Consider the following 144,179-nt stretch of genomic DNA (forward strand, 5'->3'; position numbering starts at 1 on the left):
TTGTTTTGGTCCATGTACAGTTGTTTGGTTTGGAGTCAAATGTGGCTCGTTTCTGCTTGATGTTGAACTCGGATAAGAATAGAGTTACTCCAGACGACAACAACAACAACACAGACATGATAGTTGTTTCAAGCGCTGCTACTGCTACAGAGCGCTAGCATCTGGTTAGCAGCTGGTTACTCTCAAGTCTAGAAGAGACGTTGCAAGTTCGAAATCAAACTTTATTCCTTTTCTTACCAAGAGCCGATGTCTCCAGCTGTGGAAAGCAATTGCATACATCCCCATCAAATCCTTTCTACCAATGAAGTTAGCATGCTAACCAGCTAGCATCACCCAAGCGCCCATCTGCACTCCTTGGGTACATAACAACACTTCTGTCATGTTGTGAGCTTTTGCAGCACATGCTTCATGTGTCAAATTGATGATGTTTCTAAATTTATTTGCAAGTTTCAGAAGGTTGAGCCTTCAGGGCCACCATACGAAGCTCTTGTCAAGCAACAGTTGCTGCTTCTGGCAACAACATCTCATGCTCATGTAAGGACATGATAGTTGGTCTCAATAAGTAGTCTATATTTGGACTTAAAGCATCTACAAAGAACTTTCATTTTGTGTTGATTTTGACGACCCCTGTGGACAAAAGCGGTAGTGTTTTGCCGGAATGAAGGCTACATTTCCCGTGAGCTATTAGCACATATTGTCGTACAGCCGCTTATCTGGCTCATGTCTCCGGTCTGAGTGCCATAAATCGTTCTGTCCTGTGGATCGACCCGACCACTGCTTCCCGAAGGTGAAGCGTTACACTATTAAGAAATAGTTTATCTTCCCACTGACGGCCTCAATTGTTGTTGTAGGCCACACAGAGACATCAGCAGAAACAAGAGACTTTTTCATTTCCAAGTCAAAGTCCTTCGTAGTTGCTTTAACTTTTGGTTTTTGGTTGAACATTAATTTATGTTTCACCTTAAGGTTTGTAAAATCATCACCATTGTTGGGGGCAGATGTTTAATTTGTCTAGTCCCTTGGTTTACAACCTGTGAAACAAGAGACATTAGCATCTGTACTTTTGTTTTTAGCGCTCATTATTCAAGTGTTAGCATGCTAACACAATAAATCAGCCTCAAAAAGCTGCCAATTTAGCCTCTCAGTCATATTTTTTTTATTTTTTTTTAATAAATGATCAATATTTTCATGAACGGCTGTCCACATAAAGTAGAGAGTTTTATCAACCTCCTACTTGGCCTCAGACAACACTTCCTCTTCTACCTAAAGTCTTTTTAGCTTTTAGCCACCTGGGTGTAGCTGGAAGTGTTTCCTTTTCCCCCCGTGACCCCGTGACCTCCTGAGAGTTGCCACCAATTTATATTTCACCTTCAGGTTTGTAAAATCATCACCGTTGTTAGGGGCAGATGTTTAATTTGTCCAGTCCTTTGGTTTACGACATTAGCATCTGTACTTTTGTTTTTAGCGCTCATTATTCAAGTGTTAGCATGCTAACACAATAAACCAGCCTCAAAAAGCCGCACATTTAGCCTCTCAGTCATTTTTTTTTATTTTTTTTTATAAATGATCAATATTTTCATGAACTCCTGTCCACATAAAGTAGAGAGTTTTATCAACCTCCTACTTGGCCTCAGACAACACTTCCTCTTCTACCTAAAGTCTTTTTAGCTTTTAGCCACCTGGGTGTAGCTGGAAGTGTTTCCTTTTCCCCCCGTGACCCCGTGACCTCCTGAGAGTTGCCACCAATTTATATTTCACCTTCAGGTTTGTAAAATCATCACCGTTGTTAGGGGCAGATGTTTAATTTGTCCAGTCCTTTGGTTTACGGCCTGTGAAACAAGAGATATTGGCATCTGTACTTTTTGATTTTAGCGCTCATTATTCAAGTGTTAGCATGCTAACACAATAAATCAGCCTCAGAAAGCCGCCAATTTAGCCTCTCAGTCATTTTTTGTCCACATAGAGTAGAGAGTTTTATTAACCTCCTACTTGGCCTCAGACAACACTTGCTCTTCTACCTAAAGTCTTTTTAGCTTTTAGCCACCTGGGTGTAGCTGGAAGTGTTTCCTTTTCCCCCCGTGACCCCGTGACCTCCTGAGAGTTGCCACCCTCCTCACAGTAAACTCTGTAAGTCCCTCCTTTCTCTGGGATAATTGAAAGGCTTGGAGCCGGGTTGGGCCCAGCAGGCTCACGCGGGACATCAAAGAGCGGTCGGTCGGTCGGTCGGTCAGCAGCATCGAGGGCCGGGTCAGCAGCACCGCTAGCCGGGCCGGGTCGGGGCTATACGCTGCCAAACGGTAGTGAACGTCAGCGGCGAGGGAGCCATGACCTCCTCACCCGGCCCACGTCCTCTCCACGGTCGGCACAGCGGCTTCTCCTGCAAAGCTTCAAAGGCATTTCCTAACGAGGGCCAGATGCAGAGCTGAGACGACAAGCAGCCACCGCTTGTTCTGCAATTATACCGACACACACACACACACTCGTGCTCGAGAGCGCAGACACATCCACTAATCTGTCTGTTTACTGGGAACATTGGTTTTCAGTTTTTTTTTCCCCCTCTTGTTGCATGTTGAACGTGCTGCTGCTGAATAACAGCACCCAGTTTGTCTTGAGGCTTTTTCCCTCCATTAAAAACCGTAACCTCGACTTTTATTAGGGGAAAAACGAGCCTGTTGAATATTCAGCGCAGCGGGTTAGGGTTTGTAACCTTCACAGCCTCCCCGTCTTAACTTTTTATGCTGTTTACTGTCGATGCACAAAGTCACAAAGCCGGAGTGTTTTTCACAGTGGAAAATGTGAAACGGTGGCACCACATCCTGTCAAGACGACTGATCTTTCTGTTAGATGGTCAGTTTATAGCAGACAAATAGGTCTAGACTCACTGCAGGGACGTTTTCACAATAAGAGCACTGGAATAATCATTTGATTTAATAACCAAACTCCACAATTTAGCTTCTGTTTAGGGTTTCACATGGATTAACTGAATAAAAAGACAAAAAGGTGAAGTGAGATGAGGTGAGAGTTTGTCAGTGTGGTGTTTGACAGTTTTACGTTTATTTTTTTTCCAGTTCAGTCGTCTCTCGCCTCCATTTTTACTTAATTCTTGTCATGTGACGCCTCTGAGCTCCTCATATTATGATCGATTCTGACAGTAAAAGCACTTGATTTTCTAATAACGAGCAGTGATTGTCCATTTTAATTTGTATAATCAGCATTTACTTTTTTTGTTTCAAGCTCCTGAGAGGAAATTATTAACTTGTGTAACTTTTTTTCTGCTATAATTAGGTCTGGGTGTCGCTACTGATTTACTGAATCAATTTGATATTGATCTATTTGGAGATATTCCAATTTTAGGACCAATTTTGTTTGACTTATGAAAGAGATTATTGCAGATCTAATGCTGCAAATTGTACAAAGATCGAACTGGTGCAGGTTTAAAGAAGTGAAGAGTGCAGCTCTTCAGTACAGTTGTGAGTGATACTTAAAATATCTGCAATCAACGTGAACAACATTTCAGCAGCAAGACAACATGTAAACAGAAAGGGTGATCAGATCTCGTCTGGTACAGGAAACAGGATTTAAAACATCGATCTAAGGATTTTATATCGGATCTTTCAAATTAAGATGGATATGAATTGGAATTGGTCAAATCTGTTGATCAAATGATTGGCAGATTGAAGATAAGTGTAAAAGTTGCAGCCATAGTAGATACAGTTCAATCAGTTTTCACACATATTGAGTTGCAACTAACGATTCAGCTGCTTGTTATTTTCTTTTCTGGTTTGATTTATTACACGATTATTAAAATGTCCAGTGTTGGAGGTTTCAACATTTTCATGCAGTTTAATTTACAAATCTAACGTCCGCTGGTATTTAGTTGGGAACAAAACTTTTTACCCATTAATAGTTTTTTTTTTGCTTATTCTGACTCAAACTGTAGAAGAGAAGTGACTTTTACTGATAGATTGATGATTGATAAGAAATTATTATTTGGGTGTGAAGTCATGGGAACAAATTATGATTTTAGCCTCAGGTGTGCACAAAAGACATATTGACAAATTGATATTGATATATTAATTTACGCTCCACTGTTGGTTGCATCTGTTTGTGTGTTAATCTTGCACATCGAGCCTCTCGTATATCATCACAAGTCATTTGGGCGCGTTTGTTTTAAACAGGCGTGAACCGACCTGTCACTGTAGATCACCGACTGTCACAAGACGGCATAGGAGTGTATGTATTTATGTAACAGCTGAGCAGGAACAAAACAAGTTATTCTGGTTTGTGTCGTTAGCTAATAGCGTTAACCTCTTGTTTAAATTTGTTTTTACACATCGGAGAAGCTGGTGAGCTGGACATGGATCAGATCAGCTTCTAAATTCCCAGTGCGCTCTCACTCTCTGTGTCGTGGTGAGTCAGAAGCTCTGTCTTCTTCTTGTCTTTGTTCAAACTGAAATGGAAACATTCATCTGTAAAGTGTTGGATTAGTCTGAGAGGCCACGAGGACACACACACACACACACACACTCATACACACACTCAGAGTCCAGCTGCTTAAGAAGCTGAAGTTCAAGATACAAGGAGCAGAAGTAAATCCACTAGGAGATGAACAATACTGCTGAATATCTGGAGAACAAGGTTTGCCAGCTAGTTTTAATTTTGTTTTTTAATTGGACTGTTTGAACCAGAACTCAAATAATAAGAAATAATGAGAAACTGCAGCAAAGTGGTTGATAAAACAGATTCAAGAGAAGATTTACTGCTTTTCTTCGTCTTGTATCATTGTAAACTGAATGTTTTGACTTCTTTCTTTTGCTTGGTTCAGCATTTTGATATTTTAGATAATTTGAAAAATGCACCGGCAGATGAAACGATAATGAAAGCACTCGTTAGTTGACGTGTGGTTTGTACTTATGACACCAGCTAATGCAAACACTGTTGAAACATGAGACATTATTGATGACATAAGAGGTGGATGTTGGCGTTTTTCCACTTGAGAAACAAAACTCGGCAAAAACCAAGTGACAAGACAAAAGAAGAGGGAAATTCAGTTTCAGTTTAGTTTATTTGAAAAGGGACAATGCACATAAACATTGTAGAAAAAACACATGTAAATGCACCCTAATTAGCTTAAAAAGCTAGTTTTCATCGACTGTCCCTCTGCCAGATTGTACAAGGCAACCAACAATGGAATAAAATATTGTACCACATAGGATAGAACACATCCTGTACACATACTAATGGGGCGACTTGTTGTTTTTGGTTTATGTAATGATCTGCAGTTTGTTTTGTTCTAGAAGAAATGTGATGAACTGGTTCACAACATTCAAACTGTTGAAGCGAAGCAACAGAATAAAACAGAAACTGCACCAGCACCTGAAATATTAGTGTTTTTGTTTGATTTTAAAACAAATAAACAATAACTTATCAGTACAATTTAATCTATATCCGAAGATCTAGATTTTAAAAAATGTGCGTCACACGTTTTTGGTTGTGTAATCTCTTTGCTTGATAAATCTGATACACAAGTCAGCTCAGCTTGCTTAAGATTTGGTGATTTTTGATGTTTTTGTTTTATTTCCTGTTCGTCTTCTTCGTCTTTAGTCGTTGAGGCCTGGAGGGGAAAAGAAAAGCTGCTGCTGTTGTTGGTTAATAAGTAACTGTGTTAAAACAGGAGCTTTTTTCCATTGCGCTCTATTGTCTCTACGTGCTCATTAGCTGCTTTTCAGCCCTTCAGTTGAAGGTCAGTGTCTTGGGTGGAGCTGGAGAGTGACCCGGACGGTTTGTTTAACCACATTAGCTTCACCATGCGTTTCACCTGGAGGCCCGTTGGGGGTGTTGGGGGGGCTGGTGGGGGGGTCGGGGGGTCGGTTCTGCCCCAAACGGCCTCAAACAGTCGTGTTTCCTCTTATAGGCCGCAGATCGTTTGGCTGTCATCTGAGGAAGTCGTCTAATCTTAGCCGTGAAACTTATCCCTACGCTCAGAGAGAGGGAGAGAGCTGCTCGTTCGGGGGGTTATAGGCTCCTCATGGTGATTGGGGGGGCCGGTGGGGGGCGGTGGGCTTGTGCGCTCAGTTGTGTATTTGCTACCTGTAGCCGGAGGTTGGAGGACGTTAATATGAGAGTTACAGGTAAGCTGCATGAGCCGGGCTTTGTTGTTGGGAGGAGGTCAAACATAATGTAACGTCACCACCAGCAGCAGCATTGTGTGTGTGTGTGTCTGCTGTGGGCCGCAGCTCCCTGCGTCAGGTCCTGCAGGCCTCCACCTGCTAGAATAACACTCACCGTTTGTGTTATTTGTTGGAATCAGTTCTTTAAAAACCAGGAACTCATGCATGTGACATTTCAAAGTAGTGGGTCCACCCATGTCGTCTCTAACAGCGTGGAAACCCTCAGGACAACCTGAGCTGTAAAAAGCCTGTTGCATAATAACTCAAAAACAGAATTATTATCTTATATTTTTCAAGTTTAACTATTTATTCTTTTATCAAGTCAAGCTTTTGTCCTTTCTTACTTTTTTTCTTCTTAATTAGAACTGGTAATGCCGACTGCAATGGTTCTGTTGTTTCTTCTTAATTAGAACTGGTAATGCCGACTGCAATGGTTCTGTTGTTTCTGTCACTGTATTTATTGTAACATTGTTGTCGTATGGCTGTATGGACTTTTTGCCCAAGACAAATTTCCCTTTGGGCGACAATAAAGTTAATCTAAATCTAAATCTAAATCCTAGTTCATCTCAGTCGACAGAGTTTAGTAAAAATGTTCAGTTTGTTGATGATTAACTGGAGAAAAGAGAGACGAAGGAGTCCTTTAAAACTGGCTCTGAAAACACACGTCACAGTTTGGATTTATGCATCGATCCAATCTCATGTGGCTTCATAGATCATAAACTTTACCTTTTTATCATTAAAAAAAACAAAAAACGGCATTTACTAAGAGAATATTACCTCTGAGTTGCAACAGGAATTTACTAAACACCTGATAGTGTCTGTAAATATAAAGCGTCCAATATTAGATCTGACCTTGGAGCAGATTTACTTTCAGATTTCGTCCTGTGCTCTCGCAGCTTGTGTGTGTGTGTGTGTGTATGTGTGTGATGCTCTCAGAGCCAATGATGGAAAATACATGAAAGTGAAATATCAGAGTTGTTGATGATGGTGGTGGTGGTTGTGATGAAGATTTCCTGCTCCTTCCTGCAGGTTTGCGTTCTGGCAGCACATGGAGCAGGACGCTTGGGAGATGTTTGGTCAGTGACACGTTCACTGTCTCTTTGCATGGAGTTTGCAACAAGCTGAACTAAAGCTGTGATGGCATGAAGCGTTTTCACCGACCTCAGCCCTTCTGTGCTCTGTTTTCTTTTTCTGCACTTTTATTGTTTTTACCAATAACAGGAAGTGTCTGAGTGGAAGGAATTTAATCAATAACAAAAACTGTTTGGACTAGAAACACTGAATAGACGCTGAACACAACACTTTGACAAGGCGTTTATCATGTAATTAATGCTGCAGGTTAAATATAAATAATGTTATTCTAGAAATATTCTCTTAAATCTCATCAGTCTCTTTTACTTCACACTTAAATGTTGGAGCTTATGGAGTCAGATCAGTAAAAAAAAATGCCCAGAGAAGGATCCACAGGTGTATTTGAAGATTTATATAATGACTCTTTCCACAAAAAATATTTGCGAATGCATGCAAAATACATGTAAAATAATGTTTTTATCTGTAGCCAATCAGATGGCTCCCTCCTTTTTTCAGCCAATCACAGAAATGCATGAAGAAATATTTGTGTGTGCATCAGAAATGCATTTGTGAATCTTGTTTTTTTATATATATGTAGATTTTTAATACTCAAATTTGTATTTAAATGACTTTATTTTGGAGAGAGTTATTTACATATAAATCCCCAAAATACATTGGTGCAGTCATGAATTTTGAGCCTTATTTGACTCCGTCTAACTAACCAACTAATTTGGCTAAAATCTGAATTAAAATGTGTGTTTTTTATTGAATGCAGGGCTGTGTAGGTTAGATGAACATCTGTACAGCTGTGTCTGTTAGGCCACTGAATCATCTGCATCATGATTGGTCCGTGTGAGGCTCAAGGTTTATTGTTGAGATGATCAAGTTTAAGTTTAATGTGGTTTTAAAGTTTCCAACTGATTTATTTCTCTCTTATTTTGGTCTGTCCATCGTCACTCCTCTGGAGGCTTTTATTGTGGAGGAGCAGCGTCTTCTCTTCCTGTTTTGTTTTCTCTCGAGCAGCAGGTTGTTTCTACGACTGATTTTAACGACACATGTTGTAATAATTAGTTGTGGATGAATTTAAAATGTGAGACACGAGGAGGAGGAGGAGGAGCTTCAGAAATATGGCGGCAGTTTATTTGGGTGCTGGAAAAGTTCATCGCCCTCTCTCCTCTGTGTATGTCAGGTCTATAACTGTGTGTGTGTGTGTGTGTCAGGTCTATAACTGTGTGTGTGAGGTCTATAACTGTGTGTGTCAGGATTTAGACTCGTCATCTGAGTGTCTTTATTTGGGCTCGTCCTGTAAACACGACTTCACCAGAACCAGAGGTCGTGTCTGCAGAGACTCTGTTGAGGGACCGTGTGTGTTGAGGGACCGTGTGTGTGACCTTTACAGGTGTTCTGACTCTGTATGTGGATCAGAAGTTATTGATCTGCAATTGACAGGTATAGAGATATTGATCAGTGATGATGAACGCCTCGATGTAACAATGAAACCAACAACAAAACTAAAACAAAAGAACCAAACATTTTTCTTATGAAGGGGATACAGTCTTATCGGATTTATTTTAGAAATGTATTGGAATCCCAGAGGATTTTATTGCGACCAATAGAAAATAAATAGGTTTCTAATAGGACTGTCAAAGAACCAAAACGATTTCCTATTCTTATAGGACTTTTGGAAAGTTATGGGAATCCTAAAGGATTCTATTGGAAAAGATGAAAATCCTATAGGACTTTCTGACTAGGATTATGACTCATTACAGGTGTTCTGACTCTGTATGTGGATCAGAAGTTATTGATCTGCAGTCGACAGCTATAGAGATATTGATCAGTGATGGTTCCCTCCTCCCTTTAAAACGCCTCGATGTAACAGACAGGAGTGGACAATGAAACCAACGACAAAACTCAGACGACAAAAACTAAAGAAGCAAAGTTTTAGTGAATAATATTAATAATCTATTAGTTTAGTTTAGTTGAGGTGCAGGCTCCAGGCTCCAGATCCTCAGTCTGCACATCTGTCCTTCCAGATGTTTCCAACACATCAGTAGTTTCTCTGTGCAGCACATGAAGTCGACTTTTCCCTCGGCTCACATCGGCTCCTGTGTTAGTTTTTTTTTTTAATAAGAGAAAAGCTCTTTTGTTCCAGCTCATAATGTGTCCATTGATAATGAGCAGAACCACACACACACACACACACACACACACACACACACACACACACACACACACACACACACACACACACACACACACACACACACTTACACACACTATTACACACACACACTTAAACACACTTACACAGGAACCTCTGTGTTCATAATGTGGGACTCAGACTCACCTGTGAGAGCAGCTTTTGTGTCACGGGGCCTGAAACACACGTCGGACGCAGGTCGGTTCGTCACGTACACAGAAAATTTCTCCGTTGACATTCACGCCCATAAAAACAACTCTGGTCTGTCAACAGCTTGTGTCGCCGTGACAACTGTTGCTCTAATGCTCTTGTCATCTTGTTGACTGACAGGGATCACACACTGGAAAGTGATTTCTTCAAGGCTTTTATTTTGGTTTAAATGTTTAAAAAATGGGGGGAAAAAAATAAATTGGCAACTTGTTTTTCCAAACAAGCGTCTTACAAGTGAAAATTTGCTGCTTTTTCTTCATATATTTTAAACTTTAAACTAAACAGCTGTTGTTGTTGTTGTTTTTTTTTACTTAAAGAGGAACTATGTAAGTCTGGTTGTTTTTCCTCTGTGTTGCTAACCCTCCTCTCCTCCATGTGCATTTGTTTACAATGAAGGTGGATAACGTAATATACAGTGTTACTTAGACTTGTTTGTCATAATAACACAGTTATAACAACAAGATATCGTTTAGAGCAGCTTAATACTGACGCAAAACTAGTGCAAAAGTGCATAATACATTACATTAATGTCCAGAGGGGCCCAGCAGGGGAAAAAAAGTGTATAAGTGCTTAATACAATGCATTTAGTGCATAATACAATACTGTCCACATACATTACAGCAGCAGAAAAGACATGTATATTTGTGTAGTCATTTATTAAACCATCACAATTATTTCAAGCTGTTTAATTAAGGTAAAAAGTAGCATAGTTAAGCTACAAATCCTGCGTAGTTCCTCTTTAACAACTGATCGATTAGATGAGAAGTCTGTGAATGATGCTCATTGATCTACAGTATGTGCCTCCTCACCTGTGTGTTTGTTTGTCTCTCACCTGTTTCTGACCGACTGTGTCCCTGTGTTGTGTCTCAGTTTGCAGGCTGCATGGTAACCTGGACTTGATGCATGGCAGTTGCATGAGCGGCCGCACTAGGTCTTGTTGTGGGACTGAGAGCACGCAGCTGCAGCCATGGCTCAAACCATGCACGTCAACGCCAACGGCCCAGGTAACAACAACAACAACACAACAATACCTCATGTTGCACTTTATCTATTTGATTTTTTGCCTGCTTTGTTTACTTGAGTGAGTTTGTGTGCATCTTTACTGCAGCTGCATGCACTTGATTTAGTCTTAGAAGTGTCATTTTTGCAACGCGGTCAGTTTTCCCATGGTGCATTGGTAGTAAATGTGTCCCTACATGTGACAGGTGAGGGTGGTGTGTGTGTTCAGTGTGTGTGTGTGTGTGTGTGTGTGTGTGTGTGTGTGCTCATTGTGGCTAAATAAAACAGGGACACAATGAGGCTAAATGTGGAGCAGGTGTCCAGTGTCAGGTCTGTGGTTTGTCTCAGTTTAACGGCTCCTTCGTCACATCTGTGTCCAGTCAAAGCTTTTAATTAAACATTTAGAGACAGAAAATGATCAGTCAGATGATTTTAACTTTTTAGTAAACAGAGTGGTGTGTGTGGTTGTGACAATATTACAAAGATGTGGAGAAAACATGATATATTCAGCATCTATCTTCGCTAATATATAAAATCATATTTGTGTTGTCATTGTGATTATAAACATGAGAAATAAACGCATCTCAACAGGCCGAGAGAAAGATGATGAATTAGAAAAACTAACGGCTCAAAGTCGACAAGATTAAATCCCAGAGAAGAGACACGTTTCACATTAATATTGAACTGTTATCAACAAACTTAAAGGAGTACGTTTACTCTTATGCACACTCGTGCAACTCATATCATCTTAAAATTTTCCTTGTATACATTTTATACAACTTTCTACAAATCATTATAGAGTATAAACAAGAATGAATGTATGTGTTTTGGTGCATTGCTTGACATCATTTAGTTATTTATCTTTTCCTTTTGATTTATCATATCGTGTCGACTTCAGTTTTGGTCAAGTGTAGGAAACATCTGCTGAACATTTATCCTTGTTTCATTTAATGATTAAAGGGTCTTTGTTTCTTTATGGGTTAATATATTAATATATTAATCCTTTGTGTTCACTATGCTAGTTTTGGCAACATTTGAAATTATTAATAACTTCAAATGGTCAATTAATGGGAAAGATTAAGTGCAGGCAGTTATAAGCTAAACAGCTTGAACCTACTCCTGCATGTGCACTCGATGGAAATGATCTGATCTTATTCATCAGTCTAAAGAAAGTTTATTATTCATGTAGATGAAAACATAAAGTAGCTCCAGTCCAGTCAGGTCTCTGCTGTGTTTGTTCCTGTGGTTTTCTCAGGAACATCTCACTTGGCTGCAGGAATGTTCAGCAGCAGAGAGGAGGAGGCTTGTTTCAGTGTGTGTGTGTGTGTGTGTGTGTGTGTGTGTGTGTGTGTGTGTGTGTGTGTGTGTGTGTGTGTGTGTGTGTGTGTGTGTGTGTGTGTGTGTGTGTGTGTGTGTGTGTGTGTGTGTCTCTCTGTGTGTGTGTGTGCATCCGTGCGCTCACACACTCCGCTCCATGTAGAGAAGATTTCCACGGCTCAGTGTGAAATAAACGCCGTCAGCTCTGAACACACACACACACACCTGCAGTCGGCTCACATTCCTGGGAAGACTAACAGGAGAGAGTGAAGCTTCTCGCTCCCAAATCCCTCCAGGAATGCACAGGAGACACACACACACACACACACACACACACACACACACACACACACACCTTTTTCTTAGTGTTGCAATCTCCTCAAGCAAAGAAATACTATAATGTGTAGATTTGCTTCAAGGATGTTTTTAATTGTCAGTTTTTTAAAAAGCTGAGGAATGCTACACTAACAGAGCAGAGCTAACACACACACACACACACACACACACACACACCCCTGCACGCTGTATAAATAGCTGCTGTGCGCTGTTGGCCGTCAACATGCCACAGTGGTCACCTGCTGCTGCTGCAGAGGAGAGAAGCTCAGGAACAGGTTTCTGTTGGAGCAGGTTGGAACCAGGACGCTGCAGGAAACTGGATTTTTTATTTTTATTTTTATACAGTAATTAAGAGTCTGATAGGGGCAGTAGTTTCTCTGAGTCTGTGATGTTTGTCTTTAGATTCACACCGTTAAAGGGATAGTTCAACATTTTGGCATAATCCCTATAGTCATAGCAGTAGGTTCGTTACCTTTAATTGTCGGTGCAAGCTGTTTTTAGAACGGCGGAGCAGAGCCGTGAGCTGCTCAGAGCTACGCTACGGAGGCTAATGGGATTTCTTGGTTTCCCTCATCAAATTCATCAAATACACAATCCAACAACTCCACAAACGCTCTGGTGGACACGACAAGTTGTGACCTGCACATTCACCACGCTATGAGATAATAACACAACGTTACCAGACAGAGTTGTTTTAGAGATAAATGCAGAGACTGCTTGATGAAAAACTGCTTCCGACGGAAACGTGCATCAGTGGTTTTGCATGAATTAACCTCTAAAACAACTTTTATTATAAATTTCTCTAAGATATATTATTTTTGGACTTTTTTAATGGTTTTATTGTGACAGGACAGTTTGAGAAACAAGAAATCAGTAGAGAGAGTTTAAAGCTCAGGAGTATAGTCTTTCTTTGAACTTTTTTACTTTTGGTGTCATACCAACAGAGATGAAGTTGATGCCTGATGTTGAGGGGAGAACAGGGGGTTGGTCTATTTTTATTCCTGCTGATATAGGCGCTGTTATGATATAATTATAGGTGGTTTGAGCCTCAAACACAAGACAATACTGTTGTTCTATTTCTAGTCCAGTGTGTGCAGTCAGACTCAGTGTGGTATGTGGCAGCACATTCTCCAGATAAAACCTCAGATGATCTCTATTCAAATTGAGTAATAGGGACTTATGTAGAAATATGACTCCAAAAACATATTTTTTTCTGATTGTGGTAAAAATATTTCAACTTCCAGTGCGCTGTAAAACCTTCTCTGTGATAATTTATACTGATATTTCTTTTTATCTTTTGTTTTTTACATTTTAAACTCTGACAGCTACGATTTTCAATGTAATTTGTTGCTTAAAAACAATTTCCTGGTGGCAAATTAAAGATAAAACAGAACAACGTCAGATCTGCTGTGGTTTAAAAACCCTGCAGAGTCACTGACTGAACTGCAGTTCATTAAAACCCTAAGTAGTGTTGCGATGGACCCAGCTGCCACTTAAAAACACCCCATGGTACCTAGTGTGTGTGTGTGTGTGAGAGAGAGAGAGAGTGAGAGAAACACACCACTGTGTTTTGTGAACTCAACACTATAATCATCGGCTGCTCTGGACTCTGTGTGGTGATTCAACAATGGCTGGTGAATGAACGTAGCTGTGGCTTGTTGAACTGGGACTGTGGCTTCTTTGTGCAGATGTTGTGTGGGTGCAGATGTGAAGAGTGTGTGTGTGTGTGTGCGCAGCGAGCTGGTGACAGTAGTGAAGCTGTAAATTAAAGAAGAAAGGATGAAGCGGAGGAAGACAAATTGTTCCTCCACAGTGAAGCGTGTCAGAGCTTCAATAGGAAACTACACGTGTTCATTTAGGACGAACAGAGACGAGATGGTGACGTAGTTCAGAGTCAGAGGACAAAGACCGGACAGGTGGAAGGAAGTGAAGGGTGGATGGATAGAAAGAGATAGATGGAGAGAGGGAGGGAGGAAGAGATGGATAGAAAATCATGGATGAAAAGAGGAATGGGTGGATGGACAGGTAGATATGTAGATGGATGGACGGATGGATCAATGGATGGAAGGACAGAGATGGATGGATGGATTGACAGTTGTGAACAGATGGATGGACGGACAGGTAGAGATATGGATAGATGGGGCAGATGAATGGATGGGGATGAATAGGTAGATGGAAAGAAAGAGATGGATGAAAAGTGGTGTAGGAGCCAATATTATGTTAAAGAAAGTTGAGAGTTTTACTGTAGATTACAGTGTGTTTTATATTGGTTTTGGTTGTGTTATGACATTATTGACTTTTATTGCATAGATGTCAAATTTACCACAGCACCTGAAGTAGGCGCTGCTCATGCATACTGCGTTAGGCGCTGCACATGCGCATTGTTTTGTTTTGAAGAACTTGTGCAAAGTACAAGACGTGGATTAGCGATTAGGATTAGAGTGGTAATAGGTACAGGGGAAAAAAGGTTTTTTGACCGTCACTTTCAGATGTTACCGTCACGTTAAGATGTTGTGGACCGTTGTGAAAACCAAGAGAAGCTTGGAATGGTGTGTATTGATGGAAATACCTGGATTATGCAACGAGAAATAAAACAACGAAACTACGAACCGACTCTCCGGTGGTTTGTGAGTAGTTAAGGAACACAAGACAGTAACATACGAGTCGAGCCAACTGTACCAGCCTACTGCTAATAAATCGAGTGGCTTTGGAATTAAAATCTACGTTCGCCACTACAAGTGGGATGGATGGATTGACAGTTGTGGGTGGATGGATGGATGGATGGATGGATGGATTGACAGTTGTGGGTGGATGGATGGATGGATGGATGGATGGATGGATGGATGGATGGATGGATGGATGATGGATGGATGGATAGAAAATCATGGATGAAGAGAGGAATGGATGGATGGACAGATAGAGATATGGATGGACAGTTGTGGATGGATGGATGGATGGATGGATGGATGGATGGATGGATGGATGGATGGATGGATGGAAGGATGGAAGGACCGGGATGGATGGATGGATTGACAGTTGTGGGCGGACGGATGGATGGACGGGTAGAGATATGGATGGATGTATGGATGGATGGATGGATGACGGGTAGAGATATGGATGGATGTATGGATGGATGGATGGATGACGGGTAGAGATATGGATGGATGGATGGATGACGGGTAGAGATATGGATGGATGGATCATGGATGGATGGATGGATGGATGGATGGATGGACAGGTAGAGATATGGATGGATGGATGGATGGATGGATGGATGGATGGATGGACAGGTAGAGATATGGATGGATGGATCATGGATGGATGGATGGAGGGATGGATGACGGGTAGAGATATGGATGGATGGATCATGGATGGATGGATGGATGGATGGAGGGATGGATGACGGGTAGAGATATGGATGGATGGATCATGGATGGATGGATGGACAGGTAGAGATATGGATGATGGATGGATGGATGGATGGACGGACAGGTAGAGATATAGATGGATGGACGGACGGACGGGTAGAGAGATGGATGGATGGACAAGTAGAGATGTGGGTGGATGGATGGATGGATGGATGAATTGACAGTTGTGGACAGATGGATGGATGGATGGATGAATTGACAGTTGTGGACAGATGGATGGATGGATGGATGGATGGATGGATGGATGGATGGATGGATGGATGGATGGACCGGCAGGTAGAGATGGAGACGATGGATGGATTTTATTTATTTTAACCCATAATTCCCCAGACCAGCTGTAGTATTACGACCTCATCTCATTGTTTTTGGTTTATCCTACATCTACACTCTATTTTACTGTCTCCATGGTAACCACACTTTACCGGCCATCCACAACAAGCAAAAAAAAACATAAAATCCAAACATTTTCTAAGCTTCTTCTCCACTTTCTGTTTTAGTCCTCAGTTTCCCATGATGCAGCAGCAGAACTCACACACACACACACACACACACGCACACACACACACACACAGCAGTCTCTTTGTTTGTCTTCACCATGTATGAGAGAACGAGGTGGGCCGAGTTTCTCCTCAGAGTCGTTGGCACAGGAAGTCCAAACAACATTTCCCTTCGCTCCACATCGGCTGCAGAACTTTTACCAGAACCACAAAACACATGACATCACATCACATCACATCTCAGATCCAGGTCCAGGTCCTGTTCACTGCAGGAATGTGCAGCAACTTATTGTTCCTTGTTGTGTTTCCTGTATTACATTGTGCGTCGTTGAGCTGCAGAGTGAGAAGCTGATCACACATCAAACACTGGCTCCACTTCACTTAGTGAGTGAGTAATTAGGTGCATAGAGCTCAGAGCAGCAGAGCCCGGCCAGGAAATACCAGGACCTGAGACTGTGTGTTAATGTGTTGTGTTAGTGTGTGTGTGTGTTAGTGTGTGTGTGTGTGTGTCCCCTCTCCACCCAGGCGCTTGCATCATGCTTTGCTTTCACTGCTTGTAATGCACAGACAGTTATTCCACCCTGCAGCTGCATGATGACTCTATGTCTTCAGGATTGTCAAGTGTTGATGTTAGTTTATCACAGATAAAGTCAGGATTTGGTTTTTTTACCTTTCCATAAAAAACAAATCCTGACTTTGTCTGTGATAATAAACCATCAAGAACAGGAACAATTGAAGGATGAGGAAGAGGTTTTTACGTCTTCACAGTTTCAAAAAAGTAAGAACAAGGCTCAAACTCTTCACTGCTACAGTTTCTCACTTCGCTTCACTTGTAAATCCGTCTTGTTGGCTCGTCTCCTCTCTCCAGTCGTCCTCCTCCTCTTCCTCCTGCCTTCATTAGCTGAGTGCAGCAGGGAGCAAAAGGAGGAGGAGAGGAGCTGTGAGGCGTGTGCTAGCAGGTTTAGTTCAGGCCTCACTTCACTTCACTTCACTCTGTTCTGCAGCTCAGAGTGAGACAAACTGCACCTGGTTTAATTAATCACAGATTTGACTGTTGCAACTTACTCATTTTTCCTTAAAAGATGTTCCTTCATATGGTGTTTAGATGATGAAGATCCAAATCCTTTAAGGAGACACTATGCAGGGTTTTAATCTTAAAGGGAAAGTACAACATTTTGGAAAATTGGCCCATTGCCATAATCCCTATAGTTTTAGGAGTAGGTTCGTTACCTTTAGTTGTCGGTGCAAGCTGTTTTTAGAACGGCGGAGCAGAGCCGTGAGCTGCTCAGAGCTACGCTACGGAGGCTAATGGGATTTCTTGGTTTCCCTCATCAAACTCATCAAATACACAATCCAACAACTCTAAAACGCTCTGGTGGACAAGTTGTGACCTGCACATTCACCACACTGTGAGATAATAACAGAACGTTACCAGACAGAGTTGTTTTAGAGGTAAATGCAGAGACCGCTTGATGAACAACTGCCCCCGTCATGCAGGGGCATGAATTTACCCCTAAAAATGTAATGTAATGTTTTCTTGATAAGTAATGTAGATGATCTGTGTTCAGTCCTTCACCAGACCTGGAAAACCTGGATGCAGAACATGTTTCTCCTCCAGTTTTGTGCAGGAGTAATTATCTATCCATCTATCCATCTATCCATCTATCCATCTATCCATCTATCCATCCATCCATCTATCCATCCATCCATCCATCCATCCTTGACCTGTCAGCACATTATTATTATAAACTGTGTAGTGTTGTGTAGAGCAGCCTGTAATATCTTCAGTGTGTGTGTATAAATATAGTGAGGTGAGTGTTTCTGAGCTGCCCGAATCAGACGCTGATGATAACACACAGCCGATTAAAGCATCAGTGATTTATAAGCGGTGGATCGTTTCTGCTTCTCTGGTTGGAAGACAAACAACTGGCCGACAGATTTAGACCAGTAGCTTAATTTATTCTGTCTGTCTCTCTCTCTCTCTCTCTATGGATGTTAAAAGGCTTTTGTCAGCTCTAAATATAAACTTTTAACAGAGCCAGTGCAAAAAAAATAAGCCAAGGCCCCACTTGTGTGTGTGTGTGTGTTTTTCTTCCAGTATTTAACTGGCCTTCAGAGAAACATTTAAAAAGCAAACACAGGGAGATGATGCTGCAGAGAAAACACAGAGAAACACACACATACACATATAAACCTGTAAATGTCTTTAACATGTGACCCCCAGGTTGAGTAATTAACCTTCCTCCTCCTCCTCCTCCTCCTCTGATATCAGTGTGTTGAACTTTTAATCTAAAGAACAACTGGGCTCCGTCTGCGGCCACATGGTTCCCGTTAGAGCCTCTGGCCCGGAGACGCTCTGCGTGGAGCTGCAGGAATTTATTTAACGGCCCACGTTTGTTTTCTTTCTTTTCTTTTTTTTAAACACAGAATATGCAGTTGCAGTTTTCTTTTTAACGTCGGGGTAATTGCACTGAAATATTTTAATATCCCAGCTGAGAGAAAGAAGAAGCGGTGGTGGTGGTGGTGGTGGTGGAGCGGGCAGCCGAGGCTCTGGACTTCTCTATTTTTAAGTTGTTGACTCGTTGGCACTTGCGTGATGTTTAGAGCAGTAATTAAAAACCTGCTCCGAGTGTGAGTCGACGTCTTCAGCTCCCGTGACCAAAAAAGGTCATTTTATTGAAAAAAAAGTACATAGGTTAAACAAAGTGGGTCAATGATGAAGTCAGTTTGGGTCAATGGTGATGATGAGTCACACTGATGAGCTGGAGTCTGTTGTTATCATAAACACACACTCACACACACTGTTTATCTTGACTCAATCACTCACACACACAGTCACACTGCTTTACTGCAAATAGAAGCAAATGTGGATTCATCCGCTGCTGAAAATAGTCCCACCACCCCCAAAACAAATCCACCGTTTCCCTTTTCCTTAGCTTGAAACTACAGCACCCAGAAACTAAGAGAGGGACACTGTTCAGTCATCTGCGTCCACAAACTCAAATTTACCCATCGATTTCTGTCACACAAGAACTTTTAATTTTAAGAATTTGTCATTTCCAGGCGGATTTTGAGACCAACTTGAGTTTTAAAGGGATAGTTCAACATTTTTGGCCCATTGCCATAATCCCTATAGTCATAGCAGTAGGTTCGTTACCTTTAATTGTAAGCAAGCTATTTTTAGAACGGTGGAGCAGAGCCGCGAGCTGCTCAGAGCTACGCTATGGAGGCTCATGGGATTTCTTGGTTTCCCTCATCAAACTCATCAAATGCTCCAAAATGCTCTGGTGGACGTTACAAGACAGAGTTGTTTTAGAGTTAAATTCATGCAAATCCACTGATGCACATTTACCTCTAAAACAACTCTGTCTGGTAACGTTCTGTTATTATCTCATAGCGTGGTGAATGTGCAGGTCACAACTTGTCCACCAGAGCGTTTTGGAGTTGTTGGATTGTGTATTTGATGAGTTTGATGAGGGAAACCAAGAAATCCCATGAGCCTCCGGAGTGTAGCTCTGAGCAGCTCACGGTTCTGCTCCACCGTTCTAAAAATAGCTTGCACCGACAATTAAAGGTAACGAATCTACTGCTAAAACTATAGGGATTATGGCAATGGGCTGATTTGCCAAAATGTTGAACTATCCCTTTAAGTGTGTGTTTGTGTGTGTGTGTGTGTGTGTTGTCACATTTCTGAATTTTAAAACACTTAAAATGTACCTTCTCTTTGAGTAAAGGACAGAAAACCAGAGACATGGAGGGAGCAGTTTGTCTTAAAGTTTTATCTCAACGGAGGTCGTTTTGTTTCTTTTTTTAAACTTCCTTAAATGCTATCAGGCCTGAGTCATACAGGCTGAGCCCAATTTGGTAAAACTTTTTTTTGGTGGGGGGAAACTTTTCAGGATATCGCTTCATCTACCAAAAATGCCTCATTTTGTTGGTCGTTGCCCACAGTCGTCTAATCGCAGGCAGGGAAACTAAGAAGCAGAAGAAGCAGAAGCAGAATGACACGAGTCTGAGAGAAAAAAAGAAAAAGCTGCCGATTGTGTCCGAGGTGTCGTCATGGTGTGTGTGTGTGTGTGTGTGTGTGAATGTAATCCCCCGTCAGATTGACAGTGTAACAGCTGTAGATAAGTGGGCCGGGCCCTCGGGCTCTCGGTTCTCTCGCCAGCGTCGCTGTTGTCGGCTCCCTGTCACTGGGGCGCGACCCCTTCAGTTGTCCCTCGTCCATGAGGTCACGGCTCAGCTGTCGGGGGTCCCGGCGGTACCAGAGGGCCGCTGTCACTCCGCTGTGTGTGTGACGCTGACACGGCCAGTGGGAGGGAGGGAGGGAGGGAGGGAGGGAGGGAGCTCGTGCCAGGGAGAGAGGGAGAGAGGGAGTCGGCACAAGACCGTGACTGTGCTGCTTCACAGGGATTATTTATACCAGGACAAAAAATAACAGGAAGTCCAACACAGAACAGAGTCACAGTTTAGGAATATACTGTGTGTATATACAACCAGCACTTCAGTTGCTGCTCATTTATTTTAGTTTTCTTTCCAAGAAATTGTCAGAAAACGGTTCAAAACTATCCACAGTTTATAATTATCATCATATTTGACAATAAAAAGCAGCAAAACCTTTTGATTTTAGGGACTTGATGACACTTTTTGCCTGAGAGGTTATCAATTCATTCAGTATTATGACTCTATTGTCAAAGTTCAGGCTGATTCTGATTCTCAAAGGATCCCTAACCTTACAGAACAGAGTCACAGTTTAGGAATATATACAACCAGCCCTTCAGTTTCTGCTCATTTATTTTAGTTTCCTTTCCAAGAAATTGTCCGAAAATGGTTCAAAACTATCCACAGTTTGTAATTGTCATCATATTTGACAATAAAAAGCAGCAAAACATTTTGATTTTAGGAACTTGTTGACACTTTTTGCTTGAAAGATGATCAATTCATTCAGTATTGTTAGTCTACTATCAAAGTTCAGGCTGATTCTGATTCTATTGATCAAAGGATCCCTAACCCTACAGAACAGAGTCACAGTTTAGGAATATATACAACCAGCCCTTCAGTTTCTGCTCATTTATTTTAGTTTCCTTTCCAAGAAATTGTCAGAAAACGGTTCAAAACTCTCCACAGAGCCTCAGATTTATAATTAACATCACATTTGACGATAAAAAGCAGCGAAACCTTTTGATTTTAGGGACTCGTTGACACTCTTAGCTTGAGAGATGATCAATTCATTCAGTATAAGTACTCTACTATCAAGGTTCAGGCTGATTCTGATTCTATCAATCAAAGGATCCATTGATCAACTCGTAGTTTCAGCAAAAACAGCAGTTTCTATCAACAAGTCTTTGAATGACAGGCATTAAATGGCCGTTTTATTGATCCAGTTCAGTTTACGCATCTCAAATGCGTCTAGTTTGCTTCTTCTGTACTGTAAATTGACCTTAATTAAGCAGTTTGAAGACATTGTATGATTAGAATTGGGGTTAAATTCATAAAATCAATGGCAAAGTGATGGAAAATTGATCAACGTTATAGCTCTGTCGTGGGCGATTCATATAATCCACTGATCGACTTGAGTTTTTTTGGCTCTAATTTTCAGTGTTTTATAGATGAAGTTGCTTTATTGTTGTAAATGGACATTTGTGAAGCAGTTTGGAGACATTTTATGATTCTAATTTGGGGAAAAAAGTGATAAAATGATGAAAAAGTTGCTTAATGACACATAACTTGCTATAAAAAATGTAAAATTACTTGTCGTCTGCCTCCACATACAGTAGAGAGAGTTATTCACACGTCGTGGACTTTGATTTATGTGTGAGAGAGCTGGAGCTGAAGGTGTAAAAGTTTGACCTGCACCAGCCGAGGAAGAGAAGTGATTTGTCTTGAGAACAGGCCGTTATTGTCGTGACTTCACCTCCTCCCTCCCTCCTTCCCCCTCGCTGCCAAATAACACGACGGACCGGGAGACTCTCACTTATTTGGGGAGGGAAGCGCTCCGGCTCGGGATCGTGCTGCAGGATTGGAGGAAACAGCTGTCCAATAGTGAGCAAGAGCCGGAGCAAGAGCAAGAGTGCTGTGCCTAGTTTACACCAATAGTGTGTGTATTTTTCTTTTTTTTTCAACCCCCCCTTCCTCTCCACGGTAGAGAGAGAAAGAGAGAGAGAGGATTGAGAAAGAGTGAGCAGAAACAGTACATTATATCCTGTCCACTCACTGAGGAGGAGGAGAAAATGGAGAGAGAGCTGCTGCAGCAGTGAGTTGAGTGAGGTGAGTGAAGCTTTTAACTACAAGGTGCTGCTGAGGCTTTAACAGCAGGATTAAGCCCTGGTTCAGCTGTGTTTGAGCTGAATGGGGAGGATTGAAGAGAAACACAGAGGGAGAGAAACACACAGAGAGAGAGGGAGAGCCTGTTTGCCGGCGCTGGGCGGACTGGGGAAGGAAGAGCTGGGCTGTTTATTTCCAGCCTGTGTGTTTGCTTTAGTCGGGGAGAGTTCCAGGCATACCAAGAACAAGACGCTGTATTTAGCCGACACAGTGCAGCAGTGGCGTTGGCGGCGTTGGAGCCTCCTAATCTCTTGTTCACTCAACTTGACAGAGCAGCAGCAGCAGCAGCGTTCAGAGCCGAGTCGACCTGTGGAGTTTGGACCTGGATTGATCTAGAGCTGCTGCTGCTGCGTTAAACTTTTCTTTTTTTTTCTTTCTTGACAATATTGACACAGTGTTTGTGTGTTTTCCCGTCTCACTGACCCCGTTGGCTTCTCACCCGCCGCTTAGCCAACATTTGTCAACAATAGACTGTTTATCTGTAATAAGCTTTGTACTTTACACACACACACACACACACACACACACACACACACACACACACACACACACACACACACACACACACACCTACCTCCCCAGGCGACATCACTCACATTCAACCCCAACATTTGTTTTTAATTTTGACAGGCAGGGTGGTGGTGGTGGCGGTGGTTTTTTGTTAGTGAGTTATTGTTGTTTTGCGTCACACAGTTGGATCGCACAAAAAAAAACGCCGCTTTGCCAAAAACGATTATAAAACGCGCGTGCTTCTCCAGCAGAGACGTCAGAAACTCAAACTTGAGACATGCTGGTTCTTGTCTCAAATAATTACTGATTGTCAGCGGTTGAGGAAGCACTCAACTTGGGATGTCACTCACAATTACTTGTTTTCACCATCAATCACGGTATTAAACGCCACAATTAATGGATCGTAAAGATTCCTAAATACCGTCGCTTTCCAAAAAAAGTCGGAAACGTATTGGCAGATGTGCACCAAAGATAAATGCACAGATACTGGTCCATTTACCTAATGTAGCATTGAATTGGTAGGAATTTAAATGCTAGAGTCAGTATGTAACTTATTTGGCTTTTTATTAGCAAAAATCAAATATGTCTTTCACAAATACGTATTTCACTGAAGTGGAATCACATCCGCATACAAATGAAAACTTTCTCGTACCTTAGAATGAGTCGTTACAAGTCGTTACAAATACATAAGTGGGCGACGCACCGAACCGAGGCGGCCATGTTGCATCGCCATTTTTTACGTTGAGTGGCAGCGTGACCGTAGGTAACCACGGAAACTGAGCGGAGCTGTGGGCTCGGCCTGTTAAAACTGTCACCACTGTGTAGTGTGAGGAAGGACGGAGGCACCGGTGTTGCATTCAGGTGCAGTCAGGCAGACGGCCGTCGGCAAACCAACCGGATGTAATTTTACTCAACGAGAGAAAGACGGTAAAACGTGGGTCAGGTAAACAATACGACGTCACTATGGCAACATATTGTCACGTCTGTGTTGTTTTGCCTCGTGCTGGTGGACCACTTGTTTACATAGACGCTTGTTTATCCTGTTACATGCAGCGTCTGTTGTCTGTCTGACGTCTGCCCGATTTCACGTGAATGCAACATCAAGAATACGTTCAGATATGCAACCGCACCGCTAGATGGGGGGAATTCCTACATATTATACCTTTTAAAAGTATAGAATACAGTTTTTTAAGATTTTGTGTGGGGTTTTTTGTCATAATTTTAAAAGAATAATAATTAGTTAAGAAAATATTTTTATCAGTAATTGTTTTTATCAATTACTAGACATTTCCCGAACCCAAGGTTGAAAAACACTGGACTAAAACGTTGTTCTGTTTGTCTTTTTGTGTTTCAGAACGAGGACAACGATGCCCGAGCGCAGACAACGACGAGGACGACAAGGACTCGGTGGCGCCCTACTACGTTGAGACGCCGTACGGTTACCAGTTAGACCTGGACTTCCTCAAGTATGTCGACGACATCGAGCGAGGGAACACCATCAAGAAGCTGAGCATCCAGAGGAAGAAGCCCAGAGCGGCCCGACCCTCTGCGGCGCCGCGGGGCAGCAGCAGCGCCCCGGCCGAATGGACCTCCACCGACTCCTTGTCCTCCTCCAACAGCGACGACAAGCAGTCCTCGCCGGTCTTCTTCGCCGCCGCCGCTGCCCGGCCCCAGCAGCAGCAGCAGCAGCCGCCACTGACCCCCACGCTGTCCAGAGCGAGCTGTGACGCCGCCGTCGTCCCGCTGCACCACCAACAACACCAACAACAACAGCTGCTGCCTCCGCCCTCGCCGCGGTTCGCCGCTCGCCACAACCCGCAGGTGGAGAAGACGCTCATGGAGACGCGGCGGCGGCTGGAGCAGGAGCGACTCCTCATGCAGCCGCTCGCCGCCGACCCGCCGGCGCCGCCTCGCCGCCGCCTCGCCAGCTACAGCGGCGCCATGGGCTCCTCCAGCTCGCTGTCCTCGTACTCGGGCTCCGTGGCGCCGAGTCACCACCACCAGCCGCCGCCGCCGCCGCTGCCGCTGCCGCTGACTCTCCCCGTCAACGGACACCTCGCCAACGGAGGAGAGTACAACCCGTACTACACGCCGTCCGTGGGCAGCAGCTCCATCCGCCACAGCCCCATGAGCTCCGGCATGGCGACGCCCGTCACCAACGTCAGCCCGTTGCACCTGCAGCACATCCGCGAGCAGATGGTGGTGGCGCTGCGGCGGCTGAAGGAGCTGGAGGAGCAGGCGAAGACCATCCCCATCCTGCAGGTGAAGATCGCCGTCCTGCAGGAGGAGAAGCGGCAGCTGGCGGCGCAGTCCAAGAATCAAGCGCCCGGCGGTTTCCGTAAGCGCTCCTACAGCGTGGGCTGCGTCGAGCAGATGGAGAACCCGGGCGTCGTCCCGAAGGAGCCGGAGCTGCACATCATGGAGCCCGAGGCGCCAGAGCAGAGCGCCCAGCGGCTGGAGGAGTTCCGGCGTTTAGCGGCGGAGGTTCAAGCTCTGGAGACGACGACGACTTCGACGACGCAGGAGAACAACAACCTCAACGCCAACCACCACCACGCCACCAAGCAGAAGTCCATCGGCACCGTTACCGACGAAAACATGAACAACCTCCCCAACGGCGCCAATCAAAGCGACCGCGACGACCGCCGTTTCCGGGACGCGGGCGTAGAAACGGAGCGGCGGGAAACGCGCAGCGCGGCGGTGGGCGTGACGGAGGCGATGCTGGGCTCGAGCAGCGAGGCGGAGAAGGAGATCGAGCTGCAGCAGCAGACGATCGACGCGCTGAAGGAGAAGATCTACCGGCTGGAGACGGCGCTGAAGGAGACGACGCACCAGATGGAGATGGCGAAGCTGAAGCTGGAGCTGCAGGCGGCGGCCGGCGGCGCCAACAACCGGAAGAAGGCGGACAAAGGCTCGATGGCGCGGCCGGAGATGTACAACGCCTGCGTGGAGGCGAAGGTGCAGACGCGCAGCCACGGCGTCGGCGGCGATGGCGACCACCTGGAGGAAACGCAGAGCCGCCACAGCGTCGGAGTTTCCTGCCGACCGTCCGTCGCCAGCGTCGCCGCCGGCCCCGAGCTGCCGATGGACCGCTGGGAGGTGCGGGAGCGCGTGGCGACGGCCGACCAGTGCGTCGGGAGCCGCCGCGTGGAGACGAGTCACCGGCGGGTCGGCACGGACGCGGCGAGCGTGTGCGAGGTCGGCGTGAACACGGAGGAGTCGGTGGACAGCCTGGCGCTCTGCAAACCCATGGCGGAGCTGAGTAAAGAGAGCCGGAGCGTCGGCTGCGGCGACTGCTCCGTGGACGTGGTCGTCGGTCCCGTCAAGACGCTGCTGTCCCGGGGGACCGACCCCGAGCCCCCGGCGAGGACGGCGGACGCCGGCGTCACGGCCGCCCCCGAGCTGGCGACCCGGCAGACCAACACCGCCGAGGCCGAGGTCACGGACAAGTCGACCAACACGAGAACCGCCGTCCTCGCCGACTCGTCCACCGAGACGACGACGGCGACGTGGGCGACGTGCGACCGACAGACCAACACGACGGCGACGGAGACGAGGACGGTCGCCGCCGGGGACGGGCTCGTCAAGGACGTCCACGCCGCGGCGAAGAAGACGCGCTCGGTCGCCGTCGGGACCACCACGGACGCCGCCGTCGGCACGACGAGCTCGGCCAAAACCAAAGAATGCGGCGTGGGGCCGGTCAGCGTCCAGGAGAACTTCCTAGTCGGATTAAAAACCAGAAACATCGCGTGCGGACCGTCGCAGCCGCCCGAACCCGCCGCCGCTACGACAGAGGTCACGGTGGAGGTCAAGACGGAGGCCGCCACTCTTACGCCGCCAACAACGGCCGAGGCGCAGGGCGGACTGGACCACTACATCGAGCGCGTGCAGAAGCTGCTGCAGGAGCAACAGATGCTGCTGGCGGAGAACTACAGCGAGCTCGCCGAGGCGTTCGGACAACCGCAGTCGCAGTTCGGCTCCATCAACAGCCAGCTGGTCAGCACGCTGTCGTCCATCAACTCCGTCATGAAGTACGGCAGCGTGGAGGACATCCTGAAGCTGCAGGCCGACGCCACCATCACCGCAACCGCTGCCGACAAAGGTGAGACAACCAACCACCTTCTTCTTCTCTTCCTCCTCGTTCCTTCCTCCTCCGTTTCCTCGTTCCTTCAATAGTTGGAAAACCCAGAGTTCGTGTGAAAACTGGTTTTGAATCGGAGCCTGAGGGGAAGTTTGATCTGTTTTCTCTTTTTCTTCAATTGTGGTTTATTACACAACAGAAGAAACTAGTTTCATCTGCCTGTTTTTTTATTTTTTATTACAGCTGGAACATTTTAAAAGAGAAACATTTGAACTTAATGACTTAATGAATTATCCAGCTTTATTTAAAAACAAGAGGAAAAGAAGGTGTTGGCGAAGATTTACTAAACTAAACCCATCAGTTATTTGTAGGGATGTCCAATATTGAACGATAACAACCAATACCGATACCCCCACCCAAAAAAAAACAAATTTTAGGTCATACATTCATTATACAGTGGGGAAACTAAGTATTTGATCCCCTGCTGCTTTTTTATAAGTTTGCTCCCCCACAAAGAAATGGGTGGTCTATAGTTTTTATGGTTGGTTTATTCTAACGGAGAGACACAGAATATCCACAAAACATCCAGAAATAATATAATCATATAAAGGTTCTAAATTAATTTACATTTGATCAAGTTAAGTGAAATAAGATCACATCTGTGTAGTTTGGTTGCAGCATCATCGACGCGTGTGTTTATTGGACAACAGAACAGCGTGTAGTGAGAACATGTGGAGTATTATTGTGCGTCTGAAGTAGCGGCGAGCCATCGGTACGAAATCCAGGCATTACATCATCAGTTTAAAAAAAACGATAACATTATGGACCGATATTACACTATTATTCTAATATCGGCCCACTGGTTTTATCATTTTATTATCAAAACCCTAGTTATTTCCTTTTTTCTTTATAATTATTCTATTTCTTTAATTTTAAGAAAGTTTTGCCGAATAACCAGAATGTAAACATACACGAGGCGAATGAGAAGCAAACACAAAACGCACAAGAAAAAGGATAAAATTATAGATTCATATCAGATTTTAAACCAAAAGAGAAACAGAATCTGTAGAATCTAATATAGTTATTGGTTTATTTATGTATAAAACGTTGTGTGTTTTCTTTCTTTTCTTCTCAGATTCCTTTGAAAAGTCGTTAAAGTAATGAAATAATAAGTGACAATAGAAACAGAAAAACTGATTATTGAACAGACAAGTTGTAGTTTCAGTGATATAACATCTGCAGCACTGACAAACAGACACAGATGTGGTGTGTGTGTGTGTGTGTGTGTTGGACCCAGCTTGGTTCACGCTGATGGGATCGGACAGGCCAAACTTATCTCTGACCCTGAAAAATGCAGCGGGGGGATTTGGACGTGAACCAACAATGAGCTCATTTCTCCTCGGAGCCAGTTTTAACGTCGCACAAAAAAAATGGGCCACTTGTTGATTTAGCGGACCGCCCTGCCTCCCTCCACCGACACCTCGCTGCCTCTGCTGCTGATTCATGGCTCGCTACCCGTTACATAACCTGCATTCAGGCCGGCTGGTGCATGAACGCAGCACGTTGATTGTCTGAGCCGTGTGTGTACGTGTGTGAGAGTGTGAGTGAGTATGAGCTGGTTTCTGGTCGGTTGCTGGCCTCTCTTGGCCCTGACAGATCATTAAATGCACCGCAGCTGAGCCTTCAGGGCCACCGTACTTCTCACAATCATAAGGAGAGAGCCTTTTTAGATCAGAGAGCAGATGGTCGACGTGTAGAAATATTCACAATAAACAGTATACAACATTTTATAGCAAGTACACACTATTAAAGCCCCAGTGTGTAACTTATTTGGCTTTTTATTAGCAAAAATTAAATGTTGCTTTCATAAATACGTATTTCACTGAAGTGGAATCACAGCCGCATACAAATGAAAGCTTTCTGGTACCTTAGAATGAGTTGTTACAAGTCGTTACAAATACATAAGTGGGCGACGCACCGAACCGAGGCGGCCATGTTGCATCGCCATTTTTTTTTACGTTGAGTGGCAGCGTGATCGTAGGTAACCATGGAAACTGAGCGGAGCTGTCGGCTCAGGGAGAAAGTTTTCCAGGTAGCGCCTGTTCAAACTGTCACCACTGTGTAGTGTGACGAAGGACGGAGGCACTGGTGTTGCATTCAGGTGCAGTCAGGCGGATGTCATTTTACTCCACGAGAGAAAGGCGGTAAAACGTGGGTCAGGTAAACAATACGGCATCACCATGACAACATATTGTATTGTCACGCCTGTATTGTTTTGCCTCGTGCTGGCGGACCACTTGTTTACATAGACGCTTGTTTATCCTGTTACATGCAGCGTCTGTTGTCTGTCTGACGTCTGCCCGATTTCACGTGAATGCAACATCAAGAATACGTTCAGATATGCAACCGCACCGCTAGATGGCTACATATTATACCTTTTTTAAGCATTAATAAATACTGAATTCTTATAACGCATGAATACTCATTAGTATTATATTGTTTGATTGTGATATGGACCTGTGTCTGAAATAAAGTTTATAAATATGTAGTTTATAAATACAGTTAATGCTTATCAATGGTGAGTAAAACATTTTTAACTGTTTATAAACTACATATAATGAGTATTCATGTGTTATAAATGATTAATTCAGTATTTAAAGCTCAACTAATGCTTAATAGTGTGTACTTATTATACAGTTGTACCGATTTTACAAGTTAACCTAAAGCAGTCAAACGGCTGCAACTTCATGTCACGACATATTTGGATTTGACATTTTTTCTGAGATGAAACCAAAAAAACATCCATAAATATGAAATTATAATCAAAATAGTTGCCGATTATGTTTCTGTTGATCGACTGGTCGATTGATCTCTGCAGCTCCTCTTGTACTTGTACAGTTTCAGAGCTTTTTGTTCCACATTATTGCAAACCAGGTTGTGCGTTGACTTTTGTTGTTTACTTCATTCTGCAACTGTGAACTGTGTTTTTCTGTCAATGCGACATCACATCATAATCACAGAGACGTCATACAGTTTTATTTGATGTTTTTGTTTCATTTTGCTGAGGTTTAGTTTAAGATTTGTCGTATAAATGAACCAGACAGCAGCTCATTAGCTAGTTTAGTCAGTTATTAAGGAATAATAATAAGAAGAATGATGATAAATGATAATAAAATACAATTTCTGACTCTTTTTCTTCTTGTGTTTCAGAGCTCAGTCAGCAGCCGAGCTCTCAGTCACAACAACAACAGCAGCTCAGCGCCGCCGAGCAGAAGAGTCGTATGGACCTGCAGATGTCGACAGCGCTTCACGGTACGACAAAAAAACAAAAACCAACGAGCCACCAAATCCAGTTTTAATTTCCTACATCTTGTACGTACCGATAAGACGACATGATATACAACTTTATTGTCTGTTTCCATGGAAATCTGTGCTGTGAACCACAAGCTCCACAATCTAATCATCATTTATGAACTTGGCGAGGGAGTCGCTCAAAAAAAAAAAAAAAACGTCCCTGAAAACAAAACCAGAAAACACACAAATTGTTTCCATTCATAAAGAGGAAACATGTTTGAAGTTTTCTATAAATTGCAGATGGCTGAAGTTTAGATAAGAAACTCGCTTACCTTAAAGGGATAGTTCACCCAAAATTCAAATTTCACTCATTATCTACTCACCCTCATGTGGACTAAGGGCTGGGAGAAGTTTCAGAGTCCTCCGTGGCTTCTCTGAGTTACAGGGATGCATGTCCATATAACAAATATATAGCAAATGGGCCTCACTTTTCTTCGTCCAAAAAGACACACCAAAAAACATCCAAATACCTCCATAGTGCTCGTCTGTAATGTCCCTTTTGTATTGAAGCCCCAACGTGAGAAATTGTTCCGAAAAAAATTAAATACGTCTATATTTTAAGCTTGTTTGTAGCGGAAGCTCCCAGCACTGCTCTTCCTGGTCCGTCCAAATCTCGGCGTCAGTGCAAATCGCATGTTGGGGCTTCAATGCAAGAGGGACATTACAGACGAGCACTATGGAGGTATTTGGATGTTTTTTGGTGTGTCTTTTTGGACGAAGAAAAGTGAGCTCCGTTCGCAACCGTCATATGGACATGCAGTGCTGCACGGAGCCCCGCTGTAACTCCGAGAAGGCACGGAGGACTCTGAAACTTCTCCCAGCCCTTAGTCGACATGAGGGTGAGTAGATAATGAGTGAAATTTGAATTTTAGGTGAACTATCCCTTTAATTGTGTCACAATGTCTAGAAATAGACTAGAAATAGCAGTCATTTTGTTGAGAAATACACTGTAGCCAAGAAATAAAGATTGATTGCGTATAAAAAGCCCAGAAATATCGGTCAGTTGCAAGAAAAGCACATTGTGTAATCTTTTACCTTTATGAAAAACATGACATTACTATGAAAACTGACCGTTATTTCTAGTCTATTTCTAGACATTATGACGCAATGATTTGTTATTTCTAGGCCATTTCTTTACATTTTCACATTATTAACGGCCTGTAAATTAAAGGGTTACCCCCCCCCCCAAAAAAAAAAGAAAATACAGTTCACACCTCCTCACACACTATCACCTGTCAAAACATAGGAAACGTGCTGAATGAATGCTGCTACTGAGCTCGCAGCTCACATGCCAGCGTATACACGAGACTGCAAACATGTTGCTACAGGAACACACACACACACACACACACACAGACACACACACACCCCTCCCCCTCCGCTGGGGCCGGTCGGTCTTGGCAGATGTGCTGCTCCTCTGGTCTGGTGAGGCCTGTATTTAAAATAACTCAGATAGTTTCAGAGGTTTGGAGGAAACTGACAGGAACGACACCGACGCCTCAGATACTTCATGCTCGCTGCTGCTGCCAGAGCTCCTTCATCATCATCATCATCATCGTCACTGTTCTGCTGCAGGATGTGTTTCTCTGTGTGTCTCTCTGTGTGTGTTGTTGCTGTAGCTGCAAAAGAGAATAAACTCTGCTGTGGATCCGAGGAGTCGGTTTTCTCTCCAACCTTTAGCCCAGAGGCCGAGGAGCGGGTGAATCAGCTGGTGGAGGAACAGACAGGACAGACAGACAGACAGAGGAGGCTTTTAGAGAGACGAGGGATTCTTGAGCTGAGCTCCTGAGAGACAAATAAACAGAAGAGTTACACACTGCTCTGATAAACCACTGGCTGTAAAACACAATGAACGAAACAGGGGAAACAAGAGGAACGAAACACGACTTTAGAGGAGGTTGTTGTGAGACGTTCTGGACCCAAAACAGAGCTGCACTGATCCAAGAACTAGTATCAGATAAAGAGCCTGAAATACTGGATTTGGAATCAGATCTGATCTGATATCACATGATGAGTTGAACTTGAAACGCTTCTGATTCTTTTTTTTTTAAACACACAGATAGAAAATCGATTTGTCTGAACCAGTCGCCCACACACACAGGAAGTTGTGCTCTGCAGCCTGTGGATGTTTTATAACTGTAACACTAGGTCCTTATACTTTGACACCACTGATCTATACAAACTGTTGTAGAGCTGCAACAATTAATCGATTAATCGAACAATAATGGATTATTAAATTCCTTGTCACCTATTTTTTTGATAATCGAATAATCGGTTTAAATCGTTTTTTTAAGAAAAAAAGTCAAAATTTTCTGATTTCAGCTTCTTTAACCTCTTCCAAAGGAGGCCTATTTTTGCTGCTTCCTGTCCGGAATTACTTACTCAAACTAAATAGAGTATATCTTCACAACTACAAGGGCTGTATAAATAATCTTGGTCTCAAAAGAAAGCTAAGACTTGTGAGATTTCTACATAAGTGTCAGAATCAAGATATGTGTTACTGTGTCAACATAAATTCATTTGGAACACAGTAGAAAATGTAAAAAATTGTATCTTCGCCTAATCAAAAAACACATTATTTAGAGTGAAAATTACCTTTGAATGAAGGATACTAACCTAATTGGCCTTGAAAGTAGTAAAGTGATATCTGATCATTATTTATGTAAAAGTAGATGCTAAAAAAATGAACCTAAGCAATTTTACATCTGTTTTAACACAGGCCTATGTCCAGGCGGAATTAGACCTTTCTCAGGTACCAGACAGGAAATATTTATTATATAATTATATTTCACTAATTTAAAATCACTAATAGTGAACTATGGTTATTCATTGCATCCAAATACAACTGTTTTTGAGTCATTTTGAAAATTCACCCAGCCTTTATACTATACAGACATCATTTCAGTGCTGCCCCCTAGGGACAGAAACAGGGTTTGGTTTTAGCACCATGCCACTCCACAAAACAGTTTTTGTCCTTGCCAAGGGTTAGGTCAGGATAAACATTGGCCCCACTATCTCCCTCCAGCATACAGAGAACCTCTTCTGCTGAAACTATTTCCTTTTTTCCGTTTGCCATTATTTTGAAAATCCAAGTCGAGCAAACATAAACAAACGCAACTTCCTGTGTGTGATTCGCGGGGGTCGTTTTCGCGCCGTTTGCGCAGTAATACGGCGCAGTAATGACGGTGCAGAAACAACCCCAAAGATCGTATATGTCAAGAGGACACACTTCACTTCCCCCCTTGGTATGTTTCTAAACAGCCAGGGTGTTTGCTATGCATGACAAACCAACAAGCTAATAAACTAGCAGCGTTTTTTCGAGCTGGAATATAACTTTTGACCGCAAAACCGCAAAGGTAAGATGCACTTTACGATTCTGTGAAGTTTATTTTCGCTACTCTTTGTCTGCTAGTTCGCCGAGTTTACGTCGCACAGTGATGGGGGAGACATCTTTGTAATCAGCAGAGTCTCTGCTTTCATATGACATGTCGTTTGTTTGGTTAGCATCGGTTAGCATGAGGTGGTGAAATGAGAAGAAGCACAAAAGTGGATTTGCGTTGTTTTTGCGTTCTTGTTACATGCCCATATGGTTGCTTGGGGTTTGAGCTGTGTTGTGTTTAGGTGACAATGCTTGGCATGGGCTTTTAGCTGAGTTTCTCTCCATCATTTTGGTATGCTAAATGTTAGTATTGGAGCTTCCTAGCGTGTGGAGAGATCGTCTATACTGCACGCAACTCAGGCTGCCCCCTGGCCAGGGGGCGCTCATGTTCAAGAGGTTAATGTGAACATTTCTGGTTTATTTGTTACTTTTATGATGATAAACTGAGTCTCTCTTTGGTTTGTGGACAAAACAAGACATTTGAGGACGTCGTCTTGTGGTTTGAGAAACACTCATTGACATTTTTCAACATTTTATCGACCAAACAACTAATCGATTAATCGTTTAAATAATCTACAGATGAATCAATAATGAAAATAATCGTTAGTTGCAGCCCTAACCTGTTGATGAAGAGACAAAATGTTAAACAGTGACAGTAAACGCATCACGGTCCATACAGGGTTTATAATACGCAGCTTCAGTGAACTGAAAAGAGCAAACTTCACCTCTATGATCCATCACCTCCACATCGATATCATATTTAGTTCTGTAACGACTCTTGTTCTTCTTCTGTGGCTCCTCAGGGCAGCCGTGCAGTCAGAGCACCCTCAAGTCCATCATGAAGAAGAAGGACGGCCGGCCCGACTCCAACGGCACCAAGAAGAACCTGCAGTTTGTCGGAGTGAACGGAGGGTGGGTCAGCGTTTAACTTCTGTATTTAGACGTCAGACTTAAAAAACTTTATTGTTTCTCGTCACAGAAAATCCTCTTTGGTTCAGTCAACACAAAAGGACAAAACAACACAATCAATGCAAATTCCTAAAGTCACAGTTAGTGCTAAAAGCAAGTACGAAAAAAAACACCTTTTATACTGACTTGACTTGAATTGAATGAACTTTATTGATCCCCAGAGGAGGGAAATGTGTTTGTCCCAGCACCACATAACAATAAAAGGCAAAAAAAACAGTAACAGTATAACATAACAGTATATATAAATAAACATATACACAGATAGACTTTTAAATTGTAATTAAATATGTCTGAATTCTGCTAGAGTTTAATCTATTTCATTTTATTCTGTTTCTTTTCAATATTATACAAATACACTGTTACTGTATTTTAATTTAACTGTTTTTATGTAAGCGTCTTTGAGCAAAAAAAGGTTTATTATTATAAAAGGGATTAAATACGGTGCGTAAAGTTTATTGTTTAGGTCATTGGTTTTTTTTGCTGTTATTTAGATGTTTTTTTTAGATGTTATGTTTCTCTTCCTGCTGCTCTGGATGAACACTGATGTTTTCACTTGTCATGAAACCCTGAGTGTTAAGAACTTTAAACTTTATCTATTTTATTTTATTTTACTTTTTTATTCTTATTTGCTCCTGCTTTTAACTCTGTTTTTTGTTTTTATGCTGTTTTATGCTGTTTTCTTTTTAAATGTTTTGTCTTTATGTAAAGCACATTGAGTTGCCTTGGTATGAAATGTGCTATATAAGTAAAGATGCCTTGCTTTGCCTTGAGTTTTAATCCTCTGTCTGTCTGTCGCCCCCTTGTGGCTCAGGTACGAGAGCACGTCGAGCGACGATTCCAGCTCAGAGGACAGCAGCTCCTCTGGGTCGGAGGAAGAAGAGGAGGAGGAGGAGGAGGAGAAAGAAGAGGAGGAGGGGAAGGAGGAGAAGGAGAAGGAGAAGGAGAGCAGAGGAAAGGAGGAACACAAGAACGTGGAAGGGAAAAGCAGCAGAGAGGAGCTGGAGCCCGAGGGAGCCGAGGATGTGGACAAGAAGGACGAAGCGGAAAGTTCAGAGAAGCAGGAGAGCAGAGAGAGGTGAGAGAGAGGAGTTTCTGTTTCTTTTTCTTTTTTTTCTGGTGCTCAGTTGTTCTGCTTTTTGGTTTCTAAAAAAGAGACGTCGAAGAGCAGCGCAGGTAAAAAGCAAGAAGCTCCTGCAGTGACAAATGTTTCAAATAACTAATAAACCATGAGAAGCTCAAACATCTGCAGAGGAAACTAGATTATTTTTTCACAGCAAACATCATGAGTGAGTGAATCTGTAGCTTCTGGTTTCATGGTGGATTCATGTAAAATTCACAGCTCATCCAAAAGGAAAAGGTCACACTCTGATGTTTCGTTGGACCGTCTTTAGCTTTGATCGTGGCGTGCGTTTACTGTGGCATCGGTTCCAGTCCCAGAGCTTTAGAAACGGCTCCGTAACGCTTCAGTGATTTAGTTTTCTTCTGTTTTCATCTGTTTGTTGAGTTTCTTTAGATCGCAGCTCGATGTGTTCATATACATTTTTTCCCCTTTTTTACAGCTGCACATTATCTTAACACTTATAATCAAGAGTTTTATAATAAAGCAGTACAATAAGATAATAATAAATTGAACATAAAATCAATTACACAGATTTAAAGTGAGAAAAAGACCCAAAAAAAAGAGTAAAGGAAGATAAATTATGGAATATAATAAAAAGAAGTGAGTTCTTGATGCATCAGACCGAACTCAGATTTCCAAAAAGACAAAATTGGTTTATCAGAGTTAGTCCATGATTTAACAAGGGGGAAAGAGAGGAATTACTTTTTCTCATGCATGTAGGGCCAGGTAGGTTTAGATTACCGGTATTTATTTGTTTTATTTAAACGTTATTTAACCAGGACAAAAAAAAAAAAGACTCGTTGAGGTTAAAAGTATCTTTTACAAGAGTTTTGTGGCCAAGACGGCCGCAGCCTTTTGCATCCAACTGAGTCCACAGAGTTTCCCAGAAGAATGAAATCATCATTTAAAAACTGTATTTTATATTTACTTGGATTATCTTTGTCTAATATTAAACTCAGTTTGATGATCTGAAACATTCAAGTGTAACAAATATACAAAAACATCAGAATTCAGGAAGGAGGCAAATACTTTTTCACAGCACTGTGGAGTGTGGACTTGGATCTGTACAATAATTTTAAACAGCAGCTTTATTTATTTATTTATTTATTTATTTGTGTTTCATGTTATTAATCTTTAATATGGATAAAGTCATTAGTAGTTGTGAGACTTTTTAATAAAGGTTGTTGTTGTTGTCTCAGGTACGAGCTGAGTGAGAAGATGTCGGCCGCCTGCAGCGTTCTCAAGACTCACCTCAGTGACTCGAAGGCCGTGAGCAGCAAAGACCTGGTGAGGAGTTCGATTCCCGCTCAGATCATAAACACAGCACCAACTCTTCTTCTTCTTCTTCTTCTTCTAGTTTTCCAGGGTTCCCACGCGTCCTGGAAAATCTGGAAAACACATGGAAAATGAGAAAAAAAAGTCAAATGTCCTGGAAAAGCTTGAAAATGATTTATCACAGCTACCAGAGCTCTATTTGACTTTTTCAGACCCTTCTAAGGATTTTGTTCCCCCCCCCCAAAAAAACATGTTTATGCCGTTCTACGATAAATTTGTCATACAGTAATCTCTAAGCATTTAAGAGATTATTTCATAAATTAAAGCCGTAGACTGCACATTTCTAAATCAGATTTCTGGGAGAGAGAATGAGAGAGAGGAATAAACATAGAAACAAACTGATTCAATTTACAAAATAAGGTGCCATTGTCGAAAAAATAACATTTCTCCAAAGCATGAATGGGACAGGGGGATGAACCAGTGTGTATGGCGTAAAAACTAATGTCCGTCAGCTGAAAATGTCCTGGAAAACGATTTCAAGAAAAGAGTGGGAACCCTGTTTTCTTCTCCTCCTCTAACCCCGTGCTGGTCGGCTGTGTATGTGTGTTTTCCGCAGCGCGCCTCTCTGAACACGGTGCAGCACGAGTGGTTCCGTGTGTCCAGTCAGAAGGCGGCGGTGGCGTCCATGGTGGAGGATTACCTGACGGCCTTCGGCGCCGTCTCGCCCGCCGTGCTGCGCCACGTCGTCAACATGGCCGACGGCAACGGCAACACGGCGCTGCACTACAGCGTGTCGCACTCCAACTTCCAGGTGGTGAAGAAGCTGCTGGACGCAGGTGAGGAAACAAGACGATGAAACGGTCTCACCTCAGAGAAATGTGATAAACATCATCAAAACTAAACTGAAACTTCAATAAATCTAATAGTTTTCCTTAGTTAATAATAGTTTTCCTTAAAAAAAATGCAGCCAAGCTTCAGTTTCCCTCCTCCGATATCTTCATCAGACCCGAACCCAAAAGAAAAAGAATAAATACAACAGAAATAGTTACATGTCCTCGTCCTGCTGCTCTTCCTCTTTGCATTTCCTGTCCGTGCCTTAACTTAGACTTTCAAATTAAGACAAAAATGCACCAAAAAAAAACAGTTTTTAAAGGGATAGTTCAACATTTTTGGCAAATTGGCCCATTGCCATAATCCCTATAGTCATAGCAGTAGGTTCGTTACCTTTAATTGTCGGTGCAAGCTATTTTTAGAACGGCGGAGCAGAGCCGTGAGCTGCTCAGAGCTACGCTACGGAGGCTGATGGGATTTCTTGGTTTCCCTCATCAAATACACAATCCAACAACTCCACAACGCTCTGGTGGACAAGTTGTGACCTGCACATTCAGTAAATTATTCATTATTCATTATTATGAGATAATAACACAACGTTACCAGACAGAGTTGTTTTAGTGAAGACACAGACATTAAAACTGTCACTGATCTGTTGGATGTAAGAGGAGAATTTATGAAAATGAATATTATGAAAACAGTTCATCAAAATATAGCACAATTAGTGAGAGCTGCAATTACAATATGATTTTCTTTTCTCTTTTTTTATTTGCATATTGTGCAGCTCTAACAAAAACCGTAGTCACAGGCAAACAGAGAGCGTAATTTCTCCCGTAACTCTTTAAAAACTATATTATCCGTTCATCTTACATGAGATGGAAACCACCAGCACTGACAGACAAGTAGAACAATTCATGTGTGAATAGATTAGTTGATACCACAGATCATAGAAGAACTTGAAACTGAAAGAAACCTGAGGAAGGAAGGTGCAGCTCCCAGATCAGATCCATCCACACACACACACACGTACGTCCATGCAGCGGCGGTGGCGATCTCTCTCTCTCTCTCTGAAGGCTCAATAGACTGTGATGAGGTCCCGGCCACTCGCTGCTCTAAAAGCCTTTTGTCTCCTCGGCCTTTTGTGTGTGACAGCGTGTCCACTCCCCCCTCCGTCCCCTCTGTCCTTCTTTGTCCTGCACCGTCCCAGTTCCTCCCCCCCTCCCCTCTGTCCTCCCCCTCCTCCCTCCCCCCTCCTCTCTCTGATGTCTCCTCCTCGCCTGCAGAAAGACTAAAAGACGAGTTCTTTAAAGGTCCACACACACACACACAAAGCATCATGGGTGACGGACTGATGCATCGTGGGTCGTGTAGGTTGTTGTTGTGGTGTTGTTGAGTGACAGGCGAGCGACGCTGACGAGTCAATCACAGCCGGAGTTTGACTCAGAGAGAGAGAGAGAGAGAGACCACCCAGGATGGAGAAAGTCATTTCATTTCATAACCTTTATTTAAACTCAGAGATATATTGAGGAGTAACCTCATTTACAATATAGCCGAGATGAAACACAAAACATATAAGGACAGAAGACAAGACATTTGAAGCACAGTAAGAGAAACTGGTCTTTCCAAGTTCGGTGTTAACAGAGGGAACCTGCAGTGTGAGTCAGGCCATTTAAAAAAAAAAAAAAAAAAAACAACCCCAACTTATTTTATCATTATTTATAAATCATGCGTCATTTCATTCATTTATTTCCCCCTCTTTTACCGACATGCAGCGGCTTCCATACATTCTCCCCTTACACCAATCACAGCAATAGAAGAGGGCTTGTTTCGTCTGTTGCAGCTCTCAAATCTCAAGTTTTCAGGACTTTTAAACTTTATTTCATAAGTGTATAAGTTGGTAGTAAAAATATAAATAACCATTACAAAAGAACAAAATAGAAAAATAAGAAAAAAAAAACAAGTAGAATTGTGAATTTCAATTTCAGGTCATGTGTATTTTTATTTCATTTCATAACCTCTATTTAAACTCGGAGATGTATTGAGGAGTAACCTCATTTACAATATAGCCGAGATGAAACACAAAACATATAAGGACAGAAGACAAGACATTTGAAACATACATGAGCATACAGTAACAGAATACCGGAAGTTAAAGGTGACATGGATAAATTGAAACACAAGTGTAGTTAAAAGCAGGAGCAGTTAGAGGTAAAATAAGATGTAGTCATGGTTTTAAATTGTCCTATTGATAAAAATTAGGTAAATTTCCAGGTTGTAGGTGCAACAGTAGGAGAAGCTGGTCTTTCCAAGTTCGGTGTTAACAGAGGGAACCTGCAGTGTGAGCCAGTCTTTTGAGCGTGTGCGATAGAAACTTTTATTAAAAGATACTAGTGAGTTAATATAAGATGGTAAGAGACAAGTGAGAGCTTTAAGAATAAATAAAATCCAGTGTCGATCAGTAATAAACCTCAGGGCTGAATGATAAACGGTGTCAAGTGGATGTAAAGTTGTAGCTGATGCCTGTATAAAACGTCTCCATAGTCTAAAACTGACATAAAAGTTGCCTCAATAAGTTTCTTCCTGCAGTGAAAAGGAAATCATGATTTGTTTCTGTAGAAAAAGCCGATTTTTTTGTCTTCTTGTCTCTACCAGATTAGATACACTGCAAAAATCTTACCAAGAATATTTGTCTTATTTCTTGTCAAAATGTCATTTCTAGTCAAAATAAATCTAATTATACTTAAAATAAGGCTCCTCACATTTAAAAAGTAGCTTGTTTTTAGACACTTTTTTTTTTACTTTTTTCAAGCAAATTTTCCACTTTAAATAAGTAGAAAAATCTGATAGTGGAGCAAGTTTTTCTTTCTTATTACAAACACAAAAAACTAGCTTTCACTGGCGGATTTTTCTACTTATTTAAATTGAAAATTAGTTTGAAACCAGTCAAAATTATCTAAAAACAAGTTAATTTTCAGGTGATGAGACTTATTTTAAGTGGAAAGAGATTAGTTTTGACTAAAATTTAGACATTTTGACAAGAAATAAAACAAATATTCTTGGAAAGATTTTGAGTTTTTGCAGTGCACATGATGTTTGAAGGTGTGTCCTGTTGAGGTGTGTGTTTATGCTTGTGTGTTTATGTGTGTGTGTTTGTTCCAGATGTGTGTAACGTGAACCAGCAGAACAAGGCGGGATACACGCCCATCATGCTGGCGGCGCTGGCGGCTGTGGAGACGCCGAGGGACATGAGCATCGTGGAGGAACTGTTCAGCAAAGGAGACGTCAACGCCCGGGCCAGCCAGGTCAGTGATGACGTCGTCACAGCGTCAATAAAGTTTATTCAAAATCTTTCCAATCAGGGGATCCAATCAGAAAAATATGAAATCAGACCGAAGCTGAAGAAGTTTAGCGTCAGTTTGACTTTTATTTTCACGCTGAGGAAGGAAAACTAAACTGGTGTTTTGGCGCCGCCGAGTGGTCGAAACTGGCAACTACAGGAAACAGTTTTTAATATTTAGACGGAAATATTGATGATATTACAGAGGAAATATCATCAGTGTGAATTCAGATGGAAAAACAATCTATTAATCATGATTATAGCTAAGTATTTCTTTCATTTCAATGCATTTATTGATTAATTTTCTCTGTTTATGCATCATAAAACGTCATAAAATGGCCTGTTGCAGGTTTTCCAGACCTCAACCTGCGTTCTTACTCCAACATATGTTATAATATGAATTTTAAAAACACATTCATAAAAAAATATATAATTTTGTTGTTAAATTTCACTTAAAACACTGAAAAAATGAATGAATCCAACTCAGAATCTGATTAATGTTGCCTTTTAATCCTTATTTATTTATTCTTTAATATGTTATTGAGGCTGTGAAGCTTATCGTTATTGTTATATTAAGTGTTTGTGTTCATTATCTGTTCTGTGTAGTGGGACTTAGTGTTGAGTTTGATTTATGTTTGTATATTTATTTATACTAAATTAAAGATATAATACTTTACAAAACAAAAATAGAAAAAATTATTCATGTGAAAATGTCACGACAGGTTTTATGAAACTACAACTGAACATTTATCACAGTTTTATGACATAATCAATAAATCAGTGAAGAATTTGAATGTGTACATTAATAAATAAATAATTATTAATACCCTGACCCTGTGTTTGCCCCTCCAGGCCGGTCAGACGGGGCTGATGCTGGCGGTCAGTCACGGCCGGATGGACATGGTGCGGGCGCTGCTCGGCCACGGCGCCGACGTCAACGTCCAGGACGACGAGGGCTCGACGGCGCTGATGTGCGCCAGCGAACACGGACACGTGGAGATCGTCAAGCTGCTGCTCGCTCAGCCCGGGTGCGACGCCACGCTCAGCGACAGCGTGAGTCACCGCTACGTCAACCAATCAATCAATCAATCAATTAGAAGAGAGACAATTAGTCTTTCAGCGTCTTCCATTGTCTTCTGATCAATGAAGATCACTCGGAGAAATATAAAAGTTATGAAGTTTGATCTGTTTTTAAGTTTCTTCTTCGGATTATTGATCATCAGCCCTGAAAACACGATTTTACAGAGTGAACATTAGAGGCTTTGGATTGTATAGTTTGTTCCTGTTGTCCTCCTGGGTCAAGGAAGAAGGAAGGAAGGATGAAGGGAAAGATGGGAAGAAAGAAGGAAGGGAAAAGGAAGGAAAGATAGAAGGAGGGAGGGAAGAGATTGGGTCATAAGGGAAGGAAGGAAGGAAAACAGGATTATGGAAAGAAGGAAGGAAAGAAAGATGAAGGGAGGGAACAGTTTTGTTCAAAGAAGGAAGAGGGAAGGAAGGAAGGAAAGAAGGGAGGGAAAAGGATTGTGGAAAGCAGGAAGGGAAAAGGAAGGGAAGAAAGATGGAGGGAGGGAACAGAAGGAAGGAAGGAAGGAAAGGATGGAGGAAGGGAACAGATTGTGTCAATTTGACCAAGGAGGACAACAGGAGGGTTTTAACAATGGGTGTGGTGGTTTAGTGCTGATCACCTGTTTGATTCCCGCCCCTGCAGGACGAGAGCACGGCCCTGTCCATCGCTCTGGAGGCCGGACACAAGGACATCGCCGTGCTGCTTTACGCTCAGATCAACTTCTCCAAAGCCCAGTCTCCTGTGAGTCGTCCATTCATCTTTTTATAGTTTATAGATTTATTTCCCTGAAACCAGACAAAGGGAGAAACCGCTGTCTCCGTCTCAGTTTGTTTTCTTTTTTTAAGACAATTTTAGCTAATGCAGATGGAATTAAATTTCCCAAAGGTCTGGATTTTTTTTAAACTTTAGCTCTTCAAATATACCAATAATAAACTGTGTACATCCAGTTGTACACTTTGGCTCCATCGTGGCCAATTGAAACCCACGAAAACTTTAATTCATTGTTATTTACAGCATTTGATTGATACAATTTAGGTAAAATGTTTTTCATTCTGAACTCAACTCTAGAAAAAATTTAGTTTTTAATGTTTTCTACCAGGTAATAATAGTTGGCCAATGCAATTTCATGTCTATTCTCAGTCTCCAATAGGGGGCGTACGTACGGCGGCAAATGGATTACACAATTTTGACATAGCTCTGATCTAATTATAATAATACAAGACAACAAACTGGCATGTGAAGAGTTAAAAACGTAAAAGGGAATGGATATTGTTTTCATTGAATGTGAATATGAAGTGCTTGCAGATAGTGTTTCCTTTCTTTCTTACTTATTTATCACATATAGTTTTTTTTTACTTGTACTTGTCTTTTTAATGTTACCTAAAGAGGATCGAACCTCTCAATGTCTTTGTGCTTGTTGCAAAGACAATAAAAACATTCTGTTCTAATATTTTATTCTCTTTTTTTCCCGCAAAAAAACTCGTTTTATTGAGATTTCCCGACAAAACGGCACATAGTGGTATTAAAAACAGTGTAAAAACAGACATGGCTACACAGCAGTGTGTCAGATATTTTATATTTATGACAAAAACTGAAGTTGGTCAAAAAAAAAATGCAGCAAATTACTTTTTTTTTGGTCGTGGAAATTTTTTGACCATGAACAAACTGGTTCAAAATCAGGGTTAACTCATTGATGTGATGTGGTTTTTCCAGGGAACGCCTCGACTCGGCAGGAAGACGTCGCCCAGTCCGACCCGGAGAAGCATGTTCGATTAGAGGCCCTGAGGAAAAAACCCTGCTGCTGCGCTGCTATTGGTTCACGCTGAACGATGCCTTCCCAACCAACCAATGAGATCTCTGGAAGTTTCTTTTTTTTTTTTTTTTTTGTATACATACATATATATATTTATGTTCAGACACATCTCTCTCTCTCTCTCTCTCTCTCTCTCTCTCTCTTTCTCTCCTTCCCCCATGAGCCCAAAGTGTCCTTTCATATGAATGTAACCAGCTGGTGCCTCGAGTCCCGTCACATTTTTTTTTTTTTTAACAAGCCACTGGAGTTCAGACCAACACGGACACAAACTTCAACGACTAAATGCAATTTTTTTTTGTTAGTTTTTTCTCTTTTTTTGTCAATTTGACCTTTTTTTTTTATTTCTAAAGCTCAATGTTGATCATTTAGGAGCAACAAAACATCTTCCTCTGTGATTTTTTTTTTTTTCCTTTTTCTTTTTTCTTTGTTGAGTTCATCAGAGTAGATGATGACACAGATGGAGAATCATCCACCCACATGTTAGAGGAAAGGTTTCCTGTATATATACTGCTCTGCCTCGACGACGACGAGCGCAGACGTGACCTGGACTGGAGAAACAGTACTTTTATACAAATCCTTTGTATCTATTTAAAGAAAAAAACAAAAAACAGAAGAATCACAGTATTTTGAATATTTCCTATTACTTTGCTTAACAAAATCCATGAAGTTATATATTTATCAAAGTATAGTTTTTAATGCAGATATATGTATTTCATTGTACATACAGTCGGTGGTCGATAGTTTAGTTCTTTTTCTCTTCATGTCCAGTTTCTTTTCTCTCTGTCTCATGTGTAATGTAAAGTGTCTGTCCTGCTCTAGTGTTCATCAAGGTGCTGACTTTCATCCTCCAATGAGAATTGAAGTGCCTGAGACTTTTGCCATATAACAATAAACAACACTTAAAGATTATCATGACTCAGCGCCGCGTCATCATTGACTCACTGACAAACCGTCAGAGCGACAGAGAAGTGAAGGGAAGTGAAACCGAGTCATGATTGTTGCTTTTTACTGCTCCGTTTCCATCTGATAACTGAATAATCTACGATCTATAATCAATTAGTAAATGTTGCTGTATCATTTATTAGTTTGAATAAAACTTTATTGGCTTCCCTGTAACTAAAATTTACCTGATTAACTGTAAGTTGTCACATGATCACAGCAGAGAGAAATGTTAATCAAAAAAATGATGATGGCTGAAGAATAAAGAAAGAAGCTTCAGGTGAGTTTGGTGACGGCGTGTTTGGAGGTCAAACGTCTCACAGCTGAGTCCGTTGACGTCTTCTGAGACAACGGTCCCAATGGTTTCCTGAAGAGCAGAAAATACACGACAACATGAAAAACTCACAATTTTAAAAATGAGTAGTGCTGCTAATTTTGTAAAAAGAAGTCATTAAATATCAAATACATGAACATTACCAATAATTTTGAACAAGACGACCACTTCTTAATCTATTTTTAAATTAAGTTTATCATTAAATAAATAATTAAAAGTCTAAGCAACTTTTGGGACACTGGCTAAAAGATTTTATATAAATATGTGTTTATTTTAATTTTAAAGTTGAATGGACAAGATAATAAAACTTTGAGGTCGTCCTTACACACCTGTGCAGAGGCAGGACAGGCCCCGGCCCCGACCTGGCGAGGAGGCGTTGGTGTCTGGGAGCCGGAGCGGGGACGAGGCAGAGGTCTCCTGGTCGGTAACGGGCCAACTGGAACCGCAGGCTGGACGCCGCGTCCAGAGTCACGGCTCTGAAACAAGAGAAATTACAGGAAAATTATAGGAAATTGTAGTATTGTATTGTATTGTAAGATATTATTTATTCATGTTACATATTCACTGTATTATCCACTGTGTTTGTATTATTGCATTTATTGTATTCAGTATATTTTGTCCTATTCTAAAGCCTGACCAGGGACAAAGACTGCAAATTAGCTGAAGCTAGATGTCTTGTATGCATCGCATTTTCCATTTTTTGTGGCAATATTGTGTGTATCATCCCTGTTAAATAAACATTAAATACAAATAAATGAGTCACAGATGACTGGACTGAGGATTTTCTTCTTTTTCTCTTGTCATCAGATTCATTTGAAGAAGAAGTGCTTCTACTTTAACTGCCCTAAAACAATTTATATGTTTGGTATATATATTGTATATTTTTGTATTTCATACATACATATACATATCTTTATCTTGATCCTTATCTTTTCTTGGAGCAACTGTAATGTGACATAAAATCTATCTGGGGATTGCAGCGCTGAATTATAATAAAATTCTTGAACGCAATAGGTCTATGTAATAAACTTTGCCACATTTTGTAATAAGTTGTTACATAATGCAACAAATTATTACATTTTTTTCATTAAAAAATTGCAACACTCGCATTTTGTAATAATTTGGTGCATTATGTAACAATTTATTTCAAAATGCAGCAAAGTTTATTACATATTGTGTTCAAGAACTTTATTACAAAATGTGGTGTTATTAGCCTACATCATGAGGTGAAAAATGATTACATTATTTACATAATGCAGCGCTACAGGGATCAGAGACGTGCGGCCTCATGATGTTTCGTATAAAACTGATCACTGAACTCATGAATCCAGTGAGAGCGACGTCATCACCTCTCTGCTGAGGGGTCAGAGGTCGTCTCGGTGCTGCAGCCGGAGAGCGACGGTCTGTCCAGGTCCAGGACGAGCAGCAGCTTCTGGATCAGCTGCTTCCACTGTCGGACGCTCGAGTCCTGGTTCTGGCTCTGGTCTGAGTCCTGGTCCTGCAGGAAACAGAGTCCACATCACGTGTCAGATAAATAATCACTGTATTAACAATTATCACAATTATTATGCATTAATTAATTTCAAATCACTATGAAAGTATAAAATCAAATATAGTCAAAATATAATTACATTACACAAAATAGTATTTATTAATATAATGTAGGACCAATTATTAAACCCCCAGAGGAAGAGTTTGAAATATTCAGGTCATTAATTGTCTTTATGGCTGAGCTCTTTTAAAGAACTTAAATCCTAATCTTGGATTTGCACTGTTAGTCCTCTTAATTGTCTTAATACAAATCAGTATATATGCTCTAATTTAGTACTATTTAGTTTTTATTATCTATCTATCTATCTATCTATCTATCTATCTATCTATCTATCTATCTATCTATCTATCTATCTATCTATCTATCTATCTATCTATCTATCTATCTATCTATCTATCTATCTATACTATCTCTCTTTTTTCCTGTCCTATCTTTTATTCTTGCTTTTAATTGTATGTTTAATGTTAATTTGGGGTTTTGTTTTATTTTATTTTTTATTATATGTTTTGATGGTAAATGTTTTTGTTTTTATGTAAAGCACATTGAGTTGCCCCTTGGTATGAAATGCGCTATATATAAATAAAGCTGTCTTGTCTTGCCATCTATACCAAATGTTTACGTTTATTTTATCGCTCTTTTTAATTACAAATGACACGCTAACGTTTACATTCCTACCAATTCAATGTTACGTTAGGTAAATGGACCCGTATCTGTGCATTTACCTTCATTTCGGCGCAGATCTCTTTAGGAAAGTGGTATTTAGGAATCTTTATGATTAATTGTGGTGTTTAATACCGCGATTAATCGTGAAAACAAGTAATCATGACATCTTAAAACATACTTTTAACTTTTAACACAGCTTTAATGTTGTTACACCTTTAATTGCTTTTATTTTAAATGCTTCTATATTTTACTTAACATTGATTTTATTTATGTCTATATCTGTGTAAAGCACTTTGGTCAACTTGGTTATTTTTAATAAATAAAACGGATTGGATTGGATGGTTTTTTTTACCATCAGGGCCTGTCTGACAGTGACGGCTGCCTCCTGCATGACGCTCTTCATCCTGCTCCTCTTCCTCCTCTCGTCCTGCAGCTCTGCGTCCAGTCGGCTCAGCTCAGCTCTGGTTTCGCTGCCCTGCTGCGCCAGCGAGGCCCCGTCCTGCCTAAAATAAACACAGCGGTGGTGACAGAGTTACAGCGTGTGAGGGGGGTATAGCTCAGTGGTAGAGCATTTGACTGCAGATCAAGAGGTCTCCGGTTCAAATCCGGATGCCCCCTGAGGCTCGTTTATGCTGTTTCACTGCAGGTGTCGATAAAGTTTCCTCTCACCGTGTATTTACTCTCAGTATCGACAACGACCTGGTTCACACCTGTTCATCTTCTCATGTAAACCAAACCAGACCTCACTATGTGCTGCTCTCTCCTTCTCTGTTTCTATTTGTCTATAATCAGTTGAATTATCCCATAATTTCTTCTCTGAGGTCGTTTCTTCTCTGAGGTCGTTACTTTTAAACATGTTTATGAGTAAATTTCCTTCCCATGAAGCAGCAGAGACAGGATGAGAACACAACAACATGACATAATATCACCTTTTAAGTTGATTTAAATTGGTTTACACATCCTACAGGTAAATTATTTTTCATGTGATCTTAATCCATCTAAATCCCGTGTTCATTCCTCCATGAACTCCTAAATGTGCCAATATTTTTAATCTACCGGTCTTTAACATCAACGTTCAGTTCTTTAATTCAGTATTTTCCATATTTTTCTGCTCGTGTTTGGTTCACTTATTTCTTTATCTTGTTTTTCTTTAGATAATCTGTCCCCTTTCTTTATTTTTAAAGTCTGTTTTTCTGCAGCGACAACAGAGTTTCACTGACACCTACTGTTGCAATTTTTTTCCACAGACAGCGTCAGACGGCTACTCAAACATGCACCCAGAAGTTTATTTACTTCAAGCAAGCCGACATGTTTGTAAAACTAGATCTAATTCAAAGTCTCCCGGAGTCTCGCGCGAGACCCAGTTGCCGTGCTCGGTGTGTTCACATGCAGTGGGAAAAGCTACCGTTTGTGTCATAAACACAGGAATATCAACTCTTGACTTGCTTCAAGTAAAAAAAACTTCTCGGCGCATGTTTGAGTAGCCACCTGACGCTGTCTGTGGAAAAAAATTACACTTTAAGCAAGTCAAGAGTTGATATTCCTGTGTTTATGACACAAACGGTAGCTCCCACTGCGCCTGAACACACCGCGCACTGCAACTTCGGGCTCGCGGGAGACTCCGGGAGACTTTGAATTAGATCTAGTTTTACAAACATGTCGGCTTGCTTGAAGTAAATAAACTTCTCGGTGCATGTTTGAGTCGCCATCTGACGCTGTCTGTGGAAAAAAATTGCGGCTTTGAGGGATGTAAACAGCCTAAACAGTGGAACTTACATCCACACCCATTCATTGCTGCTGTGGCGATGCGGGGACAGATACAACTACCGCAAAACAGGAGCGATTAAACTGAAAATCTTCAGATTCCTTCTTTTAGACCTAAAATGATATGAAAATACACCCCTGAGTTGAATTCGCCTGGAATTGTCCTTTAATTGCTGTTACTATTTAAAGCACTGTCACATCCTCCAGACTGAATTCGTAGCACTTTAACTCATCTTGACGCATCTACTGTAATGGAAATTAAGAAATCAAGAAGTTTACTGGATGTCCACTGGAATTTATTTTCCTATGAGAAATTGGTTGAAAAATGAGGAAGAGAGAGAGAGAGAGAGACTGCCCATGAATCACAGCGTGTAAGATGGCAGCTGAATGACGAATCAAAAAATGTCTCTATATATCAAATCCACCTAGTACAAAATTTCATAATTGTGGTGTTTCAAAGGAGGTTAAATGACAACGAAAGCGTGAGTACAGCAAAACAATTTCACTTTCTATATAACTGTGGTGATTGTGTATAAAAACCCTGGAGGTGAGTGAAGGCAGGCAGAACAACCCTGACAGGACGAAGCTCTACCAAGCACAGTAAAACAACTTCTTCTCTACCGACTTCAACAGGTAAATTGACTTTTCTTGTTTTAATTTGATATTTTAATGTCTTCTGTCTTATTGTAGAGCAGATTATAAACAGGGTCTTTGTTTTACTTTGACATGACTCTACTGTAACCATCTCTGGAAATTCATTTCTTCAACATCTTCAAACTCTAAGTGAAATATGTGTGCATCAGTGAATTATACTCAAATGTTGATGCAGTACAGGCCAGTAATAAGTTAACGGTAGTAGATAAAATGCTAATAGAGGTAAATCTATTTCACTACAAGTTTAAGGATTCACCAACAGTGGATATTAACCCTTTGTCTTCCTGCAGGTCTTCCTTACTCAATTCAGAATAAGATGATGGCATCCCAGATTAAATGCAACGTGAGCGAGATGTGGAGCCCCAAGATGCCCAGGGGACTGGATTTGGAGATCTCCCATCATCCAATGACAATGAAGCGCGTGGCCAACCTGATCATCGCCACGGAGAGGATGAAGCCCGGCACGTCAGAGTTACTGCTGAGCACCGAGTTCAGAGATGAAAACCTGCTCAGCATCATGATGGAGAGCATAGTGGAAGGTAGTTATACTGATTTATGTCTGCACAACATTTAGATTGAGTTTTATGTCTTTTTAAATTCGTGCTATACCCACATTAAAAGTTCCTGGAAAACTGATTGAATAGGTTTGTGCTCACAAAATGGGTGTATCTTAAATGTTAGTTGGTTGAGGAGTTGGCAGCTTGACTTTTACTGCTCCAGTGCAGCGAATGATGTATGATTGTAGATTAAAAAAACTAAACAAAACAACAATAACCAAGCATGTGTTCCTCTCTTTCCTGCAGAGCATATTGTGTTCGACCTCTACTCAGCTCCAACGGTTCAGTTCAGCAGGACAGGGGAATACCAGTGTGGCGTGACGGACAGCGAGAAGAGGAGTTTAGTTCTGATTCAAAACAGCATGGAGCTCCACTCAGTGCATCTGCAAGCAGGCAGCGACAACCGCAAAGGTAACAGCATGTGACAGTTAAGACATGATGGTTTAGAAAATCTCTGGGTGAAGCTAGATAGTAAGTAAGTAAGTAAGTAATTTTAATTTATATAGCACTTTTCATAGATAAAATCACAAAGTGCTTTACAGCAAGGATAAAATGCAATAAAATACAGTACAGTGATCACAACAAAAAAATACATAATAGCACAATTTCAGGAAAAACTTTACAGAGACCCCACAACGTCAGCATCAGTTGAAGGCCTGTCTAAAAAGATAGGTTTTGAGTTCTTTCTTAAAACATTCAGTGGACTCTATACTGCGCAGGGTCGATGGTAGAGCATTCCAAAGGCGAGGGGCAGAGGCCTGGAAAGAGCAGTCACCTCGTGTTTTAAAACGGGTGCGGGGGGCCATCAAGAGTTTCTGGTCTGATGACCTTAGTGAACGTAAGGGGGAATAGGGTCTCAGCAGCTCAGTGATGTACGAGGGAGCTTGTTCATGGAGGGCTCTAAAAACAAGTACTAAAATCTTAAAATGAATCCTAAAATTAACTGGTAACCAATGTAAGGAATATAAAATTGGGGTGATATGATCCCTTTTCTTAGATCCAGTTATGAGCCTTGCAGCTGCGTTCTGCACGGTTTGAAGGCGATTTACAGCCTTTTTGTTAAAACACATAAAAAGAGCATTACAATAGTCAATGCGAGATGAAATAAAAGCATGAATTATCATCTCCATTTCAGTTCAGTAGATTTTCATGTCTGAAATGCACATACACTGTCTTTCTTTCAGTTTTTGTTGAAATTAACCTCTGTTCTCCCCTCAGTGCACCTGAACATGTCGACCTACGTGCATCCGTCCCCCAACACCGAGGCCAGACCAGTGGCCCTGTGTATTAAAGACACTAGTCTCTACCTTACATGCCAGAAGAACGGAGATGTACCAACCCTGCACCTGGAGGTCAGTGTTTGCATAAATCTCACATAAAGACAACACACTCTATTATACTGTGAAAAGATCAACTCAGTCACCAGACCTACATTATTCAAAACCAGACATTTAGATCAATGTACATCTGATGTGAGCTAGTAATATTGCCCAGCGTTGTTGGTCAGACCTCCTGACGTGTTATTTCCCACCTCAGGCAGTGGAGGACAAAAGCACTCTGCAGAGAATCAACCCAGCCAGCGACATGGTGCGATTTCTGTTCTACAAACGGGACTCCGGTGTGAATCTCAGCACCCTCGTGTCTGCCTCCTCTCCTGGCTGGTACATCAGCACAGCAGAGCGTGACAACAAGCCGGTTGAAATGTGCATGGAGAGCGCCAAACGCTACCGAACCTTCAACATCCAGCGCCAGAATTAACACCTATCAATGATAGATAAATGAGTGGAGTGTAGATCCTTGGATCTTGGTTTATTTATAGATATTGATATATATCTATATCTATCTGGTTTATTTATAGATAGATAGATATTTTTGATTCAAATAATCAGTTACAAAGGTAAAATTTAAACAAATGCACTACCACTGTCTGCAAGAAAAATGCAAGTTTTGCAATGTCTTTACTGTATGTACCGAGTACAGAACGTGAAATTCCTGATGTAATGACATATTTAAGATCCATCACAAGGTGGCATTGTTGTGCTGACTGTTTAGCACTCTGTTATTTATGTATCTTACTGTATTTGAGCACTATTTTGACATACACCATGATTCCTCTCGGTGTGCGCGGCCCCCAAAGGTTGCTTCTTCCTCACCTCACCTGTGTATTTGTGGGGGTGGGAGGTTTGGGTTTTCATGGCTTTTCGTTGTTGTTCATATTTTATTTTGTTTTTATTCCCTGTGAGGCACTTTGTGCTACCCAAATGTATGAAAAGTGCCATAATATTAATAATCTGCATTTTGGAGATCTACTTACAAAAAAATATTGAAATGATATTCAACAAAATTTTAATAAAGTCTTGAACCTGATTTGGAGTTTTGTGTTGTAGGCCTATACTCAATCTGGATTTGTTAGATGAGACAACTCAAACAAAAGGTCACAGCAAAATCTAATCTAAATCCAAATCTAAACTGTTGTGTGAATAATGAGAGTGGCCCTTTTTGTATGAATAGTTTAAACCTGTGATATCTTTAAGTAAGTAATTAACATTTAGGCTAGGGCTCATCGCCAACCCTATGACCCTACATATTACAGTAAACTTATTACAACTGCCATAGGAACACTAATAACTACTGAACCCAGTGACAGTAACAACAACAATAGATTTAAAGTCTTTCACTTTAGTAAATTAAAAATTTCATAGACTTTTTGATAAATGTATTATTTTGTAAATGTGTGTGATTATGGTACATTTTACCCTCTTTATGTAACTTGTATCGGTTTCCGAACGTCAAAAACGTAAGCCGGTTTTGCGCTTGTATGTTTACGCCATAGTTGCGGTAAACGCATGGATCTTTTAACGCCAGCTTTTAATAATGGATGTCCATCTGTGTGATATCCATTGTTCTATGTATTTTATATTTTATATCGTTGAGAAGAAGATAACACTTACTTTATGCCTTTGTTTGATATTCAGAGGTAGAAAACCATTAGTATTTGTTGATAGGGTAGCTTGAATCGATAGACCTGTCCGTTTATGCAGCGGTAGCCATTTTCAACAAAGCAGCAGAAATCGACAGAACACCGGCTTACGTTTTTGACGTTCGGAAAAAGGTGGATAGAGAGGTGGATAAACCTCTTTTTATTCTTTATTTTTATATTTTCTAGTCTCCTGTTCAAACTCCAGTCCAGGGGAGGGCGGTAACGCTGATTTTTAGTTTGTTGCTAAGCTGAACAGATGTAGTTACCATAGTTACACGTTGTTTCCGGTGGGGGCGCACCTACTACACTGCACCTGGGCCAGGTAACAATAACGGCGCTACGTGCTGTTTCCCAGCAGCACTTCTTCTGCTTCAAACCTCCACCTGGAAACACCTGAACACTGTTGGGTAAGAAACTCCACAGAACAGACTTTAAACTTTAGATATTTCTGTTTTGACCTGTTGTTTTCTTTGAGTGAAACAGTTTCTGTCGTTAACAGTTAGCCAACTTAGCTCTGTCTTCTCAGTCAGCTGACTGTTGTTAGCCACCACAACAGAGGAGGCTGGTCCATTGAGGCAGAGGAGGTTGGTCCTCCTCTATTTTTGAGAGGCAAAAGGAAAATTTATTTTTTATTTAAGAAAGAGTAACTGGTTGAAATAAATCATTACCAAATCTCAGTATAATTTATAAAATATTATATATGTATTTTATCATAAAAAAAAGTTTGTTTTTTGGAAGAAAATCCACTTAAAACGGCTCAACTGCGCCGCCAGCAGGCTCAGGAGACAGAGCAGGCTGTGTGAGGAGCAGGGAGCAGGAAGGTGGGGGCTCTACGGAGGTGGCAAGATTTTTACCTCCCTAACTGGCCTCGGGACGGGATCTTCTTCCATTGACTCAATGCATTTAGGATGTCTTCATCCTGACCTGTGATTGGCTAAGACACGTAAAATGACGTCATGACGGAGGAGGCTCTTCTGTACCAATCAGCAATCAGAACACAAGATTGACAGCAGGTTGGTCCAATGACAGTTCTCCAACCCCCCTTGGTTACTGTTGCTATGTGCGCCAAACTTTCACTCCCAGCCGTGCTGCTTATGCTGCTCCTAGCACAAGAAATACGGAGTTTTCAGAGATATTGGCATCGATTTGAAAGGAAATATCAGCAGATTTCTGGATAAACTGTTAGGAGATATCAGAGAGAAGCAGTCAGAGAGATTGTTAATAGTTTTCAGTTACGTGACCTGGGCAGCTGGAGGGTAAACAAAGACACGACCGGACTTTTTTTTTTTTTCTCCGCCATCAGCTCAGGTAAAAGCATAGCTATATCTAAGAGGTAAAAGCCAAATATGTATGTAATTTGAGTGGAACACTTTGTTTTGTTATTAATAATTACAGATTTTCATGGTTTTTGTTTTTCCTTTTTAAATCAGAGGGTGTAAATCCCCACTGTGGCATTTACAGGTGTTGAACACTGGCCTGCTTTTTTTTTTTTTTACATCCCACATCCAAGATCATGGCTCTGTCTTTTTCATTAGGCCTGTGTTAATCTGAAAACAGTAAGATTTAATAAAATTATGTTGTTTTTAAGAAATCTTGTAAGACATTGTTTTACTGTTTAATTTTCATTGAATATAATAAAGTAGGGAGAAGTAGTGCTATAAAATAAAATGAGGCCGTGGACTGGTGTTCCTCCTGTCCTCCCTAATTTTTTCAGTCACCAGCCGCCACTGCACCACAAGGAGAGATAATAAACTACATCTGCTGTTTAGATACAGTACTTATCTTAACATATAATCGATGTGTTTGTCTAATGTTTCCATGGTTTTCTGATGTGCGGCGTACATCGACGTTTTTACGATCTGAAAAGACTGCTAAAGCTAATGCTAATGCTAATTGCTAAGTCGTTATGTTTCATTGTAAACAAACACACACTGCTCTTTGTTTAGCTGTGTTGCTCATTCCACGGATGCACGATCCTTGCAGGCTGTATCTTGCTGTATAGATGACTTATCGAGCTTTTCAACGATATAAAATACAACAACAATTGGTGTGGCTGAAGGGGAGAAATGATTGAAAAAAGTGTAGCCTGAGCTGCAGGTTTGATCAGTGGAGCAGATCACAATTGTATGAAATATAAAAAAACTTATTGTTCTTATTCAATAACATGGTTTAATTATTTTCTGTTGTTAATTAATAATCTAATTTTCGTGGTTGAGAGGAACGTACTAAAATATGATGTTTATAACTCTTTGAGGCATATGTTAAAGGTAAATATGTGTTTTAAAAGCTACTTATTTCATCTGTTCATAAAATGCACTATACCATTATCTAAGTTAATTGGTGATGAATCTGTGGAGATAAAAAAGAATAATTCATTTTATGTAAATTGAAATGCATCCCTGGTTATTTGTTTTCACGGTATCCTATTCTCCTTGTGTTTTTCTTTGTTTGTTTAGGGTTAGTGTTAAACTTAAGTCTTGGTTTTGTGGTGAGATTTCAATGTAGTGCAGGAGTGGACTGATTATCTTTTAATCATGTTTTTTTTTATGGACTAGCTCTATATTTTTCCAATATATTTATAAAATGCAGCACTTTGTAAATGTTACTGTTGCTTGAGTGAAATAAATTTGACAACTGTTCAACATCATGATTCTAACGCTTCTTTTCTTAAAACTTGAGTTGATAAAATAAGGAATATTAGTATTTTTGTAGATTTAGTTGTGAATGTTAACATGTATACACTGAACATGGATAAAGTGAATCTGTGGCATGCGGTGCAGTCTGAACCTGAGTGCCTCCATCTCGGCCAGGACGGCCTGGTGCTCGGTCTGCAGCTGCTGATGCTGCTGTCTGCAGACCTTCAGCTCCCCCTGCAGCTGCTGACACTTCTCTGTCAGCTGCTCCACCACCTGATGAAGAGAAGATGTCCAGCGTTTTTATTTTTTAGATAATAAACTACCAGGCCCAGGATATAAAGATGTGGTGGTGAGAAAGAAGAAAGGAGTTGATGATGATGATGAAATGATGATGGTAAGTAGAACTGTTTATCTTCAACTGTACTTTCAGACTGTCATCTGTTAATGAAATCATAATGAACGACGGTATTATGGAAGGTTGACTGATTGTTAAAGCAGAAGTAAGTGATATATTTGTGTTAATATAAGTCTTAAATAGTTATATCTTCCGACAGCAATCACTTACATAGAGTGTTTGGACTGAAACACGGGTCTAGTCACTCTGCTCTGCTCTGAGCCGAGGAGAAAACATTTATCGTATCCTACAGTTTTTATCCAATGAGGAGCGAGAACGGCATGCAGGGCTGTGTGTGCAGCCAAGGAACGCCGTGAATGTGGTGACGTAGCGACGAGGACTGTTATGGTGCGTTCAAGGAAACTCGTATTTTTCCGACCGTGAAGTCGTACCAGTTCGATCTGGTACGAGTTCACCGGTCGGAAGTTACGAGTGGCCGTTATAGTGACTTTCACCGGTAAAACAGGTCGGAAAAACACGAGTGGGTTGCCTGGAACGCTACAAAGTCGTAAGTTGTGACTTGAAGCTGTAATTTACGATTTCAAAAGCCTGCCTGGAACGCAGCATTAGCGAAAACGACCGGATCACTCACTTCTGCTTTAATGATGCATATACATGACTGTGACATCAATATACAGTGGCAATGGCATCGTGCAAAATTTTGGGCACCCGTGGTCAAAATTTGTGCAAGTGGAAGATGAAATGATCTCCAAAAGACATAAACATGAAACACTCTTTTCCAATATTTTAATCAATATCAGTGAATTATTTTAGTTTTCTACAGTTTTAGATTAAAAAAGGGGAAACAAAGCAGCAGCCTGCAAAAGAATGGGAAACCCAGGAGACTTGAGTTCTCAGATAACTATGACCAAGGTATCAGACAAGATATTTACTATTTACACTCCAAAAGGGGGGCTACTAGCTACTAACTATGCAGGGTGGACAAACCTTTGCGGCAGGCCCTTTTTCTTTTCTGTCATGTGGACAAATGTAAAAGATGAAAATAGAAAATAAAAAATGATAGCCTATTGTTTAAAATGTGAAGAGAATGTGTCATCTGTAACTTAATGTTTTTGGGGATTATTTCATCTTCCACTTATTGAACTGTTCACAATAACAGAAATTTTGACAAGAGGTGCCCAAACTTTTGCATGATGCCGCTGTATCTGTTGCACACACATCACATGCATAGTGTATACTTAACCACTGAGTAACGTTATGCCTTTTGGAGATCTGTATCTGTTGAACACACTTGACCAGCACTAAGTAATAGATAAATGTCTGACGCTTATTCACTGTTAATCTTCCTCTCACCTTCTTGCGGATGCAGCTGGTGCGGGACAGCTCGCTCACCATGTCCTCCAGGATGTCCACGTCCACGCTGAGTTTGCTCTTGCGGTTCTGCAGGGCCGAGTTCTCCTTCATCAGGACGTGGGTTTGCTCCGACAGCTCGTCCAGCTGAGCCTTCACCTCAGTGTTCTCCTGCAGGGCCCGCCTGGTCGTCTCGGGAACCCTCTGGTCCACGCGGTGCTGCACCTCCGCTGCCATGGCCGCCACCTGGTTCTGCATCTCCTCCCCCAGTCTCAAGAGAAAGAGAGAGAGACACAGGTTAACTTTTAAGGATATTTTATTTCATTAATTATCTATATACTTTTTTTCCTGTGTGTTTTCCCATGTCTGTAAGTCTGTAATGTTTCTCAACCAGGGGAACTTGGACCCCTAGTGGTGCTTGGTCTAATTGCAAAAGGTGGAACATTTTTTTTCTTTTCCTTTTTATTGTGAAATACAAGACAAACAACATAGTGGACATACATCAATGTATATACAAAGTGTGAACAAGGTGTGTGCGCGTGCGTGTAATTCAAGTGTAATATATAATATAAATGGTGGTCATAACAGTAACAGTGATGGCAGCAATAAAGAAAGAAACTAATGAATAATGATAATAGTCATATGGGTCATAATAATCATAATAACAATATTAATAGATAGGTAGGTAGATAGATAGATAGATAGATAGATAGATAGATAGATAGATAGATAGATAGATAGATAGATAGATAGATAGATAGATAGATAGATAGATAGATAGATAGATAGATTTACTTTATTAATCCCGAAGGAAATTCAGGTGTGGTCAACTGCTCACAGAGAATCAGTCACACACACATACGATAAAAACAGGTTATAAATATCTAAAAATAAATAATAATAACAATAACAATAACTAAAAACTGGAGGTTAGACTGGCTTGAGGACAAAGACAAAACCACACACAACAGCAGAAACAGAAACAGAAATAAGAAGGACAGAAGTGTTCCAGCACTTCTGCCTTTGGATTTCCCCCCACACCGCTTCTTCTGCTACTCCTACTACTCCCCCTCCCGCCTCTTCCTCCCACTCAAGGAGTTGTGCAGCCTGATGGCTCGGGGGACAAATGACTTTGCGTGCCTTGTGGTTGAATATTAATAATCATAGTTGTGATGACAATAGCTACATAGCAATAATAACAGTGATAATCATAGTGATAAAAACTGCAATAATTCTAAAAGATAAAAAAGAAAAATAAGAACAAAGGATGAAAAAGGGTGTAGGAGGGGAGGATGGGTAAATTAATGAAATTTTGAATGAAAAAATTAATGAAATACTGAGAGATAAAATAAAAATAATGAAATTTTGAATGAAAAAATTAATGAAATACTGAGAGATAAAATAAAAATAAATAAATGGGTCCAGTTTATAAGATGCCACATTGACAAGAATGGGGTACTTCGATAAAATATCATGTTATTGACAGACATTTATCATTTTACTCAAATAGTGATCATTATTTCCTAAACTGCAGATGCTAAGCTAAGGCTTTTTTTTTTCAATCCTTTATGTTTCAGTGGGGAATTGGTCATATTTTAATAAGATGCCACATTTTGATGGTTTTGATTCACTCTCGTTTGTCCTTCAATTATGACCCCCCTGGTGTTTCAGTGGACAGTCTCCATTAATGTCTTAATTGGGCTTTTAATGTGAAATATCAAACAGGAAGATGGTGTAGAGTGCAATGTTCAGTGTACATTGACTTTTGAAATCTCATATTTGCCGTCAGAACCGTTAAAAAGTCTGCATATGATACAATTAAAAAGGCTATTTCTATCTCTGTCAAATTGGTTTGGGACTTTTTTTTGCCCCCAACCTCACATCTGGGTGGTGATGAGGGGGTAAATAAAGTCCTTACCTCCTCTTCTCCAGTAAAACCTTCATCTCCAGGCTGTGGATGTCAGCTCGGTGCTCCTCTTTCTGAACGGACAGCTGCTTCTCCAGAGACGCCATGTTGGACATGAGCTGCTCCTTCTGCCTCTGGAACTCCTCCAGACCGGCCAGCCGGGCCGCTGGGCGGAGGGGAGAAGGAAGGTACAAAATACTGCTTCAAGATATATAAAATAAACCTTTTCATTAAAGGGATAGTAGCATTTTTTAAAAGTGGGGTTGTATGATCTACAAATAGTCCCTAAGTACTTTAATTGCGGTAGAAGACTCTCTGCACTCCTCCCGTTAGCAACGCCAGCCCATAGCCCTGCCCAGAGATTTACAACATGCATTGTTGTGAATGGACCCAAAGAAACGGCCTATTTTCACGGCCCAAAAGAGGTTTTATGTGAAAAAAAAATACACAGTTCCATTGTTCGCTATAATATAATTCTTTCTAGCCCCTCAAAGTGCAGGAAAAACGCCGTTTTTATTTGGACCTAACCAACTCACGTATCCCTCCACCCAGGGTTCACGCCCGCCGATCAGCAGTTGGTTAGGTATGGAAACAATGGAATGGTAACAATGGAACTGTGTATTTTTTTTTCAGGTAAAACCTCTTTTAGGCCACGAAAATAGGCCATTTCTTTGGGTCTGTTCACAACACTGTACAGTATGTTGTAAATCTCTGGGCAGGGCTATTATGGGCTGGCGTTGCTAACGGGAGGAGTGCAGAGAGTCTTCTACTGCAATTAAAGTACTTAGGGGCTATTTGTAGATCATACAACCCCACTTTTAAAAAAATGCTACTATCCCTTTAAGTTATTATCTTTTCTTCATGGGTGCATGATTCAACTCTTCAGTGTTCAGTATCATTGTGTGTTAAAGGACAATTCCTGGCAAATTCAACCTGGGGCTGTAGGTCTAACAGAATGAATAATCAGATTTTCTTTTTAATGTCTCCTTTAATGTCTCCTGTTCTACAGTAGTTCTGTCCGTCCCTGCATCGCCACAGCAGCGTATAATGGGAGCGGGCGGATCTTAGGCTGTTGACATCCCACAAAACTGCAATTTTTGTCAGATGGCTTCAAATATATTTGTTTACTTCAAGAAAGCCGACATGTTTGTAAACGGAGCTGTAATACGAAGTCTTGTGCAAGAGTCAAGTTGACGTGCTCAGTATGTTTACAGGTAGAATAAACAACATCCAGATTTACTCCCGACTGTAATGAAAATGTCGTGCCTCTGGGTTGATAAAACAAACAGGAGCTTCAGACCTGCAAACATACTGAGATGTCAACTTGACTCTCGCACGAGACTTCGTTACAGCTCTGTTTACAAACATGTCGTCATCTGATGTCATCTGATGTCGTCTGTGGGGGGAAAAATGTGGTTTTGGGGGATGTTGACAGCTTAAACAAACTAACATCCATCTGTGGCGATGCAGGGACAGACTGAACTACTGCAGAACAGGAGACAGTAAAAAGAAAATCTTCAGATTCTTTCTTTTAGACCTAAAATATTAGAAAACTAGAGCCTCAAGGTGAATTTGCCTGGACTTGTCCTTTAAGTTGACCTCTACAGAAACATTTATTCTCACCTAGAGTTGTGTTCTCCTTGGTGAGCTCTTCTACCCGGGTGTGAAGCTCTTGCATCAGCTGGCTGTGCTGCAGCTGCAGGGCGTCTCGCTCCTTATCAGCGTCCTGTCGCTGCCTCTCCAGCCGCCCAGTCAACTCCTCCACCTCGTCCTCCTTCTCCAACAGGGAACGTTTCAGATACTCAACAATGTCACCTTTCTGTTTCTCCAGCTCGCTGTACTGGGAGGTTAAATCCTCCTTCTGCCTCTGGAGGTCATCACATCTCAGCTGGTATCTGGAGGAGGAGGACGAGGAGGAAGGACATGCATTAAGGGTTAAGGACAAAGTCTGAAATGACTATTGCAATAAAGGTTGTATGCAGCGTTGATAAACCAATGAATAGCACCAAATAACACTTCATCATGTCACCTGTTAGTGAGTATTTGGCAGCAAGTGAACATTTTGTCCTCAAATAGTTGATGTGTGAGAAGCAGGGAAAAAATGTGTGTGTCAGAATACACAATGCCTTTGACAGCAAAAGTGGGACAAACACATAATTAAGCAGTTGGTCTTAATGTTACATACGTACGTTTTTATTTAGCAGATATTTCCTAATATTAACCTCTATTTAACCTCAATAAAAAAAGGCAACACGAAAGGGACACAAAACAAAAAAAAGTCCACAAAAGGAGCAGAAAACGCACAATAACTCCAAAGACCACACAAATGGTCATAAAACGACAAAAGAGGGAAATGCTGCCAACAATGACTGCAAAGAAACACAAAATTACCCCAAAATAGACACAAAGGGTTCAAAAGAATTGCAAAGAAATTTTAACTGACATCAATAAGAGCCACATTTACCACAGAGACCAATACAACAAACACACTACGGACAGAGACACAAAATAACAACAGTACTAGGGTTCAAAGTGACCCCCAAAAAGCACAAATATATGTTTAAATATTGAAATATGAGTGTTTTCTTTTCTTTCTTTTTTTAGTTTTTGTAAGTGTCATAAGTGGGATAGCCTATGTGCTTTGAGGCTATTGTCTTAACTGAAAAGTGATAGTCTGGCAAACTGCTTAAGTTACGTAAATGTTGCGTTGAAGTGATTTGGGGAATTTGACTAAATTAAAAGAAAAAGAAAAGATAGAGACAACAGTAATTATTCATTATCACGTTTTTACTATCTTGTAACCATTTTGTGAATGAAAGAAAAGCTGAAAACTTTATTTAAAATCTCAACATGTCCCTAACTTACCTTTCCAGCTGCTCGCTCAAGTATCGTAACTGAGTCAGGTACAAATCCCTCTCGTTGTCGTCCGAAGAACCGCTTTTATCTGTCGGAGTTTCCGTTTTCTTCGCTTCATCTTTTTGTTTAACTTTATCACCGCTTTTCTTATCCTTCTTGCTCTTTTTCGGCATTGTTTCACAGGGTGTTTTGGTAAAGTTTTGTACCCTGCAGAGAAGAGAACCGGCCGCTGGAGAGAAACTCAAGTTGCTATGCGGCGTTGCTAGGCGATGGTGCCTTCAGGGACCCGTCAGAAAGTTAGTGGACTTTCGGTGACTTGACTGAACAGTGAGAGAATTTTTAAAACTTTAAAACTTTTATTATATATATAAAAAACTTTTATATTGTGACTTTATACCTGTTTAAATATGTATTTAAATTGTGGTAATTGTGTATTTGTTCTTTTTATCTAGAAAACAAACCAGTTGTTTACACTTATTAAATTTCACACCACAAGATTTGTAAATGGTGGACAGAAAGGTAAATCGTTACTTGTTTTGCAAATTATATAGACAGAAAATTTAAATTAATTGTAAATTTTTACTTTCTTTCAAAACCTAGTGCATCACAACCCTGGACAGAAATACATCATATCATTGGCGACAGTAGTAAGGTATTAATTCGTTTAATTATAATATACAGTTGTGTAGAGGTGCTTCCTCATACAGGGGTCAGAGTAAGATGGTTTATGGCAATTGCCCTGTGCCATAATGAAGATGCATTGGCCTATATGATTATGTTTCATTATGGTTGATCAATAATGTTAGCATTAGTGCATCACTCTGGTCAGGGATTGGTAGGCCTAATAGTACAAGTAGTGATTAATTAGTTTATATTATCTTAATAGTTAACTTATTCTAATTGTTTGTTTGTTTTTTCTGACCAAACGTACAAAATAAAAACCCAAATGCAGTGTTGGCTGTTAAAGAAAAATGACATTCACATTATTGGAACCTGATAGTGATGATTTTTTGGTGGGTATTTTTGTTTTAGACAGATGATGAATTGACAAATCAACTTATCTCTCTTCTGAACTGTTGGTTTATTGATGACTGGGCTCAATAGATCTTCAGCTACAACCAAACAGATGTACATTCTCATGGGAAAATCAATGAAAATGAAATCTGAGTTGATGACAACTGCATAAAAATGGCACTGTTGCTTTATTTCTTGTCGTGTGCAGGCACACAGAGATAGTGTGTTCCCTCCAAGCCTGATAACAAATATTGGGAGGTTTGAATCGGAGGGTGGTCAAGGCTGCTGGTGTCCTCCTCTCTGGCTCGCTTTGTGTCTGTGCGATACCGTGAACTTGGCTCGACAACAGAGAAAAAATACCATGGAAAATAAAAAAAGGAGTCAAGCACGTGCAGCTGTGATTCACTGGTGACAACAACAGAAAAGAGGTTGACAAAATATTACTTAGGTTAAACTACTGAATTAGCCTCGGCTATAGGTTTAATATGATGCTTATTGTTTGTAATAGTCAAGTAATACATTATAAACATGAATGATTTAATAAGCAAACCATCATCAGTCAAATGGCATCGGTCTTGAAGCCCACAGGCTACAACTTACACAATGCAGATATTTACAGCACCTTAATAAAGTTATGTTTTGGCAATTCTTTCACGAGGTAAATGGTAAATTGGTAAGTATCCAAAGTCCTATTTTTATGAACGCACCACCAGATTTCCCCTATTTTTCCTTCAAAATGAATGTAGCCTATTTTGTGATTATACAAATACCAGAATAACAAACACACAACACAACAAACCTATGTTTAATAAACAGTTTAAAGGCATATTAATAACCACACTTCTTGTTTTCATGTGTGTAAAAATATTGATATCCCCTTTAAAACTTGCGCCATACTTGAAATTCAAGATCAAGACCAAGATACTTTATTAATCTGTAAGGAAATTATCGTGTCACAGCAGCAGCATTCATACAGACACAAAAGGACAACAGCAACCATTATTATAAAGCTATTTTACCTTTCATTGGGTTTAATCTACAGCTATCCCCCAAAAAAACTACCAAAAGTATTAAAATCGATCATCAAAACTTGAGATAATCTAATTAAAAAACACTAATCAGGGCCAGTATGCATCATAAAGACATACCTTTACTCTTATACATGAAGTAAATACAAATAGTTTTTAGACTTTTACATGTAGTAGTGTATTTATAATGAGGTCTTCTACTTCAATAAATTGCAGATATGCTATTCTAAGTATTATGCAAAGTATACAAAATAAAGTTTGCCTGCCTGTTTCATAACATAAAACTTTGTCTTTATTATTAGACTTAGAGTTTATCTATCATTAGAAATTATGAAATTCAACCCACCTACACACTGCTGACCCCTGGTCTCCTCTATATGTGTAATTATTTTCAGCTCAGTAGCTCCCCCAGCAGGTTTGAGCCAATATTACAGTTAAAAAAGACATTCAGTGCACTGTGTATATTGTCAGCTATTGAGATAAAGGTTTATCTGCTGCACCAACCTGTTACAGTAGCAACTTCCCTGGAGACTATAGTCAGACTAATAGAAATGTTAAATGTGTTAAAACTGCATTATAATCTATTATCATTATTATTATTGCCTTATGCTGTGGAGGTAATTAAACTCAGTTCAGTTGGCTTACAACACCAGGACCCGAACCAAATGATGTGTGTAACCTTTCTTTTTTAATTGGTTACTTCTCATTCCTCCTCCAGTTTAAATGCAGGGATTTTTAATTGGGTGCCATGGTGTGTTTCACCTCGCTTCACTCACTCCCCGGCCCGGCCTATAAATCCACTCAGCTGACCCACTGACCGGGCTGGAGGTTAATTCAGTTTCAGCTCAGTCACACCTTGTAGTAAATTAATTCACCCTGCATGTAGCACCATCAGCCGCCATGAAAAAAGAGCTACAGTAAACATATTTTAGTGGGATGCTATTTGGATATTACAGCAAAAAAATATACAAGCTCAGGGAGAGATATCCCATAATAAAGCCACATGGGCTCCTATAAACTCACTGAGAACCTGCTGTAGCAAGGTATATATACACACACTGATGTTTTGACTTTGGGTCTATGTGAGTACATCCTTTTTTGTCCAAGGAAGAAACCAGTTGTTTACAACCATGAAATTTCACACCACAAGTTTTGTAAATGGTGGTCGAAGTGGAATACTAATAGTACTAAAGGCAAATCATGAGTTACGGCGCTATTTGTTTGCAAGATTATAGAAAATTATGAAAATTTTTATTATTTGTACATTTTTACTTTCTTTCAAAACCTATAGTGCATCACAGCCCTGGCAAGAAATGCATCAATGGATACAGTGAAAATGACTAACAAAGAGATGCTTCAGAGTAAGATGATTTATGGCAACTGTCTGAAGATCCATATTATGATTATTATTCCTTGTACTTTATCATTAACTATTATTGTTATCATAATGATCTTATGTAGATGGGCTAATGTTTTCAACCCCCAAAGACAAATATTCACACACACTGATCAGAAAATTAAATGTCACACTATTAATTCGTATCAGAGTTTTAAAGGCTGCAACCAAGAGTGTCATTCATAATCAATACATCAGAGAAAACACTGATTTATTGCTCAGGGAATATAAAATGTGAGACAATAGTGATATATTTTCACCTAGAGATAAGGTTAACTCTTATTTTTGTGTGTAAAAATGTAAAAACGTATAATTTCTACTGAGACATGCACTGCAAAAACTCAAAATCTTACCAAGAATAGGCCTATTTGTCTTGTTTTTAGTCAAAATGTCATTACTAGTCAAAACAAATCTCATTATACTTAAAATAAGACTCATCACTTGTTTTTAGACTTAGCACAAAAAACTTGCTTTCACTGACAGATTTTTCTAGCCTACTTATTTCAAGTGAAAATGATCTAAAAACAAGTTCATTTTTATGTGATGAGTCTTATTCTGTGGAAGTGGAAAGAGATTAGTTTTGACTAGAAATGAGACATTTTGACAAGAAATAAGACAAAATATTCTTGGGCAGATTTGGAGTTTTTGCAGTGCATGTCTCAGTAGAAATCATAAAGTTTTTACATTTGGTCAGAAAACACACAAAAAATAGAGTTAACCTGATCTCTATGGTGAAAATATATTACTATTGTCTCACTTTTTTTTCTTGAATTTTCATCACTTTATTACAGTAAATAAGTCCATATCATACACACACACACACACACACACACACACACACACACACACACACACACACACACACACACACACACACACACACACAGAACAGGCAGAGACAGGTTTGTACAGTATTTGTCTCTCTCTCAGACCAAAGTTCACAGCATCAGAGTAGAAATAAATAAAACCAAGGTGTTATAAACTCAAAGATGTGCAGTGATCACACTTACTGTAACATGCAACTAGAAAATGTTCTCTTTTTTTTTTTTTTAAACAAAACATCCCATAGGAAACATCCACAATTGTTAAAAAAAAAGAAAGAAAAAAGATCACATTTGTCTCACATTTTGAGCAAATTGGTTTCATTGATGACAACCAAACATGGACCATTTATAAGCTTAAAATAGACAAATTATTACAAGAATGTGTTTGTAGCGTTAGCTACAACAATCTGAATCAGAGAGCAGCAGAGTGATGCTGATGCCACTGTCCTCCTCCTCCCACACGTAGCTGTATCTCCCCAATCATCCCACTTTCTTTACTCCCACGGCCACTGGAGTTTAGGAGAAGTCCCAAGAAAAAAAACGAAAAAAAAAAAAAGATCTTGGCAGTAGCAGCAGCGGCGGCAGGTGGGCGGGGAGGGCCGGTGACCTTATAGCCCTCAGCAGCCTGGCACCACACACACAGACAGTAGCCTACAGCCCGCCTCAACAACCTCTAATAAACATCTCTCCTGGACGTTTTTGTATTGTTGTTTTCCCTTTCCTTTTTAAAATAAACTTCCAGAGGACATGAACAAGGACAAGCAGCAGAACAAGCAGGTCCCCGACTTGTCCAGACCTTTCTCCCCGTCCACCACCACCGGCAGCACCGGCACCTCCAGTACCTCCTCCTCCTCCTCCACCGGCACCGGCAGCGGCTCCTCCAAAGGCCAGAAAGCCCAGAGGATGCCCAAATGCTCCCGCTGCAGGAACCACGGCTTCATCTCCCCGCTGAAGGGACACAAGCGCTTCTGCAACTGGAAGGACTGCCAGTGTGCCAAGTGTAAACTCATCACCGAGAGGCAGAGAGTCATGGCGGCCCAGGTAGGCAACCGAGGAAAGATAAAGATACTAACCGTTACATGATGGCGGCGGCCCCATGGAAACTAACTAACTAACGTTCCACCAACCGACCAACCGTTACTTCACTTCAGCCGTTGGTTAGCTGTCAGCGGCTAACTTAATTAGCCTAAACTCAACGCCCGGCGGGAGCGGAAAAATAAAAAATAAACTGTTAAATTACCGTGTAAATCATAAAATATAACATTGGATAGATTGTATAAGTTATTTTTTTTGTTATTTTTAACCACTGTGGATCAGTTCACTGGTTTATTCCCGCATTTTTAGTTTGCAAACAATGTAGCAGTTTGAAATGTTAACGTAACTTAGCTGTAGCTTTGTTTGCACGCAGCTAGCTAAATATTTATAAACATTTTATGTCATGTTATGTTGGATGCTTGTTTTTGTTGCAATTTATTTGGACAGTTTATTCATAAGTTGATAAACACACTTTTTTTTACTTTGCACTTGTAGCTCAGAGATACATTTGTTGAGGTTGTAAAAAAAATCAATAATCAAACATTATTCTTCTCCATGGGCTATTATTGTGATTGTTTGTTCATAACATGTCAAGAAATTGAGAAAAATATCAGTTTACAAAGTTGTGTAAAACAGGTAGGCTATCATCAATATTTCTTTTTTTGCTTCAGAAATGTCTAAAACAATTATTGAACTATAAACTATTTACTATGAACATTTTATTAACTATATGGCAGATAACAATAGAAATGATTTTTTTAGAGGATAGAGGAATTTATCAATTAGTTTATTGAGCAAGAAATTGACAGATGAATCAACAATTTAATCATTAAAGTTACAGTTGGTGCTACAATTGTAGCTCTACAGTGTATATTTACCTACTTTTCTTGTTTTACCAATAATCTATTATCTTAATTAACTGTAATCTTTCTCTGATTGTGTCTGGTTCTTGTTTTGTATCAAACAGAAACTGTTTAGTGTGATCTTCAAAGACACCGTTTCATGCCAAACAGTCTCTTATCAACTCCCTGTGTTTCCCTCCCCTCCAGGTCGCCTTGAGGAGGCAGCAGGCTCAGGAAGAGGAGCTTGGGATTTGTAGTCCGGTGACTCTGTCGGGCCCTGAGGTGCTGCTGAAGAACGAAGCCGGGGCCGACTGCCTGTTCTCGGTGGACGGACGATCCCTGACGCCCACCAGCATCTCCAGTTCTGCCGTTGCAGGTGAAGTATCCTCCACCGCTGTTATCCACAACTTCTGCTGCCGCGCCACTTAACTGAGAGTCACTGTGTCCAAACAACAACGGCTCTGGAAAAAGTTTGGAAAGATATGGTAATATCAAAATATTACTAAATATAAAGTAGTCAGCATCTATCACTGTACAATCACATGGAAAAACACACAGTGAATGAGCAGGAAGTGATACTCTCTATATGGGTGTGTGCAACTCAGTAGTCCATTGTAATTTAACCCCCCCTAATCATTTAAAATGTCAATGGCCTAGCTATATATGATAGATTAGGTGTTGGTTTAAGGTTCAGTTTTGATAAACAAGCGATGGTAGATTAAATAAACCTACAAATATAAGATATCACTCACAAACCACACACTTGTATTGATGCCTTAGTAATAACAACCACACAGGTGATATGTGAGTATCTAAGTAGTTCAACACAAATAAAAACAACGACATTGAAGCCTTTGAAGTCATTAATACAGACCTGACATATAGTCAGTTAAAGAAACCCTGAGCCCTTATAAATGAGAAGAGAAGACACAATGTATATAATGTCCAGTGTTTTCAGTGTGATGAATGAATTGATGTGTATACACATTTTCATTCATTTTTGCAGCATCCTTTAAAAATGTGTGCCTATTTTGGAAAAACAGAACAATTTACAACATGTTAACCCTTTTAATGGCACAAATTTTGTTATATTCATGCATTTTACAGATTTTTTCCTAAACTACATGTACCAAAATCTATAAAATTGACTTATCAGAAAGTTCAATGACTGTTTAAAAAAAAAAAAGAAAAAAGGCACACACCGCTCAATCACTTATTTTGTATGTTGTACATCATTTTAGTCACTCTTTCGAAGGCACCATCAGTCAGATACATTTTCATGGGAAAATTAATAAAAAATAAATCTTGAGTCAATGGATGACAGCAGCATAAAAGGGCACTGTTGCTTTCCTCCTTGTCATGTGGAGGCACACAGAGATCCCGCGTTCCTTCTTGGCCTGATAGCAAAAAAAATTTAGGAGGTTTTGAATAAGACGGCGGTCAAGGCCACTCGCCTTTGTGTCCGTGCGTCGATACCGTGAACTTGGCTTAGCAACACACAGAGAGAGAAATACCGGCATGGAAAAATAAAAAAAGGAGTCGAGCACACTGTGATTCACTGGTGACAAGAATGAGAACGAGGGACAACACATGTCATTATCTTTGGCCAATTTTTTGGGTGGTTCACAGTGTTTTCATTGTGTTCGCCCCCCAAAAAGATCAGTGTCTGCCTGAGAAGAATGTGGCCTTGTTGATAAGGAAAGTACAAGCAGATAATGAATGAGTAGTGATGACATGATGGTTTTTACTTGTCTTGATGGGACACAACACGTGTTAATGTGTGTTGTGATAGGTGTCAGGAAATACACATGTCACCTGCAGATGGTGCTGTTGACAGCAGTTTGATCAAGAGGTGGCATAACTAGAAAGAAAAGTGCAAAGTGCAGTTAATTAAGTGGAATAAATGTTTGTAACTTGAATAAATTAGAGTGTAACTAGTTCAAAATCCAGCCAATAACATGTTAAAACATGCCCGCATTTATTAAAACTAGGGCTGTCACAATTACTTATTTTCACAATTAATCGCGGTATTAAACGCCACAATTAATTGATCGTAAAGATTCCTAAATACCGTCACTTTCCAAAAAAAGATAATGTCGGAACTGTATTGGCAGATGTGCGCCAAAGTAAAGCTAAATGCACAGATACTGGTCCATACGTAACATTGAATTGGTAGGAATTTAAATGCTAGAGTCAGTGTCATTTGTAATAATAAAAAAAAAGATTAAAATTAACTTTAACATTTGGTATAGAACAATGACTTATATATTTCAAACACTTTGATAATTGGTCATATTTTAGTAGATACTTTGTGGAAATAATTAGTAATACTGCAAAAACTCAAAATCTTTCCAGGAATATTTGTCTTATTTCTTGTCAAAATGTCTCAATTTTAGTCAAAACTAATCTCTTTCCACTTAAAATAAGACTCATCACCTAAAAATGAACTTGTTTTTAGACAGTTTTCACTTGTTTCAAACTAATTTTCAATTGAAATAAGTAGAAAAATCTGCCAGTAAAGCAAGTTTTTTGTGTTTGTAATAAGAAAGAAAAACTTGCTCCACTATCAGATTATATCAAGTGAAAATATGCTTGAAAACAAGCTACTTTTTGAACGTGAGGAGTTTTAAAATTAAATTTGTTTTGACTAGAAATGACATTTTGACTAGAAATAAGACAATGTTCTTGGTAAGATTTTGAGTTTTTGCAGTATGCATAATAATCATGATAATCGTAGTACTGTGATTATTTCTCTGATAATAATCGTAACCACGAAAATCTGTAATCGTGACGTCCCTAATTAAAACAAAACAGAATAAAACAAAAGCCAATTCAATAACGGTATATCTTCAGCTCCATTGTCCAGATGTTACAGAATCCTGACACCCTGTCTTGTCTCGTCTCTTTTGTGCAGGTGGTCGCTCGGCGTCGTCCCCCGGCCCGGCGGCGGCGGCTGCAGCCCGGGCTCACGGCGACGGAGCGTCCGACCTGCTGATGGAAACCTCCTATTACAACTTCTACCAGCCGTCACGCTACCCGGCCTACTACAGCAACCTCTACAACTACCAGCAGTACCAGGTGACCAACCACAGCCGCACTCATTAGGCTACACTGTGTCTCAAAGCCTGTTTCCTGCAGTGAGCATGTGCACAACAACCTTCCTCCTCCTCCTCTTCCTCTTCCTCCTCTTCCTCCTCCTAACAGAAGAAGTGTAATGTGTTTATATGAGGTACCGGTATGTGTTGGACATTGTTGATACAGGTCTTGCTCCGTGTTTACCTGCATTGTGTGTGTTTATCTTGGCTCAGCACAGCAATTCATAATCTTATTTATATTCTCCTGTTACATCTAAAGTGGTTGTAAAACTACGCTGCAAATTACCCTGTTAAAGTTATTTACACATTTCTATCCTGTTTTGAGGGTATATTCTTCAATTCATTATAAATATGTCTTTATTACCTCAATTTTTCAGGAAAATCTTAAAATTAATTCAAGTAATTTGATGTAATTACCCTTGAACACTTATCACAGCCTTCTGGTTTTAAGATTTTCCTCCTGAAGTAAAATTATCTAGTTGCATGGACAGATTATTTCACCAGTAAGTAAGTAGTAAGTAATTTTCTCCTCAGATTTCTTGTATTTTAATATAAGTAACTGTTTTTGGCAGGGTTATGTTTCAGCTGTTGTAACCCTAGACCATTATGAGACCTGTGTCCATTTACTTTAGAGGTATGAATTCAAATTAAGCTTTTTATTTTGCAACTTTTCCATCTGTATTCCATAGTTAAGGTCTGAAACGATCCTCCCATTACAATAAGCATTAAAATACCAGTATATAAACAAATAATTGTAACTTTTCTTTTTTATTAATAAGGTCATCTGTCATGGCTCAGATTTAAGCATTCAGACTGATGGCTCTTAGATTGAAAGATTTAGGATTCAGTCCCACGAGTCAGAGAATAGAGAGCTGCTCTGTGTTAAAAGAGATGGATGTGGGCGCACGCTAAGTGATGTACTGGTGTCATTTGTTTTGCGTATGATCGTGCGGCGTGCGTGCGTGCGTGCTTGTCGGAGAAGGAACAAAGCTGCTTCCTGCCACAGAAAGACGAGATAAACTGCTTACAGAAGCCACGAGTCACCTCGACATGAAAAAAGGTTCACTTTCTAATCACACAACTGTCACAATGAGATGAGGAGGCCCATGTCAGTGAGTCAGAGCACATGCAGAGCTGTGTGGGTATCGCACACAAAAAACTAAACTATTGGATGGAGATCTGAAGTTTGAAGTGTCTTTCTGTGAAGCTATAAATTAAGCAAATTTTGATTTTGTGTTGAACGTATCTGACAGAAATTTCAATGGAGTCAATTGAGAACAAGTTGTGGTTGTAATATAATCTTTGCAAAACTCTTATTCTGTACTTTTATGGTTTAAAAATTAACATTCACTACAGCAAATTAATTCATCGGGGCGGCTCCTATGACGAAACCTACATGCTCCCTAAAAATCATCATTATTTGGCTCATAAACGTCTAAACTAAATTATCTTTCTAATGAATTTAAAACTTATTTTGAAAACAATCGCAAAATGATAAGTCGCATTGACAGTAGAAGCCTGGTATTTGGACAGTTGCACATTTAAAATGTTTTTCAGGCTCTGCACTTAAAGATGCTAAGTGTTAATGGGATTTCGAACAAGCTTTTCTTGCCCAATTGAACAGAACCTGGAAGTTTCTGGTTTCATCTTAATCTCCATATCAAACTGCTGCAGTACATTCAGATTCAGATTGATTGACAGGTGTCGGAGAGAAACCTCAAACACAGTCGGGACAAATACTTCTGGTTTGTGCATATACTATATACAACACCAATTACTGCTTTGACCTCTGACTGTCTCTCCTGTCAGATATTAAATGGCAGGGTGTCCCAGTGTCCCAGAAAGATGCTCTTTTTTTTATTATTATTATCAATTAATCCACTATTTTGTCAATGAATTTAGTAAAAAAAAACAAAAGTGAAACATTCAAATCCAGTATCTAAAGTGACTGTAAAATGTGGAAAAAAAATAAATAAATTGAGAAGCTGCAGGTAAGGAAATACAAAATGTTGATAATTGACAAATAAATAAATTAGTTTTTGGTTTTAAAGAGAGATTAAATGTCGTTTATTGGCATTAGAAGTTTATTTTCTTTGCATGTGATTCATATGAACTTTTATGTCTTTGTTTTCTCCAGCGATGGATGAATGTGTCACACACTTGCAATATAACGTAGGACACATGAGGGGGGTAGTTAACACACACACACACACACACACACACACACACACACACACACACACACACACACACACACACACACACACACACACACACATACACACACACACACACACACACACACACACACATACACACACACACGGTCCTTCACTCACCCATATTCACACTGATTTATGCTTAAATGTATCTCTATTGTGTCAAATGAGATGAGCTTGTGCTTGAAGCAAATTAGATCTATAACTCTTCAGTGTTCTCCGACGAGGTGGTTTGTTTTTCTATGAAGTACGTTTATCCATCCAGCCCCCTCTAACCCTCCCACCCACCTACCCTCAGTTCCCCCCAATAGCAACATCTAGTTTTGGGGTCACTGCCTCCGCTAACCTGCCAGCGCACGGCGGAGCCTGAATTGCAAAGGTTAATGGTATTGTCTGTCGGCTGAGGAGGGGGGAGAAAACGCCACGGCTCAGCGCTCGAGGGAGAAAGTGAGCACATTAATGCTAATCAGTTAGCACTCTTTAGCATAATTTAGCCATCCTCCTCTGTGATTTATGATGTTCTCAGTGAAGTTGTCAGGTGCAGAGGGCTACGTGCGACGGTTATTCAAATTCAAAGCGACCGCTTCTTTGTTTTTTCCGCACGAGGAGCTGATTATTATTTGAAGATGGATCTCGAATACACAGATGCACAATTTAGTAACGAGAGATTCACTGTCATCAGGACTGAGAGTGATGGAACATATATATATATTTATTTTCTTTTAGAAATCAAAGGAGCTGTTTATAACCAAGCTTTTCTCTTTTGTCTCCTCTGTCTCCTTTACCTGTCCTAAACCTCCACACTTTAATGGGCTATACTCCAGTTTTAACATCCCCAGCTCAAAGTGATTATCCTTGAGTTACTCAATTTTGATTTTGTCTCTATATATTTACCGCAAAGCGCTTATCACTCTGCTTTTTTTTGTCTGCACTAGACCCCAGAGAGAGCACAGTGTGTTTCAGCTCTGCCACATCTCTTGTTATAACTTGCAGATGTTACAGATGTTGCTCTTTTGCTTCATCACAACAACAGCTGGTGGAGGTGGATTTGATATCTTTAAATGATCAAATTCTGTTATTTAGAAGGAGATTTCAACAAAACAAGAGCAGCAGATGTTTGTTTCAGTGCAGAATGCCATCCGGTGTGTTGTCTTGATTGCTGGCCAGTGTGTTGACCTTTTTTGACCTTTGGCCGCCACAATCAAATCACTTTCATGTTTGCACCATGTTTGAAGAAATTCCCACAAGGCCATTAAAGGGATAGTTCAACATTTTAGCAAATTCGGCTGCTGGGCGGAGTGATTTCAAAAGCGCAAAGTAGTTCTGAGTATTTGCTTCATGTGTCGTGATGTTACATAATAATACATGACTATTTCAGAGCGTGGTGAATGTGCAGGTCACAACTTGTCCACCAGAGCGTTTTGCAGTTGTTGGATTGTGTATTTGATGAGTTTGATGAGGGACAGGGGGCTACTGTATGTACCTTTACCTGAGCGGCTCACGTCTCTTCCCCGCGGATCTCAAAACTACATGCACCGACAATTAAAGGTAATGAACCTACTGCTATGACTATAGGGATTATCGCAATAGGAGAATTTGCCAAAATGTTGAACTATCCCTTTAAAGAGTTATTGCATCCTCAAGGCCAAAAAACATGTGTTTTGACAACTAATCTGCTCATCCTTAAACAGATTAGATCTGTTCATCCAAATTGACATGTTTAGAAACCTTTTTAGAAGTTACCTCAAGGTCACAGATCAGTTGAGTCCCAATGAACGCATGTGCCAAATTTGAAGAGATATTGTGTTGTTCAGACAACCTGGAAACAACATGCCCCTGCACTGGTAACAGCACAAATATGTTCTTGTTTTTATTCATTATTTTATTATTGTTCATGATTTATATTTTACTGCTAAATTCTTCTTGAAAAAATCCCATTTATTACTACGGCACGTTCCTAATCTGTTGCTACACTTCCTCCTTCCAGTTTTTCATTATCAATTAAGTCATTAATCACTTGATGTTTTGCCAGAAGTGTCAATTTGTGTTCTTCAGCAGCAATAAGTCAGTCAGGTAAAATATTAATTAACTGTAATCCATCAACATACGTCTCACACTGACTCTTCTCACTGCTAAAACCAGAGCTCAGAAGGAAACACAGTGGTCTTTATCAGCGTCAGTCCATCTCCCTGCTCCTCTGCTCTGCTCTGCGCTCAGCGGTGCTTGGCTGCCATGCAGGTGGATGATGATAATAATATAAGGGTGGTGCAGAGCCTCCAGACAGGAGATGGTGCCAGATAAGGAGACAGGCGTCGCTCAGGGAGGTATCAGGAAGAGCCCCCCCAGGAGGCGACCACGTTAGCCAGGGAGCTGATGCATGGACGTGTGGCATCAGACAAAAGAAAACAAATAACCTGATCCTCCGTTAGGCTTTCCACCAATCTGATCGGCTTTATCGGATCGGCCGATATTTTTTGCATTTTATGCAACTTGTGAGATCAGCGGCAACATCTTAATTCACCGATCTGATCAATGACGTCTGTTCTGGAGGTTATTCTAAGGACTGTATATGAACTGGATGGAAACACTTGTGGCCGCTGGGGGGCATCAGTTAAAATGCACGAGTCCAGATGATGTTCCTTTAATTCCTTTATTGTCGATCAAAAATGTTGAGGGTGTGAGTGTGATGGATGATTATGTGTGTGGACAACAATAATAATCCCAACAAAAAGTCTCTCTTTCTCTCAGTAGCACGCTTCCCCCAATGCCTCAGCTCAATCTGCAATTCAGTTTCAGTTTAATTTATTTGACAAGGGACAATGTACCTTCTTCAAGTCCAGCACAGTTTGGTGATTTTCTTGTTACTAATTCTAGTAACGTCTTTAAATCATGTCACTGCAGTTTCTGAGTTGGTCTCATGTCTTTCAGTCCACATGTCCATTATCTCTCATCTTTGTCTTTTCCTTTCCTTTTACCCAGTTATCTTCAGGTCATTTAAGTGTTGCCGGTGTAGCGTAGACGACGGCCTCTCAGGGTTTATCTCAGAGCTGCTGATGTGCTTTCTGATATGTTGTTTCTGCCGTGATGAAATAAGTGTAGAAACGTGTGATCCCTATCTGTCAGAAAGTGCACAGATCAGACTACTGTATGAAACACAGATTGATTCAGCTTGCGTACAAACATGGCGGTGCAAGATGGCGACACTCTCTAAAGCAAGACCCTTGCTATATTTATATATAAAAGAATAATTATAAGGCTACGAAAACAAACAAATTAAATTTTATTGCGATTATACACACTAGATTATATTCAGACCTTGCCAATTATTACAAACTGAACCTTTAATGTGCTTTAATCATGTTAGATAACTCTCACCCCACTGGTCCATATAACTATTTATCTATATGGCATCTCATAGACAGTTTAGGCAACTCACCCTGTGTGCATCTGCAAACATGACGAAACTGGTTTCATGTATTTATTTACCTTCTTTGTGAGCAACTTTCACTGAGACACTTTTGTTTGTGTGTCCTGCAAAAAAAAAAGAAAGAAAGCGTAAGCTCGGTGCACCTTCAAGACTCCAGTCCAATCTCTATTGTATTTTTCACAGCCTAATACAAGAGCTGAGTGTAGCTTAAATAACAGTTTATAAAGCTGTCGGAGAATTGATGGTGTGGACAATGCGGGTGACATATTACAGGCTGACAGAAATCAAATTCCATAAAAGTGAAATTGAAAACCCTCTGCGAGGCGGAGCTGCTGCTGAGTAGACAGCTCATTTCAAAGTTTTCAGCGGTTGGGTAGAAAAGCCAGCGCCGTGTGTTGCAGCCCCGCGATTTTCAGAACAAGTCAGGGACCTGTGAAATCAAACACCACTAATTTTCTGTCACATATTATTTTATGTCTGTATTTCTTCTTGTCACTTTATAGGTGGTTAAAGGTGTAGCCTGTGAATATCTGCGGGGCCACAGAGACACTAAGGCTGGGTTTTTATTGTGTTTGCAAATATCAAATGTAGATCAAATGTGGTATTTCTTTTTATTTATTTATTTTAGATGCTAGAGCAATTGAAAACCTCAAAGTTTCTAAAGTCAGACGCCGACTGCCGAAGTTATAACTTGTAATTTTTTGTCCATAACTGAGTTTGTTCCCGCAGAAAATAAAATGTTGCTTTTCTTGCAAACAATGAGTGATAAAAAGCCTTTGAACAGATGTATACAAAGTTTTTCATCGGCTCATCATCATGTGATTAAGCACTGAGGTAAACTGAGATGGAAAAGAGAAAATCGATTGTCAATTATCTGTATAATTGATTCAACTAATTTCAGTCTCAACGTGCAGCTGTAAAACTGGATTTTCTGCTTTTTGTTGTCACATGTGATCTTAAATGTAATATTTTCAACTAATATCAAGATAAATCAAGAAATGATTATTAGACTTAAAGGGATAGTTCAACCTTTTGGCAAATTGGCCCATTGTCATAATCCCTATAGTCATAGCAGTAGGTTTGTTACCTTTAATTGTCGGTGCAAGGTATTTTTGGAATGATGGAGCAGAGCCGTGAGCTGCTCAGAGCTACGCTACGGGAGCTCATGGGATTTCTTGGTTTCCCTCATCAAACTCGTCAAATATACAATCCAACAACTCCAAAACGCTCTGGTGGACAAGTTGTGACCTGCACATTCACCACGCTATGAGATAATAACAGAACGTTACCAGACAGAGTTGTTTTAGAGTTAATTCATGCAAAACGTCTGATGCGCGCTACCTTCAGGGACAGTTTTTCAGCAAGCCACCTCTGCATTTCTCTCTAAAACAACTCTGTCTGGTAACGTTCTGTTATTATCTCATAGCGTGGTGAATGTGCAGGTCACAACTTGTCCACCAGAGCGTTTTGGAGTTGTTGGATTGTGTATTTGATGAGTTTGATGAGATAAACCAAGAAATCCCATGAGCCTCCGTAGCGTAGCTCTGAGCAGCTCACGGCTCTGCTCCACCGTTCTAAAAATAGCTTGCACCGACAATTAAAGGTAACAAACCTACTGCTATGACTATAGGGATTATGGCAATGGGCCAATTTGCCAAAAACGTTGAACTATCCCTTGAAGAATAACCTAAACTCAGCAGGAACGGACTCTTTGGTGAATATAAGTGTTATTATGTGATAATGACTCCATTTATCTCCTGTTGTGTACGGAGCAGATGCCCTACGGCGACGGCCGCCTGTCCAGCCACAACATCTCCTCCGCCCCGTACCGCGTCCACTCCTACTACCCAGCGGCCACCTACCTGACCCAGGACCAGGGCTCCACCACCACCTTCGTGCCGCCGCTCTTCAGCCTGGAGGACAACAGCTACAACAACAGCAACAACAGCAACAACAACAACAACAATTTCTCTGAGACCATGGCAGGCTGTGAGTGATCCACAAAAACACACACACACACACACATTTGTACACACACACACACACTCGCTCTCAGGCCCCATAAAGTTTTACCCAGACTTTATCAACAGTGTGGTTAAGTACATTCAAGGGAGGGCTGCACTCAAGTCGAGAGTGCCGTAAAATTTAGAAGATGAAACGAGTCAGTGAAGCTTTTTCTTTTATTATTATTTTACTTTTACTAGACTTTTTACTCTCTACTGTACTTAAAATACACAACAGTATGTATATCGCTTGAGTTAAATTGATGTGAAGACAGAGCAAAGTTAGAAAAAGTTGTCGGTCATTAAAAATATCGCTCAGCCATTCAGCTTTAACCGTTCCTCATTACTTTCAGTGGAAGTTTAAAAAAACAAAAAACATAATGTATTTGCTTTAAATATTATCTTCTGCCAACGACGTGGTGTCTCTCGGTCCTTTTTTGGACCTTTTTTTCCATTTTTCTTTTTTGATTTGCTGATCCTTTGCTGTGTTAGAGCTAAAGGTATGGATTTCTGCAAGAAAGTTTCTTTTTTGACAAATTAAAAAAAAAATCTAATGTCAGTTACTCTTACAGGTCATTTATACACTGGTAACGCTTTTTCACCCTTTTTTCTTTGCATACATCTATTTAACCACTTCAGCTCTGCTCAAAACTACCAAATGTCCATTAATTTTTCAGAATTTTAACCCTTTAATGCCAGTTTGAAGACATGTTGCCTCTGCCTTTTAAGATAAATTGAATATTGGGGGTTGGGGCATTGCTTGTTATTAGAGTCTTGGATGTGTCAAAAATTAGCACCAACACTGATTTCATTGTATTACTATTTTTAATGTGGTGTCAGATTTTCACTCATTGGGGATCCTAGTGGCCAAAAATGGACGCATAAAATCATCATATCAATATTTTTTTCTCCTTTTTTTTTGCTCTATAAATCTCTTCAGCCACTTCAGCTCTTCTCAAAACCACCAAACATTCAATAATTTTCATAATTTTAACCTTTTAAATGCCTGTTTTGAAACGATGAATATTGGAGGAACCCACAAGGGTTAAGGTCTGATCTCTGACCACGCAGCCGTACATTTTCTGGCGCTGCGATCTCAGCTGAGCGTGGCTGCCGACTGTGGTTACCTGGATTACTGCCTGCCTCAGAAACTGTGAATGTGGGTAAATCAGATTGTGTGTGTGTTGTGTAATAGGTGCACGGGGAAGTATTTGTGGAACTTGAGTGCATGTAAGTGCACGATGAGAGAGAGAGATAAGAGGGGAAGATGCAGCTCAGTGCAGTGGGAGAGACAGAGAGAGGAGTCTTTTTGCTTCATTTTCTTTTGTTTAATAGCACTTTGGGAAGGATAAATATATTTTAAATTGCAGTTTTGTGAGAAATATTTTGTACAAGCCACTCATGGTGTCGCCCCATTTCCAAAATGACGTCAGTAACAAACTACAGATGGATTTGCTTAAAAAAAAGACGTTCTGTACAAGTTTTGTTCTGCAGTTGCGATCAAACGAGGCACATCACAAATCAGTTTGCATGTTGTAAGTCGGACTGAAACAGACCCCAGATCAGCAGTGAGTGAATTATAGAGTTGAAAAAGTCTGCAGGCGTTGCTCATCACTTTGTCTGTGCAGCTGCTGTGGTGTAAAGTCACTGCTCTTTCTGCAAGAGTTTCTTAATTTGCTTATATGCAAGATGAAATTTTAAGATTTCAGTTTTTATTAATGACCTTTGCAACGTAATTTATTTACCTTTTGGTTGTTAGGTGTTTTATGTGCATAGAATAAAAGAAACATGAGTTAAAAACACAGTTTAACATAGAACAAACACACAAATAAATACAGTATAGTGCATATAATACAAAATGAGGACATTATTTACTAAAAAACAACATAGACTTTTAAATCTCAGCCCCATGTGAGACAACTTGCAGCAGTTTCTTCGCTTATATTTGAGGTGTGCTTTCCCTGTGGTACACCTGTCACACGTACATAGGTGTGCAGAGATACTTTTCAGCTGTTTTAAGTGATAAATAAATAGAATCGAGCTTTATTTTTCTTCTAATTAACCAGTTTTCTATCTGGTTGTGGTCATCTACATTTACAGAGGGCAGGACTTCTAACGTTTAATTCAGCTAATTTGCCGTTATTTAACAATACATTAACAAAATATTAACAAATTACTTCAAGAAAAACTCAAATCACAGCTTTATTGGTCTTTTATTAACTACAACATTTGCTGCTCCAGCACCACCCAGCCCCCACTTTTGTTTTTAACGCCAGCGATAAAAAGAAGATAAGACGTCATTTTCTTTTCAGGAATTAAAAGACAGACAAAGTAGTTTTGCTTTTTCCACAACAAAATCGTATTGTTCATTATAACTCAATTATAGAGGACATAGGGGAAGAGCGTCATTAGCACAACGTCAACATCCTTCTTTTTTGGTGCAACAAACCGCCGACACCGCCAGCATCTCAGCCCTGTAAAGACCCCCGCATCTCTCCCTCGTCCCTGTGTTTTTGTTTATGACTTTCACCTGTCCCCTTCCTGTGAGGGTCCCATGTCGGCCCCCTGCCGTCCCCCGCCATGCTCCATTACAGGACAACAACAGCTCTCGGCGGGTGGTCCCGTCCCACATTTGGTGGTGACACAGACTCCTGCAGCAGAGAAACAAACCACCCTCAACCCCACCCTGATGTAGTGGTTTTCAGCCTTTTTTTAGTGTAGTGTTGTGTAGTGAGTCACCCCCCCTCCTCACAGTGAAGCAGAAACATCCATGTGCAACATCCTGCACTTTTTTAATAACTCTAAATTATAAGGAACATTATGTAACTTCTCTTGTTTTTTTGTGATCAAATGTTTATTTAACAAGAATACAAGTTACAACCAAGAAACATGACTCATTAATTGACAATAGAGACAGTACAAAATGACTGTAACAACTAAATCACAAAATAATAATAGTGATAGTGTAACCTTGCACTTCAATAAGGTGCAAGAAAAACCAAAACAAATGTGCATAAAAATGTGCATCGATTATTTCGTTCAAAAGTATGTTTTTCATTAACCAGTAATCCCCCCCATCAACAAACTGAAGTGTTCCTTTCAGCTCTGAATGAGCCGTTCATATCATTCATATCTCCATGGAGCGGGTAAGCTCGGTGCTGCTGCCATGTCGTCGTGTCGCCATGTTTTTACGTTCAGTGGCAGCGTGACGGTAGGAAACCACGGAAACTCAGCGGAGACACCGGAGCTGTCGGCTCAGGTCGAGGTGGCGTCTGTGAAAAGTCACCGTGGTAACGCAGTGAGGAGGAACGGATCGTTACACTGATGCTGCATTCACCTGCAGTCGGGCAGACGGCCGTCGCTAACAAACCAGATGTCATTTTAGTCACAGAAGTCCAGAGAAAGACGGTAAAATTTTGCCCAATTTCACGTGAATGCAGCATGAAAAATACAATTGAGTTGCTTGCGATATACAACCGCAACGCTAGATGGGAGTAATTCCTACACAATGTACCTTTAAATAAAATAATTATAAATGATGAACAACACAGGTTGAGGACAGTTTATTGTGCATTAAGACTTTGCTAATATCGACTGACAGTTCAAGTTATTATGGCAAAGTTTTTCCAAATGTATGACAGTGATTAACTCTCAGGTTATTCAGGTGATTTGGAAACGTATTGCTATTGTTCCTGTTATCAAACCTGCTGATAAAGAGCCTCTGTGGAGAAATAACCATCTTTTCTACATAATGTAAAATAGGACTAATGATCTGCAAAAAAAAAAAAAAAAAAAAATACTATTATTTTGAGTCAGAAGGGTTTTTGCATTTCACTTTCATTTAGATTTTTGCATGTTCCTTTACTTCTTTTCTACAGAAATATAGTTAATATGCAGGGGCAGTTCATTTATAGTGAATTCTGACTAGGGCTGTCAATCATTCACACATTTATGTTCAAAATGCACCTTAAAGAGATATTTTTCAAGCGTTTTTATAGTGGAAAGGAAGCTGCTATATGCAAATGTAACTTTGACTATGGCAATAGTTTTTGCATTTCGCTTTCACTTTGATTTTTGCAAGTTCCTTTCATTCTTTTCTGCAGGAATATAATATGCAGGGGTAATTCAATTATAGTGTATTCTGACAAGGGGCTGTCAATCAATTACACAATTTAAATGCGATTAATTGCAAAATAATCACACATTTCTGTTCCAAATGCACCTTAAAGAGGTATTTCTCAAGTGTTTTTATAGTTGAAAAGAAACTGCTATATGCAAATGTAACTTTGACAGTGACAATGACAAATGTACTATAGTTTTTGCATTTCACTTTCCTTCTTTTCTGCAGGAATATAGTTAATATACAGGTGTAATTCATTTATAGTGTATTCTGACTAGGGGCTGTCAATCAATTACACTATTTAATTGCGATTAATTGCAAAAAATTGACACATTTTAGTTCAAAATGCACATTAAACGGATATTTTTCAAGTGTTTAATAATGGACAAAGAAGCTGCTTTTATGAAAATGTAACTTTGACAGTGACAATGATAAATATTGCCCCAGAAACCGTGCTGCTCAGATCAAAACCTGCCGGCGCTGTCCGAGTGGTAGTCGAGGGGAAAGGTGCAGCGGCCGCTACAGAGTGACATTCCTGTGAATAATGGTTTCAGAGGTCGGAGCTGATGGAGCAGGTTCGGTGGAGGGAGATCTGTTGGCCGTGACTCAGGTTTTGATTCAGCGTTTTGTCAAAGAGCCAGTGTAAACATTTGGTTCAATCACTGCCAAACCCAGTGTGTGTGTGTGTGTGTGTGTGTTGTTTCTAAACTGCTAATAACCCTGTTACCAGAGAAGAGTAAGAGCCTCAGCGTCTAAGATGTCATGTGTGAAACACTGGAGTTTAGGTGGGTGTACAATTGTGTGTTTGTATTTAAGTTTTGAATGACTATTTCACACAGCTTCTTTTTTTTTTTTCTTTTTTTTTAGCTGAGCTGCTCTTATCCACAGTAACATGAAGCTTTATTTCCCACTGGAGCAGAAATCGTTGATTTGTTTAGTATTTAATTGAATTAAGAAGAGAAGCAGCAGAAAATTAACTTTGTTTTTTCATGGAAGATTACAAAACATTTTCAGGTTCATCCTCCTAAATACTTAAAAAATAATTGGAGATCTTTGTCTTTTTCATTATGAATGAACCAACTGATCATCTCCTGGATTAATAATAACAATAAAAGTGACGATCTTTATTTACAGTATATAGCACTTTTTTTAAAACTACATCACTGCTGGACGGAGAAATAGCAAAAAACATTTTTAAAAAGTGAAGAAAAACAGATTTGATTACGTGTTTCTTCTAAATTACAGATATTAATTGCTGTCTTGGGTCAATTGGGTCAAAAAATAAGGACGAAGGGAAAGAAGGAAGGGAAAAAGGAAGAAAAGAAGGAAGGATGGGGTTAAGATCCCCATTAGCTTTTGCAACGCAGCAGCTATTCTTCCCTGGGGTCTTTTCATTTTCTTATGTGTAATTGATTTTTTTTTTTTTAAATCATCATTAAATGTAAGAAATATTCAGTTTACTGTTACCAAACATGAGAAAACCTGCAAATATTCAAGTTCAGCCAGATGTCTTATCTACAGGCCCGTTTCCCAGCAGCAGCAGCAGCAGCAGCAGCAGCAGCAGCAGCAGCTTGTGTATTAGAGCAGTAATCTAATACACACACAGGGGGAGTGGATTTAACTTTGCCGTTTGCTTCAGTGCATCAAAATCTCCAGCCTTGAATTGTTTCGCTTTGACCAAACATGTCGTGTCCCCTCGATGGGCTCGGTGAAAGAGGAGGAGGAGGAGGAGGAGGAGGAGGAGGAAACAGTGGTGAGCTCCCCTCCTCCTCCTCCTCCTCCTCCTGCCTGGCTGCCACACAGCGCCCTGTCAGATTTATCTCCCTGCGAGGATAAGGCTAATCAGTTGGCCAAATACAGAGATCCAAATAACCTTCAGGAGTGCCACGCTGTCCTTTCTCCTTCTCTCTCTCTCCTCCTTTCCCTCCCTCTCTCCTTCTTCCCTCCCTCCCTTTTTTTCTGCAGAGCCGCCACCGCCGCCGCCGCGCTGTCTCCGCAAAATTGCCTTCTGGAGTTAGTGAGCGGGAACAGTTAAGATTTACAAACAATGATGAAGCTTGTCATGCGTCTTTCTCCATCCGTCACGGCGGGCCGGGCGGCGCCGCGGGGTAGAGCCGTGCCGGTGTTCTTCATAAAAGCCAGCTCGCTGTGAAATACGCCCCGCGGCCCGGCCGCTTTACTGCCCCGCGCTCGTCAGCAGCCGCGGGGCAGTAAATCGCCGAGCGGGGAGGGAGACAGCGCAGTCCATCAAACCTACACACCCCCAACGCACCAACACACCCCAACCCGCCTCACCCGCCCTGCCTCACTTGCCCTCCCAACATCTCACCTCACACCGCTCCTCCCCTCCTCTCCTTCCCTTCCCTTCCCTCCTCTCCTCTCCTCTCCTCATGTCCTCTCCTCTCCTCTCCCATCCTTTCTTCCCCTCCTTTCCTTTCCTTTCCTTTCCTTTCCTTTCCTTTCCTTTCCTTTCCTTTCCCACCTCCTCCTCCACTCACACGGTTTCTCAATCTCTCCTCTCCTCATGTCCTCTCCTCTCCTCTTTCTCCTCATGTCCTCTCCTCCTCTCCTCTCCTTGTGTCCTCTCCTCCTCTCCCGTCCTCATGTCCTCTCCTCTCTCCTCTCCTCTCCCCTCCTCTCTCCTCCCCTCCTCCTCTCCTCTCCTCTCCTCTCCTCTCCTCTCCTCTCCTCTCATGTCCTCTCCTCCTCTCTGTCCTCTCCCCTCTTCATCTCCTCTCCTCTCCTCTCCTCTGCTCTCCTCTCCTCTCCTCTCCTCTCCTCTCCTCTCCTCTCCTCTCCTCTCCTCTCCTCTCCTCTCCTCTCCTCTCCTCTCCCCTCCTCATGTCCTCTCCTCATCTCCTCTCCTCTCCTCTCCTCTCCTCTCCTCTGCTCTCCTCTCCTCTCCTCTCCTCTCCTCTCCTCTCCTCTCCTCTCCTCTCCTCTCCTCTCCTCTCCCCTCCTCATGTCCTCTCCTCTCCTCATCTCCTCTCCTCTCCTCTCCTCTCCTCTCCTCTCCTCTCCTCTCCTCTCCTCTCCTCTCCTCTCCTCTCCTCATGTCCTCTCCTCTCCTCTCCTCTCCTCTCCTCTCCTCTCCTCTCCTCTCCTCTCCTCTCCTCTCCTCTCCTCTCCTCTCCTCTCCTCATGTCCTCTCCTCTCCTCTCCTCTCCTCTCCTCTCCTCTCCTCTCCTCTCCTCTCCTCTCCTCTCCTCTCCTCTCCTCTCCCCTCCTCATGTCCTCTCCTCTCCTCTCCTCTCCTCTCCTCTCCTCTCCTCTCATGTCCTCTCCTCCTCTCTGTCCTCTCCCCTCTTCATCTCCTCTCCTCTCCTCTCCTCTGCTCTCCTCTCCTCTCCTCTCCTCTCCTCTCCTCTCCTCTCCTCTCCTCTCCTCTCCTCTCCTCTCCTCTCCCCTCCTCATGTCCTCTCCTCTCCTCATCTCCTCTCCTCTCCTCTCCTCTCCTCTCCTCTCCTCATGTCCTCTCCTCTCCTCTCCTCTCCTCTCCTCTCCTCATGTCCTCTCCTCTCCTCTCCTCTCCTCTCCTCTCCTCTCCTCATGTCCTCTCCTCTCCTCTCCTCTCCTCTCCTCTCCTCATGTCCTCTCCTCTCCTCTCCTCTCCTCTCCTCTCCTCTCCTCTCCTCTCCTCTCCTCTCCTCTCCTCTCCTCATGTCCTCTCCTCTCCTCTCCTCTCCTCTCCTCATGTCCTCTCCTCTGCTCTCCTCTCCTCTCCTCTGCTCTCCTCTCCTCTCCTCTCCTCTCCTCTCCTCTCCTCTCCTCTCCTCTCCCCTCCTCATGTCCTCTCCTCTCCTCTCCTCTCCTCTCCTCTCCTCTCCTCTCCTCTCCTCTCCTCTCCTCTCCTCTCCTCTCCTCTCCTGTCCCCTCCTCCTCTCCTCTCATGTCCTCTCCTCTCCTCTCCTCTCCTCTCCTCTCCTCTCCTCTCCTCTCCTCTCCTCTCCTCTCCTCTCCCCTCCTCATGTCCTCTCCTCTCCTCTCCTCTCCTCTCATGTCCTCTCCTCCTCTCTGTCCTCTCCCCTCTTCATCTCCTCTCCTCTCCTCTCCTCTGCTCTCCTCTCCTCTCCTCTCCTCTCCTCTCCTCTCCTCTCCTCTCCTCTCCTCTCCTCTCCCCTCCTCATGTCCTCTCCTCTCCTCATCCCCTCTCCTCTCCTCTCCTCTCCTCTCCTCTCCTCTCCTCTCCTCTCCTCTCCTCATGTCCTCTCCTCTCCTCTCCTCTCCTCTCCTCTCCTCTCCTCTCCTCTCCTCTCCTCTCCTCTCCTCTCCTCTCCTCTCCTCTCCTCATGTCCTCTCCTCTCCTCTCCTCTCCTCTCCTCTCCTCTCCTCTCCTCTCCTCATGTCCTCTCCTCTCCTCTCCTCTCCTCTCCTCTCCTCTCCTCTCCTCTCCTCTCCTCTCCTCTCCTCTCCTCTCCTCTCCTCATGTCCTCTCCTCTCCTCTCCTCTCCTCTCCTCTCCTCTCCTCTCCTCTCCTCTCCTCATGTCCTCTCCTCTCCTCTCCTCTCCTCTCCTCTCCTCTCCTCTCCTCTCCTCTCCTCTCCTCTCCTCTCCTCATGTCCTCTCCTCTCCTCTCCTCTCCTCTCCTCTCCTCTCCTCTTCCTCTCCTCCCCCCTCCTCTCCTCTCCTCTCCTCTCCTCTCCTCTCCTCTCCCCTCCTCCTCTCCTCTCCTCTCCTCTCCTCTCCTCTCCTCTCCTCTCCTCTCCTCTCCTCTCCTCTCCTCTCCTCTCCTCTCCCCTCCTCATGTCCTCTTCTCCTCTCCTCTCCTCTCCTCTCCTCTCCTCTCCTCTCCTCTCCTCTCCTCTCCTCTCCTCTCCTTTCCTCTCTCTTCCTCTCCTCCCCCCTCCTCTCCTCTCCTCTCCTCTCCTCTCCTCTCCTCTCCTCTCCTCTCCTCTCCTCTCCTCTCCTTTCCTCTCTCTTCCTCTCCTCTCTCTTCCTCTCCTCTCCTCTCCTCTTTCTCCTCATGTCCTCTCCTCTCCTCTCCTCCCCCTCCTCCCCACCTCTCCTCTCCTCTCCTCTCCCTGGCTGAAGAGTTATGGCTGTTTCAGTCTCGCAGCAGACAGCTTCAAGCCGAGTCTCCCTCTCTCTCTCTCTGTGTTTATGTCCCCCCCTCCCGCCTCCTCCCTCCCTCCTCTTTTTCGTCCTTGTCGAGACTTTTGCAAAATTTAAAACCCGCTCAAAGTTTGCAAGCTGTCGGCACAGCAACTTTTTTTCCCCCACCACCACCACCCTCTCTCTCTTTTCGAAAAAAACCAAAACAAAACAAAGATTTATACTGAAGCCAGGCCTTAATTGAGCGCCGGCCGGCTGGCTATACGTTTGTCTGTTTTTGTTATATCGGTGTCAGCGCGGAGCGTACAGTAATTTAAATGCAAATCAGATTGTTGAGGTATTGCAGATGTTAATCCTGCTTAATCGATAGACCTGTGTGAGCCCATTAAGTTAGAAATCCATTACTATCTTTCTAGATGATATTCTATTGATTTCCCCCCCGCTTCGATCCATACCGTACTGTACACCACAGTGAGTTACTGCGTATAAAGTCGGTCGTTTCAGGTTCTCGGGCCTCCTCTGGGGAGAGAAAAAAAAAAAAAAAGGAAAAGAAAAAACGATAGAGAGATTGGCGTCAGTAAGTTTCTTTGTTTCGCGTGTAAAAATGGGCTTTAACCTGCTTTCAGATCAGATTACTGCAAACCTCACTCCCACACACTCTCTCTCTCTCTCAACACACACACATAAATACACTGTGTATACACATTGGGGCCACACACTCATTCTGGAGATGTCAGAAAGAAAAGCCTCTCACTCTTTTGGATTTATTAAACCTGAAACTAATCGGTACTTCTAACCCGAGAGGCGACCTCTCCAGAGGAAGTGCTGTTTCATGTCGTGTAGCAGCCAGAGTTCATTTGCTTTGGTCACTGACACACACTGAACATCACTCAGCTCAGGTGCATGAACCGCTTGTTGTTTCACCCCCAATGACCCCATCACATATAAAATTGGTCAAAAATCTGTTTGGGTATGAAGTTAGGATCTGAAACAGTGATTTTTACACAGCCAAAAAATATAAATTTAATTAAATTAAGACAAGTTTTAACCTCAATTTCTGTGAGCTTAGCTAGCTCTTATGGTGTTTTCTGTCTATGTGTTACTTATGTTTACTTATCTTTTGTTTTGATACACACATTATCTAATTTGTAAAAAGGATTTCTTGGGGAAAAAAAGGGGGTAGATAACATATATTTGCTTCTTTCTGTCCCCTTTCATTCAGAAGTTGCATTATTTTTCATATTAAACTGTTTGGTAACACTTTATAATAAGTACACACTATTAAGCATTAGTTAAGCATTAATACTGAATATATCAGTTATAACGCATGAATATGCATTAGTATGTAGTTTATAAATACAGTTAGTGCTTATCAATGATGAGTAAAACATTTTTAAAGCAGAAGTGAGTGATATATTTGTGTTAATATAAGTCTTAAATAGTTATATCTTCCGACAGCAATCACTTACATAGAGTGTTTGGACTGAAACACGGGTCTCTCAGTCCCTCTGCTCTGCTCTGAGCCGAAGAGAAAACATTTATCGTATCCTACAGTTTTTATCCAATGAGGAGAGAGAACGGCATGCAGGGCTGTGTGTGCAGCCAAGGGACGCCGTGAATGTGGTGACGTAGCGACGAGGACTGTTATGGTGCGTTCAAGGAAACTCTTGTTTTTCCGACCGTGAAGTGGTACCAGTTCGATCTGGTACGAGTTCACCGGTCGGAAGTTACGAGTGGCCGTTATAGTGACTTTCACCGGTAAAACAGGTCGGAAAAACACGAGTGGGTTGCCTGGAACGCTACAAAGTCGTAAGTTGTGACTTGAAGCTGTAATTTACGATTTCAAAAGCCTGCCTGGAACGCAGCATTAGCGAAAACGACCGGATCACTCACTTCTGCTTTAAGTATTCATGTGTTATAAATGATGAATTCAGTATTTAAAGCTTAACTAATGCTTAATAGTGTGTACTATGTATTATAAAGTGTTACCAACTGTTTTTATTTTTATTTTTTCAGTGAATGAAACGAATAAATAAACTAAACTTATTGCCATTTTTAATGAAACCTCTGCTTTATTAGCAAGAACCTGGAGTTGCTGTTTGACAGGAGTTAATGTGCGACTGACTAAACCACTCCAATCATATTTAAAGTAAATGATAATTAGTTAATCAGTGTTGTTTTGAGTTTCTCACTGTGTTTCCACGACAAACTTGACAAGACCTGTCAACAAATGTCTTAAAAAAACTAAACAGAAGCTAACCTTATAGCACTTTCTTCTGTATTTAAGCTCTGTATCAGAATCGGATCAGAAGGAAAGAGGTAATATCTTGGTTCAGTCAGTAACTAAGAGCCAGCCGTGGGGAGTCGGGCCCCGCTGAGGCCCCGTCCGGCCCTGGAGGAGGGAGGGGGGGGGTCTCTGTCTGTCCGTGGTTCTTAGTTACAGTGGTGGAGAAAGTCCCGCGTGGCCCCGTCAGGTCGTCCTCTCCTCTCCCACCCCGCGGTGCTGCTAAGTGCCCTGATGGCCCGCGGCGCTGTGGACGGCCTAAATACCGGTGTAATTGTCTGCTCAGGGCTCAAGCACCTTTGTAATGTGTTGTACAACACCACCATTAACACCGGCCTGGGGCTGTGGAGACATTAAATGGCCGGGGCTGTGTAGTTTATGTCCTCTTCTCCTCACACTCTATTCCTCTCTCTCTCTTACACACACACACTGTCCAGCTTTTAGAGCCTTGAAATGAAAGGAAATGATTCCTCTGACTTCTGCTTCATCTTTATATCTACCTTTTTTTATATATATATAATCATCTGACTTCAGTTTGTCTTTCTGTCTCATGAACTGTATGGAGCCACCGTCTCTATAAACCATAATGATAATAGTAATAATAGCAATAATCCATTTTATATATAGACCACTCCTCTAAACTCACATAACAGAGAGATGATGTCTCTCTCCTCACCGTCCTGACGGTCCAGGTAAAACGTCCTCCAGCAGCAGCAGCAGCAGCAGTGATTAGTTTGTGTTTGTGCTGCACTATTCATTACAATGTACAGTAATAGAGATCACAATATGGGCAGGTGTAATATTTACCTTTTGATAAAAGGTTTAAAGACCCAACAAAAAGGTTTTAATTTAAAACTAAAACCAAACATGACCATTCACACTAGAATTTCAATATCTGCCCATATAATAGCAATATAATATATTTTTTCTGAGTTTTGTCTCTCAGGTCAATACAAGTGTCTAACCAGCTCACATTTGGAGGCGATATACCTTTTGAAATGCAGCTTTTTAATTAATTAAGATGCAAACTACATGTAATAACAACAGTGCATTTGAAGCAAGTTATTGTAGCTGTAATATGGTATTTCTTTATTTCTTATGATTACATAGAGTTAATTAGCATTAACTAAAAGAAACTGCAAAATAAACATATGAATGAATATTTATCTAACCAATCAGCAGCTTTACTGCACTTAATCTGCATATAAATGACCTCTTCATACTCTGAATATATCACACTGACGTCTCCTTAAGTCTCAGTGTATAAAACAAACTTGGTTAGTTACGGTGCATTCCTACCTAATCGTGCTCTTGTAGTCACTTTCCTCGCCTTGTTTTGAGCGGTGGTGGCGGCGGCGGTGCGGCGGTGGTGACAAATGATGTTGCCTTGGCAGCTCTCTGAAACAGCTGAACGACTTGGATAAACACATTTGGCAGCTTTAGCACCCGCGGGAGGCGTCCTCCTTTCCATAGCAATATATTTCATTCTTCCTGTGTCCTTTACTTTGGCATTTTTCTTACCCTGTCGACTCACAATGAATCTCTTGTTTAAAACGCAATGATAGAAAAGTCCCCGCAAATATTGATCGGCCCCGCCTCGGCTCATTATTGCATATCCATAACTTTTCGACGGGCCGCGTCAAAAAGCCCAACGATAGACTGACAGGCCATTTTGTGAGTTGATGGGGCACAGTAGCCGAAATGGAGATTTAGCATAGGGACGGTGGCCGTGTCACGCCTCCCCGGCGGTCGTCTTCACTGGGGACAGATTGGTTAACAATGCAGGAGCAGAGGTTCCTCTCTGCTTAATTAGCCTTTGACCCCGACACTGATGCCTTATGTCAGCCTGCGATGGCCGCACCACTCACTTCAGCTCTATAGCAAACCAATAATGAGCATTTAAGTGCTTTTCCCGACCCCCCTTCACCTCCACCCACCTCCCACCCCCTGCCTGTAATGGCTTCATAAGAGACTGCATCCCTTTGAACAACTGTCTCAACAGCTCCTCACGGCTGCAGTGAGAATGAGAAATATGCGGAATATTTACCTGCGCCGCACACGTTAAAACGAAACGTCTTTTATTCATGATAATGCAAAAGCTATTATTTGACTCTTTATTCAGTTTTCTGATCAAGGTGTTTGATGTGGCTTGAAATTAGCAGCAGCAGCTCAGGCTTCGCCACCGAGCTCCTTGTAAGACGGTCGTAGTTCAGTTTAGGCACTTGTGGTGTTTTCCTTATGTTGTAGAAGCAGCAGTTACATTTCAGACGCCTTAACTTTTGGGTGAAAACTACATTTAGTTGGTTTTAGGATCTGAATGATGTGTGAAACTTCAGATAACTGACTCATTGGTCAGTGTTATCATGTTTACATAAACACACATTTTCTTGCTATGATCCCTCAAATAGGGTTAAAACACTTGGAGCAAATACGTACTAGAGGCTCAACATCTTAAAGCAGAAGTAAGTGATATATTTGTGTTAATATAAGTCTTAAATAGTTATATCTTCCGACAGCAATCACTTACATAGAGTGTTTGGTCTGAAACACGGGTCTCCCAGTCCCTCTGCTCTGCTCTGAGCCGAGGAGAAAACATTTATCGTATCCTACAGTTTTTATCCAATGAGGAGAGAGAACGGCATGCAGGGCTGTGTGTGCAGCCAAGGGACGCCGTGAATGTGGCGACGTAGGGACGAGGACTGTTATGGTGCGTTCAAGGCAACTCGTAACTCGTATTTTTCCGACCGTGAAGTGGTACCAGTTCGATCTGGTACGAGTTCACGGGTCGGAAGTTACGAGTGGCCGTTATAGTGACTTTCACAGGTAAAACAGGTCGGAAAAACACGAGTGGGTTGCCTGGAACGCTACAAAGTCGTAAGTTGTGACTTGAAGCTGTAATTTACGGTTTCAAAAGCCGGCCTGGAACGCAGCATTAGCCAAAACGACCGGATCGCTTACTTCTGCTTTAACATCTATTCTATTCAAAATGGCCTTAGTGTAGAACTGAGTAAAATCTTGGAAAATTCTTGATGTTGCATTCACGTGAAATCGGGCAGACGTCAGACAGACAACAGACGCTGCATGTAACAGGATAAACAAGCGTCTATGTAAACAAGTGGTCCGCCAGCACGAGGCAAAACAATACAGGCGTGACAATATGTTGCCATGGTGATGTCGTATTGTTTACCTGACCCACGTTTCACCGTCTTTCTCTCGTGGAGTAAAATGACATCCGGTTGGTTTGCCGACGGCCGTCTGCCTGACTGCACCTGAATGCAACACCAGTGCCTCCGTCCTTCCTCACACTACACAGTGGTGACAGTTTTAACAGGCCGAGCCCACAGCTCCGCTGAGTTTCCGTGGTTACCTACGGTCACGCTGCCACTCAACGTGAAAAATGGCGATGCAACATGGCCGCCTCGGTTCGGTGCGTCGCCCACTTATGTATTTCTAACGACTTGTAACAACTCATTCTAAGGTACAAGAAAGCTTTCATTTGTATGCGGGTGTGATTCCACTTAAGTATTTATGAAAGCAATATTTGATTTTTGCTAATAAAAAGCCAAATAAGTTACACACTGGGGCTTTATGGAGGGTTAAAGCTTTATTCCAGCCTTATATTAGTCAATATGTATCATAATGGAAATGTGTTGAAACAACAACAGGTAGGGACCACGGGTGTTGGTTGGTTACGTCATCGTCGTTGCAACTTCACGTTCAGCGTTTGGTAAATTAAGAGTCATCCGGGGGAAAAGCCAGTGATTTGAAGCAGAGGGTGAAGGTCTGAGGTGTGAACATCAGCTGAGTGGCCTGAAGCCTCCACCGTTCACTGCTCTGTATTTAAAGCCTGTCTGCTCTTTGACTGAGTTTTCTGCACCATTAAGTCCTGCTGCTGCTGCTGGGCTGATGATGAGGAGTCTCTACAAGGGGGTTGTCCTCAGTTGGACACACATGGGACCCTTTCAAACTGGCCAGGGACGTTTTCTTTTCTTTTTTTTCTTTTCTATTGGACACAGCTCGTATCATTTTAATGGGAGCCATTTAATCCCAGGCCAACCTTGTCATGTGACAGGCAACTCTTCACTCTTGAAGATTGAATTTCCATTCCCCTCTGATATTAGCGCTCCTGCCTGTCCCTGGACGCCGCCCAGTCCGACACATTCAGAAGACTAGTTGTCCTATAAATAACTTGCTGCAGCTGGTGCATCAAACGTCGTTACACCAACAAGTATAGAAACATTTAGATCCACTCAAGGTCCACTTACTGTGTTTTTCCCCCCAAGATATCAAGAGCAGCTGAGGATGCTGGTCCCAAGGAGAGGAGGCGAGGACCGATACATCTAAACAGCTATTAGTTGAATTCTGATCAGTTTTGGCACCAGATGGATTCGATTGACTCTAAAATACTGACATTTTCTCTACCGCCATTGATTGACGTTGATGATATCTAAGATTTCTTTTTTTCCCCGTTAAATACACAACTTGGTGCAACGGCAGAACATTTCTGAACAATTGAATTGACTTGATTGACTTTGATATCCTGATATTTTCTCCTCCGCCATTGATGTTGACGTTGTAGGTGAAATATCAAAGATTTCCTTTTTTTCTGTTAAATATCACAACTTCCTCTTGGTGCAATGGCAGAAGATTTAAGATAAAATGAGATTTCAGCCATATTAAGATTGAATTGTTTACCTGCAGGATCTGTGACACTTACCTTTTGGTAATTACTCATTGTCCCGTCCGTGTTAGTTCAGATATTAATGTTCCAAATAGGATAAATCTTACTAACTTTTTTTGACTTGTGTTAGTTAAGATACTTTTAAAAGCTTGAAAACCAATAAATCTTGTGATCTGATTGGCCATGACATCTATCTACTGCATTAATGGGAAATTATAATATCCCTGCAAATTGTCAGTGTGACATATATATAATTTCATTTACTGGGGGGATTGTGAGAAACTCCAGTACAGTGTGTCTGTGTGTGTGTGTGTGTGTGTGTGTGTGTGTGTGTGTGTGTGCGTATGTGCCCCTGTGCGTGTGTGTGTGTGTGTGTTTACTTAAGTGTTATCTACCCCTATGACCCTTGTGTACGGTGGATGAGTGTAGAGTATGAAACCCACAGAGAGCTTATCCTCACTGGATCAGACTGAATTACCATCTCCTCTCACATCTGGGCTTTTGTTCCCCTCTTTGGCAGCAGCAGAAATGATTGCACCTCCCTCCCTCCACTCCCTCTCCCCCTCTCTCCCCTCCTCCTTCTCTGAACAGGACAAGTGGGAGGTTAAAAAAGCTTCCTTTTGTTATTCCACACAAAGACTGTTTAATAGTTTGGAAATCTTATATAGAGTGCTGAGTGACTGGGAAAAGGGCAAAAGTTCATCCAGGATTGTAAACTCTCTCTCTCTCTCTCAGCACCTACAGCAGGTAAAGTCGGCTTTGTTACAACATAAAAAACTAAAAACTAAACTAATTTTTCACTGTATTAGATTAGTGGTCATTTAAAATATATAGTATATATGGTTATAACAGCTTCCATTTAACACATTGGCTAGAAAACTCAAAAGATCTCATCTACCTGGGATAAAATGTAAAATATGGGGCAGGTAGTGGGAAAAATAACAACTTTTGAAAAATGTCAGACAGTATTTGAAGTAAAAACTTTAAATGTATCCTTAACCGTAACTCAAATGAGCAACATGTCTGATAAAGGACTTGTTCTCTAAATCAGTGTTACTTCGCTGTAGTTTTAAGGCCTTGTTCACACTGCCACTCCAAATCAAACTTTTATCACATCCAGATTATATCTAGGTGGATTTCTTTGACAGTCTGAACAGCCAAAAACCACATGAGACCACAAATCTGATTTAAACTACATACAGCGGTGGTTTCAAATGTGATTCTGATTGGATTTGTTTCAATCTGAACATCTCGGTTGCTCAAACAGGATTTCAAAGTGTCTTCTGCGTCACTCGCAACGCAGCATGTGGATAAGACATGCACAGATCTGATCACTTCCTGTATGTATGTGGACTGTTGGTCCATAAAACCAGATTCTGATCAGGTTTTGCAAGTAGCGTAGGACTCTAAGGTGAGTTAAACCCCTTTGCCAGGAATTAAATAAGCAATACAACCTCTGTATGGTGTACATCCTGGACAGATATCAAAATAACAAACCGAAAAAGCACATTTTGTTGTCAGGATGGAGTCTGTTTCCATTAAAAGTGACTTTAATTAAAACTTTCAGTGAATTAACACCCAACTCAGCAGTTTCCCTCAAAGCTTTTACCTTTCTGGACATTACATCCTGTCTTAAAAATTCGAATCACCGCGAACCAATTCTCATTGGCCATAGTTTAACGCACAGTGAAAAACCTGGTGAACGTATAGTAGGGTATGGTTGCAGAATGCAGTTACACTGGAGTCAGTTCATGACATATCAGGGCTGAGATTAGTCCAATAATGAATTAGTATGGTGATCAGTTATTGATTTGTCAAGTGAAAATGACAAATATAATGTGGATACAGCTTCTCACAAGGATTTGCGATGTGAGGATTTACTTAATTTGATATTTTAATACATATATTGGCATTTACCATTAAAGCAGAAGTAAGCGAGCCGGTGGTTTTGGCTAACTTCCTGTCAGCCGATGGAGTTATCAGTCCCCGCCCTCGTCCCTACGTCACCACATTCACGCGCATCCCTTGGTTGCACACACAGAGAGGACCGGCCCTTTATGCCGTTCTCTCTCCTCATTGGATAAAGGTTGTAGGATACAAGGAAAGTTTTCTCCTCGGCTTACAGCAGAGCAGAGTGACTGTCAGACCCGTGTTTCAGACCAAACACTCTATATAAGTGATTGCTGTCGGAAGATATAACTATTTAAGACTTATATTAACACAAATATTCATGCTTTCTTCTGCTTTAAATCCAGTTTTCACTTTAGTTAGTTAATCTGCCATAAAATAAAAATAAAAATACTCAATAGATCTAATGAATGTCAAAAAAAAGAGTCAAATTTCCAATGGAAAATCAGTGAATTATCTAATTTTGGAGCCTGGAATGAAACTAAATGACATCACAATTAATTGATAGTTGCCAATTTTGTTTCCTGTTGATTGATTAAGATCTGCTGCTGCTTAATTTTTTTATTCTTCTAGGCCAAATGATGAATCATTCAGAAATGAAAACGAAAAATGTGTAACTGACGATGAAAATGATTAGTATAATTAGTTGCAGCCTGCAGTGTGATTAACAGGTAGTTGACGGCTAATGGGGGGAACAAGTCTTTGTGCTGTTTCAGACATTAATCTGGATTAAGCAGCAGAGCAGCAGAGGACGGTCGGATGCAGCAGCAGCAGCAGCAGCAGCAGCAGACATGTTGTACCACCACGGTGCGTCGTGATTTAACGTCCCCAGTGAAACTAACACGTCCAGTTGCTTCCAGCCTTTAATTACATCATAGATTTCCTGCTGATGAACAGACAGAGAATTAACAGTGAACGGGCTAATTCACAACCCCCCCCCCCCATCCCCTCCACCTCCACCACCCACTCAGGCGTTGTTATTGCTGTACAAGTAGATCACTGAGGGATGAAAGAGGAGAAGAGAAAAAAAAAAAACAAGCTGGGCGCACTTAGCTACACAAACATTAGTATTAACGATTGAACTGCCAGTTTGGAATTGGTGACAAACTGCAGACGGGCAAAAAATTGGAGTCCGAAACCAATCAGGAAGTTAATGAGGAGAAAAATTACTCCACATTTCTCCTCCTCCCACCACCGCTGAGGAGAGAGAGAGAGAGAGAGAGATGGGCCAATCAAAACAGAGGATTCTGGGAAACAGAACTGGACATCAGCTCTTGTTTATGTTAATGTTTCCCCCATCAGGAGGTCATGTAGGGTCAAACTGCATAAGGGACAGTTTCTATAATCAGAAATTGTAGGAATGTAGGAACAAAGATTATAGATATTTTTTTGATATTTCATGCTGGTTGCTATTTTATACATTTATCATTTCATCATTAAAATATCAGAAGACTGTAAAAATCAATTAAATTTAAGGAGCTGCTCTGAGTTTTGCATTTTTGTTTAAAAAAAAAAAACGTCACTGTAGTTGAATAGTTGATTTAATTCCTTCTGATCGATGTCTGTCTGCTGTATCAAGGATCCCAGATTCCTGTTTGTTTCTTTTCCTCTGAAGATATTCATTCAGATTTAGGGCTGAGCATCAAACTTAAAGGAGAATTCCAGTCTTTTCTAAGTTAACGCTCTACAGCTCTAGGCCCCAGAGTACGACCATAGGAAAAAATCTGAGAAAAATATGTGCAGACCGGACCTAGCTCTCCTCCTGCTAGCTGCGCTACACTGCAGTTAAACAGCGAAATAATGGGGGCAGTTCTTTAACTGCAACTTTGGCTTCTATATAATGCTCAAAATGTCACTAAAAATGCTTTGCAACATCCAGCAGTTCCTTACCACACCACACTGAGTCTGCATAAACTCCTTTAATATGAGAGAGCAGTGTTAACGTGTGTTTTTATCACGTAGCTCTGTTTACTCTAGCTTCCTGGGTAGACCTTACTAGTCGACTGTCGAGTTCAGGACTGTTTCCATATGATCAATGACAAAAATGCGAGGAAAACATGGATTTAGGAGGAAAAAATATTTTGGATGGGGAAAAAAGCATCAATGTGAATATAACTGTTTTTTTCCCCCCATCCAAAACCAGTTTTTTCCTGTGCGATCACAGCTTATCACAATATAATTGGGGAGATTTCATTGTTACTGGTGCAATCATAGTTTTCTTGTTGTGATCACATTCTTATTGGTGCGATCCAGGGTTTCTGTTGTCCGGTAAAATCTGCCGAAGTCCGGAATTTTCTAACTCCGCCCGTCAAAATGTCTGGTGAAAATATTCCGTCTGAGTCCGAGCACAATTTGAATTTTATTAAAACAAACAAAAACGAAATCAGAGATTTCAGTGACATCTACCCTGAGTGGAGAGAGGCTTCTCTCTGCATAATCGCATCAAAACAGCACAGCGAAGCAGAGCAAAGTCACACGACTGATGCGCAGTTCAAGCTGCGCGGAGACACTGCACACATTTCACACACGCGAAAATGCGTAAAAAGTAAAAGAAAAAAAGATAACTTGTCAAGGGATTTTTTTCAGTTTGTTTGTAGAGTTTTTATTGCAAAGCAGCAGAGTTTTTATTATTATTATTTCAAGTTGCCAGCACGCCACGTTATTATGAAATGAGCCAGTCCAAGATGTGTTTTATGTTTGCAAATTATTGTAGTTTCTTTATGTTCTTTATGTAGGCTATGAGCGCAGGCTTGTGCAATATTTATTTTTGAATTTACGTGGTCAATTGACGGCATTAACAGTAAATTAAGTCCGCCATGAATAGATTCCCCCCCTGCATATCAAATTCAGATAATATTTGACCGGAATTTCAAACATTTGTCCGGTAAATTGAAAACCTGCCGGTCATGTTGTCCGGTGCCATTTTTTTCTAGCGGAAACGCTGGTGCGATCACAATTTTATTGATGTGATCACAGTATTATTGGTGTGATCACATTGTTATTGGTGCGTTCATAGTTTTCTTTTTGCGATTAAACTGTTATTGGTGCGATCACAGTTTTCTTGTTGCTATCACATTGTTGTTGGTGTTATTATTGGTGCCATCACAACATTATTGGTGCGATCACAGTGTTATTGGTGTGTGTGCAGCAGCTGTAGAACCAGTGTTAAAATGGGACGGCTGCTCTGATCTCTCGTGTTCATGGTAAAAGCTCTAATACTTTTCTTTAGTGTTCTCCCTGTTCCCTCTTTGCTGACTGATTCAATTTGCTATAAATCTCGAGCTTTGCTAAGAATCATTTTTACTGTACGGTCGTATTTATATTGGGTGAATACAGCAGCGCTAACACAGAGGACCATTTGTTCTGCGGCGCTGATGATACGACTCTTTTGCTCTTTTGTCTGTCGCAGTCTAGTATTTCTCTTCCCCTTTTTATTTACTCTCCTTACAGTGCAAAGACAGTTTTTATTTTATGCGTGCTGCTGTACTGTCTACCTACACCAGGCAATATGAATTCATCATATTAATGACTTTGAGGAGTATCCAGGGGGAAGATTTGTAAGCTGGAGAGCCCGGGGGGAAGATTTGATCTCTCTACTCTCCAAACAAACACATTTTGTAAGAGCCCAGTTTGTGAAGACGTTGAAAGGACGACACACAACAATCCTACAACAGCTTCTCCTTTCTTATCTGCCCCTTTAGGTGTGTCATGCATTCTTTTCCTCATTGTTTACCTCATGTGTCTGATGGGATTCAGCAGTACTCAGTAAATTTCTATTATCACTACAGCTTTGGTTGATTTATGTGGTTACAGGACTCACGTTTCTCAACAAAAAGTAAAAGAAAAAACAGTCCGATGCAAATGTCCACTTTGTAAAATGACTTCAGTTTGTGTTTTTTTTTCTTCTTTTTTTCAGTTTTTCATCGTGCAATCTAAATGATAGTATTAATAACCATAATGATTTTATTATTATATATTATTTTCATTAGGGGTGGAATGGTTCACAAAAACCACAGTTCGGTTCGGTTCATGGTTTTGTGGTCGTGGTTTTCGTTTCGTTTCGGTATACGTTGATTGTTGGGAAAATGCAGCTCACGGCTCTGCTCTGCCGTTCTGAAAATAGCTTGCACCGACAATTAAAGGTAACGAACCTACTGCTATGACTATAGGGATTGAGTTTGAGTTTGAGTTTATTTATTTAGCACACATTTAAATTCAATGGTGCAAGGAGGGAACGAAGCCGGTTGGCTTGTACATAAGTTCCACCCCTATAACAAATTACAGCAAGACACATTTCAATGGCTAACAAATAAACATAGAAAAAAAAAAGAGATAAAGTGCATACATAATCAATGTTACATGAGCAAAATGAACAGAAATGAGAAAAAAATAAAGAGATAAAGTGCAAAGTGATTCAGTAACAAATAGAGACAATAGAGATAAGGTACAGAAAATGAATTAATTGAACTCATAAAGAGACAAAGTAAGGATGTGGGATATGGAGAGAGCGAAAGAGAGAGAGGAAAGAGCGGGAAATTCAAGAGAAGTTGAGATGTATTTTTAACTGCTTTTTAAAAAGTGAATAAGAAGAAATGGATCTTAATGAAGGAGGTCGTCCATTCCAAAACATAGGACCTCTGTAAGTCATATTAAACTGATGGTGTGATGTGCGGCAATGGCAATGGGCCAATTTGCAGAAAATGTTGAACTATCCCTTTAATGTCTCAGCTGGTTCTTTCATTCTCAGTTCCTCTCTGACCAGGCCTACTGTATGTTTTCTGTCTCGTCCCTGCAGCCTTCTCGTCCAGCAGCGTCGTCGCCGGCCACGACTCCACCGTGACCTGCGTGTCCATCACCTCCCTGGCCAACTCCGTCGTCCAGGCCGAGGCCGTCGGCGACACGGCCAGCTTCGCCAACGGCAACGCTGACGCCACCGAGTAAAGCTACAGCTAAGGACACGAGATACAAGTTGTTCTTGGAAAACGGTTTAATTCCAGTTCACTGTTAGTTCAGACTTCTCTGTTTCTGTTCAAACGGCACGTGAACCTCGACTGTATCAATGAGATCACAGGATGTTTTTTTTTGTATTTTCAGTTCATTTCTAATGTCAAAGCTGTTAAATGTTTTGTTGAAGTGAGTTCGCAGCAGAGAAATTACTGGAAAAGTACAAAAAATAAGATGCTTAAATTCACAAGTAACAAATGTTACACTCTATTTTCCTAAAACTGGACACAAACTGAGATTTTTTTTCGACAAACTGAGCCTTCTCAAGCACTTTATCAGAAAATATAAGTGAAATTTGGCCGGCGTCAACGTGTGCCTTAAATTCATGTCACTTTAACCTGATTGAAATGAACTTGGCGCAATAATCAATATATTTGTTACCTTATCTTTTTTAAATTGACTAAAAACATCAACCCCACCTCTCTCAGTACTCTCTGTTTTGGTGTTTAGCACATTGAAAGTCGCCACAATTGGACTAAATTTAAGTCTGAGCTGCACCAATCTTCTTCATAACGGATTAGTTAATGACAAAAAATATATACAAGTTGACTATTTTGATAACTGATTAATCGTTTTAAACATTTTTCTCAAGACAAAAGCTGACAAATATTTTTTTCCTGTCTGAGTATTTGCCACTAAGACATTTGAAAGATATCAGCTTCCACTTTTGAGCAAGATTTTTTATATATACATATATATATTTTTATAGACAAAGCAATTAATCGATAAAAGAAAAAAAAAATCAACAGATTCTCGCTCTTAAAACTCAGAGGCTGCTCTTTAAAACGATCCCTTGATCAGGCACTTTTAAATGGAAGTTAATGGCGACCGTGAAATTCACAGTGTTGATTCGTTACAGCAACAAAAACATGGAGTTCGGTACGAAAGAGGACAAAACTGATAAAACCAAGTTACTGTAATGTCAAATCTACTTTGATCTGTAAACGTCCAATATGATCAGGAGGAGGAGAAGCAAACGCCTGGACTTTGTTTTAAGACAAAACCTGAGAAACTTTAAGTGACACATTCTCATTAAGATGCTGCTGAAACAACAATCAGGTCTAACTTTGATTCCATCAGAACAATAAATCAATATATCGACTCTGATAATGATACATGAGAAGAATCGTGGCCCTACATCTAAATTACCTTGAACATACACTTAAAGGGATAGTTCAACATTTTGGCAAATTGGCCCATTGCCATAATCCCTCTAGTTTTAGGAGTAGGTTCGTTACCTTTAATTGTCGATGCAAGCTATTTTTGGAACGGTGGAGCAGAGCCGCGAGCTGCTCAGAGCTACGCTACGGAGGCTCATGGGATTTCTTGGTTTCCCCTCATCAAACTCATCAAATACACAATCCAACAACTCCAAAACGCTCTGGTGGACAAGTTGTGACCTGCACATTCACCACGCTATGAGATAATAACAGAACGTTACCAGTTGTTTTAGAGGTAAATTCATGCAAAACCGCTGATGCGCGTTGCCTTCAGGGGCAGTTTTTCATCAAGCAGTCTCTGCATTTCCCTCTAAAACAACTCTGTCTGGTAACGTTGTGTTATTATCTCATAGCGTGGTGAATGTGCAGGTCACAACTTGTGCACCAGAGCGTTGTGGAGTTGTTGGATTGTGTATTTGATGAGTTTGATGAAGAGAAACCAAGAAATCCCATGAGCCTCTGTAGCGTAGCTCTGAGCAGCTCACAGCTCTGCTCCGCCATTCTAAAAACAGCTTGCACTGACAATTAAAGGTAACGAACCTACTGCTATGACTATAGAAATTATGGCAATGGGCCAATTTGCCAAAAATGTTGAACTATCCCTTTAATAACTGATAATGAGAATCTCAATCTGGACATATATATATATATAGCTTTATAAACATTAACATTATTTTTAATTTAATTTTTTTATCCCTTAACAACAACAATCACGTCACCGCTGATTTTTTCGAAGACATTGTGCGTTTATTTTTTATTTTTTTGTCCCATGCCGTAGGACGACGATGCAGGTTAGACGTGAATCACTGTGTTGGCGTGTGTGAGGAGCATCGGCTGCTTTATTTATGGCACCGATCCAACAGCATCCTCCTCCACTACTCCACAGGATTTGCATGTCTATTGTATATATTTAACCCCTTCACTTCAGGAGCCACACACACATACACACACATACAGTTACAACTTCATGAAGCAATCAGCTGATTCATTCATAAATAGACCCAAAGAAGGAATGAATGACTGTTGTAATAATCACTTTAAGACATTTACAGCTTCTTAAATGTTTAGAAATTGCTGCTTTTTTATCTTTCTTTCTTTATTATCATTAGATTTAAAACTGTTAATTTGTTTGAAAATTAAAATGTCACATTGGATCTTGGATCTTGCAATCACCAGTTTCTTTTCTTTCTTTTTTTTTTGTTTTTCATGACGATTTATACATTTAAATCAGTCGGTTGCAGCTTTCAGCAGATAAAACATCTCCCAGGCAACATTTACATATAAACAAAGTCACTTCTGTTGTTCTCTTTTTTTATCTGCTTCATGAACTAATGAAAGAAATCCTGTGTTGGCCACTTTTCAGTTTCAGTGTTGTTTAAATGTTAATTAAAAACAACAACTCGGGACGAGATGTTTCTCCACTTCCTGCCGTACACGACTCTACGTTCTTTATGCCTTCTTGTGCTTTATGGAGATTTGCCCGAATGCGAAAGCCGCTTTGCTTCGCTTTGCTTTGAAAGTGTTTATTATTTGTGTTTGTGTTTGAGTAAGGCCAGCGGCAAAAGTCATTTGGAGTCTTTGGAGTTTATGTCGCTACAAGTTTTTCGGGAAATAAAACCGCTCTGCGTGATGGAGTGTAAATGTGATGTGCGTTTGCCCGGGAACAACAATATAAAACCGACTCAGAAAATTACTTGTATTTTCTTTTCTGCTGCGCCGTGGGAACATTCATTGGATTCTGCCCCCCCCCATCTGTTGTAATCAATAACGTGACCATCTTGTTTTTTTATGAAACGCACTTACTCTTAATTTCATCCACCAGTGGTTTTAGAGAGAAGAATGTGGAGTTACCTATAAGGCTTTGACATTATAAATCACCGCTTGAGACCGGATTGTACAGCAGTATCGATTGATCCTGATATATCACAGAAATTTACTGTCACTTCTGTTTTCAATTAAAGATACAATCAGTCAGATAATGACTTAATTGGATTTTACAGAAGATTGAGTTTTATTGCCCCGTGCTTTACGAGTTTAGTTAAGGAAGGCCATTTTATCACGTTTGTCAGGGGCGACCCGCTGCCGCTGCCGCTGCCTTGTCCTTCTGTAGCTGCTGCTGCTGCTGCTGCCCTGTGTGTGTGAACAGCGCAGGGGAGAAAGTGTCACAGGATTGGTTTTCCTTGAGCTGCCACCGCCTCCATGAATCATACCCTCCCATAATAGATAAAATCTGCCCGGATCGCACCGTGTGACACCTCCCGCTGGAGTGATGGCGGCTCGATACAGACTGACAGACGGCGAGGAGGAGGAGGAGGAGGAGGAGGAGGAGGAGGAGGAGGAGGAGGAGGAGGAGGAGAGCTCAGAGGTGGAAACTTGAAACTCAAATCCAAGTGAAAACTTTTAATACAAACATAAAAACATCAGAGCAGTTAAAGTGAGAGTGAGGTTCCTGTTCAAGATTTAAAAAAAAAAAAAAAAAAAAAGAGAGAGAGAAGTTATGGGATGTTTCTGTCCTTCAAACACAGAGAAGACTTAGTTCATTCTTCCAAATGTTCATTCACATACACACATACAAACTATTTAACAGAAAATTTAAAGCAGAAATACTACCATTACCTGCACAGATTCATTATACAGAAAGTGTTATTATTGAATTTCTACTTATTTTCAGACAAGTATCACCGCCTTTCTTCTTTCTATTAGAGTTACATCTTCTTCATAAAAGATTTAAACCTGAAGCGGCCTCTAAGAAATCTGACAACAAACTAAAAACCATCTGAGAGTTGAACATTTGACTTTTATTATTTAGTATATCATTATCATTAGAAAATGTCTATAATTAGCAGATTAGCAGATTGAATCTTCTAGCTCCTAAACTTTTTATGGCAGCCTAAAACCTCAGAAACAAAACAAAAGACACATTTCCTATAAAACTCTTAACAAAGTTTTCAGCGAATCACAATAATGTATTTAATGTCTTAAACTTGATTATGTTTTATGTCTGAATGTCTCATCTGTTCTTTAAAGGGAGGCGACCTTCAGTTGGAAACCTGGGGCTGTTTTTTGTTTTTTTATTAGAAAAGGAAATCAGAAGAGATTGTTGAAGAGCCTGTGTGATTAGAGGTATGTGTTCTGTTTAAAAGCTAATGATTAGAAGGGTTCAGTGCAAACTAAAACACATTTTAACGGAAATTCAAAACAACAGAAAGCATGAAAGCGCAGTCTGTGGGATCTACTGTACAGGCCTGAAGCTGATCTCTATAGACTAGAGGAGGAAATGAGTGTATAGGGCCTCGATGGTCAAGAAATCTGAATAAATTAAAGCAAACGAGGCAGATATTTCAAAAGTTGAAGAAAATATTAAAAGCCTAACAACCATACAGAAGTTTTTAGATAATACAGTTTTCTAGGATTTCTAGATTTGATGATCCAATCACCTCTGTAGTGTACAGTATGAATGAATGTTTATTGACAGTAATACCATCATCATCATTTTTGAGCTTTCTTATTAAATACTTATTGTTTTCTTCCATTGCTCCTACTGGTTCCTGCTGGTATACATTTATAGCATACATTTATTTTAAGTATATTAAATCACAAACTTTCTTAATTTCACTTCAAATTCATGTGGAGACTTACATTAAAAACATCAATGACGTTCTGGTTTGGTTTGGTTGTTGCAGAGTTTTCATTAGATAAGATATAAGGAACTGTCATTGAAGTCCTAATATGTAAATTACAGCATTTCTAGTTGTATCAGTTTTTACTGTGTATGCACAGCACCAGGAGCAGAGGCCTTGGGTGTAGTTTGTTGTCCAGTGTTGGAGGATCACGGAGCTGTTTGAAGGACAGACAGAGCTCCGGTCATAAACGTCCAGCCCTGAGAGCCAAGCACCAATAAACAGGCTGAACTAGACAGAACGAACCAACTTAACAGGCCACTGAGACGCCGAGCATCAAGAACTCATCCCACGATCTTACCTATCATTCGTCTTTACACCTGAGAGAGGACAGAGCTGACTTCAGGACACGTTCAGATTTAATTTAATTTTATAGTCAGGTTTTAGAAATGGATAAAGTCAGTTTAAATTTGAGTTGCTTTTTTTCTTTTGCATGACAAAGACACAAATTGACCTAAAAAAATGTGTAAAAGAAAAATATACAAAAGACTACCACAAAGAGACAGAAAATGAGCAGAGGACTTCAAAATAACCAAAAACTGATATAAATTGACATTAAAGACATGTGAAATTACTTTTTTTTTAAAAAGAAAAATGAATTGGCCAAAAGGGGGATGCAAAATGACCACATAGAGAGGCTAGGAAATTATCATAAAATGACCATAAACACAGAACGACAAAAGGAATACAGATCAGCCTAAATGGGATGCAAAATGTTTATGAAGAGACAAGAAATAACCACAGATTCAAAATGACATGGATGAAGCACAAAATAAGAAATCGAGATGCAGAATGACTAAAAAGGGGATGCAAAATGATGAGAGGTACAAACTAATGAATAAAATAAAACAAGGTACAGAACAACAAAAAATGTCAAGAGGTATAACATGATGCAAAGTGACCACAAAGTGATTAAAATCGACTACAGTGACACAAAATGAAAATTAGGGGGATGCAAAATGACCCAAAAGAAGACATTAATTGCCCAAAAAAGATGCAAAATGGCCAAGAAGGAACTACAGAATCACCACAGAGTCGGGATATCCACAGAGACACAATTTAAGCCACAAGAGAAGGAAAAAAAAGGGGATGCAGAGTTACCAAAACGGGATGCAAAATGATGAGAGGCACAAAGTGACAAAGAGGGATGCAGACTGATCAAACACGTGTGAAATGACAAACTAGAAGCATAAATTGACCAAAAGGGAACAAAATAACTACAACGTGATTCAAATATGACCACAGAAACAAAAAGGGGATGCAAAATAACCAGAAACGACATAAAGGGAGCAAAAAGGGGGGATGCAAAATAGCCAAAAGGGGGAGGCCAAATGTACTTGGTTTTTCTTTTTGTTTTGTTTTTTTACAATAAAGGTCTAAACTTTAACAATCTTTCAGTTAGATGTTCATCTGAAATTTGGTCTCTTCTGAATTTATAAAAAAACAAACAAGTAGTATAATTTTTTTCCAAAACAGCCTGAATGTAGTGCTGCTGCTGTCGCCTGAAAAAAAAACACTGAACTTCCCTTTTCTCCCTGGAGGCCGGACGGACGCTGACGTCTGACTGATGTTCTTCACCTTCTCTCACATTAAGTGGCCAAAAAAAGGATGCAAAATGGCCAAGAAGGAACTATACAGAATCACCACAGATTCAGTATATCCACAGAGACACAAAGGCACGAGAGAAGAAAAAAAGGGGGGGATGCAGAGTTACCAAAACGGGATGCAAAATGATGAGAGGCACAAAATGACAAAGAGGCATGCAGATTGATCATCAAACGGATGTGAAATGACAAACTAGAGGCATAAATTGACCAAAAGGGAACAATATGACCACAGAAACTAAAAGGGGATGCAAAATAACCAGAAAGGACATAAAGGGAACAAAAAGGGGGGGATGCAAAATAGTCGAAAAAGGGAGGCCAAATGTACCAGGTTTTGTTTGTTTTCACAATAAAGGCCTAAGGATAAAACTTAACTTAACTTAATTTATATATAACGAAAGTATAGTATAACAATTTTTTTTTCCAAAACAGCGTGAATGTAGAGCTGCTGCTGTGGTTTTTCTGTTGTCGCCTGAAAAAAAAACACTGAACTTCCCTTTTCTCCCTGGAGGTCGGACGGACGGACGCTGACGTCTGACGGATGTTCTTCACCTTCTCTCTTAATTCAGATGTCCGGCTAATTCCTGTGTAGGGGCTCGGGGTCCCGCCTCCCCGGGGAGGCTTAAATCAGCGTTTCTGTGACAGGACTCGTGAGTGGCAGCGACGCCCCCAATCAGCACCTAATAATAAGCCCACTCCCCAGCAGAGGTCAGCCCCGCCCTCGGCTCTGGGGGGGAAGAGGTGGGGGAAGAAGTTTCCTTTTGCTTAAATAAACATGAGGTCACAGCTGTTTAGTTATTCTGAAATTTTTCATGCTCTTTAGAAACTTTCCAGCACCTCGTAGAATCAGTTAATGAAATATCATGGGGTTAAAGGGCAAATAAAGAAGCATTGTCACATTTCTTTTCCACCTCAGACAAATAAAATAACTTTTTTAAAAGGATAGTTCACCCAAAATTGAAATTGCACTCATTATCTCACCCTCATGTCGACCAAGGGCTGGGAGAATTTTCACGGGGGGGTCGGCGCAGCAGTATTTGTCCATATAATGGTTGTGAATGGATACCACTTTTCTTCGTCCAAAAAGACACACCAAAAAATATCCAAATACCTCCATGCTGCTCGTCTGTACTGTCCCTCTTGTATTGAAGCCCCAACATGAGAAATTGTTCCACCGGCGTGATTTGCACAGACACAGGAAGAGCAGGGAACTGAGACACTGGGAGCTTCCGCTACAAACAAGCTTAAAATATAGACTTATTTAATTTTTTTCGGAACAATTTCACGGAGGACTCTGAAAATTCTCACAGCTCTTAGTCGACATGAGGGTGAGTAGATAATGAGTGAAATTTGAATTTTGGGTGAACTATCCCTTTAATGAAATATCATGAGGTTGTTAATTAAAGGGCAAATACAGAAAGATTTGTCACATTTCTTTTCCATCTTTGCCAAATGCAAAAGCTTTTTCACGGTTGTTTTTTCAGTATTTTGAATTTTCACTCCGTAACTATTTTATTATCAGGAAAAAATATTAAAATCTAATCTGATTGTGTTCCCCCGAAGACGAATCATCAAAAACATGTGGATCCCCTGACTTTTCCATCACCCATGATACTGTTTGCTGAGCTCAATGCTGAGTTTTGATTGGTCAGTGTCAGACTCATCAATTCATGTCACATCTAAATGAAACAATCACCAGTTTTCGACTTGCCAGTGAGCGACTGCTTCATAACTTAACTACAGATGTTGTCATTTGATTTATTTCTAATGTTCAGTTGGAAACTCATTGTTGAACTTTTAACTCATTTGGTGCAATATTTACATTTCCTGGTCATTATTTGGTGCTCCTTTCAACTTCTGGAGCCCATAGTGTCTCTTTATATTTATCTGTATAGGCCTAGCTAGTCTATAGTGAGAGGGGATAGTTAATTAGTTAACAGGTCGGGTCCATTTAATTTAGGGATTAGGCACCAAGACACCACATCACAACACAGAACACATGTCATCATCTGGTTTTTTACAAAATATCAGCAAACAGTCAAATTAAGCTACAAAATAAAGCAACATTTTCTGTATCAGTTAAACAGCAGCACATACCACAAATATTAGTTTTAATATTATGGGGAGAATTTGTTATTTTGACCAAAATAAATTCTTCATCAACACCTTAGAAGAAGTTTGTTTGTTGTAACTTTCCCTTGCTTTATTCCCATCATAATTAAGCTACTAGGCAACCACTATGGTGTTGCCTATAGCAAAAAAACGTAACTCTAGGTCGTATAGCCTAAAAACCTGCAGCACAAACGACCTATGGGTCTGTCTTTCTTTCTTTTTGTCTTTCTTTCTTTCTTTCTTTCTTTCTTTCTTTCTTTCTAGCTATCTTTTTTCTTTCTTTCTTCTGCCTGTAGCTGTGCACATTAAAGGAACTGTGGGTGTTTATTGTAAATTAAAACCAATAATACACAGACCTCTGCTCTCTCCCTCCTCCCAACCTGCTGCTCTGCATCAGAATGAAAAAAAAAAAAAAAAAATCAGAGAAATCAGGCCTCGTGCCAATTACTCCACCTCAGGATGCTGCTGCGGTGTGTGTGTGTGTGTGTGTGTAGCCTATAATATAAACTTTTATTCCGGTTTGTGTTTTACTCTTTATCCACGAACAACATGAATAAATTTACCACCGCCGCCGCCTCCTCCCACTCCCACAAATCTACTCGTCCGGCACAAACTGCAGAGCCACTCTAGTCACCTTGAAATTTCCTCTGCTATTTTCCAATTAAAAGCTTAATAGCCCTGGAGCGCGGCCTCACGTGGGGAAGTTTACCGTGCTCTTATTCTAAAGGGAAGCCGCGCGGCCTCGATCCCATTATTTGCTTGAATAAACCTTTTTTACGGTCAAGAAACGGGCCCCGGCTTTGTCCGGTGTTATGTTTCAATGCCCTCTATTAGTCCAGCAGAGGGGACACATCAGCAGCCTCCACACGGCTCCCAGAGGGCTTTTTATACACGTTCAGACCTAATCATCTCAGTTATGTACGATTGTGTTTAAAAAAAAAAAAAAAAAAAGAAAGAAAGAAAGAAGAAGGTGCGAGAAGCAGCGTTTTGTTTCCGGGTATAGAGCACCGTGTTGGTGCAGCCTGCAGGCAGCAGTGAGGGCAAATAACACAAATGACTCTTATAATCCAACACGAGTCGAGTTGATGCATTAAAACGAAATCTGCAGCTACAGAAACACTGATGATGATGATGATGATGACACACTGTCTTTACTTTAACATCTTTTACACAGTTTATGCTGCTGTTTCTACATCTTAACATGTCAAATAAACATTTACATTATGCACATTAATTCCAGAAAACTTACAATTTTATCACCCCTACTGTTCACAGCTGGATGATGACAGCTCCACATCTGTTACAGATGTTTATGCAGCTTAAACGTCCATGTCGACCTGTTGCAGAAATAATAATAATAATAAATAGTAATGTCTCCATCTGTTTCATGCAGGAACCTCCATCATATACAGTTTATAATGTACCAGTTCAGCATTTAAGGTGAATTATAGGCCTCATATTAAAGATGAATAAATAAAAAATCTGTCTGTCTTGACATGATTTTTAATGATATCAACGTTCAGACTCAGTTGTCTTATAAAATGTCTCGTTACAGGACAGATGTGACAGCTGTGATGTCCAGATCACTGGTTTATTCTAACAATATAGACCCTAAATGTTCATGCTGTCTTGCAGAGCAGCTGTGACATTTTTTTAATGTAAAGTTAGGAAATGTAACTTGTGCATTGTGTCTTTTAACTAGAAATTATCTTTATTTTCATGCAAAGACTCAAGTTTCCTGCATCTGAAATGTTTCATTATAGTGTTGATGGAGTTATTCTGCAGCTGAGAGGTCACGTGTTTGTTTTTGGCTCCATATAAACACATAAACACACACTTACATTTAGGATGGTCACAGATTTAATGTTTGGGAGTTATTTCATATCACAGGCCTGCACCAGTGTGTTGGTATTTTCATGTTATCATTTCTGGACACAGTGACGCTGCAGCTCCTCCTCTGTAACATCTGTAATAACATCACTTTATTTCAGCTGCAGAATCTCGGAGCTTCATTTGTTTCTACTTGTGTCTCTGTGGGTTTATCTGAACCTCTGCTCCTCTGCTCCATCTGAATCATTATTCTACCTGAGACATTATTCGGTGGCTGCAAATCTTTCATTTTAAATGTTGCAATAATGAAATTTCAGCCGTTTAAAGTGAAGAGGACTTTATTCTTATTATTATTATTATCAGGCAACTGCATGTGCTCCTCCTCTATAGGGTCAAGTGGTGTCAAATGGGTCAAATGTGCAGAATCTCGGAGCTCATTTGTTTCTACTTGTGTCTCTGTGGGTTTATCTGAACTTCTCCTCCTCCTCTGCTCCTCCTCGCTGCTGCTGCTGCAGGTTTTTCTTTTTTCTTTTTTCTCGCCCACTTCACTTCAGCCCCTCACCACGTGTTTTTTTTTTCCTCCTCCTCTCAGGCGCTTTGACGCGAGTAACAGCGTTTGGTTACTCGTCGTCTCCAAAGTGCGTGTCAGCCCTGATGCATATCTGTGCTGTCAGCCGGGGGAAAGAAAGGTGCATCCTCCACTTACAAGCCAACAACACCTCTCCTCCTCCTCCTCTTCTTCTTCCTCCTGTCATGCATGTAGCAGCAGCAGCAGCAGCAGCTCCGTGCCTCTAACCTCTCTGGCCGCTGACAGCCTCCTCTCTCCCCGCCATGAACGGCTACGGCTCTCCCTACCTCTACATGGGCGCTCCGGTGTCACAGCCCCGCGCGCCGCTGCAGAGGACCCCCAAGTGCGCGCGGTGCCGGAACCACGGGGTGCTCTCGTGGCTCAAAGGTCACAAGCGCTACTGCCGCTTCAAGGACTGCACCTGCGAGAAGTGCATCCTCATCATCGAGCGGCAGCGCGTCATGGCGGCGCAGGTGGCGCTGCGCCGGCAGCAGGCCAACGAGAGTCTGGAGAGCCTCATCCCGGAGTCGCTGCGGGTGCTGCCCGGCCTCGGGATGCCGGGCGCCGGGGAGAGGAGCCAGGACACCCCGCCGCCCAGGGCCGAGGAGCTGGAGCTGCGGTGGAGCAGCGCGGCGCAAACCTGCTCAGGTAGGAGGGGGATGAAGGACCGCTTCTCTCAACTTTAGCTTTAGTTTAATAATTTAAATGGCTGGTCTTTTCTTTTCTTTTCTTTTCCTTTCTTTTCTTTTTTGTTAAAGTAGCAGAAAAACAAATAGCCCTAGAATAACCTACATTTTAGACTTTATCTGTCCTATAATAACAATAAGAATAGCCTAATAGAAATAAATCAAATGGCATGTTCTACTGTAAGTAACCCTCAAACACACTTTCCAAACATTGTTTTAGAAAAAACATCTTTAAATGACAAATCTGGAAAAAGTGTAAACATTTTTATCAATCATTGATGTTTATTTGAGCCTAATTTAATTATGCAGTGTGGGAATAGACTCAGTCTCTTTCGCTATAGGAGGATGAAGGTCCACTTCTCTCAGCTTTAGCTTTAGTTTAATAATTTAAATGGCTGGTCTTTTCTTTTCTTTTTTGTTATATAGCAGAAAAACAAATAGGCCTAGAATAGCCTACATTTTAGACTTTATCTGTTAATACTATAATAAGAATAGCCTAATAGAAATAAATGAAATGGCAGTTCTACCGTCAGTAACCCTCAAACAAACTTTCTAAACATTGTTCTAGAAAAAAAAAACATCTTTAAATGACAAATCTGGAAAAAGTGTAAACATTTTTAAATAATCAAAGATCAATCACTGATGTTTATTTGAGCCTAATTTAATTATGCAGTGGGGGAATAGACTCATATCATATAGTCTCTTGGGTCCACTTCTCACAACTTTAGCTTTAGTTTAATGATTTAAATGGCTGCTTTTCTTTTCTTTTTTGTTAATGTAGCAGAAAAACAAATAGGCCTAAAATAGCGTATCTGTGATAATAGCCTACTTATTATTTATCAACTTATTTTATGCCACTTTTTGTTGTAGACGTTGTTTTTCTTCTTCTACTTCCATTTCTCCTGTGCTTGGATGTATATTATCTAATTTGTGAATTAATTCTTTGTAACAAGGGGTAGTTTGCTTCTTTCTGTCCCCTTTCATTCAAGAGTTACAGTATTGTCATTTTTTGTTTTTATGCTCGATAAATGAATTAATTAAATAAATAATAAACAAACTAAACTAAACTAATAATAATAGCCTATAAATGAAATGGCAGTTCTACTGTCAGTAACCCTCAAACAAACTTTCCAAACATTGTTTTAGAAAAAAAACCTCTGTAAATGACAAATCTGGAAAAAGTGTAAGCATTTATAAATAATCAAAGATCAATCACTGATGTTTATTTGTTTTAAACTGTGCAGCGTTTTAACGAAGCTGCTGTCACAGTTGTTATGTAACATTACAGTCAGTTAGTGAACACACTGAATACTGTTTGTGTTTGTGTTTTACAGTTTTATTTTGTTTCAGTCTGTTGTTGTTTCACACTCACCTCAGGATGAGATGGTTTTATTTTCATTCACGTTAAAAGGACGAGAGAGGAAACGAAATACAGGAGCAGGTGACTGAATTAATACAAAATATAGGCTATTAGTTGATTTTTATATTGATGATCTTTAAAAAAAACCAGTGAACGTTTATGACAGAGCATGAAGACTGCCTCGTTTTCTGACATTTTAAACAAAATATTATAAGGAAATGTATTTTATTTTACTTTTATATTTTAAATTATTGTGTAAAAAGAATCGAAATCCCTTCATATATTTAAAAGTTTTTGGTAGGCCACTTTTCTTTTCTCTTTTGTAATCAAAAATGTGAATTAAAAAACAAAAGGTGTTGATCACTGATAGACATCATGAGCCTATTCCCCCACTGCATATAGGTTATATAGATATACTGTATATTGTATTCTAGTACCTAGTATAATTTAATAATATAGCTATTTATATTTTTGCAAGAACCACATTTCCTATATTCCTCAAGGCCTCAGTCATTTTTTTTTCATTTGAATCATATTCTACCTGAGACATGATGCTTACGGTGGCTGCAAAACTTTCAGTTTCACATTTAATTTGTTCCACTTATTCAATTTCAGCCGTTTTAAGTGAAGACGACTTTATTATTATCAGGCTTAATGTGAAAACAGGCCTGCACTGACTCCTCCTCTGGGGTCAAGAGGTCACTCTGGGTCAAATGTGCCTAATAATTTAATTAATTAATGTTCAAAATAGCCTATATGCAGGACAGCAGGTGTAGTTTCTTGGGTGTTTTTTTTCCCTCTGTTCACCTGCGTGGAGACACAGCATCTGTCAGCGGGTTAACAGATGACGGTCATCAGCACCGATCGAATCTAATCGCCATTTTTTCCTCCAAGTCGAAATCAGATGGGATGTTGTTACCGGAGCAACAGGCGGTTTGTTCACAGACACACAGACACAGATCCCTCCGCGGCTCCGTCAGCACTTTGAGAGGAACATCAATTTATCTTGGAGGGTTTCATCATTACCGACGAGCAGTATCATATGGAAAGATGGAGAAAGTTTATTGAAGCTGAGGGGTGGAGAGGAAATTAAGCTAATAGCCTACAGCCATCAATGCTGAGCCAATAGCGTTTTAGGATTCCTATGTTTTTTCTGTCTGCACATGTAGCCTAATTTTTTTTTAGTTGGATAGCCTATAGCCTACTTTCCTGTCGTTTTATATTGTCCTGTTACAACTTGTTTTTTTTAGTCCTTTTGGTTTGTTTTCTGTTTTCATCTGGGAGACAAAAAGCTATAATTGTGTTTCTTCACACTATAGGCAATGTGTACACACATGTAGGTGTGTGTAGCCTATATTTCATTCATTCATTCAAACCTTTATTTATTCTCGAAAGGACATTGAGGTTTTACCCTCATTTGCAATGTCGTTGAGCTCACAGCAATATTCATGTGTTCATATGTGTGTAGATGGCATGTATGCTTGTTTGTTTATGTAAAGGTAGGCTACTGTACATATATTTATGGTGTAAAGGTTAGGGCGTCTATAAGCTTGTAGCTTCAGCCCTGACCCTTTCGATCAGCCATGCAGCCCTGCTTTTAGAGGGATGTGCAGCCTAATTGTTTGTTCTATTTATTTATTTTTTTGCTGATCGAAATAAACTCAAACTCAAACTCTTCAGCAGCTTGGTTTAGGCCTAGTTTCTCTGCTGCAGGTTAAAACATCGGGTGTTGTGTTTCTTCTTCCTCATCTTCCTCCTCCTCCTCCTCCTCCTCCTCCTCCTCCTCCTCCTCCTCCTCCATTCTCTTGCAGGGTTCCTACAGCTTAAGCCAAGTTAAATTTAAGACTTTTTAAGACCTTTTTAAAGCCACTTGAAATGAAATTTAAGACTGACTTCAAAATAAACACAAATGCAGAAAAAAAAAGAAAAAAAAACACCACATCAATTACATAGGGTTAGGGACAATTTTACCCACTTTCCTATGTGATCCAAGGTAAAGTGACTGCTACATGAACATTGGATTGTGTCTCTTTCCACCTTTCAAAATAAATGCATAAAAAGTCAGAAAAAACAAACAAACACATACATTTTAATGCCAATTAAGGCCTTGTTTTTAGATTAATGAATTCAATGCCTTTTAAGACTTTTTAAGGATCCGTAAGAACCCTGTCTTGACTCCCCGCTGTGTTGTGTTTCCTCCATCAGAGGCGACAGAAGACGCTGCTGACGAGGCGTCGGGGCCGGAGAACGGCGGCGGCTCCTGCTGCAGCGAGAAGGAGCTGCTGCAGGAGCCGCTCAGCTCCCCGGAGGACTCCTCCAACTCCAAGCCCAACTCCTGCTACACCCCGGAGCCCCCGCTGGAGCCCCCCACCACCGCCCCCCTCCTGCACGCGGAGCAGCAGGAGGAGGAGGAGAGCCGCTACAGCCACAACAGGCACGAGAAGGAGAAGGAGAAGGAGACCACCACCACCACCAAGTCCGAGAATCCTCCTTCTCCTCCTCCTTCTGCTCCTCAGAAGTTTCCCTCGGAGCAGCAGAGCGTCCTGATCGAGGGTCTGTCCGGCTCCATCCAGCTGCCCTTCAGCCTGCGCGCGAACCGGCCGCCGCTCGACGTGCTCAAGAAGATCTTCCCCGCGCACAAACCGCCGGTGCTCGAGCTCATCCTGCGGGGCTGCGGCGGGGACCTGGTGGGCGCCATCGAGGTGCTGCTCTCACAACACACGCAGCAACACACCCACACTCACACTCACAACACGCACAACACGCACGCCGACACGCACAACACGCACCCGCACCTGCACAGTCTGCACGCGCCGGACGGACACCTGTTCGAGCCCCACGCGCACGCGGCCCTGGGCTCCTACCACCCGGTGTCCGTGTCCTCCGCCGCCAAGTGGTCGGTGGGCTCCGCCTTCAGGGTCCCAGAGTCGCTCCGGTTCACGTCCGATTCCGCCGCCGCCGCGCTTGTCCCTCTGCAGCACCCGTCCTTCGCGCCGCAGCCCGCCGTGACCACGCGCTACCCGCTCATGCTGCGCAACTCGCTCACCACGCGCAGCAGCAACAGCAGCCAGACCGGAAGTAGCCAGACCGGAAGTAGTAGCAGCCCCTTCGTGCACAACGACGTGACTCTGTGGAGCACCGTGGCGCTGCAGCAGCAGTACCAGCTGCGCGCGGCGGCGGCGCATGCGGCGGCCGCGGCTCATCAGGCCCAGTACGTCTCCCCCTTCTCCCCCCACTCCCCCTCCCCCACGTTCCGCAGCTCCCCCGTCCTCCCCCCTCCTCCTCCTCCTCCTCCCCCTCCTCCTCCCTCCTCCTCCTCCAGACCCTCGGAGGAGCAGCAGCAGCGCATCAGCAGCATCCAGGAGGAGAGCAGCTGCTGCAAACCCGGCCTCTACTCCCCGGAGGAGGAGTACGAGGAGCGCTCCGACTCCACCTGATGGTACAGACACACCAACTCCGGCGGCGACGGATCCGGCCACAACGGACCGGCGAGCGCTGCAGCGAGTGGGCAGGACTATGTGACGTTTATGTGACGTAGTGCCGAGCTTGAGTTTCGCTCTGCCGTTTCCAACATGGCGGCCGGGTCACAAACGATCTCATTTTACAGTTAAACAACACACTAAAGTATGTTTCTGAAAACATTTGAGGCGGGAAATGTGTAGTGCAGTAACAGAATCTGGATTTATATTTGATCAACACCGCCTAGTTTGATAGTTTGAACGAAGTTTCTGGAGCCGGCCGCATTGCGTTGGACGGACCTCATTTGCATAAAGTTCAATCTATCGAACTTTATGCAAATTCACATACGGCGACGGGGCCGTCAACTCCTCCTGCTGTATCCATCTGCCCCGCCCGGCCGGAGCTCCTGCTCTACATAGACATGAATGGAATCCGTTGACTGAACGTCGGTTGACGGAGTTGGTGTGTCTGTACCATGAGGCGCGTGCTGCTGCTGCTGCTGACAATGATGCTGATGATGGACCATGGGTGCAGATCCCGGGGGGGACTTCACATTTTAGATTCACATCTAAAAGGAAATGATTGAAATGGTGGAACAAATAATGTTTGACAAATATATTTCTTCAATTTTGGGTGAACTATCCCTTTAATGTTTAATATTTCTGACTCCACATCCCATCTCTGGTCTCCTCCACTACGATGCAAATGAATGGGAAGTTTCTTACACAGACACTGATGACATCAGCAGGCGTTAAAGAAACAAACGACCCCCTCAATCTTAGTGCTTCATATTTTGATATTCATGCACATCAAGTATAACAGAAGTAAGTGGAATGTTTGTGTTAATATAAGTCTTAAATAGTTTTATCTTCCGACAGCAATCACTTATATAGAGTGTTTGGTCTGAAACACGGGTCTGTCAGTCACTCTGCTCTGCTGTAAGCCGAGGAGAAAACTTTCCTTGTATCCTACAACCTTTATCCAATGAGGAGAGAGAACGGCATAAAGGGGCGGTCCTCTCTGTGTGTGCAGCCAAGGGATGCGCGTGAATGTGGTGACGTAGGGACGAGGGCGGGGACTGCTAACTCCATCTGCTGACAGGAAGTTAGCCAAAACCACCGGATCGCTTACTTCTGCTTTAAATACTGTAGAAAAATCTGTACACTGGGAGAAAAGGAAGATGGTGAGAAGAATTGGGAATCTGGGAAGGTCGGAGGGAGGTGAAAGATAAAAACGTGAGTAGACATTAGGCTACATACCCAAGACTCTTAAAAGGATTTACTAACACTTAAAGGTACATTGTGTAGGAATTACTCCCATGTAGCGTTGTGGTTGTATATCGCAAGCAACTCAATCGTATTTTTCATGTTGCATTCACGTGAAATTGGGCAGACGGTCGCTGCACGTAACGGCATAAACAAGCCTCTATGTAAACAAGTGGTCCGTCAGCACGAGGCAAAACAATACACGTGACAATATGTTGTCATGGCGATGTCATATTGTTTACCTGACCCACGTTTTACCGGCTTCCTCTCGACTTCTGAGACTAAAATGACGTCTGGTTTGTTACCGACGGCCGTCTGCCCGACTGCAGGTGAATGCAGCATCAGATTACTGGTTAATGAAAAACAGACTTTTGAACCAAATAATCGATTTTCTTGAGTAGATAACAGGAGAAGTTACGCAATGTCCCTTTAAGTAAGCAGTGATTTGCGCTGTTGGCTGTTTAGGACAAATAATCAAGACAGGTAAGCACAATAAATGATTCCCTGTGCAGTACTTTTTGAATGATATGGCGAGCCTCTACGAAGTTGTGATTTATGGTGACATGGTATGAGTTGCAAACGGGTAAAAAAAAAGAAAATAAATCAGTTTTGTGTCCCCCCCCCCCAATCCTGACATGGGATCTGCACCCCTGCTGATGGACTATAACAGCAGCAGCACAAGGGAACCAAAAATGTATTCTTCTTCTCCAAGGACATCTCTACAGTAGGTGCGCGTGTGGAAGACAGTGCTCACCTTGTGTTCAGGTGACAGACACATCACATGTCCTCGCGCTTCCAACAAGATGATGTCCCCCTGGAACTTGACCAAAACGGATGAATGTAACACATTAAAGTGATCATCACATCACTCATTTTATTTTGAAATCCCATTATCTATTTCCTGTCGACAGCATGTTTGTTACTGTGAAAACTATCGATGTAAAGATCGAACCACTGCATGTTATTAAGAGTTATGCCAAATAAACCTGAGTTGTCCAAACAGATCAGACTGTTTCCTGACTGTCTGCAGCTGTGGTTGTTGTTGTTGTTGTTGTGTGTTTACAAATATTTGTTTATTACAGTTACATTTTTTGTTTTATTTATTGATTTTGATTTTTTTTTAAAAGGTAGGCCTATAATATGTAGGAATTACCCCCATCTAGCAGTGCGGTTGCATATCGGAACATATTATTGATGTTGCATTCACGTGAAATCGGGCAGACGTCAGACAGACAACAGAAGCTGCATGTAACAGGATAAACAAGCATCTAAAAAAAAACATAAAAAATGGCGATGCAACATGGCAACCTCGGTTCAGTGCGTCGCCCACTTATGTCCTATTTGTAAGGTACGATAAAGCTTTCATTTGTATGCAGGTGTGATTCGACTTCAGTGAAATACGTATTTATATTTGATTTTTTTCTAATAAAAAGCCAAATAAGTTACATATTGGGGCTTTAAATGTTTTGAAAATCTCTAACCTGTGTCCCTTAGCAGATTTTATTTATTTTTTCCGAGGTGTTGGACAAAGTTTTACATTTTTATTGCAACAACAACACATCCACCTTCTATTTACCTGCAGTGATCGGTCTGGTGTTGATTGTTGTCAAGTCGTGTGGTGTCAGATTACAGCTCTCGTCGGTCGTTGCTCTCCTTATTGGCTTGTTCTCTTTCGCAGGCCTCATATTGCGCAGCGGATCAATTGCGCAATTTACACATATTGCTCAAAACGTGAGGCCCTCTATACGCACAGTTTGTGTTCTTCTGCCTTTTAGGAAGGAAGGCCCTGGCCCCCATCGACCCATCAACTGGCTGCCATCAGTCTCCATCACAACAAAATATTCGTCCAGGTAATGATATACTTCAACGTAAATCACCGTGGCTAATGTGTAAAATACAGATGGGAATTTTAAAATAAAGAAAGAAAGAAACGACAAAGACAAAACAAAGACAGATAGTCAAATTTACTCAGATTAAAGTTAAGTTTGCAGATGTTAATTCCAAAAGTGTGAGAAATGAATGATCCCATATTTTATGAAAAAACAAACCATCAAGGACCACCACCACAATAACATGTTTTGCTTCTTTCATGAGTTTTTATGCATGACAAGTCAAAATACTCAGATAATTACATTACTAGAGCCAATCACAACATCATCTTGATTTTGTTCATTTTCAGTCCATTTGGCCCCTGAGTTGATTTGAAACAATAATACATTAGGCTAATAGATTTTTGTTCTTGTCTCTGTTGTGATAACAACAGTAGTGATATCGGTTATATTATTGTGTTGAGTCAGAGGAAGAGCTATAATGTTAGATTTATCTTTACTCATTACAGCTAAGCCTTTGTTAACCAACTTTTAGAAATGTTATTGGTTATCGGTGGGAAAAAGAAGTTATAGTGCATCCGTTGCCCTAAAAGACCAAGACACAACACTAATCTCTGCAGTGTCAGGGATCTTTTTGTGGATTATACTGGAAACTGTGTTAATTATTCCGGTCCAAACATCTTCCCCTTGTCATCCTCACATGGAATAAGTTTGAAACATCACATCATTTAACACCTTCAGCTCTGATGCATCATGTCAAACACCAGAATAATGTGATTAAAGTCATATCATTTGTAACATAGGTAAAACATAACACATTCACTCACAGTGTTATCAGTATGTGGAGGAAAAATCTAACTGTAACTCTTAAACATCCAACTCAATAAGACATTTAATGTAGATAAAATACACTGAAATATATTTTGCATATTAGCTGAAAAATACATTAATAATTTGTGTTAAAGTTCATTTATTAAATGTGACTAGCTTACTGCTCATAAACATGTCAAAAGAAAGAGAAGTCACATTGTCTCCAGTTCAAGAAATAATAGAGTCTGAACTTATACAGGTCATCATTGATCTGTTAATTAGATTTTATATGGTTCTGAATCTGCAAACAAACCACAGTTATTCATATAAGTAGGCTAAGTAAAAAAAAAGTCAAAGCAGCGTCGTTAAGTTTTACTTATGGTGATGTTCGGGCTGCAAATCATTGATCATTCTATAAATCACTGTTCATCTAGATTTACATCTAATTATGTCACTTACAGCAGATTTATGAAAATATATGTGAATGATCACTTTTGGCTGATCATTACCCACCTCTGCTGTAATTTTAACCCCTCCTACAGAGGCATCGACCCCTCGACCTGCCACAAAGAGGCAGCCATTGGATTAAAATTATATTTTAAAGAGTAAAAACAAACAAACAAACAGTGCAACTTATCCAGTTCCAGTGATTGGTCAAAAATAATAATTATCATTATTTGATTGATGGGTCAATGCATTCCCTTCCCTTCCCTTCATCCTTACTTCTTCCTTCCTTTTTGAGTTGACCCAATCTGTTCCCTCCCTCCATCTTTCTTTCCTCCCATTTTCCCTTTCTTCTTTTCTCCCATCTTTCCCTTTGTCCTTCCTTCCCTCTTTCCCTTCATCCTTCCTGCCTTCCTTCCTTCTATGCCTTCGTCCTTCCTTCCTTGACCCAGAAGGACAACAGGAGGGTTAAACCTGTCAAATGCTTCCATCTAGTGGTGAAACAGATGAACAGCATGTTTAATATTTCAGCCCCACATTGATCAACAGAGTTGTTGGGTTCAGTGTCTTGCTCAAAGAAACTTAGACACCTTATATTATTTTTAAGACTAATCATCAGGGATAATTAAAAAGACCAAGTTTTGTCATCCCTTATATATCTATGATACCAGGTTCAGTTGAGTCCAAGTTAATAACTGGGTATTTTGATTATCTTTAAATCATATGTCATTTCTAGAGCAAAAAGATTATTTAATGTGAACAGCTGAGTTTTACATGAGTTTTAATTTTTTTATTCTTACTGTTTACAGTTTGCTATGAAATAAGAAAACATGTCTGTGATGGTCTTTTGGTCTTTTATCGTTTCAGTTTTGTTTTACATTTCACAGACTTAACTATTAACTGCAATCAGATTGATCATTGAATAAATATACATCAAAAGAAAGTTGTGCACCTATCTTAATCTATCTGATACTTTGCAAAGGAGTGATATGTTAAAAACAAAGAGGATAAAGCCTGACACCTAGTGGATGGCAGGGGAATAACAGGCTTTTAACCTTCAAACTTACCTTAACCCTAAATATAGACTCAACTTTCTCACCACTGTTATTTCACATCAGCTCTGTGTTGTTTCATACAACTTGTGTCTGTCATCAGCTGGTGAAGCAGAGGAGGCTGAATTAAATGAAGGGGGTGATTTCTTTAGAGTGAAAACCTGCTGCATGAACTGTTGATATACATTTTTATTGAGTGTTGAGTATTTTAATCAAGCATGGGTTTTTTCCCCCCAAGGTTTTCTGTTTCCTGTGGTGTTTTAAGATTTCTAGAAACGTTTTATTGCCACATAGTTTGTAATTTGATTGATTTCGCACAGTCATCAGGTCAAACAATGAGATAAAGTACAACACAACCAATGTAATTCTTTATTATAAGAGCAGGAATGTATATATATTTCTATGATTTCCCAGCTGTAGCCTTAGCCTACAATAATTCCTTATACAGCTAAAGCGTTAATGTAACCTGAACACAAATGACACACATGGAGGCAAACTGATGTATGGTTAAGCAAAAATGAATTAATCAAATAAATAAATAGAACATTTCTGAGATCTGTGACAGTGTTTTTTGATGAACCTTCAGAAATTGGTTGATATTTCATTGTCATAAACAGATTCAAACTTTTATTATTGTTTGCTCACTATTTATATGGTAAATCCTTGAATTTGATCCGAATCAAACATGAGATGAGGTTATTTCTTAAAAGAATATGGGTTTAGTTTGGATTTCTCCCACTGTCTAAAAGTTGTAATAGACACATTTGTTGTCATAAATCATTCTCAGTAAATGACACAGCAGACTCAGTCCTCACTAATGTGCAGATAAAGACTGTGGATGTGAAGTATCCACAGCTGAAGGACACGTCCTCCTGTTTGTTGCACATTAGCCATCGGAGGTCGAGGTGTCAAACTCCTTCAGACAGAGACAAATGCCGTCCCGCCTGGTTTTGTCTTCAGCTGCATGTGTTGTCGGTCCATCAGAGGTCTAATTAACATAACAGGATCCCCAGTGATCCCACACTGCTCTTCTGCCTATACACAGCTCCTGTTACACTTTACGGCCTGCACAGCGGGACGCTTCCAACAAGATGCTGTTGTTTCAATCAGCGCCAAAAGTAAACTGGACGCCATGTGAGAAAGTGGCGTGATGAGCCTGTGTCTTCCTCCATTAAAAACAACATGTTGGTTGAGGCTGTTTGGACAGATATATCCTTTTGTTTTAAAGTGGTGGGGATGGGCCTGCCAAAAAGTCACAGTAAGAATATTATAATAAAACACCAGAAAATCGCAATGTAATCTGAAAATGTTAAGTTGTTTTCTTGTGCTGCATCTTACATGGTGATTATATTGATCTGAGCCACTCACTCGCTGATAATACAAAACAATTTTAATGCAAATTCTACTTAAATTTGCATCATAACTCCTGCCAGGGACTGTGCAAACACCGCACTAAACAACCACACCATGAAATTCCTTGAATTATGCCTGGATCTCCTTTAAAGAGTCCTGTAAACTAAACCTTGAAATTACTTCAGTGACACCTACAATCCATCCAAGGATTCAAAGACCCCTGTAGTGACCCTCGAACCCCCCCCCCCACACACACACACACCACCACCACCACCACCACCACCACCACCAACAGCTGAATCCATACGGGAATCCCGGAAACACCCCCAAGGATCCCCAAAAACTCCTTTAAGGTTCCCTGGAAACTACTCAGGGATCCCTGAACCACTAAAACTTGATTTAATAATACCTGCAATCCATTCAGGATCATCTGAGCCCCTGAAAACCCCCTTGGGATTCCTTTAATGACGGATTAAAGCAGAAGTAAGCAGAATTTTTGTGTTAATATGAGTCTTAAATGGTTATATCTTCCGATGGCAATCACTTTTATAGAGTGTTTGGTCTGAAACACGGGTCTGTCAGTCACTCTGCTCTGCTGTAAGCCGAGGAGAAAACTTTCCTTGTATCCTACAACCTTTATCCAATGAGGAGAGAGAACGGCATAAAGGGTGTGTGCAGCCAAGGGATGCGCGTGAATGTGGTGACGTAGGGATGAGGGCGGGGACTGCTAACTCCATCGGCTGACAGAAAGTTATCCAAAACGACCGGATCGCTTACTTCTGCTTTAATAATACCTGCAATCCATTCAGGACCATCTGAGCCCCTGAAAACCCCCTTGGGATTCCTTTAATGACGGATGAAATGACTGGACCACCTCCAACATCCAGACATTTCCCTGACATATACACCTGAAATTCCATCAGGAAGGTGGCCAACAAAAGTTGTATCAAAAATGGTTGCCAGCGATGCCTGGAATCCCTAGACACCCCCCACTCCCCCCCCCAAAAAACCCCAGCAAGAGATACCCGAAACCTCTCCATTGACCTCAGAAACTTCTAAAAGATCCCAAGACCCGTGTAAAGACCACTCTAACTCCCCCCCAATAATTCCCAGAAACCCCAAGGCTCATCAAACCAACGATGAACAACTTCAGGTATAGGCTATCCCTGGAAAACCAAGAAAGACCTTTGGACCCCCGTAAAGACTCATGAAGTACCTCCAGTGATGTCCCATGCAGACGTCTTTGAGGATCCCTGGAAGAATCGTGTCAAGGTGATCAAGGCACAAGGCCGAGACACGTGCTCAATAATGCCTGGAAGCCACTTAAGGATTCATAGGAACTCCTTGCGGATTCCTCAAGGATTTCGAAACCGTACGAAGAACTCCTTTTAGGAACACGCAAATTCCAATGAAGGAAAACCAGAGCCCCCTCCTCAAAGATCGCCTTAAAGGGATAGTTCAGGGGGTCTCGGCGTAGCAGTGCATGTCAATATAACGGTTGCAAATGGATACCAACTGTCTTCGTAACAAAAAGACACACCAAAAAACATCCAAATACCTCCATAGTGCTCGTATATAATGTCCGTCTTGTATTGAAGCCCCGAAATGCGAAATTGTTCCGAAATTTTTTTTAATAAGTCTGTATTTCAAGCTTGTTTGCAGCGGAAGCTTCTCTTCCTGGTCAATGTAGACTTCTTTAATTTTTTTCGGAACAATTTCGCATTTCGGGGCTTCAATACAAGACGGACATTACATACGAGCAGCATGGAGGTATTTGGATGTTTTTTGGTGTGTCTTTTTGTTACGAAGACAGTTGGTATCCATTTGCAACCGTTATATGGACATGCACCGCTACGCCGAGACCCCCTGTAACTCAGAGAAGCCACGGAGGACTCTGAAACTTCTCCCAGCCCTTAGTCGACATGAGGGTGAGTAGATAATGAGTGCAATTTGAATTTTGGGTGAACTATTCTTTTAAATAATCATAACCACCTAAAGGTTCTCCTGAACTTCTTCCAGATTCGTAAAGGCTTTATGTAAAGGATGCCTGGAATTCCTTAAAGAGACCCTGAAATGTCCTAAAAGACCCCTGGAAATCCATTCAAGCACCTCCAGAGGCCCCCGTGCCCCCCACACCTCTCCTCCATAATGAGGCAGTGGACACAGACAACACTTTTCACCTGGAGGGTCCAGCTCCGTGCAGATCCTTCCAGTCCCGACCGTCCAACCTCCTCCCGACATCAAAGCATTCCTGCAGTGGAAACAGCAGCCCGGGGTGGCCGGTCGTAACCTCCACAATAAATTAAGACGAAGTGGCAAATAAAGCTGCACCTGCAGGCCTGATGTCTTCACCTCCGACACATGGAGGAACCGTTATAGGAGGAGGAACTGTCCTCATCTGGACACAAGAGACCAGAAGAACCTGATGGGTTTTTTTTTGTGTAGAAAACAAAAAGGTCATGCAACTTAAACTTCAGAGTGAAAATAATTAATGATAATATGAAAGGTAAAAAAAACAAAAAAAAAACGAATGCAGCTGTGGCTTATAATTGATGAAATCTTGCAATGTCTTTTATCTAAATGTGTGTGAAGAGGCTAAAAGACACGGACATTAACACATAAAAGCCTGCAACACCAAAAAATCCTAAAAAAAACATAATCACACCAGTCCTTCTGTTGACTTTAATTTCATTATATTGACTAAAAAAGCCGTCATTTTGAACAATGTCCTAAGAAAAATGCAGTTTAATGAATACAATTCTGTTACAATTGGATATGTTCTGGGATATTATGTACTCTGTTTTTATACTTGAATGGCGTGATGTATGTTTTGAGATATCATGTATTCTATTTTAGTACTTAAACACACATAACCTGATGTGTGTGAACATGAACTAAACTAAACTGTGAACATTATCATATTTTAAATCACAAAAAGAAAGAAAAGGCTTTGGGATACCGCACGATCTACTGAGAATTTACTTAATAGGCTATTCATTGTGTTTCTTGCTATAGAATTAAACACAAAGATCATAGTTAGATATTATTTGAAGTAGGCTACAACGTGTATTTGACATTTCAAAATGAAGTGGATGTATAATTTTGAAAGTTCGCAGTCTTCATCTATTTATAAAAAAAAAAAAAAAAGATTTTTTGAAGATGTTATTTACTTAAAATCAGGCCCAGCCTAGGATTCAAGAAGGCCAAGCAGCTGACCTTCAGCTTCACCCTAAACCCTGCCTGTATTTGGAATGGACTGAACAATACAATATGTCTGTGACAGAGACTCATATCCACTCATATCCTCCTTTTTTTTTTAACTTCGCTTTGTTCATTTCTTTTTTTTTTTACATCACAACACAAGTGAACGGACAAAAGAGTTGAGGTCCAGGGCTTATTTTCAGCCACGTGAAGATCCCCGACTGCATTGTCCCGTTGTCAATTCCCATGGAAGTCAGTTGGCGCTGAGTAAATTCTGCAATAGTTTGGGCTTTCACTCAACAAGCTGCAAACAAAAGAGCCAAACATAGAAAGTGGTCGACATTCCTCCTTTTTAGATCCAGGCCATGCAGGCCACACCCACGGATCATCGCTCCTCTGTATAATCTCAACCATGTTTAATCTGAACTTCATGTGTCTGGTTTAATTCTAGTGAGGAGGATTATTTAAAGTTACTAGTGGTAGTGGTTCGGTCTTAAAAGTTTAAAAAGTAAAAAGTCTTGTGTTTTGTGATTTTATGTTGTAGCCTATTAAACGTCAAACATTCCTTTATTATACTCTTCAGTCTTGGAAGATATTTATGAGGTTCATGCATAAAATTTTAAACATTAGAAATTGGGTTTAATATATTCAGAATTTATACCAATAAATTGCATTTATGTTTGGAGTATTATGAAAAGTGTATTTAAGATAATATAAGATGAAGTCACGGTTCAGGATTGGAGTTTATATGAGGTTTAGGATATTTTCTGATTTTTGTTAAGGTGAAATGTGCAAACTGGACTCAGGATCTCTTTTTTTGTTTTTTTCCCAGATTGCATTTGACTTTTTGGCTGTTGTTTTGTGTATAGGACGCCCCTGCATGCTGACATGGTGTTTTTTTTTTTACTTACAGGTTTGATTGTTGTGAAAACATTGTAATCATCATCCTCAGTTACTTTTGCCAGAGGGACAGACTGTAACAACCTGCATGACACATTTATCACCTGTCTGCCTGCTCTGTCGCCGGGCAGTTTAAACTGTGATCTGTGTAAATACAACCCCCCCCCCTCCCTGACAGAAATACAACAATAGGCACATTATGACCTGTCTCACATTAAAAGGACTGTCGTTAAAGGACCCTTAGATAGTTCATCTCTGGATATTTTGGTATCACTAAGGCCACACTAAAGTTATTTACACTGTTTTGTTAGGCCTATCATCTTTTCAATCCATTTTTTATTTTATTTTTTAGGTTAGATTAAAATTCTACGGAAGCCGAGAACGGCCACGTCCATAATATTTTTTTTATTATCGTTTTCTCGTGATAACGACTTATTATTTCGTTATCTCGAGATAACAAAGTCCGTTTTCTCGTGATAACGACTTATTATTTCGTTATCTCGAGATAACAAAGTCCGTTTTCTCGTGATAACGAATTAATTTATTTCGTTATCTCGAGATAACAAAGACCGTTTTCTCGTGATAACGAAATAATCATAGAATGTGTCGTTGACATGGTTGCCTAGCAACATGTTTCCCCGGTGCAATCGCTTCTGCTTACGGGGAAGTAGCAGCTGGTTAGCCGCTGTATGTTCGTAGCAGGTGGCTACTAAAGCGAGTCTGTTGGAAACACTACACATCTACAGATCTAACGTAACAGAAGAGATGTTTTCGTGGGATAATTGCTCAGAACCATGTGTAGAACTCAAATCAGTGAGCTGATTAATGTGATCACATCATCCTGACTTCAGCCTTCAAGAGCTGCCACTAACGTTAGTCTGCTCTGAGGAGCTGTCAACAATGAAGTACCGGTAAGTTACACTTTAACGTTAGTTTGTTTACTGAGCTGGGTTTATTTAAGGGGCTACAGGTTAGCATAAACACATGAGAGTTGACTAACTTACGTTATGGCAGCTTCAGCTAAGGTAATGTTAGCTAGTTGCTGCTCAGATAAAGCTCATGAACACTGCTGTCTTGCCAAATTAACATTAGCCTACATGTCGGTGGTCGCAGGCAACAGGTGTCTGATGGTTCGAGATAAGGTTGTGATTTCTGACAGCAGCAGACAGTAGCTAACGTTAGCTTAGCTGAAACAGGATAGATGGGACCACCGGCCGGTAGCCCCTTAAATAAACCCAGCAGTGACGTTATTCAAACTAACGTTAAGTGTAACTTACTGGTAAGTTATTGTTGACAGCTGGTGTGGACAATAACCACACCAGTGAGTATAGTAGACTGAAGCAGAGCGATAGATAGATGTTATATCTATCGCTCTGGACTGAAGTTAACTGCCCCGAGCTGAACAGTAGCCTCCTGTTGCTAGGCAACCATGTCAACGACACATTCTATGATTATTTCGTTATCACGAGAAAACGGTCTTTGTTATCTCGAGATAACGAAATAAATTAATTCGTTATCACGAGAAAACGGACTTTGTTATCTCGAGATAACGAAATAATAAGTCGTTATCACGAGAAAACGGTAATAAAAAAAATGTATACGGACCTGGCCGTTCTCGGCTTCCGTAAAATTCTTATTTATAAAAAAAAAAAGTTTCAAAAACTGAAAAAATAAAAATGTCTCCTAGCTTGCTTATTTGAGTAATTTAAATGTAGGCTACATACAGCCTCAGATGAAACAGTGGGCTACGGTCACAACCTATTGATTATCAGCAATGGCTCCCGTTGATATGGCATAATCTTGAAAATACTAATTTAGGAACAAGTGTGTTCTTCAGTGGTCATAGATGAAGGAACCCCAGTAGCCTATATCATTATTCACCTATAGTACAGGGTTGCCAACTTTTGGTCCTGGGCTGGAGTGAGATTCTGTTGGCGGTGGGGGGGGGGGGGGGGGGGGGGGGTTGTCTATAATAATAATAATAATAGTTATGTTTATTGTAGTTTTTCTCTCTCTCTCACTCACACACACACACACACATTATACCTGCAAACTGAGTAGGCTAGAGGTGTAATAGGTGACAAAATACGTATATATCCCTCTAGGGGGGTCTGGGGGCACCCCCCCAGGAAAGAAATTGTGATTTTAACATGTATTTGAAGCATTCTGGTGTACTCTGAGAAGAAAATAAAGGGAAAACACAACATTTGCTTCAGATAAGAGGGAAAAAAGCAGATCTGTGGTTCCTATCATTGTCTGGCTGGAGTGTATGAAACTGGTCTAGTGGGGAGCTGTGGCTTTTGGCCTGGACCAGCCTATTGAGCCTATTAATATATGAAAGGACAGAACAGACACGTCCTGTGATTTTCAGTCTTATATTACAGCCTGATGATACAAGTCAGGTCCTGAAATGTGTGTTTCTCTTCTGTAATAAACATTCTACATACCCATTCGGAGTTTGCAGGTATGGCCCACGTGCATGCATGCGCAGTTGCGCACACACACACACACACACACACACACACACACACACACACACACACACACACACACACACACACACACACACACACACACACACACACACCTGCTGCTGCGCTGTCTCTCTCTCCTCTGCTCTCTGGGCTGAGCTGCCTAGCTGTACTTTTGGGCTACCCAGTCTGCATCCTGATGTTATAGTTTTCAACGGACTGGCCCAACCAGCCCGACCGCAGGCGTCAGTTCGAGCCGCGTTCAGTCCGAAAACATAACTCGGTCAGGTCAGGTTGTGTCTCGGGCTTCGCTCTCTCCCTCTTTTTTTTGGCCATCGGATTCGGACCAAGTCGGGTCCAGGCTTCAGCACCGTGCCGCTGTTGGGGGAGGGGAGGGGAGGGGAGGGGGGGTCGCGGATCGACAACTCCCCGTCCTACTGTGCTGTGATCACAGGCTTGAGCAGCCGTCCAATTGACACGCGGATAAGCATCACGCACACCAATCAGAGAGCCTATTGATGAGTGCCAAAGCTTGCTTTAATTTTTTTTTTTTTTTTTTGCCAAATCGCTTGATTTTGGCGTGAGAATTGTTTGAGTGGCGTGAGAGCGTGAGACAGGACCTAAAAGCGTGTGACACACGCCAGATGCGTGAGAGTTGGCAACCCTGCCTATAGGCACCCAGAAGCCAATCAGTTAGTTTGGCCTGAATTGCTGAGCTGATAAGCTTAATTAAAAAAAAAAAGTTTCTACATTTCTATAAAGATACACGCATTATTTTTATATTTTATTTTAGGGATCAATATTGATGGCTCATGTCTCCCTCCCTCAACTATCTGGCATTTAATAAAACTGGACTGATAACCAAAGGAAAATATTTGCTTTCTGCTTCAAAAACAGAATAAATCATTTTAACTGAGGTTTTCTGTGTGTTGTTTAGCCTATTCCTCAACACAAAATGAAAAGAAATATTTAACTCACACACCAAAAAAACAACAACCACCAGAATAAAACACCAAAAGTAGGCTATATGCCCCCTTTAAAATGGAGGATGTAGCCTAATGGTTCATACTTTATTATAATATATATTGACATTAATGATAGAGCTGCTATTCATTCAGAAGCTCTTTTTAGGAGTTGGTATTTCAGCCTTGTCAGTCATAAATCCAAAAGTTCCCTAGCTAATTAAACAAGCTAATGTTAGCAAAGTGAACTATCTGACCACATACACGGTTATATCTTAACCTGCTTGTAATAAATGGATGTTTAAACTTTTATTAATTGTCTATAAGTTTGATAAACTACATTTAAAAAACGTTTAAATTTAGTTTAACACAGGTTTTCCCTCCACTCTGTTTTAATTTTTCTTACAAAACTAATAAAACTATACCTGACCGTTACCAGGACAACTCCAGCCCCTCCCGCGCGTCTGATTAACTGCTCGCCATCCCATTGGTCGACGCGCGTCGCGGAGCAGCCAATCAGCGGCCAGAGAGCGCAGAGTGGAAGCGGTTCATAGGAGTGGTGCAGCGAGAGTTCAGCTCCAGAGTTAAACTGGGATCAGTCAGAGTGAGAGCGACGCACATAGACACACTCTCCCCGGGTCAAACGCTTCAATTAACGGCTAATTAACACTCATCAGTCCGGTCTCCTCCTGGAAGTCTGGAGCCGCTCTGTCCGCAGCTCTGTCCGCTCACCGCGTCCCCAAACTCGGCTGCTCAGCCCTGGACGAGACCGCTGCTGGATCGACCGCTGGAGGTAAACCGACTCTGTTGTTCTTGGTTTTGTTCGTTTACATGAGGAAATAATAAGACTGTGTGTGTGTTATAACCTGTAAACTAATATAATAGCTGCATGGAATTAGACATTTAATACAAGCTCATCATATTTTAGGCTGCATGTCTGCAGGGACAGAGGAAGGACAGGGACAGTTTGCTATTAATGGATACACAGCCTAATAAATAATTGGACTGTCATAATAAAAAATAAAAATAAAATAATAATGGTCCTTTATTTTTTATTTTATTTTAGAAAAGGCCTATTATCACAGGCCTGAATAAGAAACAAGTTTAATGTAAAAGTACCCAGTAAACACACCTGTGACAATAAATGTTTATTTCTTTTAGATAAATTGTTATTAGTTCGTTTGAGAAAAATAACTATTCTTATATTTTTGCATTTTGAGATTAAGTAGGCTATAGTTCAAAGTCTTCCTGTGTCTGTTGGCCTGCTCTTATATTTTGCATTTATAAATGAAAAACAGCAGAATATGAGCCAAATGTTATTACTGTGGTTATTCAGAATAAATTAAAAACATGTAGTATTTTTTTTTTTTAAAGTGGAGTCAGCTTTTTAAAATCTGGATAAACTGGATATATATTTTTTGAATTCTAATGAAAAGATGTCAACATGCAGGAGGCAGGTGGAGACATGAAGTCAGTGTTGTGACTTTAGATGAGTGGCCACGAGGTTTACCGGTAGATTAAGTGCAGGAAATTAATTGTGTGTAGCAATGTGATCCTGACGTGTCTCATATTATTCACACAGGTCTAAATAATTCACGGTATAACTGCAGGGTGTTTGTTAGCTGCTGCGACGACAGCCGGCGGATCGAGGGCTCGGTCGGTAGTCGGTGCAGTGCAGCAGAGTCTCAGTCAGACATCATCATGTCAGACAGCGCCGGGTGCGAGTTTGAAATCGACGTGGAGAGTTTGGAGACGGAGAGCGACGACATGATGCTGCTTCCTGACTCCGGGAGGACGACGATGGAGGAGGACGACGGAGATGGAGATGAAGACATAAAGAGCGACGACAAGCAGCAGCAGCAGCAGCAGCAGTCTGGTCCCAGCAGCAGCAGCAGCAGCAGCACCGGTCTGCAGGGTCCAGGAGGAGGAGGAGGGGGAGACCAGAGGAAGCTGAGCCGGACGCCGAAGTGCGCCCGGTGCCGGAACCACGGCGTGGTGTCCTGCCTGAAGGGACACAAGCGGTTCTGCCGCTGGAGAGACTGCCAGTGCGCCAACTGCCTGCTGGTGGTGGAGAGGCAGCGGGTGATGGCGGCGCAGGTGGCGCTGAGGAGGCAGCAGGCCACGGAGGTAAGAGGAGCACCACCAGGGGTCAGAGGGCAAGGAGGGATGTGCATGTAGCCTCTGCATGTATGTGTGTGTGTTTTATTTATTTATTTATTTATTTATTTAAGGAGGACAGTGCACATTAATGAACATTACTAAATGTAAAGGTGCCAGTGTTAGCCATGCAGAGGCAAATTTCCGACTGTAGTCCTCCTGGCAAGGTGTTAAAAGCCATTTTAACCCTGTTTTAAAACGCTATGATGCGTTCAAGTGCAACATTTATTATTATTATTATTATTATTATTATTATTATTATTATTATTATTATTATTATTATTATTATTATTATTATTATTATTATAACCTTTATTTAACCAGGTTTGTCTCATTGAGGTGAAGCAAACAAAACAAAAAACAGGATGTACTGTAGTGCAATTAAATACATTTAGGTGAGATGAACTGTTTATGATGGATAAAATGGATGGAGATGCAGCAATGCAAAGACCAGACCAGAACAGGGTTTCTTGATGGAGTTGTGCAGATAGAGGCCTTCAAACGCCCCTGTTTTAAAACGCTATGATGCATTCAAGTGCAACATTTATTATTATTATTATTATTATTATAACCTTTATTTAACCAGGTTTGTCTCATTGAGGTCCAAGATCTCTTTTGCAAGAGAGACCTGGCCAAGAATGACAGCACATAAAGTTTCAACACATCTTAACATTAATCATAGTAGACAAAAAAGAAACAAACAAATAGAATACAAATAACAATTGAATTTTCAAAATTAGTTAAAAGAATTTACAACATTTGCACTCAAATTAAACATTTGCACTCCTGAAGCCTGGATGTACGTAATGGAATTTATCATGGACTTGAATACATTCAGAGATACCAACCAGACTTTGGAGTTTGAGCTCTGACTGCAAAATGTTCCATGTACTCGGAGCAGAAAATCTAAAAGCTTTCTTCCCCATTTCTGTTCTCACCTTAGGAACAGTAAAATAACAAAAGTCCTGAGAGCGGAGATTGTATAGGCCCTATTATTCAAGATGAAAAGGGATGATAAATAAGATGGAGTCATCCCAAGAATAGCCTTGTAAATCAGCACATACCAATGGCCAAGCCGGCGCACATACTGTATAGAGATGGCCAATTTACTTCACTGTATACAGATGAACAGATAAATTATAGCCTGATACAACAAATTAAAGAGCTCCGTCAGCACCACTTTCTGTGCAAAATAACAACAACAAAAAACACACAAAAGATAAGACACAACACAGTAAAAAACATCTGATGCATTCACGTGCACGCTGCAGGTTTATTCTCTCTGATCTCTGACGCTGTCCTTGAACGCAGCACGCTCTGCTCTGCTCTGCTCTGCTCTGCTCTGCTCTGCTCGGCTGCTGCTGTGTGTGGATTTACAGATGTTGGTTTAGCTTCTGCAGGTCTTCTGCTTTATTTACTTTGTGAATCCAGTGAGTCCAGAGTCATGGAGAGGAGAAAACATGTCAGACATGTAGAAACACACACACAGACACACAGACACACAGACACACACACACACACACACACACACACACACACACACACACACACACACACACACACACACACACACACACACACACACACATACAAGCTGTTGATCGCCTGCTCTGATTTTTCCGGGGTTAGGGTTCATATCTTTTGTTTACAGTTGTGTGACGATCACATAATTTACAGCCTTATAACGCCTTATAGTAGTAGTAGTAGTAGTATAGTTTCCTGCTTCTTCTGATTTCTGAGCTTCTAAAGACAGATTTAAAATAGATTTCACTTTTAATTTATGCCCGTCATCCACATACACTCATGTACTCATGTTTGATTGTTTCTTTAATTTAGTTTTAGTTGCACAGCGACTTTTCATGTAGCGTTTAAGGTCAGAAAATATCCCACAAAGGCTGAAAGCAGCGTTGAACTATGAGACAGTGTGAGCTTTGATTCAATGAATGTGACATAATTATATGTCAGACTTTGTGAGTTTCTTTAATTCAGATTTTACCTAAACTTACACAACACAACACAACAGCCACCGTTAAAAACAAACTTCATGCTCAGGTTTGTGGTTTCATGTTTGTCGATCAGATTTGTGTTTAAGGTTCAGGGAAACGGAGGAAACAGGAAAAGAAGAAGACCATGTTTTGTTAGATTTTTTTTTTGCACACAAGTAAAGAATATCAATATATTTATTAATTCAAGCACTAAAACACTGAGCACCATTGTTAAATATCATATCTATACTACTACTTGCACTGTCAGGATTTGTACGTTTGTGTTTTGATTATTGTCTGTTGTTGTCGTTTGTTCAATTTATTATTGCACAGTCTAGTGCAAATATTCAAAAACATTGTTGTGAAGTAAATGCATCCAATCTTAGTTGTGTAATCTTAATATTTTCTTGAGCAATTTCTCTGTTTTTGTATAAATGTGAATGCTAAAACTCATTATATGTGTTTATTGAATGATAGAACTACGTCTCATAAACACAGTGATGCAGCTTTAAGTCATTTTGAATATATTTTTTTAAAAATCAAATCATAAAAGTGTGGAATGACCTTTATTTTGAAGTCTGTCTTAACATTTATCCAAACACAGATATATAACGCGGAGCTTAACTGTGACAAATCGAGTATTATTTAAGGCTAAAGGGAAAACATCCTGAGAGCACGTTGTCGTCGTCTTCTTCGCTCACTCACGTCTGTTTCTTTTTCTTTTTCTTTTTCTTTTTTTTCTCGTTATGTTTCTCAGGATAAGAAAGGAATCTCTGGGAAACAAATTCCAGCGGAGAGGAGGACGATATATCAGCGACACATTCGACCGTCCACCATGCTCGCCAAAAGCATCCTCGAAGGTAACAAATCTGACAACGAGAGACATGTCTTATTTCTTTTCTGCTCCGGCTTTTCTGATCTGTTTCTTCTTGGCTCGGCCTCTTGTCTGTGCTTCAACTAAACTAAACGCTCCTTTTCTCTCTCTCTCTCTCTCTCTCTCGCAGCTTGTCTTGGATTTCTTTCTTTTCTTTTTTTCTCTCACTAACATCTGAGAGCGGTGGGTCGTTTAACTTTTTTGGCACGTGAAAGAAGTTTACAAATACAAATATCTCCCATCACTGTCACAACGTATAAGAGCAGCTTGATTCATATCTGGTGTAAACAGCTCTGTTGCATGTTTTCTGTAGAAACGTTTCTGGCTCTTGACATCGAACCTTTAATCCGAAACACATTGCATTGCGGGCGTCATAATTTTCATTTCTCCTTTATTTAATTTATTCAGGGAAGGTCAATTGAGAGCGAGCTCTCTTTTTCAATGACGCCCTGATTACAAAAACACAATTATACAGTATACAAGGTCATGATTCACAATTACATACAGGTTGCAAAACATTTGATAATACGTTTTTAAAACTATCTAAGGAAATATGTGCGAATGTTTGTGACCGGTATGTCTGAAATAATGGAGGTATAGTTATTATGTGCGAATGTTTATGGATGGTTCGTGTGCAATAATAAGTCAGGGTGCGGTTGTGCAATACCTGCAGTGCTTGAGTGAGACCGGCAATGGAAACATGGATGGATAGAATGTTTAGTTGCTATAATATGTAGATAACATACCATGTCATTCTTTAATTTTACTTTTACTTAAATTAAAAAAAAATTTAAAACTTAATCCGATGCGCTATGCAATGCAATACACCTGGCACTTTAAACTGAGTGCACTTTAGGGCACTGTGCAATACAACTTGGTACCCATGTACTCCTGCACTTTAGCACCTGTCACTTTGGCCCAGCACTTTGCACTTTGCACTTTATTTCCCAAACTGTCCAGGTTCCATTACTGGCCTGATTATCTGACCTGTTTTTTACCTTGTTGTCTGCTTCGTCATGTCGTGTATATAACTGTGTTCCCCTGTTACTGTATTGTTTTTATGTTCTGGGACTCCGGATGGAAATTAGCATCGATGCTACAATCCGGCACGTTTACATGTTTTTATATGTACGTTGATGTGCGCTGTCCCAGTCAAATAAACAAATAAAGTAAAGTAAAGTAAAGAAATAAGATGATCCAGTTTCAGACAGTTTTGTAGGTTAATAAAGCTCGTATTAAATTAAATTAAATGGCGGCCTCTTTCTTTTCTTTCTTTCTTTCTGCTGACAGGATATCGGCCGGTGCAGTCTGATCCGTTCTTATCGGGGTCCAACCCGAGCCTCCCGCCGCCGCTCAGCGATCGCATGAGGAAGCGGAGAGCGTTCGCCGACAAGGAGCTGGAAACCATCATGCTGGAGCGCGAGTACAAAGAGCGCGAGCTGATGGAGAGCAGCCAAGCGGCGGCGGCGGCGGCCTCGCTCATCTTCCCCAGCAGCATGGTGCATCATCATCACCACCACGCCGCCGCGGCCGAGTACAGCTCCTACAAGACGGCCTACTCGCCGGTGGCTTCGGTAGAGCCGCCTCCGCCGCCGCCGCCACCGCCGCCGAAAGACGTGTGCGGCTTCATCGGGCCCAACTGCCTCGACTTGTCCATGCAGTATCCAGGCAACGCCGGCGCCAACGTGGAGCTCATCTCCTCCAACGTCAGCGTGGCGACGACCTACCGCCACTACCCGCGTGGTGGCGGCTTCATGATGTGGCCGCGCTCCGCCGCCGCCGCTACCGCCGCCGCCAACCTGGGCGACGCGCTGCTCTACCAGCAGTGTCTGTTCAACGCCACGGCCGTGCAGAACATGAAGCCCGGCGGCGCCGTGTGGGAGCCCAAGGCCATGCCCGTCGCCGAGAGCCAGTTGCCGGAGCAGCAGCAGCAGCAGGACGCCACCGACGCTCTCGCCGCCAAGCTGGAGGGATCCCGAGCGGTGGCGGTCGAACACAAAGCTCCCGGAGCGCAGAGGGAATGCTCGGCCTTCTCGCCGCCGAAGAGGAGCTTCGGACAATCCTTCCCTTCCGTCAACTCGCATTCCCAAAGTTCCCAAAACTCCCAACACAAGCTGAGCAAGGACAGCGCCAAGCTTTCTATGAAACTCAACTCCTTCCACTCGCTCATCCAGCACTCGCTCAATGAAAAAACCACCAGCAGCGGCGGCGGCGGTAATGGTAGTGGCGGCGGACCCGATCTGCGGGCGCCGTACTGCAAAGAGCTCTTAGAAGAAGCCGCCCGCAAGTTCAGGGAGGGCTCGGCCAAGGACGTTCAAATGAAAATGAAAATGGCCGACAGGTACGCCAAAGACTTTCTGTCCAAGCCCGTCATGGGGACCAAGATGGCGGCCGGCGAGTCTTTGTCCTTCTCGGTGGAGGCCATCCTGAAGCGGCCGACGCCCGCCATGAGCCGCGCATTCCACTGACTTCCATTAAGTGTCTGTTCTCTTCTCGCACTATAAATAGCAGGTTTGTTCTCCGAGGACGTTTCACATCGACTCAAACACAGGCACTGACCGACCGACCGAAGAAAAAAAACAACACCAAAAAAACCAAAACAGACCAGCTGGAATTTTTTTTTTTTGTTTTTCTTCCTCTTCCTCCATGATTTAATATTTATGTACAGTATATTATATTTTACATGTGCATGTTTAATAACTTTATTGTGTAGAGTATTTAAACATTATCCACAATGTTTTCCTCATGTCAATAAACTTTATAAGACTGAACTCTTTCTCATAAAAAGTCTTGTATTTCATTTTATTTCTGCCGTTATGACACGTTTAACTGTGAACAGGTTTTTGTTTAGGTCAGGAGTTAGTCTGCAGCGCCAACTAATAAAAACCGCTCTGTAGCTGCAGCTATACGCACTTAAATCAGAGACAGTTCACACTTTTAACACAAACACACAGAAAACAAATATACCACTTTATTATACAGGCCTGTTAATATCAAGATGGGTTGTAAATGTTTGGATTTGGGTACATTTTTAATCATAAAAGAAAGAAATTAGTGAGGATTTAAGTCTTTATAATGCAACTACAGCTTTTATTTTGACATATTTTGTGCACAGTGAATTATTATCAGAATAAAAGCACTGTATTTTTATTTTTATTCTTTAAATAGGTGACAGTTACTAATCTAAACAGCTCACATGCACTGGTATTAAAGTCAACTAACAATCTAAATATATGTTATGCTGTATTTAATAATATAAAACAAAAAAAGTAAAGTGGTTTTTGACATTTGTGCCATTTAAACAGTTAATTACCTATTCGCCCGAGAGATTTTAATTAAAAATACAGTTTAAGTTCACGTCTTTTTATACAATCGAACACGTTTTATGTATAAATACAGAGTGTGAATGTAACAGAGCGGGCGACTTACAGACTAACACAGTGAGTGAGTTTTCTGGGATTTGAAACACGATATCATCCCATTAATCTGTGAGCAGCATCGTCTCATCCGTTCAAGATGCATTTCTCCACTCATTCCTTTCCAGTTACGGCCTCTCAGTTCACTCTGTGTGTGTGTGTGTGTGTGTGTGTGTGTGTGTGTGTGTGTGTGTGTGTGTCGATGCTGAAAGACGGCTCCAAACATGGGTTTCACATGAGCTGCAGAACACTGATCCGTGCAGTAATGAACAAGATGAGAGGTTAAAAAGAAAAACGTCGTTAATCTCCTCTTCTTCTTCCTACAGTACGACATTCATATTTCAAGTGTGTGTGTGTGTGTGTGTGTGTGTGTGTGTGTGTGTGTGTGTGTGTGTGCCAAACCACTTCACCGTCCAACCACAGATCAGTCGTCCCGTCACTTCACTTTCTCCTTCTTCCTCTTCTTGACTGATCGCTGCTGCTGCTGCTGTGATTGGGTTTTAGTCTGATGATGACATTTAGTGTCACCACACAAAACTGGCTTCACTTCACAAGTGCCCACTGGTCGCCATGGTTTCCCCACCGTGTGTGTGTGTGTGTGTGTGTGTGTTGATATATTTATGAGGACCGACCGATCGCAGCTTTTTAAACCCGTTTTCTGCGTCGTGTCCTCGTGACTGTGAAGTGAAGAGCTGCTGGAAGGTCACGACCTTTATCGGCTGCGATTGTTAAGATGGAGCGACGACGAGTCCACAGAATGGTTGACGTCATAGTCAGAGTCCTCACATGTACAGGAAGACAAGCGTGTGTGTGTGTGTGTGTGTGTGTGTGTGTGTGTGTGTGTGTGTGTGTGTGTGTGTGTGTGTGTGTGTGAACTGAGCTGCTGAATGTGGGACTGTAACATTTATTTATTATGTTTTGTGCTGCAGCTGGTTGAGTTTTCAGATTTATTCTGAACTAAAACAGGAAGTAAAAAATCTGTTCAATGCAATTTAACATCTTTTCTTTCTTTTCTTTTCTTTTTTTTACCTGCACCTGCACTTAAAGGGATACTTCACCCAAAATCGTTAATTTGAGAGATTTGCTGTGAGATGTTCGTTCGTCGTTGTAAACCATTGGATGTATGAAGAAGAACATCTTGCATAAAATCTCACGCAGCCACAGGGAGCTACTGCTACAACAAGGCTAAAAACAGAGATCAAATTAATTATTTCCCAACAACTTTTCCATGTGGCGGCTTCAGGACACTTGGGTCAGTACAGACGAGCAGTATGGAGGTATCTGGATGTTTCATAGTGTGTGTTTTGGACGATTCAAAAGTGAACTCTATCCACCGCCATTATATGAAAATCCGTCACCAGCCGGACCCCCCCTGGAACTCCTAAAGCGTTTTGATGACTCAGAAAGTTCTCCAAACCCTTCCTTGACATGATGGTGAGTAGAAAATTGGTGAACTATTGATTTTTGGTGAATCATCCCTTTAATTTGTAAACTATATAAACTAAATCTGATCGGATCAGATCCATGAATCTTTCCTAATCTCACGTTACGAGAGTTGAACAGTTAATTTGTGCAGTTTAAGAGCCAGATGACGATCCACACACTGGTGCCACTGTCACATCAGCAGATCAATATGGAAAAACAGGCAGCGATCGCTTCATTAAGATCAATACATATTGTAAAGTGAGAGCAGATATGTAACACAATCTGTCAGTACTGTTGTATATCTCATTTGTTTATTCTATACAAAAACCTCAGTCTGAAATGAAAGCTATGCTAACGGGCTGCAGATACTCACAGTTGTGTTGATCTGAACGTCTCACTCACAACAACAACAACAACAACATATTTCTGTCACTCGGCTTCTTTCTTCTTTAGAAAGTTTGTTTGTGTTGCAGCAGAAAAACAAACAAAAAAAAAACAACAGACTTCATTACGACCTGGTGGTGACACCTGAACAACGACAGGTGTGACAGGTGTCACTCTAGTTCACACGTGTTGCTTTGATTTGAATGGAAACGATGGAAAGAAACAAAAGAAATATTGATCAACTTTATTTTAACAGCCATCACTGTTCACTTCACTGTTATGACGTTAATACACAGTTACGTGTGTCGGACTCACACACGCATTATCTGAAATATTAATTGTTTCTATTAGTTACATGACTTTTTAT

General features: G+C 41.1%; 5 protein-coding genes across 5 annotated transcripts; 4 read left to right on the forward strand and 1 right to left on the reverse strand.

The window, feature by feature from the left end:
• Window positions 1–6,042: 6,042 nt before the first annotated feature.
• Window positions 6,043–45,196, forward strand: kank1a (KN motif and ankyrin repeat domains 1a). Its single transcript, XM_083979920.1, has 12 exons — window positions 6,043–6,131; window positions 7,200–7,246; window positions 24,417–27,164; window positions 30,354–30,455; window positions 34,680–34,788; window positions 35,657–35,920; window positions 37,165–37,252; window positions 37,857–38,076; window positions 41,231–41,373; window positions 42,261–42,461; window positions 43,117–43,215; window positions 44,188–45,196. Exons 2-12 carry the CDS (start codon window positions 7,219–7,221, stop codon window positions 44,248–44,250), a joined length of 4,065 nt encoding a protein of 1,354 aa, XP_083836046.1. The 5' UTR covers window positions 6,043–6,131; window positions 7,200–7,218; the 3' UTR covers window positions 44,251–45,196.
• Window positions 45,197–45,502: 306 nt separating this feature from the next.
• cfap157 (cilia and flagella associated protein 157) lies at window positions 45,503–63,006 on the reverse strand (the record flags this gene model as incomplete). Its single annotated transcript, XM_083979843.1, has 9 exons — window positions 45,503–45,593; window positions 45,890–46,036; window positions 46,910–47,058; window positions 48,128–48,278; window positions 56,518–56,639; window positions 58,075–58,342; window positions 59,990–60,143; window positions 61,601–61,872; window positions 62,843–63,006. The coding sequence occupies 9 exons, from the start codon at window positions 63,004–63,006 to the stop codon at window positions 45,503–45,505; spliced, it is 1,518 nt and encodes a 505-aa protein (XP_083835969.1).
• A 4,836-nt stretch (window positions 63,007–67,842) lies between these two features.
• Window positions 67,843–102,702, forward strand: dmrt1 (doublesex and mab-3 related transcription factor 1; the record flags this gene model as incomplete). Its single annotated transcript, XM_083979844.1, has 5 exons — window positions 67,843–68,136; window positions 69,180–69,348; window positions 71,887–72,050; window positions 79,489–79,702; window positions 102,557–102,702. The coding sequence occupies 5 exons, from the start codon at window positions 67,843–67,845 to the stop codon at window positions 102,700–102,702; spliced, it is 987 nt and encodes a 328-aa protein (XP_083835970.1).
• Window positions 102,703–114,042: 11,340 nt separating this feature from the next.
• dmrt3a (doublesex and mab-3 related transcription factor 3a) lies at window positions 114,043–119,262 on the forward strand (the record flags this gene model as incomplete). The annotated part of the gene is made up of 2 exons (XM_083979845.1): window positions 114,043–114,427; window positions 118,031–119,262. 2 exons carry the CDS (start codon window positions 114,043–114,045, stop codon window positions 119,260–119,262), a joined length of 1,617 nt encoding a protein of 538 aa, XP_083835971.1.
• A 16,010-nt stretch (window positions 119,263–135,272) lies between these two features.
• On the forward strand, window positions 135,273–141,055 carry dmrt2a (doublesex and mab-3 related transcription factor 2a; the record flags this gene model as incomplete). Its single annotated transcript, XM_083978531.1, has 3 exons — window positions 135,273–135,698; window positions 138,471–138,573; window positions 139,878–141,055. The coding sequence occupies 3 exons, from the start codon at window positions 135,273–135,275 to the stop codon at window positions 141,053–141,055; spliced, it is 1,707 nt and encodes a 568-aa protein (XP_083834657.1).
• Between the last annotated feature and the right edge of the window lie 3,124 nt (window positions 141,056–144,179).

This window comes from Trachurus trachurus, assembly GCF_905171665.1.
Source record: "Trachurus trachurus genome assembly, chromosome: 9".
Classification (NCBI taxonomy): domain Eukaryota; kingdom Metazoa; phylum Chordata; class Actinopteri; order Carangiformes; family Carangidae; genus Trachurus; species Trachurus trachurus.

Excerpts from the sequence above, each read along its gene's own strand:
- kank1a (XM_083979920.1), top strand. The coding sequence starts at position 7,219 with ATGGAGCAGGACGCTTGGGAGATGTTTG. Across the intron at positions 37,253-37,856 it reads CCGTGAGCAGCAAAGACCTG|CGCGCCTCTCTGAACACGGT; the intron begins GTGAGGAGTTCG and ends TGTTTTCCGCAG. Across the intron at positions 41,374-42,260 it reads TCAACGCCCGGGCCAGCCAG|GCCGGTCAGACGGGGCTGAT; the intron begins GTCAGTGATGAC and ends TTGCCCCTCCAG.